Source organism: Sphaerodactylus townsendi, linkage group LG01 (genome assembly GCF_021028975.2).
Source record: "Sphaerodactylus townsendi isolate TG3544 linkage group LG01, MPM_Stown_v2.3, whole genome shotgun sequence".
Classification (NCBI taxonomy): domain Eukaryota; kingdom Metazoa; phylum Chordata; class Lepidosauria; order Squamata; family Sphaerodactylidae; genus Sphaerodactylus; species Sphaerodactylus townsendi.
This window is the reverse complement of record NC_059425.1, coordinates 108,019,751-108,163,929: the sequence shown is the minus strand read 5'-3', so window position 1 is coordinate 108,163,929 and position 144,179 is coordinate 108,019,751. Positions and strand designations below refer to the sequence as shown.

Sequence of the window (144,179 nt, the reverse complement as noted above, 5' to 3'; positions counted from 1 at the left end):
TAGCTGGCTGTGAAATGAAATAAATATGGTGGGGATTTCTTTTACAATATTACTATTAGAATTTCCTTGTTCTCAGAAAACAACACTGAGCCAAAAGAAAAAAATGAGAGTCTTTTGTATTTTTGCTCATATACCAGATATATACAGATATCTCAGAAATCTGAGTGTTCAGGGAGATATTAAAATTGCAACAGTACTTCTTTTACAGATAGAAAGCTGAAAGTTTGTCAGCAGTTTAAACAATCCTGGTTCTATAAAATTGAAAAGAAAGACATCTGTCTATCTAATAATCAGAATTCTGGACACAAAGTGTTCCTCAAAATAAGCCAAACCAAATGCAAGTGGTGTGCACATACAGGGAAGTTTAAGTGATAGACAAAAGTGCTGTTCAGCAGCACTCAGCAAGTACTCACATGTAGTCAACTACATACTGTTGTCTACCAGGGAGGATGTTGTTCAGAGAGAAAAAAATACCTTGAGGGCTCTTTAACCTCTGTGTGCAGATAAGTGCCTTCAATGTCCTCAGTTGTTTTTCTCAGAGTTGTAATCTATAAAAGGCATCAGCAAACCCATAAAAAACTTCAGTGTAACAAGTATAACATTGTACTTCAAAATAGAAATACTCAAAACGTCAGAAAATGCATGGTACCTGCAGCTCACAAATATCAGTCTCATTTGCACATATATAAATCAAATTAATTCCCACAGAGATATGAAATTGATAATGCTGTCTCTAGAATTTTTGTACCTGGATACAAATCTTTCATTACTGCCAAGCAGGTTTTCCAATAAAATCAACAGTTCACAGCCCACTGTCCTTATGCATGTGTGAGTGATGTTTAACAGAGGGGTCCCTAGTCATTCACTAATATGTACCACTCAGAGCTTTGTTGCATAAGATAAACTACTGGGAATGATAAAACGCCATAAGTCAAAGATCTCATATCTGTTTACTTATTTTAGCCTGGATATTTTCATAGCTCTGCATATAGAAAATGAGGGGAAAGCCTTTTTCTGGGTGCAGCTCAGATTTTCAAAAAATTAAAATCTCAAAGTTATGCAAAGCTATCATTCACCATTACAGTTACAACTTCTCACATTCATCATTCAGTTTTACAGTATATTCCAATAGTCCCTATTTACCAAGGACACTTTCAATGTATGCTATCTGTCCATGTTCCTCATTTATACCAATGATGTTTGGACGGGGGAGGTGTGTGAGTGTGTACACATACTTGCACTGGAGGTCTTTAGTTTTCTAGCCCCTCCCACAGGTCTGAACATCTCTGGTTGGAAATAAAATCTCTGGTTGGAAATAAAAACTGATTTGGCAAACCCATGTTCCCAGATCTGTGATTGCTGTGGTTACAAAAATGTATGATGGGAAACATTTGTAAGGCAGAATTAGTGAGTAAAATTGTAATGGACAGCTGTGATGGACAGTTGGAGGTTCTGAGGGGGAGGGGCTTCTTGCTGTTCCTCAGGCCTATAGATTCTCCACTTTAAAGCCCCTGCTTCACTTCAAAGGCCCCATTCTCACAACGTTTGGGATTATTTCCAACATCAGAGCCTGGCTTTGGTGGAACACAGTTTAAGATTGGTTCAGGGGGAAAATGTCCAGAGGAGAATCACTGGGTTGGAGTCATGAGTAGTCACAGCATGGCAACCTCAGGAAACAGCACAACTGCCTCTTCCCCCTGGTCCTTTTGCAAGCACAGCTCCTCTGATGGAAAAGGAGGAGGGTGGTTTTATTCCCTTCTCTCTGTTCACTGCAGGGTCCTGGACCAACACAGTTCTGATTCCACTTATGTCCTGTGACTCTGGGGATCAACTTTCCTGTGATCAGTGGTAACTGCTTGGTGTGGGGAAATGGGAGACAATTGCATCTGCCAGCACCTTCTACTGAGTGATAGATCACTGGTTCTGACCCACTGGATCTATTGGAAAAAGTGAAACACCCCATTCTACCTAACCAGTCTCCCCTCAAATCTCTGCCATATCACTAAAAATGGATTCACCTTCTGTTGTAGAGAATCAGTTATTAATGCTGCATAATGCATCTCCCCCAGTTGTGCCCTGCTTGTGAACACATCCTTTCAAGGACAATGAATATATAATCCTTAGCCTGGTGGTTTTCAGACTGTGGGTCCTGAGGAAGAGAGACTGAAGTTCAAGGGAGGGAGATGATCCTGCAGCAAACAGCCATCATTGTGACATCACAAGAGTCTCTGTAATTAAGCAGAGGCACAAATGCAGCTTATTGCAGGTGGTTACTTTCTTCCATCACATCTTCCACCTCACCCCTGCCTTTGAGTACAGAGGTACATTCAAAACATCCTGATTCAATTAAGCCCCAATTTGTCAAGATGTCTAAATGCAGGTGCCTCAACAACATGGAATTTATTTGCCCATCACAAGCAGTGGATTGCACTTATGCAGCTGCATGCAAAGATTTCATGAAATCCCCTACTGAAGAGAATACTTCCAAAGTGTTGGAGGTTCTGAGCAAACAGAACACATTTAGAAGGGGGCCTAAACTGAAAAAGCTTAAGCAACATAAGAGATTTCTATTTAACCAGGAAAGGTCACAGTAAGGGGATGTAGAATTACTGTCAAGGGACATGTCTGATATAAATAGGATTGTCATAGTCCAAATCCCTAAATGTGAGCAGAGTAACGTTGATTTATGAACGTAGCCACCTCAGAAAACATATAGTTAGCTATCCAAGGTCATTTCCAATGTGTTTTGTTTTGTTCTTGCATCTCTGCTGTATTCGTTTTATGAGCCACATGACAACTAGACATAGATTGCCCTGATTTTCCTTCCTGTCTACACAAGGAAGAGTCTGGCTGTGTGTTTAAGTGCTTAAGTCCACATATATTCAGGACATTGTGGAACTTGAGTGGGACAAACCCTCAGTAAATCATTCCTCCTTTTTCATTCAATGTACCTTCCTGAACTTGTAATTGTTGTGATGGACAGCAAGTACATGAAACACCTGTGCAAACATCCAGTAACTACAGATTCATACCTGCCGCCTTGAAAGTTTTCAATATGAAGGCCATTCCCCAACTTCTCTATGGGATCCCCTTGTGGATTAATGCCTGGAACTACAAAGTGGAAAAGATACAGTCATCCTTTTTATATAATATATTCGGAGTTCCACACTGTGTACCTATGCTGTACTTTGCCTGGAGACGGGACAACATCTATTAGTTACTAAAGCATGGCTAGCTATTCTTAAATTTTGGGTTTGTCTGTGTTTTAATTCTGACACTAATAGTCATACCTATTGTACTCACTCCCAGCTTCAGGACTCTAAGTGGTGGTTTTCAGTTGAAACCAAAATACTCTCCGTGGGATTTTCCTGGGATGCCCTTCAAATGCTACCTGCTTCCGAAATTTATTCCTAATTAAAAGGGCGGCTTCTAGATCATGAAATCCAAGTTTTGTGGGACAAAGCTTGAAGCAACTGTTGCCCCCTCTATTATAACATCAAATTTAAAATTAATCAGTTGGCAGATTACCTGACCCAACTTTTAGAGCCCAACCAAAGGTGGGTATTTACCAGGGCACGTTGTAACTCCTTTCCCTCGTCTATATTACAAGGGGGGGTTACTAAGATTTCCCCACAAGATCGAAAATGTCCTCATTGCATTTCTGAGACCCAATCTGTGGAACATATATTGCTCTACTGCTCTAAATAGGAAGGGTTCGGGAGCAGGCTCTTTGCTTTGTTCCCTGTAAAGTTTAATGAATATACAGCAGTTGGGAAAGTCATATTCTTATTAAACAACTCTCCTTCTTTGATTGTTACCTCTGTAGCCAAGTTTCTATCAGATATTTTGGAATAATTTACTCTGTACTGGTTCTCCATGCATAGAATAATCTGACTTGCCAATGCTTGTTTTCTTCCTTTTATACTTTTAATGCCTAATAAAGGTTATTATTATGAAAGGGACAAAGGAATTTCATAATGGGTAATTTATTGTTTAGGTTTTAGATGAAGCTCCTTTATATGTTCTTAAGATCAATGGAACCTGCATACATATTGTATTACTAGAACTGTGCTCAAAATAGCATGCAAGAAAGTTATATTCTGTGTTGTTTTAGTCACTGTTTTGTTTCAACTGGTTTCAAACAAGGCTAATAGACTTGACCAAACCCACATCAGTAGGTAACCCAAGGTTAACCTCTTTGAGGAACAATGTTCAATTCCAGTAACTATAGCTATGTAGCTTTAGGTATGGCCAAATCCTTTTCTTTTAGCTGCTTCATGTGTTACAACAGAAGATGGATGTCTGTCTTCCAACTACTAGGTATTCTCTGTAACAATGTAAACATGGATTAGTTTAATCAGTAAATTATTTATCTACAACTTGCAGAGCAAACAGTGTGCTTGACAAAGAACTTTCCTCATTCTTAGGCAATAACTTGAGCTGTTACCCTGCAGTACTCTAGATCCATTTTCTAAAAAAGAAGAAGAGAGATTTGATTTGTTCCTGGCCTTTTTCTGGCAAAGCCATGCTCAGGGAGGCGAACAACATATAAAATACAGACATGTATAAAATTCAATATACAATTAAAACCATAATAACCTAATGTGAGTTAATTTATCCTATCTTGTATGGCAATGGTGCCCTAAAATATTCTCTATTAGCCTACCACCTAAAGAGAAAAAGTTATGGGGACCTGTATATGCAAATTCTGGGATCTATCACTTAAGTACAACCTTATCTTTATTCAGTACTTAACAAAAGTTTGCATCACTGGGTAGTCTCATGATGAGCAATCTTTGGTCATATCAGCAATGAAAGGCTACCATCACAAGTTGTTTCTTGCGAATTAAAGACTAATGGGGAGCATTACTGTAATATACAAAGCTCAAGGCAGGTCTTAAATCCCATGGTGGAAGTCAGCATAGTGTAGTATTTATAATAGCATCTGCAGAGCAAGATATACTCTGGGTTGCTCCTCTGCAAAATGTTAAGTCTTACATCATAAGCACCTCCAGCATATTCAGTAAACTGCAAAAAATCAAAGCTTAATTAAAAAGTGGCTGGAATTGTTTTGAACCCTAAGTGAGAGGCACAAATTAGCATGCCCGGCCACGAACTGCAAAAAGCTCTTTAGATGTTGATCCTTTCCAGAGGACCATTTACACAGTGATTATGCAGAGTTATGTTTTCAATGAGGTTAGTGAAAACTTTTGAAATTGGATTTGTGCTGATGTAAATGCTAGTTACAGAAAGCTCATCATCGCTCATTTTGTCCCACCGAGTCCCAGCTGTGGTCAGTAAGAGCTGGAGCCAACAAATGTACTCAGAACAGCCTGTTGTGCGGAGATCATAAGAAGGTCAGGGGATTGCCGCAGCAGGAGGAACTCAAATTGAACGAGGCGGGGGTGGGGGGGAGGTTTTCAGTAAACAGAGTTATGTAAGAATTATGTAAGTCTCACATTCCAAGCTTTAATTGCGCAGGTTAACAGTAAGCACATTTGAAGCTGCCTTATACTGAATCAGACACCGATCCATCTAGCCAGCCACTGACTACACTTGCGTAGCATTCACCAGTCCTTACAAGGTCTTGGGCAGATGCTGGTCGCAGATATACTACTACCGTGCAGCATATTTCACAAAAGGCAACATACGACAGTTTTACTTACAATTGTTTGAAAATCTGAAAGATCAATGTCAGCTTGTTCTAGTTTCTTTGGAACTGGATCCTTGTTTTTATTGAGATAATCAATTTGTCCCAAATGTGAAGACAATTCAAAGTACCTTGTTCCAGTGCTTCCTAGTGCGAACTCCCATTCACTTCAGTGGAGTAGGCACCTTTGTACGAATATGAAAGAGAAAACATGTGGTCTCAGAAATTACTTCTAGGAAACCAGAATGGTATCCATGAACAGTCCATATCATACTGACGCTGAAGGGCTGGAATGCAAAACACAGAGAAAATTCTAACTACTTTGATCATTTATTTACTTCTATTTATTTCTATGTAGTCAATCTTTCTCACTGATTAATGCTAAAAGCAATGTATGCATACATATAACCTACAATTAGTCCATATTAATTATACACAATTCTATTAATAGGAGCATAAATCTTGGACAATTATTCTCAGCATGAATATGCAATGCTAATTTAGACGGTTGGGTTAAGATGCTGTTATAGTCCCACTAAACAGGGGTAGGTCCCGAACATCTTGAGAGCCAAGAGGTTCCCATCAGCCTCTGTCACTACACAAGCATGTACTCTGTGGTGACTTCTCACACTTTCTTGGCAGTACAGAAGTTCTCTGTGATGGGAAGCGTCTGGAACCATGTGGAACAGACTTACATTGCTTGATTTTAAATCCCTTGGGTGGCTATCAGGTGTGAAAGACATGTATGACAAGGATCTGTGATTGAGCTGTAGTAACAGAATTGTCATTGGCTCCTTTTAATCAGTGTCTATGACATCACTGGAGACTATAGTACAATATCCTCTCCCCCCTCCCCCCTCCCCCCTCCCCTGCAACTGCAATTGGATGTAACTACTGTAAGTAAAATGTGCGGGGGGGGGGGTTGTTCTTTAAAACCATCAGAAAGACACTGAAATGCTGCATGAATGCTGTTCAAACAGGCAATCCAGATTTCTAAATATGGAGATTCAAGGCTAATTACTTTTATCATTATTCTTGCATGTAAGTAGTACTCAGACAGCGGGAATCTTGGCTGCTTAGCAACTGTGAACACTTGGATGCAGATTACATCAGTTCCAGAGGTCCGGTGAACATTCTGTCCAGTCTGAATAAACAGTTTCAACTAATCCTACTAATCATGACAAAACTAACTCGCTCTGATAAACTCCTTATGTTTGGCATTAAAGGTATTTGAATATGGGTTGTAGAAGCTATGCTCTCCTGCTGAAGATTTGTCTGCCAGCAACTTCCCTGTTTCTTCACTTTAAGTGCTGTTGATAAAGCTAAATTCTTTGAAATGACTGCAGGGCTGCAGCTGCAATCCAGGTGTTTGTGTAGACTTTACTTATTCAGTAAAGGAGATAAGAAAGCTTGGCAGCTCTGAGGGGATCTAGAAGGAACCAGAACCAACCAAACCAAGTCTTACATGATACTGGACGTTCCACTGTAGTTTCTTATTAATCTGAGATAGTGTTCCCATGAAGTTTATGATCCTCCCTTTTAGATCCAAGGGACAGCCCATATACAATATGTAAACACTGCCACTTTCTACTGTCTGGATATGCTCCTGGTCTCACCTATAAACCTGGAATGATATTTTCATTAAAAAGCAGTTTCATTTCCTGCAGCTGTCACTTTCTCTTAAAAGTTTGATCAGCACTAGCTCATCTGCAGTATTTAATATCACTATAATCTTGTACCATCAAGTCACAAACAAAACCCAGGACTATGGAGTTTTCAAGGTAACAGCAAAGCTGGTTTGTCATCATCTTCTTCTGCATAGTAACTGCAGTCATCCCATCCAAAGACTAAGCATGCCTAACCCTGCTTAGCTCCTGAACTCTGGAGAAATCAGACTAGTAAGGGCAATTCAAGCTACAGTGTTTACACCACCATAATAATGTCTTATGAGTGAGAGGAAACCATGCTGGATGCTTCTGTTGATTTTGTCAGAGTTGCAAAACACAAGCGAAAAGGGGTGTGACTTCAACCCAGAAACAACAGATAACTTAAAAGGTTGACCAAAGAACCAATAATAGACAGCATAACAATTGATTACATTCAAAAAAATAGACAAAACTTTTTAAATTATAGAAAATAGCCCTAAAACCAATATAAAAGCCCCTTGCTGGTTGCAACCTGACAGTGCCTATGCACATACATAGGATGGCTACCTCTTATGGAGCGTCTGTTAGAAGGTAATACTGTGTGGACTGGTGTGTGGAATGAATAGTGCAACACAAATTGCTGGGGGAAATTTATACTCTTACATGGACACTACAAAGCCAAACAAATCTTTTCCTTTCAGTGTATGATTAGGGGGAAAGTGACTATTCTGAACTGTAGTGATTGTGATGACAAAACTGAGCATCTGTTCATAAATTCTAAATTTAATTAATGTACATTATGATAGGTGATCTTGTGGCAGGTGATATAAAAAGACCTCGGCCTAATTCCTGCTATGTCATCTCAAGTGAAGGAACACTTCAGACCTCTAAAAATTAAAAGCAGTCAACCAATCTGATTTAATGATACTAGAGTTTATTAATGGGACACAGAGTCCATGGTGTTTGCTTACAGTTATGTGCCAAAGCACACCTACACATCTTTTCTATGCCCAAAATACATATGCATACATCTTCCCAGTACTCTTCTTTTCATAGTTAAGTAAAGTATTAAAATATCCATAAAAGCACTTTCAGGGAAGCTGGACTTATTTTTGTCAAGAAATTGGTAAAGTCTATAAGAAGAAAATCTACAAATTGCTCCTTCAACTCCCTTAACTGTGTGGAAATATTTTACCTTTATGGGATAGATAGAAAATGTCATACAAAAGTACTTCATAGGCCCCTTCCACACATGTAGAATAATCCACTTTCAATCCATTTTCAATGCACTTTGAAGCTGTGTGGTATAGCCAAAATCCACTTGCAAACAATTGTGAAAGTGGATTGAAAGTGCATTATTCTGCATGTACGGAAGGGGCCATAGAGAAGATGGGAAATTTAGTTTGTTCACAGCATTTTTCCCATTCCCCCTTACCCTTACATGCTCAAAAGCTAAGGTAGTAGTGATCCAAAAAAGGTATGTGTATGGTGCATATTGGTTGCATCTTTTTGCCATCAATTTACATCTGCCTTATGGCAACCCTGGTAGGGTATTAGTTCATTTCATAACATTTATTGGCATAAAAAGTCATAAATACACATTTTTAAAAAACATAGCTAAGAACGTAGAGAAATAATTCCACATAAAAATTTGGCCACAGCCTCCAGGGCCCCATTATTCTCACTATTTAAAAGAAATATAATTTTTTGTGAATCAGTTGCCTCAACTTGATCTATTAGCAAAGGAACTAAAAGACAGGCTTTTGCAGACGCATGCAAGGGGCAGTATAATAAAACATGCCAGACAAACTCTTCTAAGCCAACCTCACAAATTCATTTTCTCTCATGGTGTGGGAGCCCAAGTCTTCTCCCTTGTCTGAGAGCTGAAGGTAGGACATTGCACTTAGCCAATGATACAGCCTGTCACCACTTAGCCTCAGTTAACAAATATAGAAATTTGATCACAGTTACGTTGTTAAATGGGATGCCCAAATAAAGGGGAGAACAAAATGTACTAGCCTCATTCATAAGTCTCATATATTCTGATTCAATAAGTCTTTTTTGATCGTACCAAGTGCCTCCTGTTCAGTAAGCATAGCTAATTCCTCAGTTGTTATCCCCAGATCGCTCAGCTTATTTTCAACACTGGGCCACCATTTGGTGGAGTGTATTGCCAATAGTACCTAATAGGAAAGACTGTTTACATCCTGGCAATAGCTATGGCACTTAATTTGCCCGCTGCAATAGCCCATGCTCTATGAGTGGGCCAAGGGGCCTGATGGTGAAAGGTAAGGCCAAGGTATTTAAAACTTTTAACTTGTTCAACATAGTTACCATTCAGTTCCCATCTACACGGCCTCCACCTATATGTAAAGTCAAGGATCTTGGTCTTCTCATAGTTAAAGTGAAGACTGTTGAGGGTAATACTCAGAACAACCTTTAGTCGTCTTTTTAGTCTGGTGGGGTATTCAAGGCAAGAGACATTCAGAGGTGGTTTGCCATTGCCTGCCTCCATGTCACAACCCTGGTATCCTCCACGTATCCTAGCTCACAACTAGCTTTGCAAGATGGGCTTGTCCCTACCAAGGCAGTCAAGTTCTTCTTTTTTTCTGAGCCCAAACTAATCTTCCTATCAGTCTTTGGATATCAAGGATGGCTTACCTTCTTCTGCTTTGTTTCCTAAAGTCAGACTAATTCAGATTTTAGTTAATTTTGTCCCAATCTTTCCTTAAAAATAGCACTATATAATAACTTTTTCTCTGTTTTTGGAAGTGAAAAACAAATGCTCTATAGCTAATCACATCTCCCTTTGATTAGGTTAAATGGATGCCTGTGAACTCATCTTCTACTAATTAAACTAGAAAGTGACATCTTGAGGCTGATTTATTTAGTTTCTGATCCTCTAACCCTCTATCAAAGCAAAAAGTTTTATCCATTGTCCCCACCACTTCCATTTATTCAATAGAAGGGAAACTCAGGCAGATTTTCAAGAAGAGGAATAGAATAAGGCGAGATGCCAAGCCTGAAATACATTTCTTTTGTATTTTTAATACTGTTTTTTACCTTCTAGCTACATTCTGATATATTTTTTTTGATCACAGAGAATATGCAGAGCTACAATGGAAACACTGAAGTATTAATGTATCCCTCAGAGTGATCTACCCATGAAAATAAAAGCAGTGCAGATTTGCTAGCAGAGGGATTTGTACTGGATAAGTGCAGCAGCTTGAGGGCACTGGCATTCATACATCTGCAATGCTTTCTGAATATTTTACATGGATCTCTACTTTGCTAGCTAGTAAAAAATGGTGAAGCTGTCTTAGCAGTTACCACCCCCAAACCATGTACATATGAAGAATGGAATCTGGAACATCCAAAGTATATAACTACCACCTTCCAGGTCCTTGTCTCTTTGGCTGCAGACCTAAGAAAACACTGTGGGAGTAAGCTCCAATGAATAAAATGGCTCTACGTCTGAGTAGGCCTGCTTAGGATTGCTCTTGCTCTGTGCCTAGACGATAGATAACTTTATTCCAATAGAATGACAGAGACTATCTTTGACAGAAGAACGCTCTCAAATGTTTCTTAAGTTCCAAGCTAGACATATGTATTTTGCTTGGGTATCTTCAATTATATATGGAACAATGAATATTTTCTAAATATTTCCCCTTAAATTCAGTCCTCCTCTCTGACCCTTATAGAACTGTTTCAAAATGTCCTTGGTTTTTTTTACAAATTATTAGACTGTGCAACAGCCACATATGTCTTGCAGATTCTTCACAATTATCATGTGTGCAGTGATTGATTTGGATCATGAAGAAGGGTCTTCAGCCCGCTCTACACACACACATGCATAATTTCCTGACCTAAAATAATCCTGGGGGTGCTACTTCCAAGAACTGAAGGCTTAGTTGAAAAATGCCATTTTAATGTGCTCTCAAAATCAGATCATGAGCACAAGAGTCATCCATTCTATGTACAATTATATCACCATTTCAAACCTGTTTGACTGAATGTTTGAACCTGTACTAACCGCCTGCTACTTTTATCAAATCTCAGAATACTGGTCTATTTGGCTTTCAGTAGTTTCTGTTGTCTGTGAGAAAGTAGAGTTTACATCTTTAGAATATTAAGTAGATAGAGTGGTAGAAAACTAATGTGCAATCAACTTTCATGGCTATTGTTAGGCCTAATGATAACTGTAGGCAATTTCATGCAAATTCTAGAATTTGCTTGGGAATTGCTCCTCATAATAATTTGCAGCAACCTTCTTTTGAAGCACAGATGGGAGAATATCAACAGCAGCAATTTCTAGCGACCTCTTCCTTTGCAGCTGTGTTATCTCCTTCAATGGCCATCAAAAAACCCGTAGGAATAAATAAATGTACAAACCATCAGATGAGAAGAAAAAGAAGGTTCTTGATGCATAGGAGTAATACACAGAAAATAAACATATGCTCTCTTAACTTAAAGCCATGGTAGATATAATGACAGGGCCACCAAGAGAGATAGCTAGAGGTATAACATTCCAGAGGGGTAGATGGATCACCGTTGGTGTCCAGGGCAAGGGGCCACTGGGTGAATATCAGCAGCATACCTGCTCAGATCAAGCATTCTGTTTGTCTTCTTGTAAATCTGAGAAGGGGCCCAAAGGAAATATTTGTGTTGGAACTGCAACTTTTAGCAACCTTGTTTATGGGGCCATTTTTATTTGCTCTTGTGTCTCAGCCTCATTTACATATAAAACAGGAAAAGAAAATGTTTGGGTAGCAGATTCCAGAGGTAATGTAAAAAGAGTCCTGCATTCTTCACCTCAACTGTGCATATATATGAGAATAGACGAGATCGGGTGCATTCAGGGTGGTATGGCCTTGTGCCTGGAAACTGGACAACATCTTCTGGAGACCAGGGTTTGGTGTATAATGTTCAAGAACTGGATTCAGCCTTGCTTCAGGCATGAGGAGATGAGCCTCACTGCCCAGGCTTTAATTTTTTGTGCATGCAACTGAATGGCGGGCCCACACAGAAGCAAAGCTTCATGCCTTGGGCCTGCCTCCCGATGTTATAGCCATGCTCCCTCCCAGTGAGATGGCATAGGAGGTTAAGAGCTCGTGTATCTAATCTGGAGGAACCGGATTTGATTCCCAGCTCTGCCGCCTGAGCTGCGGAGGCTTATCTGGGGAATTCAGATTAGCCTGTGCACTCCCCCACACACCAGCTGGGTGACCTTGGGCTAGCCACAGCTTCTCGGAGCTCTCTCAGCCCCACCTACCTCACAGGGTGTTTGTTGTGAGGGGGGAAGGGCAAGGAGATTGTAAGCCCCTTTGAGTCTCCTGCAGGAGAGAAAGGGCGGATATAAATCCAAACTCTTCTTCTTCTTCTCCTGGCATCCCTTACGGCCACCTAGGCATGGCCAGATAGTTGTTCACTCTTTCCAATCCGGAGCACCAACATGCCATCACTTTGCCCAGATGCAATGTGCTTCCTTCCGCCTTGAGGGATGGAAGTGGCTCCAAAACACCTCATAGTTTTTGCATCTGCACTTTGAAAACTGCAGAAACTGTACATCATGTTCTGTATTATTGCCCCCTTCATAAGGGGCCAGAACAAAGTTTCTCTCAGCCTAATTGATAGGCTTAGAGTGCTGGACAGACTAGCAGAACACTGTTTATTTGTTAAACAATGAATCCAGGGATGGTCTAGAGCAAAAAGCCAGGTTTTAATGCATGGTCATAAACAAATGATCTTAATGGGGTTTCTGGGCCTTATGGCCATGTTTTAGTAGCATTTTCTCCTGACGTTTTGTCTGTATCTATGACTGGCATCTTCAGAGGATTTGATGGTAGTAAAGCAAGTGAAGTGTATACCTGTGGAATGTCCAGGGTGGGAGAAAGAACCAGTTGCCTGTTAACAAATGTAAAGGATGCAATTAGCATCCTTTATTAACTTCTGCAGGAGTCTACCGCGTACCATGTAGCTGTGGACAAGTCTACATAGGGATCTCCAAATGCAGTGCTCAGACAAGAATCAAAGAACATGAAAGGCACTGCAGACTATTCCACCCTATCTTCTTTACTTCTTTGCCAAGACCTGGCCATTTCCTTCAGTATGTCTCATGGACCTGTTTGGCCAGGAAAGAAATAAGAAGAGCATCTTTCCTCATTCTTTACTTCTTTTTTGAGACAACTAGAGAGGAGCTATACTGGCCAAATAGCTTCAGAGGAATTGCTAGACATTGGGTGATTCCACACAGGCAAAATATACTAGGTTAAGGAGTGTAAAAAAGCATTATGAGGGGAAAGTTCATACAACCCATTTTATTTTGCTGAACCCAGGTTAAATGAATGTTGCTAAATTTGCGACTTTCCCCCTTTAACCCGGGTAGCATACACTTCCTGCTTACCTGTGCAATCTACAGCAAGCAGGAAGCATTTTGTTCCCCTCCCCGCCCCTTCTATCCAACATTATGGTGAATTCTGTAGGCAACTGCCAGTGGATCCTCTAGGTGGCTTTCATTTTGTGCCAGTATGTTTGTCTGAAGGGGAAATTTCGGGTGGGGGGATTCTTGAGTGGGGGGAATCCTCATGCATATTTCGCAGGGAAACAAAGCTTTTCCTGTGCAAAACATCCCACATCCTGTTGCCAGACTGCCAGCAATCCCAAATGGCCCCTGCACCCGTAATGTGAACTGCAAGACAGGCAACACGGGTTCATGTAACCCATTTGTGTTCCCTGTGCAGAAGGGACCATTGAAGATTTTCTAAAATAATTCATCTCCAAGTTTAAGAGTGATCCTGTGTTAAATCACTGCAAAGTCTCCTGGTTTGGGACTTTATATCTTCCTGAGGTATGTAAGTCTCTGGAGCCCAGTTTGAATGAGAGCAACCTCTATCATTTTAGGAGGGAGCGGGTTTGATGCTCTGTACTGGTTCTTCCTTTCCTCTAGTATCAGCCCCATTCTCACTTCTTTACAATTATTCATGGAGTTTACTGCTACTACCTCTACTGCCTTTCTCTCATTTTTACTGTTTTGCCACACTGAGGTAAAGCTGTTGAAGCTTCCTAAACTTTAGCCAAGATGTTGTTTTCAGTGGCTTTGTAAATAGTTGTTAAATACAGCTTTCTTGATCTTGAATATGTGAGCTGTACAGAAATTTCTTGACCCTGGATTAATTCACAGACTCTCTAACTTTATTTCTAAGAAGGTAGAATATCCTGCATCTGGTGAGTGCTAGGATATTACCCCTGAAGAAGGATTGATTTTCATCTCTAATAATATGAGGGGTAGTTTTGATCAATGCTTTTTGTTTCCATTTTAGACAATACATTTTCATGATGTAATCAATTTTCACTTCTACAGCTTTAACTATCCTGCTTATGGCCAGTGGGGTGGTTAAGATAGTACTGGTGGTGAAGGAAGAGGTCTTGAAAGATGCTTCCCATTTAAAACACTTGGTTAGGAGCCATGGGTTATATTAAATGCAGCATTATTCCTGAAAAAGCAAATTCATGCAGCTGCAAAAAAAAAGCATTCTTGTGTCCTGATTTAGCGTGGAAGATGGCCTCCTACCTCACTTGGCTTATTGGGCCAAGTGAATCCATGCTATGATTACCTTGAGGTTAATTACTGTAATGTACTTTGTATAGGTCTGTCCTCTCAGCTATTCAGCAGAAGGCCTTTGCTTTCACATCCTGCATGTGAGCTCCCAAAGGCACCTGGTGGGCCACTGCGAGTAGCAGAATGCTGGACTAGATGGACTCTGGTCTGATCCAGCAGGCTAGTTCTTATGTTCTTATGTTCTTATGATACACTCATTAATTGTCAATAAGCATATAACCAGTACAGTTGGAAAAAGGCATGTTTTTCAAGGGCTATTCACATAAAGTGCAGATGATTGTGTTGTGTTGTGTGCTGTTTCTGAAGTGATTTTCTGCATATTTGACAACTCAAGATTTTTTTGCAGATTCACCCCTAAGTACCATTCTGCCATTGGGGAGGCTGCTGTCTTAGAACCTGCATGATGGTGGCAATTCCACGTGTTCAAACACAGAACCACGCCAGTTTTGTCTAAGGAAGTGCCCAAACTTTCCCCTGACCAGTGTTTTCCTCACCCTAGCCATTCTCTCTGGGAATGATTTCTTCCAGGCTGAGTTTGTGACTTTCCATCAGAACAGACTCTGGCTAAGAAGACAGAAGCAGGATTTCAAAATGGAAAGCCACAGGAAGAGTGAAGGATCTTCTCGCAACTTGTTTAGAGCATTTCCAGATTAGATTACAACTGTCATATCTAGTTTTAGCCCTCATCAGGTAGCAAATCCTTCTCAACCTTTTTACCTGTACCAAGGGACACAATAACAATTGGCAGGGATAATTAAAACAAGGCTTACAGAAGACTGTGCCCACTAAAATGCTGAATAATTGGTCATACTATATACCAAGGTATAACAGACAATGCAATAGTTCTTTCAGAAATAAAGATTAACCATGGGCCTTTCCCCACTTACCTTCAGCCCCGCGCTACTTGAGGAGGGTAGCGCAGGGTCCCCCGGCACTCCCCATGAGAGGGGCGGCGACAGCGCAGCCACCCCGAACCTGCCGCTGTCGCGGCCCCTCAGCTCGCGGCATCCCTGGCGCTCTTGCAAAGGGCGCCTTTTGATGACCCCGCGCAGAGCATGGGGTCGTGGGGACGCCCGGGCACATGCCAGGGATGCCGCGCGCTGAGAGCAGCGCGCGGCATAGGGGGGATCCGGTGAGTGGGGAAACGCTCCATATTGTCCAGTTTTACTCTGAATGACATCTACTCTGAATACCAAATGAAATAAATAAAGCTACTGTGAGATTAGTTTTAAGTAAGCTTGTGCACTGAAAATGTAGCTAATTAGAAAAACCACCCTGTTCGCCCCAGTTCAGTTTCCTGTGTCTCTGTTCCTCTCTCTTCTGAGCAGCTTGCAAAAGCTGACATGTTGGCAGATCATGTCAAGAACAGCAGCTGCTGCACTTGTCACACATGGATCAGCCACACAGAGATGCTCTGCCCGAAGCTCCGAAGCTCCTTCTCCTTGGATGATGTTTTCCCATTGACCCATTTCTTTCAATTCAGAAAATCTGCTTACTCTTTAGTTATCTAAGTGAGAGGGCTCAGCTTATGTAAATCCATTGACAGGCTCAGGCTCTCTTGCTTACAGTGCATTTGTAGTCCTTGCTGCTGCACAGAAAGAAGGTGACACACGGGCCTGACCTTGACAGCTCCTGGTACCAAGGAGTTGCACTTCAGATCCACAGAGCAAACCAACAGCATGGTTGAGCTCTCTTCTGATATTTAGCCTCGTGTTCAATCATATTGCAGCTGCCAACAATTACCGGTACAAAGAAAGTGTATGCAGTACACCACATCCAGAGGGAAGGCACATGTCTCATTCCACATCTCAGGTCCTTCCTTTTACTAATACTGCACTTCATCTTTCCAGTTCACTCAGGAATCAGACCTCACACCAACAGGATGGATTATTCTGATGTTTCTTGAGATTTGCTAAATGGAAACTTGAATTTGTGGGGAAGGAAAATGAATCATTCACGATCCCAAACATCTGAAGTGTAGTGAAAGATATAGAGCCTACCAGCAGAGTAATTTAACACAGCAAAGATGCACAGCCTGATTAAAGTGTAGACACATTGCTGGCCAGGAAGGACACAGAAGAGAAGCCCCATTGCACCTGCCCTTGAAAGGGTGAAAGGCTGATGGCTGCCATGTTTGAGAAGGGTGGGGATGTCAAATGCTGGCACAACATCATTATGTCATCAGGGAGGGGGAGCTGGGGGGCCTATATATCTGCCATCTTTTGGTAATACCTGTAGAACCCGTCCCGCCGGAGTTAAGGCGCTGGATTTGGAGCCTGAATCTCTGGGCTCGGCAAAACAAACAGCCCCATCTCTCTGATTCACTCAGGGATCCCTGGTTTCTGAGAGTCAGATGGTTCCAATCTCAGCCTGCCTACCTCCCCCCTACCTCCCCGCCCCCATCCCAGGCACCCGAAAGTGTCCGCAGAGCCTGCATGAATCACAGGTGATGACAAGGCCATCCCCAGCTACTTCCTAGTTCCTTTGGGTTTTCTTCTGTTTACAAACATTTTGGAAGAGCTCCACCCTCCAGCTTGGGAAAGGCAAAAGCAAAGCTCGGGCGAGGCTCTGCACAAGAAAAGTGGAGATTTTCACTGCCCATTAAAGGTGTCCCACCCTGCACCAGGACCTTGCAAGAGAAGGGGAGAGAGGGGAGGGAGTGAGGGATGGCATGCAAGGGAAGGGGGTAGGGAGTAAGGGGTGGCATGCAAGGGAGGGAGGGGCCCAGCATCTGGACATGGCCCACCCACCCTAGTGGAGGGAGAGGGAGGAGAGGGAGGTGGAGGGGTGGCATGCAAGGGAAGGGGAGTGAGGGGAGGGAGTGAGGAGTGGCATGCAAGGGAAGGGGGAGGGAGTAAGGGGTGGCATGCAAGGGAGGGAGGGGCCTGGCATCTGGACATGGCCCACCCACCCTAGTGGAGGGAGAGGGAGGAGAGGGAGATGGAGGGGTGGCATGCAAGGGAAGGGGAGGGAGGGGAGGGAGTGAGGGGTGGCAGGCAAGGGAAGGGGGAGGGAGTAAGGGGTGGCATGCAAGGGAGGGAGGGGCCTGGACATGGCCCACCCACCCTAGTGGAGGGAGAGGAAGGAGAGGGAGGTGGAGGGGTCAATGAGGGAGGGAGTGAGGGAGGAGGTGAGGGTGGCATGCAAAGGAAGGGGAGGAAGTAAGGGTGTGCAAGAGGGAGGGCCAGCATCTGGACATGGCCCCACCCACCTAGTGGAGAAGGGAGGAGGAGATTATAGAGGGTGTACTGAGAGGTGAGGGGAGGGAGTGAGGGGTGGCATGCAAGGGAAGGGGGAGGGAGTAAGGGGTGGCATGCAAGGGAGGGCCCTCCTCTTTGTGGCATGGGCCCTCCTCTTTGTGGCATGGGGCCTGACGAGCTTCCCACCCTCCTCTCCCCCATTTGTTGCTGCGGTTACTGCATGTGTTCTCTGTCATAGCCAGAGCCAGAGCTTCCACAGGGTAGCCTGGGGACAAACATCCCAGGCGGCCACCGTTCAGTCATATTGGGGATGGAATATCACCCCCCACATAGCCGCACAACCACCCTGGGGCAGCAATGCCTTGCCGCCACTGCTCCAGGGCTCTAAAAGCCCCATTGCCCCCTCCCCACCCCCAGCAAGCCCTCTCAGGCTCACCTCCCCCCTGCAAGGAAGCCTGGGCCTGTGGAGCAGCTCCATGGGCTCTCCCCTGCCTCCTCCCCCACCCCACAAAGAAGCCCAAGTCTTACCACCCTTCCCTACACCTTCCCACCCTCCCCAATCCAAGCCTCATTTTCTTACCTTCCCCTACCCTCACTTTGCCTCACTCCCCCACCCCAATACTAACTCCCCACCCTCCCCACCCTCATACTCACCTACCAACCACTTTCCACCCTCACCTACCCCAATCCTAATCTTCTTCCCTCCCTCACCCTAGTCACACCTTCCAATCCTCCCATCCCCAGCCCTTACCTTGCCAGTCTCCCCGACCCCAATACTAACCTGCCAACCCTCCCCATCTTCATACTCACCTACCAACCCTCCCCTCCCCTAGCCACACCTTCCCTCCCACACCCTAACCCTTACCTTGCCACCCTGCTTCACCCAAACAGTAACCTGGTAACCCTACCCATCCTCATACTCTCCTACAACCATCCCCCACCCCTAGCCACCCCTAGCCACACCTTCTATCCCCTCATCACTCTAAGTTTTACCTTTCAACCCTCCCCCATGCCTCACCTTGCCACCCTGCCACACCCTCACCTTTTTTACCTACCTACCACCTGAAACCTCCCATTCCACCCTCTCCCAATCTGCCACCACAAGGCTGCCTTCCCACCACCCCAAGCCACTCTGTTCCATCCTCCTCCACTCCAGCCCTCACTTTGCTATCCTCCCCCACCCCACCCCACTCCTCTCCACTCTCCACCTATCCTCATCTTCCTTCCTACCTCAAGCCACACTCTTCAACCTGTCCCACTCCTGAGCCTCAGATACACACCCAGGTAAGGGTGGGGTGGGGGCTGCTACCACTAAACCCACTAAAATCCATTGCTGGGGAGATCCTTCCTCTTCCACCCTTTTCTAGGGCCCATTACATCTCCCCAGCAATGGGTTTTGCTGCTAGTAGATTGTTTGGTCATGGTGAGAGAGGGCAGCCACTCATGAGGGGTGGGGGGGTGTGTGTGTGGAAAACTCTGGTTTTGCCCTGGGCTCCATTTTTCCTAGCTATGCCTCTGGTCATAGCCAACCTGGTGGGTTGTGCATTGGAACTGATCTGATGGTGGGGAGCTAGGGAGCTACCCCTATTTGGCAGAATCTCTTTATGAGGTTTGGGGTGGAGAAAACCACGAATCAGGGTGCCCAGGCAGGGGCTTGCGCCCCTTGGCTAGAAAATGGTTCTTCAGCAGAAGACCTTCTGCCCAGCTGATTTCCATGACTGCTACAGTACACAAAGTGGATCTCTGGCGAGAGGCCTTCCACCCAACGGAGGTCCACTATGGCTGAGCAAGGTTATCGGTTTCCTCCAACAGGTGGGTTAGAGGAAAGGTTTCATTGTGGGACAGCACTGAGGCTGCCCAGTGTTCAGATCAGGTCCAATGCTGCACCTCACACTTTTTTCATCGCGGTCAATACCCACAGATAAGAGTGTTGTATGGATATTGGGATATGGGAGGGTTCTGGGCAACACTGTTCGTGCCCTCAGGTGGCAAAGCTTTATTCAGGAACCAACATACTTGATAGTAAAGAGCAGAGGCAGAGATAGTGTCCTAATAACATCATGAGCTGAGAGAGAGAGAGAGAGAGAGAGAGAGAGAGAGAGAGAGAGAGAGGAATTTTTGAGAAGAAGCAGGATATTGCCCTAAGAGTAGCAATCTGGAGAAAAGACAAGGAATGACACTTAACAAGATACAATGTGCTGACCTCCCTATCCTATCTTATTGTTTTCTTGCTGCAACTTGTAGGACCGTCTTCTCTTCTGCCTATTGCAACACCACCCACCCAAATGAAGGAAGGAAAACCCCTTTAGACCAAATACCCACTGAACATTTAATCTACATACAACCAAGTTTCAAAAGAATCGGCACGTTTTCATCCAGGTTCCAACATCCTCACTGCAGCATGTTTCTAGTGAAGACATCTAGGCCTGCCCCTTGGGGGGCGGGGGTGTGTGCCTGTTGTCAGGGGTGCAATTGTTAAGCTAGCAGCACCAAAATTTAAGAGTATCTTTAGGAGACCCTCCTGATGATACCACCCAGGTTTGGTGGAGTTTGGTTCATGGGGGCCAAAGTTATGGACCCTCAAATGTGTAGCCCCCATCTCCTATTAGCTCCCATTGGAAATAATGGGGGATGGGGCACCCCTTTGGGGAGTCCGTAGCTTTAGGCCCCCTGGACCAAACTTCACTAAACCTGGGTGGTATCAGTAGGAGACTCTCCTGATGATACCACCCAGGTTTGGTGAAGTTTGGTTCATGGGGGCCAAAGTTACGGACCCTCAAATGTGTAGCCTGCATCTCCTATTAGCTCCCATTGGAGTGTTTTTTCAAAAAGGTGCACATACAAGCAGGTCCAGGAAAACCCCGTCATAAGGGTGGGGGGAGCGCCAGAAACGGGACTGATCTGTGTTCCGCAGTTCGGCTCTGAGGATATCTCAAGGGAACCTGGATATTTTGGGTGACTATCCCAGGATTAATCACCGGTGAGGATATCACCTTAGTCCCCTTCCACACATGCAGAATAATGCACTTTCAATCCACTTTGCAGCTGTGCAGAATAGGAAAATCCACTTGCAAACCATTGTGAATGTGGACTGAAAGTACATCATTCTGCATGTGTGAAAGGGGCCTTATTTAGTTAACAAAGGCAGTTTGATGGGATCAGGGAGAGAATGAGTAGCTTCATTTCCACTTCCACAGCTCCTAAAAGAATGCTGACCAAGGAACTGTTTATGGTGGTTTAGGATGAGCACTGCCTGTCTGTGTGTTTGTTTCTGTGCCTCTGTAACACCTGCTGCACTGAAGTGATATATTTATTGTTGGAATAAGCGACTCCTGCATGCCTGGACACTGCGGGGTGCTGTATATCATTCTAACTGTGATGTTGCCTCTCTTGTTTGCCCTCCTTGTCTGGGCCAGGAGACCGCCCACTAACTTCCTTTCTTCCCCATGCTAGCTTCACTTCTGCTCTAGCCTTTGACCCGAGCGCATGGTCAATGGCAGCCTGCTCAGTGGGGCCTTTGCCACTGCAGCATCCTCTCACTTCCACACACGTGATGGCGCGTTAGTTGTGCCCACTTGTCATAGGGAAAGTAATCTCTTTAGACTAGGGTTCTTTCTATTTACCTTTTCTTGGAACAAAGTTGTGAACTGAAGATGATTGAATAAATGTAAGTTTTACCTTTTACATTTATGTCTCTGGAGAACTTTCTATAAACTGCAGTCACACACACTACTGGGCATATCCATGACTCTAAACGAAATCTAACATTTATAAATTAAAAAATAATATGACCCCACAAGTTTCCAGTTCTCTGCTTGCCAAAGAAAACTGGCCCCTGAAAGAGCAGTCCTGGATTTTTCCGAAATTATGGAAGGGGCAGTGTGAAACAGTGTAATAAAATGATAAGAATTGGCTAATCATACAGCGTTGAAAGAGATGACAAGAAGTTTAAAAAATCAACATGTGTTTGTTCTTTAAACTTGCAGCAGAATCATCATTACAGCTATGTTTCAGCTATGTTTAAATGTGAAAAAGCAAGTCACTTTAAATCCTGCTGAGTAATACTGATGCTTTTTTTAAAAAAATCTGCGTCCAGATGCTGCTATGCTGCTGCCCTGTACTTGGCTTCTGTGACATTCACCATATGGTGTTCTCTTTTCATCCGGCTTCAGCCTTGTCTGTGGCCCTAATATTTAATAATAGCTGCCCAAAGCATCTTTGCAAATAACTAGCTTTTAAAACTGCAGAATGATGATTCTGAACCAGTCACTCTCATCAAATAAAATGGAAACTATTAACTCGTTAAATCCGGAACATTCATCTGGGTAAGGAAATTGTAGGAGGAAAAGTTTGTTATATATTCCAGTGTATTGCACTTCCACTGTAGCAATAATGGTGGTGAGCTCAAGCCAAGCTTTAGAAGGACAGTGGTTAACTAACAGGGAAGAACCAAACCACCCATGTTTCCCTACCTACACCCTCTAAAAGCGTGGGGATGATGCATGCTGGGAGAGAAACAGAAAAGGGCAAGCAGAGGTAAAATAAATCATTTACACAGCTTGTAGTCAATCTTCAGGGGCAAATGAAAGCAATCAATAACCATATGGCACGCCCAGGTGGCCAGGATATTTGGAGGCAAATTACTTGGAGTGTAATGCTACATGCTAGCAGGTTTGCATGTGTAGTCAGCAGTTTCTTCCCCAGGACTCAGTGCACATTCAGTGTGTGTCCTTTGTCAGCTCTTTTGCTTTTCAGCATGACAGCAGTCTGTTTTACAAAGCCATCTTGTTACACTAGGTGTTATTTTAGCAAGAAATAAAGGTGTAAATGTAGTTCCAAATTTTTGTATTAAACAGAAAATGATGTAGTAGGACTTGAGTTATGGGTTATTTCTGCACAACACAAATAAAACATCTTGAAACATTAATAAAAGTCTTTTGGAGAGGAGTTCTGCACAGCTTTTTCCCCAAAATGCTTTGAAAACATTTTATTTCACCCCAAAACTAGCAATATTTTTCCTGAAATGTTTTGAAAACATTTCCTGCTTGCTGTGCGGAGATCAGGAAACATTTTTTTTCTCCCATGAGATTTCAAGTCTCTATAGCTTCAGAAATATGATGGTGTCTTTTTTTAAAAAAAGAAGTGAAAACAGGATATTTTTAGAACACTGAGGATGTTTGAGAAAACCTGTACTGCACTCAGTCTAAATGTGTCTATTCTTCTCCGCAAAAAGGAAAAAAATGTGATTGATCTCACCAAGAACTCTTCCCCATGCCCAGAGCAATAATGGGGGGAAACAGACACTTGGAGACAGTAGATCTGTCAGAGACCTTCCATGGGATAAAGTCTCCCCATTCAGCCCAACATTACAGAAGAAGGAATGGGGTCAGAAAAAATTGCCTACCATTGCTGACAGTGGGTGGTCCAGCCTCTACCCACAGAGACTTTATGGGGGGATTTGATGTGTCTCTGTGCACAGAGCACAGAGACCTTTTCAAACCCATGCAAAACCACTCATTGCAATGGAGAAACCCTCTGTCCATGCACACCAAGAATATCATAGTTATGGGCATTTTGCCAGTTTTCAATCATTTGTACTTCCAACCCTCTAGTGTATATTAATATGAGAAGCATTTGCACCCAGATGTGTACAGATTCCACCTGGTGAATAACCACAGGACACGTCTTGGAATTAAATTGGGCTGCAGCCCTTTTTATTGAGCCAGCAGCTGGGCAAGCAAGAGGGACACATCCATTAGCAGCCGCTCAGCACCCCAGCTGACCCCGGCAACATCCCCAATCCATATTGGGAAACAAATAAGGTACTGAGCCACCTGGGCACCCACCCGCTGTGGCCTCCTTTCTGCTGGGGTGCCGGGCTCTATTGCAGAGGCCTCCACGGCATGTGCCATGAGCCTGCCCCACCCCAAGCCTCTTATGCAGGCTCCCAACCACAGGGAGGTCCAGCGTGCAAGGTTGTCTTCCCCATAAAGATGCACTCCTCTGCCCAAACCACCACCGAGCTGACCCTTCAGCTCCCGCCACAGCTTCGCAAGCCTCCCAGCCATTCCAAGAAGCCCTGCCATATGGCACCCAGCCAAATGTCTGTACCACATTCAGATAGGTGAACACCGTCCGAATGAAAGAGCGCATGCTCCTGGGTGGTTATATCAGAATGCGGTATAACGCTACCACCGAGCTCCCAGATCACCCTTGCTGCCACCTTGCATACCTTACGGCGTGCCAAGTCCACTTTCCTGGGCTCCCTGACATCCTTCCACAGGATACGCGGAAGGAGGCGGGACCAAAACAGTTTAACATCCAGTATCAGTTCCATGATCTCACGGAGGCCAGCTGCTATCCGTAAGGACAGTTCCAGGTCCGTCAAAACAGGGAGATCATTCTCACCCAAATGGAGAACAATTCCTTGAGGTGCACCAAGCTTCCAGAGTGCCTCCCGAACAGCAGGCAATAAGGACTCCCAGCACATACCCCGCCGGCTGAGCCAAACGATGTCCACGCCCTTTCCAAGGTCCAGGTCCGCGCTCCACTTGGTTGAGGATGCGTGAGCACCACCCTAGCAGACGATGCTATGCCCAATGATCCATATCCGGGTCCGACTGCTGTGTTGTTCTGTGTAAAACATTAAACCAACAAGTGAGGTCTCTCATACGTCCTGTAGGCTAAGGAGTGCCAATGACCCACCGCTCGGATTTGCTCAGGAGAACCCCCTTCACAGGCTGCCGAGGTGGCAGCACCAATCCTGAATGAATGCAGGCCAAACTCCCCTGAAGGAAGACCACGCCCGCTGATACCTATTCATAGCACAGAAGCTATTTGAAAGCAGGTCAAGGGGCTGCCATCCTGGTGCACCAGGAATAGACCCAAAACAGGTGGGCATACGGCCATCTAGGCCAAAATTACGGCCACCGGGCAGAACCCCCCAGAGGCCCGGGAGGGATAAAAACCCTGGTGCCCCGACAAAGCTGATCAAGAAGATACTAAAGGTATATGAGACCAGTTTTCAAAATTCATTTCACATCACAGCCTTCTTCCAGGATACGGATGTGATATATAAAATGGATACTTGTGTATTCAAAATGACTATACCATCACAGTGGAGTCCCACTGTTCTTGAACTCTCATAGTAGACTTTTTTGGGTTGGGACTTTTTTGTTTTTACATTTTGAAAATGAAATTCAGATAATTCAATTATCTTAAAATGACAAAATATAGGGCCGGAGGTCAATCTTTGTACATAGAAACCCAATAGTATTACCCATGTACCATGAACAGAAGCTTTCCATTCCAGTTGCCATCATTAAGGTATACTGAAGTGGAAAACAAGGACTTGCAAAACTGGCAACTTTTGCTAAGATGGTAAGAAATGCAGGACAATCCATTTGTTGCAAGTCAGGAGCCACTACAGCTTGAAGAGGAAAAACCACCACCAAAGCATTTATGCTGATGAGAATTTCATCTGTGTTGCTGAATTGTCTCAGAATTCCTAATCTGATGAAACAAGCTGTTGCTTGCAAAGTACATTTTGTTCTAAATCAGTTAAATCCCTAAGGTGCCATAATACCTTCTGATCCCCTGCTGCTACCCATTATCAGGGCTACTTGCCTTGCATTGGTTATTGTTGTGGTTCTAATTCATTCTCTCAAGTCTGCACAGGTAACAAGGATACAGCTGTGACCTTCTATATGAAAGCATACACTATCATTCTACTTTTGAATTGTTTTTCACCACAACTCTGAACTAAAGAGAATGCAACAGAGACCTTTCATCCTTATGTGGATATAGAACAGGTGTGCTAAATAAGGCTTTATGTTCTTGAAATAGTGGCATGGGTGAAATGAGTCAGTTTCCACTTCTTGAAGTAAATGGAAAGTTCCAGAAACCTACTGAAGAAACAACTCATCAGCTTCTCTACAGATTTTTAAATGTATAACAAAATCACAGTATGTAACAACTTCTCTCTGTGATACACCTCTGAAGATACCAGCCATAGATGCAGGCGAAACGTTAGGAACAAGATCTACCAGACCATGGCCACACAGCCCGGAAAACCCACAACAAGTTGAATCTGGCCATGAAAGCCTTCGACAATACATTGCTATTTTATTTTTTTCAGTGTTATATATGCATAAGTTGTAACTGGTAGTTCCTATTGAGCATGAAAACATCAGTGCTAATGGAAGCAGGTATTCCTCCCCTCTCAGGTATTCCTCCTATAGAAATTTCATCACTAAATTAATTTGTTCATCTGAGAAAATATTATAGTTCAAGGATGGATGAGGACATCCTCCTTGGATGCCCATAAAATTGGACCCTTTCACCCAACCTTCACCAAACTTTGGGATTCTTGCAACTACACTGCAAATTTGGTGGCTCAACCTCATAAGCCCCCACCCCCACAACAGCCCCTCAAATATAATGGACCTGAAAAAGCCAAAATATCAGGGGGGAAACAGCTTTGGGGGGCTTTGTTTTTTCAGCTCCATTAAAATGGTATCTCTTTTTTCAGCCAAAAAAAACCCTTAAAATTTTTGTTGGGATTTTTATTCCAGTTTATCATATCCAAATGCACTCCCCTAATTAGGGGCATCCTTACAATTCAGAAAGGGGTATCCTTACAATTAGGGGTATCCTTACAATTCACAAACTGCAGGGCCTAACTTTGTATACCCCATGCTGTTTCTCTAGACTTCGTCCCAAGTATTTGAGTAATCATTTTGCCCTATTAGTTAAGATTGTGGTTTTATTAGATCATAGGGAAACAACAGGAATCTGTACTATAGAAGACAAGGAATTACAGATAGAGGCAGTGGAGTCAAAGGTAAGTAACAATGACATCCATACTGGGGCTTTGAGTTTGATGAATTAATCTAATCCAGTCTTCAGTGATTTATGATCTTTTTCATACAAGCTACCACTGCCACCTCTCAACAGCCTCCTCCCACCTGCTTCAAAAGCTCTCCAAGGTGTGCACTCAAATATCTAAACAAGACATGGACGTACAAACCATTAGGAAAAAGAATTTGAGATGTTCAGGACTGTATCCACACTGTTGGATAAAGCTACATTGTTAAAGATCATTCCTCATCCTTTTTAATCTCTCTGTGGGCCCAGAAATATTACACTGGCCATGGCTAAAAGTCTTTAATATTTTGCATATAGTGTATACACTCCTGAGTTTGAGGTTCAAGAACATCATGAAGACCTGAGACACAGTATGGTCTCAGGAACATCCTTTAGAACCACCAGGTTTCCCTACCCTGCATGGATATAAACAACTGCAGAGCTACTCTTTTTGACCAATATCTATTCCTGCTACAAATAAGAAAGACTCTGCTGATTTGGACAGTACAGAGGAAGAAAAAACAAATTTTAAAAGAAAAAAACATGATTTATATTATCTGGCAACTACTTCAAGATAGGTAAATATAATTGTGTTGGAGTGTGTCTATAATTACAACACACAACCTACTTCATGTCATCCTTCATACTCTTTCATACTTCTCTTCCAACTTTTGTTCCTTTGTCATGGTTTTGTTCCTGGAAATTGTAGCACAAATTCCATTTGATGATGAAACATCTTGTAATACACTGTTAGGTACGTTTGTGCTCATCCTTTAAATATAACCTCTCCAGACTCTAACTAGAACAGAAAAGTCACATAAAGACTGAACTTCAAATTTATACTTCTGAATTGCAAGAAAAGCCATTCCACATGTGTTTTAATTTTGGTAAATCAGAGTTGGTGAATGATGGGTCTAAGTGGGAGACATGAATTTATCTCTAATAGATGGCTTTGACCCTGGATGTACAAGGTCTCCATCAATTCAACACTGGCTGCCCAACACACTCTAAAGCCCTTTCCGCACAGATCAATAAACATGAGGTGCAGCCAGGGTACATGAGCTCAATGCAACTCTGGGTCCTTTGTATGAATCCAGGCATGCGTCCCCAGAGCCAATACGGCTGAGTAATGTGTCTGAGCATGGAAGCGCATCTGTTGTGGCTGTCCTTGGGCCTCTCCGCTGCATTGCAATGCAGCTGGCAACGAACGACCTCTGCAGCCATGCTGATGTCTCTGGACGTCCGTGCTCACACAGGAGAGAAGCAGGGAGGAGGAAAACAAGGTGTGGCCACATAACTCACCTTGTAGTCATGGCCGTTCGCTTGGCTGGGGCTGCGAGGCATGTTAAAACAAAAGAATCACACAAAATGTGATTCTTTAATAACCCAGGTTGGGGGAGGATATGTGGAGCAAATCCACATTAGGATCAGGATCCGTGAGAAGTTCCCCCCAACCCAGGTTATTTACTTGTGTTATCCAGGCTTACTTGGCCCATGCGGAAAGGGCCTGAGCAAGCCTTTCCTCCTTTGTGTAATAGGTGCATCAGAGAAGCTGTGGTGTCTGTTTCAGAATATTTTTTGGAATCTCTCAGAGTAACCTCTTTTAAGATGTCCCACGGATGTGTTTTTTTGTGTTGTGTGGAATGGACCAAACATAATTGGGAGGGGGAGATGATTTATTTCCTTTTATAATACCCATTGTCAAACTGTTAAACTTTTAGCAAGGTATATGAACTAAATAGTAATATAAACATTCCACAGCTCATGAATATGGGACTATAGCTTCTGGATATAGCTTCTGAGTGCCTCCTCATTCGTGGCCCACTGGTTAGATAACCCAGCCAAATATGTTTTCCTGTTGCCATGATAAGTTTATAATTATAGTTGATGAACCTACTCAATCAACTTTCCTAATCAGTCTGTGATAGCCCTATCTTTCCGACTTTCTAAATATATTGAATTAACTAAGGAAATGTCTGAACAAATATTAATTATAAAGTACAAACTTCCAGAGAAGAAACTGAAATTAGCAACAGGCATCAAAATATTCAATAAGTCATGGATGTGTAAGTGGTTTTGTGTGTGAGAGTGTGTGAATGTGTGCCATCAAGTCACAGCTAACCTATGGTGACCCCATAGGATTTTCAATGGAAGAGACATTTGGAGGTAGTTTGCAATTGCCTGTCTTGTGCTTCTTGGAGATTGCTAACCAAATACTAAACAGGGCTGACCCTGCTTAGCTTCTAGAAACTGGCAAGGCCAGATCTTTGTTTATGAAAGATGCAATAGTAGGCTAAGGATCATGGATACAATCACTTTAATCCCATAAATTAACTGGTTCAAAATATATACAGTGACCGGTTCCTAGTGTCATTATAATGGTATCTTGAAAACACACTGTATGTGTACATTCACCACAGCTGAGGATATTTGGTTGTTCTTAATGTTCAGGCCTGGAATGTATGGCCATTTACACATGTGTTGCCTCCTTCACTATGAGTGAACATAGGTTTGATTTTTGTTTGTGCACACATTTTCCTCTCTTCAGCACTCACTCTGCTCTCAGATATGAGAATCCCTTCATTTTAAAATAGATGCTTTTTGGTATACATGTATTTTTGACATTTTGTGAGACAGTTGCAAAATCCTGCTTGAAATTACAAAGGCTTAATTTTGCTTTGTTCATCTGTTCATATGCTGTTTGTACTGTCATTGTACTGTAGTATTGTTGTAATTTATGCCAATAAAGGCTTATTAAAGTAAAAGTATACACGCATTTCCTCAAGTACTCACAGTAATATATCTTTACCTGCAACCTTTTTTTCCTGTGTCAGCAAAGAAGTTCAAGAGGATATAGCAGATATGCAGAAATACAGATATATTAACATGAAATCATGTACCAGAGAAATAAATTTATCACTTTGTTTTAAATCAAAGTGTTGAGAAAGTAAAGGATAGACAGAGAACTTACACAGATACTTGATCAAAGCCAGCTGACCACTCCAGGGTGACTCTCATAAAAATATTGATTTTATGAATTATTGATTTTCTTTTTGGGTGGCTCAGATGTCAGCTGTAAGCCAAGATGCGATTTTTTCTGTATACACTGGGTGGTAAAAATCAATGGAATCTGGTTAAATATTAGCTAAGAAAGGACAAAGGCTATAATGTAAATACTCTACAAGAATGTTCTTATTCCATCAACTGTTAAAATTCCTTTTTTAAAACATCGTGTACTTTGGGGATCTTACATTTGCTTTATATTTACCGTTCACACTTTTCTATCATAGACTGCTTAACCATTAACTTAATGAAAATAAAAATGCTAGTCTTTTCATATTTTTCAAACAATCCATTTTTATTAAAGTAAGTGTGGTTATAGCGAGCAACTTAGTATAATTTAGATTCCATACAAGGTTTATTGTAATATTTAAACAGACATAGCAACTACTGCATCATTCAGTAAGGCCTAGGCCAAAACTTCATGCTTCTACATACTTCCTGTTCCTTGGGTTGTCAACTCTGTAGGGAAATTCCTGGGGATTTGGTGGTAGAGCCTGGGGAGGGCAGGGTTTGGGGAAGGAAGGAACCTCAGCAAGGCATAATGCCATACAGTCTACTCTCCAATGTAGCCATTTTCTTCAGGGAATATGAGCTCAGTCATCTGGAAATCAGCTGTAATTCCAGGAGATTTCCAGCCTCTGTATTCTGTCCTACACTACTACATCTCCCAGCAAGCTCTGTTGTTTACACCCGCAGCTGCATCTAATATCATCACATCCCCCTCCTGCCCATCACTTAAGAAACTCTCATTTTCATTCATTCATTCATTATACCTTTATTGGCATATTAGAAGATTATCACAAGAGCATAAACGTATGAAGGTCATTTAAAAGAAAGGTTTTTTAAAAAGTCCAAATATTCAACTAGTGAGAGTCCAGCTTCGAAGCACAATGTTGGATAAGTAGCGCTGTTTGGGGTTCCCAGTATCCTTCTCAGGAAGTGTGATTGAATTTGCTCAACATCTGAGTGGAAATCTCCAATCCGTATTGGAACCCCACGAAGAATTTTAGGCAATAATTTTGCCTCAAAGATTTTTAGAGCAACTGTTACAGACTGGTTTCCTTTTCCATAGTAAAATTTAATTATACTGGACATTGTGCTTTTGGCTGATGAGATCAGACAGGATCTATGTAGTGACCATTTGAGGTTGTATTGTAAGTTTGACCCCTAGATATTTAAAGGATTTGTCCTGATCAGTCACAGTGTTATTAATTTTCCAGGTAAATTGACGTCAATGTTTTGAAAAGATGATTACTTCTGATTTTCCATTATTAAGTTTTAGTTTGTTTAATTCAGAGGATGCTTGTGAATATGAGGACGCAGCTGCCGCATAGAGAGGGATCAGTAGAGAGTGGGGAAAGGCCCTGTGATTTAGTGAGGTGTGTTTCCAATCCTTTTTGTTCATTTGTAATAGGGTAGATTTTGATATTCGCTGTAGTTTGCAGAGCACAGGATGCTCCAGTTGAAATGTTCCTTGGTCTGAAGAATGAAAAGCTGGAAATTCTTTGCTGACTTAAGAAGAGGGAAGATCTATTTGCAGATTCGTGTTCCCTTCAATCATTACACCAAGCAATTCTTCAGATAGAATGAGATAGTTAGAACTTATGCTCTCAGTTCCTTTTGTCTCAACGTTGAATTAAATTAAACTAGTTTGAGCTTGAGAACCTTCTGATGATGATTTTGTATTCAGGTTTGGAGTTGTGTGCATTTGCAAAGGGACTTTCTGTCGTTTTAAAAGGAGTGGTCTGATTATCAGATCTTGAAAGAGGCGAGCAGGATATATGCCATAAGTTTGGAGAAGCCTTTTCTTTTGCATAAGCAGATTGACCTTATATGCACTCAAAAATTTTAAAAGTACTCTGTTATGATAGGCAGTAAATGTAAGTGCCCTTACTGAGGTTGCCTTTATATGCCTTTATGTAGAATCTGCTATAGATAGTGATTTGTTTCCTGAAGAGAGTTCCAGCATGGTAGTTGTCCTTTATAAGGAATTATATCCAGGAGAGTCTGGGATGGCAATAAGAGCAATTTTGACTGAGAATATTTATTAAGAGTGTGAGGTCTCTCATAATGACAAAAGTCTTGGATTGTTGGAATTTTCTCTGGCATTATTGTTTATTTGGACCAGTTGCTTTGAAAGAGTATTTATTTCATTTTGTAACTCTTTTGTTTGGTTTCTAGAAGACTGAAAAGAATGTAAGAGTTTGATATTGTTAGAAATATCACTTAATTGCCCAAATGTTTACTTCAGACTTCTGTCTAAATATTGCATTGTAAACCATTACTGTTTCTCATTTGCCTTGGATGCTCCTTGCTGTGGTCATAAGTTAGCTGCAACTTGATGGCACTTTATACACACATAGCAATTATACGTGCAGCAAATTCAAGATCTTGCAAAAATATGTTTTTTATTGTGACTCTAATTGACATCTTGCAAAAACAGCCCATTGCAGTTATTGTTAGGGGAAAAAACTGGACACATTGCACTGGTATGTCATTGTCTACTCTCTTGCCATGGCCACAGGCCTGCATTGAGAGTAGCTGTGGAGACCCTACACTTTGTACTGTGTTCAGGCTCATTATTTAGGCTTTTTTAAGTTGTGCGTTTTTTTCCAGTGAAAGGTCTCATTCCAGAAGCAGCTGTTTTCTTCTGCGAGACATATTTGTTTCCTCAATAAGTATCTAATCATCTCATCTGTCATATTACCAAAGTCACAGGATACAATCAGGTCTATGAGGGGTGGAATATACTGTAATGTTGTTTCCCGGGATTTCTGTTCACCCTGGTGGAATTTGTAGCATCAGTTTCCACATCCACTTTGGACACACACAAAAAATGGTTTAATTCAGGGAGTGAAGTCTCATATTTATCAGCTACAAGGTGAAAGGTGTGGGAAAAATGCTACTCTTCTGTTCCAAGGGAGTGACACAGCATACTGTTTTATTTTAGAGACTTATATATCACAAATTTTTAGCAAGTAATTATTAAATATTGAAGACAATTGCAGACTCACCTGGGTTTTGAAGGCAGAGTATAGTTGGTTTCAGTGGCAAAAGAGGCATATTCATCCCCACAATGTTGTATCAAGCAACTGTACACAATTTAGATTTCAAACGAGGTTTATTGTAAATCTCAAACAGGCACATTAGCTGCTGCATCATTCAATAAGGCAGCTCAGGCTCCGGCCAAAACGGCACCTTTCTATTTCAGGTTTCCTGGCCTATACTGTATCTCCCAGCAGGCTCCACTGTTCATAGCCACTGCTATTTCTAAGACTATCGGGGGGTCTTTGAATCTACATATACAATGTAATCCATGGCCTTTGCTATTCATACGGGCATAATTCAGTCCAAATTAGACATATTTAAGAAGCTTAGATTTCAAAGGGGTACTAAAAAGTACTCTCACTCACCAGAATCCATGGAAATTTAACAAATATTAGAAAGTAATAGTTTTTCACCATTGCAAACAAGATGGGAATGTAGTCCTCCTTCCTTGCCATTCGTAGAATTGTCAACCTCCAGGTGGGGACTGGAGATCAAGAGTCAGAACTGATTTCAAAATAGACAAGATCAGTTCTCCTGGAGAAAATGACTGGGAGAGCCAGTGTAATGTAGTGGTTAAGAGCAGATGGACTCTAGTCTGGAGAACCGGGTTTGCTTGCCCATTCCTCTTCATGAGTTGCCAAGTCTTATCTGATGAATCAGATTTGTTCCCCCACTTGTAAATTCCTGCTGGGTGACCTTGGGCTAGTCACAGTTTTTTGGAACTCTCTCGGTCCCACCTGCCTCACAAGGTGTCTGTTGTGTGGAGAGGAAAGGAAATGAGTTTGTAAGCCACTTTGATTCTCCTTACAGGAGAGAAAAGGGGAAGAGGATAAATCCAAAACTTTTTTTGTTCTTCATTCCCCAAACCCAGCCTTCAACAGACTTCAGCCCCAAGCCTCCCAAGCAGGAGTTGGCAACCCTAGCCTTTTGGGTCTGCTTTGGAGTTAGCAGTTTAAGAAGATGAGGACACACTCTTATTTCATTTTAAAACCCTTTTAAACTAAAATCAGTTTTGCTTTTTAACAAACCTCAGGATAACAGTGTGTCCTGATGAATTAATCATTTAGTGAAGGGGGAGAATCATACGTCATAACTAGCATTACCAGTAAAGGTGCAAGAACATATTCCAGGATTACTCACTAAAAGAGGACATTCATCCTTTGATTGATGTAGTATGACTGTTATTTGTATAATGCATTCCATGCAGTCATAAATTAGGTAACAGCTGTTCTTTTTAGAACATTTATTGAGCTGTTTCTTTTTTATTGCCAAATCATTACTTTCTTAGATAGAAATCATCATTTATTGTGCCATGTTCAAATGCAAAACAGGACAAGAAATGGAAAGGAAAGGGTGATAGAACAAAGGTAGAACAAAATGTCTGGCAGCAACTTTGAGACAGCCAAACTATTGTGACATACATTTTCAACAGCTAGACTTTGGGTGCTATGATTGCTGAATGTTCCCAATTTTTTACTAGACATAATTTTAATTTAATGGCTTAATGTTTTAACTGCTATTTATTGTATGTCCAAATAGATTTTAATTTAACTTAATCTCTATTGTATATTTGATATGCCATTAAAGGTTTCATTCATTCATTCGTTCGTTCGTTCATTTTCATGTGCCAGTAGGGTTTCCAGGCATGGCATGGCATAGCAACTGACCAAAGTTCTGAAGGGGCAGGGTCACAGGGGGTTCCATTAGTGACAGTGTGATGTCACTTCCAAGAAAAATCTGGAAGTGACATCAGTTCTTTGTAGAAATTGCCTAGAGTGGGCAGATGTTGCGTCAGGGTTTCCCCACGAAGTGATGTCACACTACCAGCCTGGTAGAGATTTGTTGTTTGCTGGTTCTAATTTTAACAGCAAAAATTGTTGAGTGGTAGTTTTTAAGCCATCCCTTATGATTTACTTCTTTACCATCTGTCCTCACAAGAGCTTTTCTCCTACTCATGCCCCAATACAATTCAGTTAGATCTGCTTGGGGGAAAAAAATGAGGGGAAGAAGGGAGCTGCAGGTTGGGGGAAGGATTTGTGCTGCTTACCTGAAAGCTATTTTTGCAGTTAAAATCAGCTTTCCATCACCACCCCTTAAGTACATGAATTTGAAGCAAACATATTCTTTGGTCTTGAGGCATATATAATGGAGGCTCAATAGTGCAGACCTATATCAAAAAGGAAATGCAGATTTTGCTATCTAAAGTAAATGGTTTCCAGTTTTGTATTATATCAGAGGAACCTAACTAAAATGGTTTGTGCTATTATTTATTGTGTTATTTTAGCCACATTCCACTAGAAGTAGTAAGTAATATGGACTCTGAACTAGTGACAAGAAATGATTTGCATGTGAATCACGGTCCTAAGTTTAGTGTACAGTTTTACAAATGGTTGTATCAGATGAGATGTCACTGAAAATTCTAGGGTTAATTTATATTTCTAAGGAATTCAGAGTCTGCAAAAGTAATACAGCTATTGACAGCTGCTTTCAAACTGACAGACACACAACTGTACTACTGCTTCCTAACACCACTTTCTGGTAATTATTTTATTTATTTGATTCTCGTCTTTTTCCTCACTCTCCTCTCCTCCATTTTATACAATCCTAAAAGGCAGGTTAGGCTGAAAGCAGGTTAGGCTGACCAGCCTAAAGTCACCCAGAAAGCTTCCATGGCAGACTGGGGAGTCAAACTTGGGTCTCCCCAGGGGTGGTTTTAGTGATTATGGGGTATAAGACAAAACTTGAGGATGGGGCCCCAGAATCATTCGGGAGGGAAACAGTGATTATCTGGTGGGAAGGGGGGGGGGGGTAACTGACCTAAAGTTGATCACCCTACCCCTTGCTTCCTGAGACTTAGGCAGCAAGGTGGATTAGTTGTAGCCCAGAGACTGCGGCAGCAGGTTACAGTGAGGAACTCCTAGCGGGACCCCCCCCCTCATCATGGGTCCCTGGGGCTAAGACTACTCCTGGGTCTCCCAGATCTTAATCTGACTCTCAACCTACTGTATCACATTGGTTTCCATATAGTTTCCATATATGATTGGATTTAAGCAGTATGTGAAGAGCAAAAAACACAATCAAGCAACATTTTGTTGCAGGTTTTTGCTTGTTCTCAACAGCTCGGCAGAAGTAGCACATCAGCTGTGTCATAAAACTATCAAGAGTAGCATCAAACCATATAATAGTAGCATCTCCCCACTGGGGAACTCCTGTTTCTTGGGTATCTCTCCTTCCTCAGCATACTACCATTTAAAAGAGTGGTGCCAACAGCTTGTCTGTGTAAATGTAGTGTTGCTGACAAGCAATTTTTTTATTTTCTTTAGGTGATCCAAGATGAAAGCATTGATCCTCTTGACAGGTAAACTGCCTCTCCTGGCAGCTGACAAAAAATGGTGCAAACTTGTCCTGCTTCCAGCTAGTTTTTAAAAATCCACTAAATTGTTTGGCTTGTCAGGGTGTTTTTTTTAAAAATTAAGTGTTAATGCAAACTATTTTATCTTTGTAGTATCTTTTATTTCAGTAGTGCCAGTACATGGATTGGCCTTAATAGCAAGCAGCACACAGGCTTATGGCACCCCAATAGCTAAAGTGCCATCTAGTCTAGTGCCTGTCAACAGGTGAACTTCTTTGACCCAAGTTAAGCAACCTTCTCCTTTCATAGAATTATATACCATGTAAAAATAATAGATATTAGGGCTACTAGGTTAAAAAAAGAGAAACAATGAAAACATTCAGAGCAATCTGTAGGATTTTACATATTGCCTTTTTTTGCCACAAAAAAACGAAACACCACCGTACTTGAGCTGCCCTCTTCCAACACACCACAAAACTTAAGTTCAAATTTTAATAAAGTGCAAGCATGCAGCGGTACAAAGAGTGCAATAAAAACCCAAACCTAGAACAGAATATATACAGCCAGAAGCTAATACAAAGTGCTCCTATGACATGTAATAAATACTATACACCAATATCAGGAGAATCATAAACAGTAATACATAAAGTAGCCTGCATCTACACCCCTGAATAACAGGGGGGGGGGGGGAGTCTCTAATGAGCACTTGTGTTTAAAAACAGTCCATACAGCTCCGTGTATCATTTGCATGCTCTAAAGGTCCCTTGAGCAAGGCCCCTGAATCAGTTTTCCTGATCACAGGTCTCTCGATATGTTAGAGCCCGTAATATGCTCCAAGTGAAACTGCCACAAATATGCTTAAAGTTGCAACAAATATGCTTGAAACTGCAAAACGCAACCCATGGTAAACAGTGTTATTGAAGAAACCCTTCCTCGGGGTTCTCAATCATTCTGCCAAATATGTTTCAGGGCTCCATTGGTAAGTGGAAAAATAATTACTCACACATTTGAGTTACTATTCATAAATATAAAACATTGTTAAACCCCACAATATATATATAAATAAATCAGTTAATACATATCATAATGGATATCATAATAACTAATTCATAGTAAAATCTCTTAAAACCATCAGTCAGTGTGTCACTTATATCATGTAGTATAGAGCTCTCATCTCCCTGACATGACTAGTACACAACCAATCTGTGCTTGGAAAGGCACATATTCACTAAAGACCTTAATTGGAAGCAGCTGTGACTTGCTGACTATTGTATTCTAATAAAGGTTTATGCCTAATAAAGGTTTTGGATTTGGTATCTTAAAGGTAAGTATGTTTGGACTGAATTTGCACTCTATCAATCATCTTTTCATTACATTACAGGTTGACAGAAGACCATCTTAACTACTTGGAAATGAAACTAAATATATATAGTGAATTTCATTAAAAAAAACCTGGACAAATCATGTTCCATATTTAACCCCCACGCTGAACAAGAATTTAATTTGTAGGTCCATTGTGCTTCCTGCTTCAATAAATGTTTCTTGGTGTCTACTCTTGATAGTGGTTTTGGTTGGTATTTATACAATATGCAGAATTTAAAATCTCCCTGGCCATGTTTCTGTTCTATAAAATGTTGCACCATAGGGGTTTCTGTACACATGTTCAAAATCTTAGATGCATGTTGCAACAATTTGTGCATATCACTCTGCTCATCATTCCCACATATATTCTCTTGCATGTGCATTTGCTGCTTGAGGGAAGTAACTAAAAGCCCTCCTAGCTATTCCAGGAATAAATGTGAGTACAACATGCTTCTGCGTGGAGAAAAGTTGGCCATAGCCATTTTATTAACAAAAATTGGTTCAAGGTAAACAAAGCGTAAGGCGCAGCATGGGGGTCTGATCAGTGTACTGGGCAGCCCGAGTGCTGTACCCCAGACACCTAAATTTTTCTACAGTACACCTGCTGATGAAAAATTATCACACGCTGGAGCAGCTGTGAGATTCCAGGTGGGCGGTTGCCTCTTCCTGAAGACTCTTTGCTGCCAGGGGTGCAAGCCATAGAAGCCCACGTCTGGGCAGCTTACCCCTTGGCTTGCTCCACCCCAAACCTCATAAGTAGGTTCCAATAAAGCGGGTATTTCACCCGCTGACCCCAAGCTAAAGATCAGTCCCCCATGCGCAATCCGCCAACCCTCTAACAAAACATGCATGCATTAACATAAGGTCAAAACAGGGAGAGGTGGGTGGGAAACAAGTGTGCTCCAGCAAAATGGGGGAGGTTGCAGGTCAGACCCAGCCTTATGTAGGCTGCCTAGGCCCACCTCCCCACTGACATCAGGGTGCCCAGCGTCACTGCTCGGCACCCTTGAACCTCACAACTCACGAGCACTTGGGAGCGGGGGAAGGCAGCAGCCACCAAGGAGGCTGTCCCCTCCCCAACAGCAATGGTGGCCTCGGTAAGTTGCAGCCGCTCTTATAAGAACATACACACATTGGTTTGTAGTGCATGTAGAAGAATGTGGCAACCACCATCTCTCATGATCCTGAGACCTTTAGAGCAAGCGATACATGGAACTTTATGGACTGTTTTAATCACAAGTGTTCATCAGAGATCCCCCCCCCCCCCGTTATTTAGGGGTGTAGATGCAGGCTACCTTATGTATTAAGGTATATGATTCTCCTGGTGTATATTATTACATGTCATAGGAGCATTTTGTATTAGCTTCTGACTGTATATATTATGTTATAGGTTTGGGTTTTTATTGCACACTTTGCACTACTGCATTTTTGCGCTTTATTAAAATTTGAACTTAAGCTTTGTGCTGTGTAAGAAGTGAAAAGCTTGGGTAAAGTGGTTTTTTTCCTTTTTTGTGGCATGTCTTCCATACTGTCCCCAATTCTTTCATTTTGTAGATACCACAATGCATGCATGCCTTTAAAAAAATCTTACACACCTCAGGATGCTGGTTACCGAGCTGGAGATCATTGCTACCTTCTTTGAAGCATCAAAACAGCAGGAGATGATGCCACACCAGCCAACACTGCTCTTCTCCCTACCCCTTCACCCTGGCTTACCCTTTGTACAGTACAATTTGTCCTGCTTCCTGCAGCAGGAGAGTTTGTGTGAGGAACCAACAACAGCACCCCTTAAAATCCTTTCTTGCTACTTCTAGGTACTTAGAGGGGCAGGTGTGATCTGCAGCTTATCACTTGGCAACTTGTAGAATGTTAATACACTGCAGTGATTACAGGTTGCAGGCCATGTCTCTAACCTATTAGTAGGTTATTTTTGTGCCCCTGCCCTGAAAAACAGCTCCTCTAACTCCAAAAATTCCCCAGAGACTTTAATGGGTCAATGACACACCTGAGAATCTTGTGGGAAAAGTTCTCACCATTGTCTTCAATTGTAGGGGGAGTAACTGTTTTGCCAAAATAGTAAAGGCACCAAATTTGCATCACAGATGCTAGTGTCTCTCTTCAGAAGAACCCCGAAAAGTATGAGTCCAGGGGTCCAATTCTATGAGCACCCAAAGGGAAGAAAACTGGGTGCCCATAGAATTGGATCTCCTGATCCAAACATCAAGGTTCTTAGGAGGAGAATCAGTAGCATTGCTGTACAATGAGGACATCACATTGTAGTGCACAAAAGATGTGTGTACCAGGGACAGGCATTTTGAGCAGCCTGTGGAAACTGATGTCATCTATAGCTCTGAAGGGCCACCCATCAATAGCAATCATCTCACTGATGAGTGACTTTTCTCCCTGCCACCTGCTTCCCACCCCTTGGCAACCTAGTGCCACTCTCAAGCATCTTCATCAGAGATGCTTGCCATCCCTTGCCTACCTGAGACCATGCATTGCAGGAAGAGCATAAAGTGATGTCATTGACTGACTCACCCTTTGGCTGGCTAGTGACCACTGGCCACCTCACCAGCCTTTCTCTCCCCTGAAGAGACTTTCCCTGATGGTGTTTTTCAGATGGTTCTAAAATCTGGAAATCAAGAAATGGCGGATATCTTTCTCTTGACTGATCTGGGCCCTACACAGTAGGCACTATGCAAACCATCTCAACCCCTTCTCTTTCAGTCATTGATTCCTATGTCCCCCCAGATACAGTGTGTCTGACCTAAGCTCCTCACAGGAGGCTGCTCTGGGGGTGCCTCCAGCTGCTGGTCAGAGTGGGTGCCCCCAATATTCTCCATCTGGAAGCACTTATTTTGGCTACCTACACAATAGAACTTTTCTAAAAGACTGTAGCCCATTTGAACTAAAAACCAGGTTCCATAGCTAAAAAAGACTGGCAGGGCCTTGTTATTCCTGTTACTCTATTATCTGATCAAAGAAACAAGCTGTAGGGAATGCGCTTTTTGGTCTTGAGCCATTGAAATTACTGCTGTTTGAAATTAGCTGATGCAATTTTTCAAAAAGTCATTTTCAAAGTGGTCTGTTTGCTTTACAAGAGTTCAACAGTACGATGACATGAGGGGTTAGAAACTTCGGAAGGTCAGCCTATGTAGAGATTACTGGCAGTTGAACACCAAATAGGTCCCTCTGCTTGTAATTGTTTCAGAACATTACATTGTACATCAGGGCATGGCAATCTGTTACTGATAGACAACTGCCTGATTGACCGCAAATAGAAGTTAGCTCTTTGATCAGACTATTCAACACCCACTTTGCTTATCTTTTAGACCTCCGTTACAGCCAGAGCTGACAAAGGCTAGAGCCTTTTTTCAATGACAAGATTATGAGGTAATAATATAGAATCTCCAAATAATATATAGTCTCCAAATTTGCAATACGATAAAGAATCCAGAAAGAACTTTCCTGTTTATTCTTAAAAAGCTAACAGACCAGACTCCACACTCAGGCTAGCCTGATCTCATCAGATCTCAGAAGCTAAGCAGGGTTGACCCAAGTATTTGCATGGGATATTCCAGGGTCATGAAATGGAGGAAGGCAATGGCAAACCACCTCTGGATGTCCTTTGTCTTGAAATCTCCACCCAAAAATGTCATAAGTCAGATGTGACTTGATGCCCTCCCCCCAAAAAACAGACACCACAATATTATACCATCAAGGAGACTGTATGCCCCTCTGAGTCTCCTGCAGGAGAGAAAGGGGGGATATAAATCCAAACTCTTCTTCTTCTTCATATTTGAGCTACATTATAAGCAAATTTGGGTAATTAAAATATATAAGTCACTTACTTGCTATAGTATTCTGGAGTTGTACATTTTTGCCAACATGGGTTCACACTGAGGTAATCATTTTATGGGGCTTTGGGGCAGGCCTCCCACTTATAAGAAGACAAGAGGTGCCCTGCTGGATGAAACTAGCTGTCCATGTAGTCCTACAATCCTGTTTCACACACAGTAGGCAACCAGTTTTACTTGAGAGCCAACAAACAGTGCATGGAGGCTACAGCTTTCACCTGATGATTGCCCACTGATATTCAAAGATATGGTGGCTCAGAAATATACTGAAACACACCCTACACTACTTCAGACTCTCTGTAGTTCTACACAATTCTATAAAGAAATCAGTTGGCCTACCTACTACTTCAGAGCAAATCACTGAATATCAGCACAAGGAAGCAACATGAAGATAATTCCTTGGCTCCATGCTCCCTGTTTATTGGCCTTCCAGGGCAAGTGGTTGTCCACTGTGTGATACAGATGCCTGGTTTTGGCAGATGCCTGATCTGATCTAGCAGGGTTGGATGTCACTTCATGTTACTGTATATGAAGTTCATTTAGTTATTAAAACATTTCTACCCTATCTTTCTCCAGGGATTCAGTACATTTTACTGACCATTAAAGAGAACAAGAGACAACCAACAATCAGCTAGAAATCAATTACTTCAGTGGAGCCAAACAACTTTTCTGCTGGGGGAAAAAAGATTGAGCAGGTTCTCTTTGACCATCAAAAAGACTGTGTGGGGATCATGGGACCTGCATGGAAGAAAGGCATTTGTGACAGGCTGGAGTACAGAGAGGTGAGACTGAGGGGAAAAGCTATCTGGACTCAATCAATAATGTCATCAGAGCAACACTCAGCTAATTTAACGAAACCCCCTTCACAATAGAACTGATTTATGGGCTTTTTCTAAAGGTCATCAAGAATGGTGTCCTTTTCAATACCTTCCATAATTTTGGCCCAACAGACAAAAAGTCCATACAGAGCAAATGTAGCTGTGGGAAGCTGGATTGTCACCTCTGCCCTGTCCACCTGTGGAGGATGGGGAAGTTGAGCTGGCAAATCCAGGTCAGAAAACTCCCATATATTTGGGGATGGAATTTGGGGAGGACAGGGATCTCAGTGGGGTATGAAGTCACGTAGTCTCCTCTCCAAAACATCCATTTTTTTCCAGGGGAATTAATCTCTGTTGTTTGGAGATGAGATGTAATTCCAGGGGATCCCCAGGTTCCATGTGGAGACTGGTATCCCTGTGGGAGAGCACCAAGGGAGAAAGAGCATAACTGGTTCACAAGTACTAAAGGCTGATGCATTTCCTTATGTTGGTCCCAGGTTGTGAGGAATTTTATAACTAAGCAGCTGCACTTTAAAATGAGTCTGGAAGTAAACAGGCAGTCAATGGAGATCTAGCCGAGGTATGCTGAAACTGATGAGCTCCAAATAGCCACTAATTCCACCATCCAAGTTGTCTTTCAAGGAAGGCCCATATTGTACATTATCTGCAACAAATACTCTACTTGCGGTTTGGGCTGATTAAGCATTTTTTGTGTTCTGCAGTTTAATCATATTTAAGATGCTGCCTTGTCTAAGATGCTAGATATTAATTCCTGTTTCCTCATTTATTAAATCTGAAATGGAGGATCTATTTATGTTATGGATTCCATGAGAGTCCAGTCTAGTAGTCATGATCTTGCATTGTACAGGGGGTTTGACTGGATGACTTGTATGACCCCTTCTAATTTTATCGTATGTATGATGAGAAAAAGCAAAAATATTGTTGAACAAGCCATGTCACATGAAGAAGGAATATTTCTGAAGCTGGAAACCAAGAGGTCGGAATCAGCAAGTGGTGCATCGCCTGGTTTTGCTTTGGGAAGACAATTGGTCCTTTGCCCTGATAGGCAGAATGGAAAAAGGTGCATGGAAAATGAGTAACTATCGGTCATGGGCACAAGCTCGCTCAGATCCCTGTGCTCAGCTGCTGCTGCTAGGAGCTGTTCTGAACATTTTCCAACTCATTTTCATCATGCAGTTTGTGGGAGTAACAAGAGGTGTGTTGGGCACAAGCCAGTCTGAGCCAGATGATAAAACTGAAGGCCGTGACCAAGCTAACATTGGGGCCAAGGTTCCATTATGATAATCAGCAGTAATGATAGTTCAGTAATTCAGGTCAATGCACTTTAAGGCAGTGATATACTCCACAGGAGCCAAAGTGGATCACATCACACATGGTTCAAATCCAAACTTTTTTGAATGCTTATTTCTGGTTTAATTCAGATTAGATTAAAATTGTGTAGTATAGATTTAGAAGTGTGACCTGATTTTCACTATAGATCTTAGGGTTGCTAGGCTACAGCCCTGAGACTTACCCTCAGACTCATTTCAGAGCCTCAAAAGCCCAGGTTGTAGGTTGAAATCTAAGAACCATTAGCTATGCCACACATATTCCATCCACAGAGCATAGCTTACTCATCTCACCCTCCTTCTTCAGCCCCAGATGGTGTTCCTGCGGATTTCAGGGAGCATTTTGGTTTGCTGTGGGAGGGGGAGGCAGGAAAGGCATACTCTACAGACAGAAGGACATTTTCTAGTAGATCCAAGCTTTTTAGTGCTGTTTTTTATGCTCAGCTACTGTGTATATTTGTGAGAAACTCTGGATCAGAGCCAGCATGTTGATGGAGAAAAGTGGTGACATTGTTATCCATCATTAATTTTTCTAGTTCGTTTACCATTGAGCCTTAATGTCACTCACAGGGCTATATGAAAAGAACAAGCAGAAAGAAAAGGAGGAATAAACCAGGCAGTATGGAATAGGTAACAAGACTGCTGGAGAAATCGTAATTGCCCTGCTCTGGTTTGTTCAACTTGCTTCTTTAAAGAAAGGATACCAAGATCAGCAAAAGAGAGATGCCCTTAGGATTTTCTACTGCTCTTTGCTGCCAAGAAATAGTAAGAAAAATTGAGTTACATAACATTTATAAGCTGCTTGCTTACACAGGAAATGTAATCTGTGAAGACAAAATGTGCCTTGGGACTTCCTAAATAGCAGTGTTATCTCTGAAATGAATAAGCACTATTAAGTTCACATCTGAGGAGTTCATAAATTTTCCCATTACATTCCTTTTGAATTTCCTGTAACTGCTGCATAGATTAATGGACAGTAAGATCAAGGTCCACAAAGGAGAATTAATTTACATCTCAAACTGTCTATTCAACTTTATTAACTGTTAAGAAGTACCAAGATCAGGTTGGAGTACAGTATGGGGAGAGGGAATGACCTACAAACGTAGTTAAAATGACATCAACATCAAATAATGACATGTGTGAGTGAAAATAGCAGATTAGACCATTTCTATGCCTATCTTCCTCTTGGGAATCTTTGTTGGTTCTTCACTTGTCCAACATCCTTCTTTATAATGGTTCCAGCCAAGCATTCTGGCTCACTCAGTATTTAGAGTGGCTTTGTCACTACAGAAAGTAGCTTTTCCACTTTAGATGTTGCTACCACCTATGACAGAAGGCAGCCACGGCCTTAAAAGAGGGCCCATGGAATGTTCTTCCTCTAGTTATTTGTAATCTCACTGTGGAATTGACAGAGAAGCCAATCAAACATTTATTCCTTCTGGTTAACCACCCACCACTGCTGTCACCAACTGAGTCTCACCACCACCACCACCATTAAAGTTAAGGGGGTAGCTCACATGTAGGTGCCTGAAACTGGTGAACCTCCCCACCCCCCACTCCTGCCACCATGTCAGCACCTAATTGTGGGGTCCTGGGAAAACTTTCTTCAGCCAGTGGAGAGGAATGAAAAGTCAGAACCAATTGAAGAGCAAGCAAAGAGGGGAAGGTCTAATGGCTTGAACTAACATGAGGCTTCCTGGTAGGTCTGTCTGTCAGCTCCCTGGTAAAAGCGAGAAGTGCTCTACCACACAATTGAATTCTGCACAGGCCAAAAGAGATGGGTGTAGGGCAGCATACAATCTGTTTGAGGGGGGACTTCACACAGATCCCTCCCCCAAAATGAGCCTGCCCCGTTTTATTTCCCCCAACAGTTTTTTTGAAAATCACAAAACTAGTGATTCTTTTGAAAAATCCCGGGTTGGAGCCACTCCTGCATGAACAATCAGGCAGGAGGGCCTTTGTTTCCCTTCCTTTTACTGTGCCACCTACCATCAGGGAGAGTTGGCCTGCCATTTCCCAGCTGCCATTTCCCAGCTGTTCCTTTTTTTTTGTAGTTTGCTCCTGAGTAGCTATGTAGGTGCAGCCTGTCATATCATGGGATGGTCGGCATGGGGGGGGGGGCGGGGGTTCCAGTGCTAGGTGCCTGCAAAGCTATACATGTTTTGCCAGAATTTTTTTAAAAAAGAGAAGTCTCTCCATGTGAAGGCTCAAAAGCAATCTGGATTGTTTCTGTGACCTCCAATCGCTGCCTGCATGGAATGCATGTGAACTGGAAAACAGGGAAACGGGATCATGACTGCAACCTATTATACATTTGCTGTGTGTAATCAACCACTGTTTAGTTTGATGCCACCCTCTCTTTCATGTTGTTTTATCAATTGTGGTGTTTAGTTGAGAGCTTGTATCAGGCTTGTATCAGGCCTAGTTGTGTACTGACCCTTAATTGCACCTAGGGTCATGACTGGCTCCCCATGCCCCGCCCCCGTGCCCCACTTATGGGAGCCAGCAGAAAGGCTGGGGGAGACCAGGACTTGGGCCGCAGCTGCAGCAGGCTGGCACTTGGGCCAACCTGCTGCCGTGGCACCTGCCTAGACTGCCCACTGCCGAGCCCCGCCTCCAGCCTTTCTGCAGGCTTGGTGGCAGGCACCGTGGCGGTAGGCCATCTCCTGCCCTTTACAGCCTCCCTGGAAGGTCGGGAGCCAACCTGAGGCCGCAGCAAACAACTCAGTTCTCAGCGGGCCTCTCACATGGTGAAACGGCATGCACCTGGGGACATGGGATATCCCATGTCCCCATTAGCGGTACGCTACTGATCAGACCAGATGATGTTTAGGCCCTGGACTGAAGAGCTGTCAGCATTCTGGTTTTTCATCTCATCTGCTGATTGTGATGAGTAGACCTTAGTCAGCAATCCTAAGAACACATTCATGGGAGTAAGCCTCAGATAATAAAATTGGACTTACCTCTGAGTAAATCTGTTAAGAACTGCTCTCTTACTTCTTATAGCATAACCAGCAGGTGATTGTTCCAGTTAGTCAACACCAGCCAGTTCAAGGTATATTGAAATCTTGCTGTGGAGAAGACATTGCAGCCTGAATCAAGAAGATCAGATGTTCTTATCTTCATCTCTAGCTGGACAGAAACTTTGTTAGGTGAAATAAAGCCATCCTTTGTGAAGAGAAAGAAGTCAATTTTGTCTGCTTCCTTGGAGCTACAACCCCCATGATAGCAATGGGCTAGGAAAGTAATCATATACCCTGGTAAAGTAGAGCCATCTAGTGACTCCATTCAGCAGCTGGACAATGCAACTCAGCAGCAGCCCTTGAGGGGTTTTGGACATTATTAGGTATGAGCAGGTAGAAAAGGATCAATGTTCTGTCCTCTTAAGAATACATAAAATTAATAAAATATTTGCTTTCCGAGACTTAAAAGTGAGAAATATCTCACATTTCAAATTGGAATTTATCAGTCTAATTTGGTTCTGGACATCCAAGGGACATCTGCAAAAAGTTCCACCAATGAATGGAGGAGGAAACTGCACAGTTACTTATATTTTCCTAAGGGGGTTTAAATAATTTTCCACATCTATAAACTGCCCAAAGAGTCCTCTACCACCATTACATTCAGTAGGAACTTCAGGTAGTATAATCATATTTGTATAAATATTTTAAGAATAATGTTTGTTTTTCCTGGTGTTGAGAATATAGATTTCCACTTAATGCAAAATTGCAATTTTTGGAGGCAATAGTATGAATATTCCTAAATATAAATATAGTTTAAAATAGGCTTTACTATTTATTGCGGGCAGTGACTCATCTTTCTTTTATGTGTATGCCCATGTGGATGCAATGTGATAGACGTTCATATAGATGCTCTAGTTGTGTCTTTGGATAACAGATTTAATCCTACAGACATTTTGCAAATGGAAGAAGGAGGAGAGGATAGTTCTCAGGCTCACTGCTTTCCCCTGCCCTGTGTGGCTTTTGTCTGCAAGGATTCTGACTCCTCTAGAATGCCTAGGTCTGGGGGAGAAATGGGGGGGAAATGGTGCCCAGAGAAAAGCCTTCTCTGGGTGCCCCCCTGCATCTGGAGTGGGGCTTGGGGGTGGGACCCCCCCGAACCCCCCCTGCTCCACACACCCCGGACACCACAGCCCAGCTTCTGCCCTCCCCAGAGCCTGGGGAGAGCAGAAGCGACTGCCAACCTCTGGAGACGTGCTTTTAAAGGCATAGAGGATGGGGGCTTGGGGGCAGGCCCAACTAAAGAAGCATCACATGCAAAGTGGATATAAAACTAACAGTCTACTCTGATCTTTTTACAGGAAATGACCAACATTAAGAACCCAAAATGAACTTCTAGTATAAATAAAATAAAATTATATTTTTAAAAAACCTAGTGAAATAGATCTCATTATTTAACCCAAGGAGGTAGAAGGATATAAATGTGTAAATTAACTTGGTCTCCATTCTACGTGTTTTCTGATATCAATCTGTCTATATGTCCCCAAGCTATATTAACAACACAACACTCATGTCTGTGGAATTAAAATTTTGGCCATAGCCAAACCATTTTTTGACACAGGATGAAAAGATGTGAGAGATGCAGCATGAGATCTGATCTGTACACTAGGTAGCCTGAATGCTGTCCCCCAGTGAAACCGTTAACCTTGTACTGCAATCGTGGAAATCAGCCGGGCGGAGGGCCCTGTGCTGGAGATCTGTTTTGCACTTCCAGTTGGCCCTTTTTGATGGCATCAGTGTCATGACTTTCTTTTGCCCATAATAGGCATGGCCATTGCCTGCCTTCCGCTTTTCAAAGGGCAAGCGCAGTGGGGCCTCTTCGCCATGTCCCTACCTGGCCGGCAATGGCAGCTGTGCTGATTTGTGGCTGATCTTTATACAAAACTCAAAAGGTAAAATCAGTCTCCACATTTCTTTTATCTACAAAATTCTATACAAGAGGTGCATCAAAATGCCTATTCCAAATCTTTGATTTATGCTCTATTAGTCTTAATTTTACTGATCTACAAGACATTCCAATATCAATTAAAGAGCAAGGACATTCAATTAAATAAATACATTGCTTGGTGCTGCAAGCAGTCAAGGTTCTTGCATATCATGTATATTCCATGATATCCATGGATTGTAAGCATAAGCATAAGCATTTTATTGTCATTGTGCACACACAACGAAATTTACAGCAGCATTCCTCCATGCACACAATTTCACTCATACCCTATCCTCACTTTCCCCTTCCTCCACCCATCCCTACACAGCCCCAAATACATCAACACGAAGCCACGGAGCAATGACCACATTTTCTAAGTCCAGAAACAGGAGTAATTATCAGTTCCATGAATAAGAAGTGGAATCTCACTAAGAAAACCCTCTGAGACTTTACCCCGATATTCAATCCTGGGGTATGTCCTGCAGCCAGGAATGTCAAAAATCATGTGCCAGTGGTTAATGAATGTACTGCTGAAAGTTGTTAAGTCCACTTATAGGGAAGCTGTGGTGCATTCTCTAGTGTTCAAGGTTTATTGATTGCTTTCTCACGTAGTTCAGTCTGCATCTCGTTTTTTCTCTTAACTATGTGTTAGAGTATTAGTGCTTGCACTCTGAAGGCCTCTCTGTTGTATTAATAGGTTGCAGTTATTGCCTTTTCCAAATCTTGTTGCACTAAAAATCATACAAAACAAATTCCAAAGCTTTGGGATTGAATAGATTTCTCAGACTCTGAACAGCATCAACTGCACTGAATATGAGTGTTTCCCACCCTGCAATAACATCAAGTAAAAGTTTGTTTTATTCTACATCATTGCATGCCATGTGAGACTACTTACATTATGAAGTATCTTAGATGAAGGACGTTATTAAACTGATGATGCATTTTTCCCTTTAATATGTATTTTTAACTTAAATCTCATGTCAACAGCAATGGTTTACTTCAGGAGAGCCTCCTACAAAAGGCACATACCTCTCAGTATTTGGGCCCAACTATATCTCAGATCAAGACGTGCTCTCCACATCTTAGAAGCACATCAAGAGGACCTTTTCCATGCATCAAGAAGAGTGTCAGCCTCTGTTGAGCAGTTCTACTGCATTCATGATTAAGATCAATGTGGACTTGTAAGTAGGTTCATCAGTCAACTGTATTGTTCCTGTTCTTCCTAACCCGGCTGTCTCTATCACAGCTTGTCTAATGGCTATATAAAAGTAGAACATGAAAGCAGAAATCTCCAAACAGCATTATGGCTCAAAAGTAATGGCTGCTTGGAAAGCAAACATATTTATGGCAACAATTTTGCGAGTCTACAATGTACAGATTCATTTTGTTCACAGAAATAAAAGATTTAAGGCATCCAACTCAAATGTTGCATGTTAAATTGTATATTGCCTTCTGGGAAAGATAAAAGAAAGCTGACGTTATGATGTTAATATCCATTTTGCATGGAGGATATTTTCTTGCTGAAGAACATATGGCAAGAACTTTACTTACTGTGCCACAGGGGTACCACAAATTGCAGACCCCATGCACTCATCTCCTGCAAAAATGACTTGCATGTGATGGGGGGCTATAGTCAGTGAAAGCTGATGCCACAATAAATTAATTTTTAAGGTTTTACAAAACTCCATTTTGCTTTTTTGCTCTAAACAACACAACTATTTCCCTACTGAGAGGGCAGTATATTTTAAGATACAAGAATTCTGCTTGCCGTACAATATGAGAGTGTCCCATCCCTTTTTGGTTTGGTACAGAACTCAAAATAGCAGACGTATAGGAAAAACTGGTAACAGTACTATGCACTATTCTGGATTTTCTGGTCTCCTATAGAAAGATTCGCTCAATGTGTTGGAGCCATAGTATGGTCCCTGCCTTTATTCTATAAATTTCTTGCACTGCTCTTATGTAACAAAGTAAAAAAAACTTGAGAGTGCAACTTTAAAATATGGGGTAAATTCAGCATGCAGAAAAGGCCTTGGATTTGACAATCTGACAATCTAGGTTTAAATCCTTCTTGGTCACAAGGCCCTCAGTATCTCTCTTTCAGCCTCATGTCTTCAACTGTAAGAAACACATCCCAGTTATTCATTTACAGCCCTGTTGTGCTGATGGTTTAACTTTTTGGAATGGAAATGCTCTATGCATTCATCTTTAGAGGACAGCAAAATGTGGTCAAAGGATCCCACAGCCTCTTCGTGTTCTATTAGTCAATCAGCGCTGCTATGTGAACCTCCCTTCCTAACTGTTATATTTAGAGCTTCATAAAGAAATTTTGAAAAATGGCCTGTTCCACACCCATTCAGTTCCAAGGAAGTGAATGTGCTAGTCAGAGGAAGATATAAATAATCCCCGTGCTACATAATGCAGTTCCACATCCAGTGGCTAAAGTTTGTAAAATGCCCACAACAATTCAAGTGTCGTTTGTTAATCTCTTCATTTGAAGACTGTATTTAAGAAAAATCACTGCTCTCATCCTTCTCCTGCAGTTCAGATTCCCTGCCTGGAGTCCTACCCAGTCTGAACATAACAAGTAGGAAATAGCTCATGACATGTTATTCCTAGAATAGGTAGGGCAAGAGTGGGCGGAAAGGAGAATCAGATACCTAAAGGAAGAGCAAACCTTTCTGATGACTGATATACTTTCTATTCAGGATTTATGACCTGTACAGTTTTACTTTATACCTAGTGTTTGTTTCTGTCATATCTAGCATGAAGCTACTGTTCATATGGTCACGGCATGGATAGTTCCACAATGAGGCGAGGCAGATGCCATAGAGAAGCAGATTTGGCACAAACTCCAGCCAGCGTGTTGTAATGGTTAAGAGCAGGTGCATTTTAATCTGGAGAACGGGGTTTGTTTTCCCGCTCTGCCGCTTGAACTGTGGAGGCTTATCTGGGCACCAATACATCTTCACAGTCACCACTCCACGGCGGATTCCGCATGGGCCAAAAACAGCAGCGTGAAAATGATGTGAAAACGGTGTAAACCCTTTTACACCTTTTTAAACCATTTAACACCATTTTCACACAGCTGTTTTTGGCCCATGCAGAATCCACCCACCTCTGACCAAGGAGAGGCATGAGTTTGGGAAACCCTTATGTGTTACCCTAGGTAGGCACTCTCCTTTTAATTGGGAGGAATTAGCTGAGGAGACAAAGCATGAGGGGGCAACTGGGATCAATCACCTGTGTATAATAGGATAAGGATCTGAAGGCGAAGTTTACCGTTCCCACAGGAGTCATTCCTGTTATGCTCTGCACAGTCACAGTATGCCTTGCAGGGAGGGGAGAGTTGCGTCACTCATCATTAGAGATATCCCACGGGCATTACTTAACAGGTGCCTATGATATTCTCACAAACATTTTCCAGATAACAGTTCCAAATTACAGTGGACATGTAACTGGAAATTTCTCCAGCTCTTGAGAGCTAGAGAATGTCATATTCCTGTTAGAGAGAAATATTTAGAAAATATATCTGCATACCAGTAAGAAATTAGCAACAAATACATATTTGTTCCATTTCAAACTGATTATCTGGAGAACCCATTACGTACCTTATGAAGATGCAGCAAGCATATAATGGGGTAATGTGCCCACAAAACTCCCCAGTTGCAACCTAGATACCAGTATTCTTAGCTACAACTACAATTACTACAAAAAAGGGAAACGCTTAGGCAAACAAACACTACTCCAGTTAAAGAGATGAGGAAACAAAGGGGGGAACAGTTCACTTCAAATTTTATATGGGAAAAACTTCTCTCTTTATGTAAACATCTGCCTCTGATTCATAGCCCCACTCCTTTTTGCTTGAACTACTGTTATAAAATGGTCACATTAAACATCATACGAGTATGTAACTTGAAGTCAGGTAGTGCTCGCGGACTTCATATTTGCATAGTTACGCAATTTAATTATAATGATGTTTCATTTTTTGGAGAAAACCAGTGAATAAGCACACTAAGTAAATTTACGTACAAGAAAGAATTTGTGTTTCAATCATTATACATTGGATTATATCAGAAATGAGTATGACTAGTAAGAAATGCTCTTCACTGCAAGACAGTCATTACTGCTGAGATCAAGTTAACCATTATGGAGGTCAGAGGTGGAGCTACCAGGAGGCAGGGAGGGGCACTGCACTGGGCACACACCTGTGGGGGAGGATGGAAAATTCCTCCCACCACCACTACAGGCAGCAGCAGGCCGTGGCAACAATCAGCAGGAGGTCTCCTGCTATGGGGGGAGAACTGCCAACCCCACCATTGGGATATCTCTGTGTAAGAGTTATTTAGATGTGTGATGGACATAATCTTCCACAGCACATCCTAACCCCGTGGTGGCGAACCTTTGGCACTCCAGATGTTATGGACTACAATTCCCATCAGCCCCTGCCAATTGGCCATGCTGGCAGGGGCTGATGGAAATTGTAGTCCATAACATCTGGAGTGCCAAAGGTTCACCACCACTGTCCTAACCCCATAGTTGGGTTTGTAGCTGGATAGATTCCTAGCTGACAACACAGCTAGAGCAGTCAATGTCATGAGGGCTGAATCTTGAAATGTATAGTTGGGGGTCTGTGAATTAAGGAGTAGAGTCTTACTGTATCGAATGTTTGTGCAGTCTGATCAACACTATGGGACAGGATTATAGAGCCTTCTAACCTGCCCCTCATTCTAATTTTATCCTTTTCTGCAGATACCGAGAAAGGGGCTAAAATCCTGACATTCAGGGCAAGCCTGCAAACCCTATGCCAACCTCATAATATTATCACTATAGGTTCAAAGCATCTGGGAATTATCAGGTGAGCAAAGAAAATGTTCACTGTACTTTAGCTACAAGACAGTAGTAGGAGCCTTATCCCATGCAATAGCATGTCTAGCAAACCTTCTCTAAAATAGCACCTCATGGCACAAAAGAAGTGAGAAGGGATTTAGATGATCTGTTGTGATAGAATAATCAGTGTGCTCTTCCATCTGTGAAGGGCAGAAGTAGGGATTGGCGTTTATTTGTCAAATCCCATTGTCTCCTCAGCTGAGCTGAACAGCGAAGCTTTCTTGCTAGGGCACCACAATGTATTCTAATGCACTAAGAAGCGATGAAGAAAAATAGGTCACTTTCTGCATATGATTTTGTTTATAAGGTAGAGGAAGAAAAGGCCTTGTCTAAAGAATATCACAGCAGCATTTTCCTTATTCAGAGTTTTAAAATGATTGATATGATTATTGGAGGCCCACATAGATGATCTATGAGGAAAACATTCCCACCGAAGAACAAATTTCACAGTTCCTCCTGTTCTGAGAAAACATTCCATACAAATATTAGAGTATACTCTGTCACTATGAAACCTCCTTTGAGCTTTCACTAAGCAAGAGGTGTCATAGGCCTCCAGGGCAACAGTACTGGTTTTGTCTTTCCAAATTATGCATTGAGAATTCACATCAACCTATCATATTTCACATAGAGATCACAATACACTTGGAAGCAAAAGCAGAAATGACAGGTTTAAAGTGTTCCATATTAAAATGATGATTATTTAAAATAGATAAGTCATGCAAAGACAAGTGAAGCAGGATGCATTTACAGGAGCTCAGCAGTTTTGTAATCCTTTTTTATTTACAGTCTAGAAAATAGACCTGTGTCCTCAATAGAATATTTAATTTTTCCCATGTTAATTGGGGAGGGGAGGGAGATGGTAAGGGGGGGGGCAGAAATTTTAATTGGTTGGTTAGTGAAAGCTTATTGTTATCATCTGCAAAAGTCATAAATAAGTAAGGGTTCTATTGTTGTTGTTGAAGACTTTCACTTACTGGTTGTTGTGGGTTTTCTGGGCTGTGTGGCCATGGTCTGGTAGAACTTGTTCCTAATGTTTTGTCTGCATCTGTGGCTGGCATCTTCAGAGGTGTATCACAGAGGGAAGTCTGTTACACACTGTGTCCAGTGAGAAGGGAAGTGTGTAACGACTTCCCTCTGTGATACACCTCTGAAGATGCCAGCCACAGATGCAGGTGAAACGTTAGCAACAAGATCTTCCAGACCACGGCCACACAGCCCAGAAAACCCACAACAACAAGCAAAGTTACCTTTCTAAACTGAGCACAAATTACAAAATGAAAGCTTTCTCCTTTACTGATTGCATTTAAAATCTAAATCCCAACACAGTCCTAGATGAAAATGATTAAGGGAGTGAAATGTAAGCAAATGGTTGTTTTTAACAATTGTAGAAGTATCCATTTTATTTGTTTGTTTGTTTATTAGATGTAATATACCGCCCACTCCCAAAGGGCTCTGGGAGGTGTACAGTACACATTTTAAAACATTACCAGCTAAAACCAATTAGAATTTACATAAAGCATAAATAATAAATTAAAATACATAAATAATAAATTAAAATGTTGGTCTTATAGCAAATCTGACATACCTAAGCACCAGATGGAAGGAAAGGAGAGTTTTGTATTGTTGTTTCTATTGTTCAGTTCAGGGAAACAGTCCAGTGACAGGGAGGATCAGCCCTCTCTCCCCAAGCACCAAACTTCTCATCCAAAATGGGTAGCCATGTGCCTGAGAATTCAGCGCTACTAAATTATGTAACATGAGTCCTGAGTTCACCAAACCTAGTGGGTTGCTTAACTTGCTTAACTTAGTTGCTTAACTTTCAGTAGATACAGATAATAGGTATGACCACTCAGTCAGGAGCTCCCCAAAAGAGCAGAAAATTGGTCACTGTTATGCACTGTAATTAAATCTTGCCATACCCCTTGTTTTAAGCCAAACACCAGTAAAACCACAATCTACCACTACCAGCAAAGAAAACATGACAAAGAATGGGCATCTTTTTAGAGTTTATGGTTTTTGAAAGGGAAAAATATGGCACTGCATATAATGGAATATCAGAGATGCCAAGAAGAATTCATACATACTGTATTTACTAACACGTTCAGCACTAAATGTCAGTTTAGATTACCCCCTCCCCTTTCTTCAAAGTAGTAGCCAAATTGAATGTGGAAGCAAGCCATCAGCCACATCCCAAGCTGTTAAGTTTTCACTGATAGATATATTAGCATCTCCGTTTAGCTCAGCAAACATACCACCCAAGTGACTATAATAATCACTGGAAAAGTCCTTTTTGCAGCTTGTATGAAAAAAATAATACATGTGCTTAGCAATTCGCACCTCTAGAAAAGTGTTTAATTATTAGTTATTTGGTATTTTTGCAGCTGCTCCTCAATTCTGCATTGAACAATGAGACCAAAGATGTTCACAGTAGAGACATCAAAGTTGTTTCACGTAAATGTGGATTCACAGCAAAATTACATGTGTTATGCTAAGTTTTGCAGCTAGCATTCTTAGTTGTATTATGTGTCCACACAAAGCTGCTGGTGGGTGGGAGGAGAAAGCTTGGGTCCATGGGCAATGGCTTAGGAAACAGGAACTTAACTCTTCCTCCTGAAATTGTTTTACCAGTTTTAGACCAGTAGGGGGAAAACTTAATCACAGTATGAGCACCTGTTGATCTTCCTTAGCCAATACCACAGTCCCGATTCATATAATCCTTTTCCCCAACAGTATTTTAATGGGCAAATATGCCTGGAGTTTTAAACAGGAACTTCAGCATCAAGCAACTTGTCTCTTATTCTGCAGTTTTAAAAATCAGGCACACATGGTTTTAGAACCAAAAGGTACATTTCTATACACTGAAGGAGTTGTCAGGTCATGGAACAGCCATTTTACAGGTCATTTTGTAAAGGGGTAGAACTAAATCCAAAGATGGTGTTCTGGTTTCTAAGGAGGATGGGTGCAGAGAAATCTCACTGTCAAAGAAATCTCACCAGCATCATTTTTCTAAAAAAAAAAGTGCCATTCCCAGTTGATAGCAAGTGTATATTTGATAATTCATACATGTGTTTTCTCATTTATAAGCAGCCAATTTGATAGGACCTTATGTGGTCAGTGGTAATTTATTATGCTTGAGAATTCCCGGGATTCACTTTAGCTACACAGACGCTTCCCACGCTATGCAGGGAGACAAAGCAAAGGGGAAAATTATTAGCTGGAGAAATTTAATTGCAGATTGCAAAATTGTTCTCTTTGCTCTTAAGCACCCTAATTTTATTCATGAGACCCATGAGAAAAGCAGCATAGGGGAAGAGCTATTGTAATCCACTTTTCTCTCATTCAGTGAAAATCTGACATCCTCCACCACCCCCCCCAACCCACCCTGAATTGGCCCAATATGAAAACTGATGCAAATATGTTCCATTAGTAGTTACTTAATATGTACTCCTAAATTTAGCTTACATTTGCACTTTACCCAGACTTGTAATGACACGAGTCTTCTCTTCGCTTCATGCAAAATGACTCCCTTTCGTACACTTTAAAATACAATGAAGCTTAGTGGCTTTCTTTTAAACATAATGAGTTTTTCACAGTATGGTTGATAGTAGTTTTGCTTTGCATCATTTGTAAGACCCAATTAAAAACAATAGTTGAGAAAAGGACACTCTCATCCCCGCTTTCATGACATCATCACAGGAAGGAGATGTTTGGCAAGGTTTCTTCAGTACCCCAAAATAACTGCTTATTCTGGAATTATCTATTGCTATTTTTTCTGTCCATTTTGTAGTAAGTTTTTTTAAAAAAAAATTGTTGTAATATGAGGCTTCCAGCATGGATAGTCAAAGAACTATTGAGGTTTCTTGAGGCTACTCCCTTCCTCCTTTTATTCTGTTCCAAACTTATTTTCTTTTTCTTCTTGGTGAACCACTTTTTTTAAACATTCATTAAAATTATAAATGATCATTTCTTGTTCCTTTGAGATCAGTTATAGTACTGCTTGCCATGCACACAGACAGAGGCCAATTATGCACAACATGTTTGCTGTGTGTCACTCAATCTAGGTAGGAGGGGGAGCTGGATGGAACAAGGAGGGTGTTACCATTCTCAACAATGTACCCTGTGCTGTTCCTTCTGAGTAATAGAATCTCCGGTGGAATTTCATAGTGGGTTTTTTCCTAGAATTTTCAAATTAAAAAACTACCAATTTATGAAAAGTTGAAAAGTAAAGTTAGGAAAAGTAGGCAGCTTTGCAAGCAAATTAGATCTAGAAGAATCTGCTTGATTTTTTTTCTCCCAAGGCTGGGCTGAAAATCATTTCTAAGAACTCTGCTTAGCAAAGGGAAGTGTTATTAGAAATGGAGGCTGTGTGTTATTGAATCACTGTGAGCTAGTTGACCAAAGTCCTTTCTTTGTTTCAGGGAACGAATTTTGCTGTGAGAATAAGAATGTTCCAGCATGAACAAGAGGAGATGACCAAAGCCAGATACAATGAGTGCCACCTATTCTGTGTATGGGCTTGGAATTTGGCCAGCAATTCAGCTCAGCTCTGGACTTGTTACATAATGTCTAATTACAATTGTCACTCTATGTTCAGTCTTCATTTCATACCTACATGGTATGCTTTCTAAACAGTTTGCTAATCTGCACATCATCCATTCAGTCTGCTTAGCAAATCATAGATGTATGACTCTCCCCCTTTTTATTCTTGCAACCATCTCATGTCATTCATGTGAAGCCTATAGGGCATGTGAAGCCTATAGGGCAAAATAGCTTGTGAAGAGGTGATCTCAGCCAATTTTCTGTAGCTCCTGCACAAACGTCAAATCATGATGGAAAGTTCCCTGACTATCAGTGGAGGTATTAAAGTTTCTGTGGGAAGAGGAATGCAAGAAAGCTACTAGTTTGCAAACGCCATCTCAGTAGGGGCAACTTGGATCCAGCCTAAGCAGCTGTTACCTCAATGCCAAGAAAAGGCACACATGAAAAGGAGCTGTAAATGCACTTCCTGTTTCAGCAGCTAGAGGGCGACTCAGGAGCATCCAGTTTGCTTTCATTCAGTTGGACTTAACAGTAGTATAGCGAGGCTAGAGGGGCAGTTGCCCTGGCCATTAAATTCTTAGGGGTGCACCATAAATGAATTACTGAATGAATTACTCTTCAGTAACTGGTAACCTGTCAGTAGCTAGTGATTCACCTACTGGAGACCAGTAGAACAGCTGGTTTGTTTACTCCCACTTTTCTCTACCTTTAAGGTCCCATTATGAAAGTATGTTTTTCATCTTTCTACAAAATATCTATCTGTTTCTAACAAGCCTCTAATGTTTATAATGTCCTCTAGAGAATTAAATAATTTTCAGGTTGGTGACTGGTATGAGGATTTTTGTCTCATTCAAACTTAGTAGCAGCATTTTCAGAAAATATAACAAGATTCCAGCCATGCATGAGGTGGGAGTCTGCTACTACTAGTGAGATAATCAGACGTTGCTGATTTCATCTGGCAGAATTAACAGATGGACAGACTCTTCAGTCTTACATAAAAGTGATTAAACAAAATCCTTGTGACGGCTACATGATTTCTTTCTCCAGATGGAACAGTTGGCAGCAGCAAAGGTAAAAAATAAATAGCCCCTGGAATGGAAAACTACAAAATGTTGGCAGCTATAAAAATGCCAGTGCAACCTTAAACCTTTCTGTGGCCATTGCAGGTAGTGTGAAAGGCCTCAACTTGAGGCCCTGGAGAACCCCTGTCAGTCTGTATACACAATAACAATCTTGATGAACCTACTGTCTGCTTTACTATAAGGCAGATCCATGTGACACTGACGGGCTTAGGAGAGTGTAGTTCTGCTTCGAATTACACTGTAGAGCTCGTCAATGAAAGTTATTGTGCTTTCCAATTTTGAAAGAATCATCATTTTCTTGCCTTTTGACACTAAGCTTAGAAGAAACTTGCTCTAATTCACCCAAATCCATACGTTTTTCCCTTGCTTTAAAGATTTCCCAGTAAAATTTTAATGAAGGAAACTAAAATCGGAGAGAGAGAGAGAGAGAGAGAGAGAGAGAGAGAGAGAGAGAGAGCGCTCTATTCTAAACACAGCAGGAGAGCAGGGCCTCTTAAAGACTTACAAAAATGAAGGTGCTCTAGTGCCCTCTTATGCCCATTATTCACAAATACATCTGAAGTAGAAAAATTGCTATTCAACCAAGTGTTTTTCCACTCAGTTTAGAATAGAATCATAGAGTTGGAAGAGACCCCAAGGGCCATCAAGTCCAACCCTCTGCAAGGCAGGAACACATAATCAAAGAACTCCTGACAGATGGCCATCTCATTAAAAACCTCCAAAGAAGGAGACTCCACCACACTACGACAGCCCTTACTGTCAGGAAGTTTTTCTGGAATTTCTTTTCCTTCACCTTGAACTCCTGGTCCTAGTCTCTGAAGCAGCAGAAAACAAGCTTGCTCCCTCACCAACATGACATCCCTTCAAATATCTACACATGGCTATCATGGCACTTCTTAACCTTCTCTTCACCAAACTAAACACACCCAGCTCCCTAAATCTCTCCTCATAAGGCATAGATGAGAGACTTAGGGAATATGGATCTATTTCCAGTTTGTTGTTCATTCTCGTTTCAGTTTTGTCAGGCAAGTATCGCTACATTCTATTTCACAGAACCATTCCTTCTGAAAATGGACATATTAAAATAAAAGTTGTGGAGGTAAGATGCCTTTAATTCTTTTTGTGCCTGGAAGCCATTGTGAAACTATTGTTTGAATGCTGGGTTTGGATTCAGGAATCTCAAGGAAACCAAAGAGCACATAGGAAATCCATAGTTCCACCAGAACTTGAACTCAGATCTCAGCATGCTCTTGATCAGTCTGGTTAAAAAGTTATTCATACAGCCTGTAGTCAGAATTGAAACTAGGGGCTTTTCTGCATGTTCAACTTACTCTGGATTTTCTTGGCAGTTGAGCCATAAGCAGTCTTCCACACATCTGCAATCCCTCTGCATTTTCATAGTTGTGGAGTCAGTTTATTTTCTTCTACACATGCCTTCAACAATCAGGATTTTCAGTGTTGTCATCAGTGGCATCAATGGTGTCATAACACCTGTACTTTTATTTTTTGTACAAGCTCACATTGACATACTGTTGTAATGATACGTCAAGCAGGTTCACTGAATTCTCAGCTTTAATTTTTTTTAAGTAAGTCTCTGTTCTTTTCCCTCATGTAGATACTCCTTTTTTCCTTACATCTCTGTTGGGGAAAAGGATAGAGACTTGCTTTTTAAAAATAATTAAAATCTGGAAATTCATGTAACCTGGCTGATTTATCATTACAGAAGTATATTGATATATTAATATTGTAGTGCTGTTTTAAAATTTAAAAAAATGAAACCACTTGACTTTGGTGGGGATGCAAGAAAGTGGTTTGAAAATGACAACACCCCAATCAGCAAAAAGTGGGCTGGATGCGCATGGTGGGATAAAGAAAATGGACAGGAACATTATACATGTTGATTCAAATCAGCTTCCAGAAAAGGATCAGGGTAAAAGTTGTCTCAAAAGAAACAAAGTAAAAAGGCACAAAAATGCTTATGGAAATCAAGGGATCAATCCAAGCATATGGGGAGAGAACTGAACCCTCTCCCCCACCAAAAAACATGCAGAAAGGCTCTAAGTTGAGATGCTTTCATTCTGATTTGCACCTCAAATGAACCTGGACACTACTTTCTTTTGTACTGTGATTCTCATCCTCGTAATTTTCAAACTTGTTTCAGGGAGCAGACCAGCTTTATGTACAATTCCAAGGGGTAGAAGCTGAATGGGCAGCATGGTGGAATGGGGGAAGGAATTGAAATAGTCACTCACACATCTGAGCACCAATCTGTTTGTTTGTTTGTTCCTACTGCAGGGTCTGTGTGTTCCTACTGCGTTGGGATCCACAGTTACTATTCAAGTTTCTTTTACACAGGAAGGAAGATAGGCAGCCAATTGACCAAGACTCAGCAGTGAAAGACCAGCTGTCATAAAGACCTGTACAGTATCCTTTTCCTCAGTCTAACTCCCTTGCCAACCCACCTCTCCTGTGTGAGTCATTGTGTGCTATCTGCTTGATTTCCAATTTAACTGTCACTATGAAATGACTTTTGTTAGCCTCACTGAAAAGGACTTTGACCATGAAAAGCAGAAATATCTCCAAATAAATAAATAATAAAGTGTTTCAAGAAACCAGGGCATTTAATAGTGTCATATCTACAGAGATGCAGCTCCACACCGAAATGCTCATTTATGATGATATGGCATCTTTCCACTGGTATATTTCAGTGTTTTATAGTCACAGTTTTAGATTCTGTGAAAAATTCGTAGGAGTCTTTTGCCCCCTCTCTGCCTATACCTGAAGCTTTTGTGCCACCAAAGGGCAAATTTAAATCCCTGATAAGCCAACAGTTGGTCCACACCAATCCACACTGGAGTCTCTTAGCAATACGATGAACCTTTCCCACATTACTTGACCAGACAGTGGCTGCCAGGCCATATTTGACCGCATTTGCTCTCCTAATCACTTCCTCTTCTGTATCAAATACCGTGATACAAGTCACAGGACCAAAGATCTCATCCTGCATGCAACATGAGTTATCTTCCATTTCAGCAATGACAGTTGGCAGCATGAAGTAGCCATTTTGGTTTCTTGGGTGAAGAAACAGCAAGTCCTTTCCCTCACCACACAAGATCTTAGCTCCTTCCTCCTGAGCTTTGCGGATATAATTTTTTACCTAAAGGGAACAAAAATGTATTTTTAGAAAGGCCTATAATTTTTGAGTGCCTTACCAGATATATAGACAAACATGGGACTATAGTGGCCTTAGGGCCTTCAGATGCTCAGGGAACTACACCTTATCAGTTTCCCGTCAGCATGACCAATTGGCTATGCTGGTAGGGGCTGATGGGGAATCTGTAGTTCCTGAACATCTGAGAGCTTCTATGTTCCTACCCCTGTTCTAGGGCAGGGGTAGGGAACCTGCGGCTCTCCAGATGTTCAGGAACTACAATTCCCATCAGCCTCTGTCAGCATGACCAATTGGCCATGCTGGTAGAATGATAGAATATATTCCTGGTATCTAGGCGCGTTGTTCTAGGGATTGCATATATTTAATAAATCTTGAGAATGAATATTAATCATTGCAGGAAAAAATCTTAGGCATCTAAAATGTGATGCTAGAATTTCCTATCCCACTAACAATGCATTTGAAAGATGAGAAAAAATAGCATTTCTAATTTAAGCCTCTTGTCATGTGTGGTGAATTTACATGCCTGTTGTGTCCAGTTTTAACAGGTACACCAGGGTTCAAAATTGTTGAAGAATATCAGTTGTCTGGGGCCAACCCTAACAGGGGCAATTGAGCAAAGCCAGCCCCAGAATATTTCCTTGAGGGCCTATAAGGTCATGGATGGGCAGAGGATGTATCAAACTGCCAGCCTGGCCTCACTGACCTGGGACCTGGCTCCCCATCTCAGCTGCCAGGCTGCCAAAAAACTGAGGGACGGAAGGGCTCGGGAGCTGGTGAAGAGGGCCAACAGCCAGCATGATGTAGAGACCACCAGTTGTAGAGATCCCTACCAGAGCTGTTTCTTCCCTCCCAGACCCACAACTTACTGGGGATGTGATTTCCACCAAGCAGAGGGTCAGCAAGAGACAGACAGGAAGATTGCCCCAGTGCTTCTTGCAGTTCAGGACATCAATCAGCCCCAACTCCAGCCAGCCCACAGCTTCCAAAGCACACAGGTTGCCCGGTGGAGAGTCAAACTGGCATTGGAATGCCCACCCAGACACAAGAGTGGTACAGAAGGAGTTCATAAGGAAAGAAACCTGCAGCTCTACTGAAAATTTGGTTCCCCTATCTTGAAAAATACTCCCCACAGAACCACAGAGAGGTTTGCCTCTCTCATGACATGGAGTCGTTCCCTTAAAAGTTAAAGGGAGCAGATCCCTTGAAATGAATGGGAAAACTTTGGGGGGATATTCTTAAAGTAGAGGCACCAAATTTGTAATGCAGCTGCTGGTGCCTCTCATTACAAGAACTGATGAGTGTGATGATGCTTGAGTCTAATTTTATGGGCCCCCAGATTGTCCTTCATTGTTTCCAGTGGAGGACAGATGGGGACATCTTCTTTGGGGATCCATAAAATTTGATTCCCTAGCCCAATATTCACCAAACTTGGAGGTTCTTGTAAGGAGAGTCACCTGCATCTAATTTCAAGCTTAATGTTTCTACCTCAAAGAAACCACCCCCTGCCAGAGCCCCACAAAGATGATGGCCCTGAAAAAGTTATTAAAAGCTGATTTGTTTGTATTTGCCTTACTGGGTCCATTAAAGACCAGGATGGGAAAGAGTCCCCATTCTCAACATAGGAGGCAGAGGGTGAGCCCAAGCCTGTCCTCGGGAAGGGTGGGACCCAGTAAAAGAGGAGACCAAATTAAAGCACTAAAGGTAGAGGAGCAGGACTTGGGAGGAAAAGAGGAGGTGGAGTCACAGTAAGGAATAAAAGGGGGAGGAAAGGTCAGCCAAGGAGAAGGGTGGTTGGAAAGCCTACACCAGGGAGAAAAAGGTAGACAGATGCTTGTTGAGCACTAAAGAAACACCTCCCGGGGGCCTATCCATTCCAAGGCTTGCTCAGGCAAGGAAGAGGAGCCCTGATGGGATGCAGGCAGTAAGCAAGGACCCAGAGGGTGGGACCCAGGCCAACATCAGTGAAGGATGCAACATAATTATTAATAGATTTATTTTGGCATAAATTATGGCATAGAGGAGCAGCAGTGGTGTAGGAGGTTAAGAGCTCATGTATCTAATCTGGAAGAACCGGGTGTGATTCCCAGCTCTGCTGCCTGAGCTGTGGAGGCTTATCTGTGGAAATCAGATTAGCCTGTACACTCCCACACACGCCAGCTGGGTGACCTTGGGCTAGTCACAGCTTCTCGGAGCTCTCTCAGCCCCACCTACCTCACAGGGTGTTTGTTGTGAGGGGGGAAGGGAAAGGAGATTGTAATCCCCTTTGAGTCTCCTGCAGGAGAGAAAGGGGGGATATAAATCCAAACTCCTCCTCTTCTTCTTCTTCATAAGCTTTCAAGGAATTATTATGGTGCAACATTTATTGTGGCATTGGCCAACTTCAGCACACTGCCCCTATTTAAATTTGTTTAATTTTCTTGATCCCATGTATATATGTCCATAAACTGAGGGCGCATTTCACGTACCAGATGAAGTGAGTTTTCTAAGACACAAAAATGTAAAAGACAACAAATCTGCTAGTCTTTAAGAAGTCAAAGGGCTCTTTTTGTAAATTTCAGTGGTGGCAGGCTAACAGGGATGTCCCTCAGTGTTTATGTCATTTGGGCACAAGTGTTACCTTTGCTAAATGTTCTTTACTTATTAGTGCTCCCATGTCAGCTGTAGGATCTGAAGGACTTCCAACCTTCCATTTTTTGACAGCCTCCACAAACCTTTTCAAAAACTGTGAGTAAACAGTCCGCTGAACAAATATTCTGCTTGTGCACAAACATATTTCACCCTGAAAGAATGAGAAAAGAGATAACTCGGACAGGGACAATTATTTTTGAAAATTGCCAAAATTATTCCTTCTAACACATGGAACACAGTAGTGTGAAAGAATAACTTAACTGAAAGTTTGATAATCTCACAGAAAGAAGAATTTCTCTCAAACCTCATAAACAGAAAAAATGCACAGGCAAGAATGGAGAGATGAGAAAAGTAAATAAGTAACAGAGTTGGGATAAGGTAAGGTATAAAATTGCTCCATCAGAGTCACATCTCAAATGTGTTAATGCTTGGTGCCAGCAGCCAGACCCCCTTCCTGCAAAGGGATGCTAAGAAGGCACTCCTCACAAAAATGGATGCTTCTCAGAGAGTTCTGGGTACCATCTTGTGTGGCAATCCTGGGCAGGAAGTTGGTTCATCACTGAACTTTCCTCCTGGCCCAACAACGGGGCCAGCTAATCCCCATTGTGTCACCCTCAGGTGACTTAATCAGTGTTCTGGGCAGACCATTACTTACCCTATCTGCAACCATCCCACCAATCAACCATCCCACCAATCAAAAGAATAGCCCAGGCATTCTCTTGATGAATCAATTGGTATTAAAGAGAATAGCCCAGGTTTTGACAGTTCATCAAGCCTGTCCTATCTTTTTGTTGGAAATCCAAAAATGTAAACAATTCTTTGTTTCTGGCTTTCCAGCTAGCTTACCTCATACTGCCTCAGGATCTAGTTTGGGATACAAATATTGATTCCTTGGCTGTTCATTATTTGTGTGTGTGTGTCTTGTGCTGCCAAGAATATGCGGTGTCATAAAAGGCGGGGGTCTCTTCAGCTTTGGTGCTTCTGGAAACACTGTTCATTTTCCTCTTTAGCACTGCTTTCCCAGGACATCCCTGCAAGACAGGTAACCATCACCCATCCCTGAAACCCTCCCTTATCTCTTAGGCTGTTTCTGCATGGGCCAAAAAACCCAGTAAAAGGATGGTAAAAGCAGCATAGGCAGAGAGTTTGCACGGGTGTCGCCACGGCACCAATGCTGCGGTGACGCAGCAACGCTCAAGTATCGTCCAAAACGATGTAATCGAAAGTCGCCAAGCATTAAACTGAGAGTTGTCCATTGTCACATACCTGATTAGCAAAGCTGGATCTTACAGTGGCAGGAATGCATTCATCCAAATTGGCATCCTCAAAGATAATGGCTGGATTCTTGCCTCCAAGCTCCAATGAGAGCTTCTTACAAAACGGAGCACTCCTTTCAATGACGCGCTGACCAGTAAGGGTGCTTCCAGTGAAGGAAATAAGTGCCACTTCAGGATGGGAGACTAAAGCATCCCCAGCTTTGGAGCCATGCCCAAATATGATGTTCACAACACCTGGGGGAAAACCTTATATCCACAAATATACAGAATATTAAGGAAGAAAGAGGGAGCAATTTGATTCCATCACAGAGTGAGAGCAACATAAATGAAGAAAGCCTGCTTCCTTAGAGACTGACACCAACCCACTGTTGAGTGTAAGTTTTATCCCATGATGGCCTAGATTTATCCCATGACAGTCTTGAAGTGATAAGGCAAATGGGACAATCACATTTGAGACTGGCCAATTATGAGAGAAGTCGGCTTATTTTAAACTAAAAATCTGTTGTACTGTTTCTTTAGTTTTGTGGGAAAGCATGGTATAAAATCTTTTAAGCAGATAGACACAAGCAAACTTAAAGTACTTGCTGCAGTCTCTAAATGAGGCAATGTCTTTCCTTAAAGTAATTAATATCAAAGATCAACTAACTACAATGGCTGCTGATTGCATATGACACTATTTCCCCTGCCTTATATATGACCATTTCCCAAACAAGTAGTAATGATTTCTGTCAATACCTGCCAGAGGCGTAGCTACTAGGGAGACGGGAAGGGGGGTGCAAAAATTCAGATTTGTTTGTGGGTTTTTTGTATTTTTAGTGTTTTTTCAGTTTTTGGCCTGCAGGGGGCGCAGCAGCACAAAAATTTTAGGGATTTTTTGAGAGACTCTCCTGATGTTACCACCCAAGTTACGTGAGGTTTGGTTCAGGGGGTCCAAAGTTATGGACTCCCAAAGGAGGTGCCCCATTCCACATTGTTTCCAATGGGAGCTAATAGGAGATGGGGGCTACTTTGGACCCCCTGAACCAAACTTCACCATAACTGGGTGGTATCATCAGGAGAGTCTCTTAAAATACCCTGAAATTTTGGTGCTACTAGCTTAACAATTGCACCCCCTCCCCAAATTTTCCCAGATTCTCCTTTTAAATCCACTCCCTTCAGCATGGATTTAAAGGGAGAATCTGTGGTCCCCAGTTTAAACATTGAAAGTGATGCTGTTTCAGGTGGGGGATAATCCACCCCAAAACAGCATCACTTTCAATGTTGTTTAAACTGGGGACCCCAGCTTCTCCCTTTAAGGTGGATTTAAAAGGAGAATCTAGGCTCCCTAGTTTAAACACCATTGAAAGTGATGCTGTTTGGGGGTGGATTCCAGCATCCCTTTCAATGTTATTTAAACTAGGGACCCCAGATTCTTCTTTTAAATCCTCCTTAAAGGGAGAATCTGGGGTCCCCAGTTTAAACAACATTGAAAGTGATCCTGTTTTATTTTGAGAGGGGGGAATCCACCCCCAAAGAGCATCACTTTCAATGGTGTTTAAACTAGGAAGCCTAGATTCTCCCTTTAAGATGGGTGCCCCAGGTTGAGTGAGGACGCTGACCCTCCGGAGCCAGAGCCCGTGCCAGCATGCCAACTCAACCCCTTCCAGCCTGCCCAGCAGTAGCCCTGGGCCCCTTCCAGCCTTCCCAAGCAGTAGCCCTGGGCCCCTTCCTGTCTGCTCAGCAGTAGACCTGGGCGCTCCTCCGTGAGATCAGCAGATAGCTTGATTTCTATCCCCCCTCCACTGTATCTAGGGAAAATGGAGCGGGGAGGAGCATAAAACTTAGATTATGCCCTGGACTCCATTTTCCCTAGATATGCCTCTGTTCCATCCTTCCGGGGTCTGTGCAGGCAGGCTTCTACCCTCTCCAGAGGCAAATCTAGGCAGCAGGGATGCGCAGGGGGCGGGGTTACGCAATGTGTGGGGGCAGGGCTACGTGATCCCACTGGGGGGAGCAGGGCACTGGGGGGAGCAGGGCACTACAAAGGGTTGGGGTAGAAAACAAAGAGTGCGTACTGGGCCATACTGGGTGCAGTATGGCCCAGCTATGCCTCTGATATCTACTGAAGTCCCGTAAGTACCATAAAAAATGGTCATGTTATCTAAGGCCTTAGAGAAGACATATGCTGGCAGTACCGTTATTGTTCCATTGCTGCCTCTTCACAGATCACAGATCACTTTGTATTATACAACAACCCCATATTAAGACTTGGCAGATATCAGGATTACCTGCTTTGTCTAGAAGCTTGCACATCATCCAAGCTGTGACTGATGTCATTTCACTGGGTTTGGCGATGACAGTGTTTCCACACATGACAGCTGGGGCAATTTTCCAAGTCAGCAAATAAAGCGGCAAATTCCAAGGGCTAATTAAGCCAGCTGAAGAAGGAAGGAAATGAAGCAGGCCAAAAAAAGTTCAAGTTTGTTCAGACAAGGAGTCTTGGCACTTAGCAAAAAGCTCCGATTCCCTTGACATCGTCCAAGAGATGTCAAGCCCTGTGGAAGAAGCACTTCACTTGTTTTCTTTTACTGTGTGCCTCAGTGATAACTACATACAAGGTCCCACACCAAACTGCTACCCTACCTAGGAAATATTCATTTATAAGGACTTCCCATGGAAATTATGCTTTTGTATAATGGGTACAATTATTTTCCTTAATTGCTTGCAGCTTGGTCTATTATTAAAGATTTTTATGTGGAAAAAAAATCACTCAGATATCAAATAAGGAAGGAATTCTCCCTCTGGAGGGCTGCAACTTAGATCAGAGAAACAGTTTGAGTGGAGAATTAAACATACTCCCCAAGACTCTGTTCTGACCAAAATTGGAGCCACCAGAGCATCTAATTTTTAAAAGGAGAACAAAATAATCACAGATCTGCCTTGTCACATGAGCCTTGATCCTAACTGGGAGATGTGAACCCAGTTCCATGCCCACCAGTGGAGCATCTTCAACAACCCACTAACCTTCTCTGCATATACCAAATGATTTTTGTTTAACAGTTTCGGTTCAGACCTTTATTAGTTTTTTGTCTGTCTAGAACAGGGGTAGGGAACCTGCGGCTCTCCAGATGTTCAGGAACTACAATTCCCATCAGCCCCTACCAGCATGGCCAATTGGCCATGCTGACAGAGGCTGATGGGAATTGTAGTTCCTGAACATCTGGAGAGCCGCAGGTTCCCTACCCCTGGTCTAGAAGTAAAGAAGACACAATGAAACAGCACTAAATATTCTGATCATAATTACCAAACACAATCTGAGAGACAGTTATTCTTTCAGAACTATCATTTTCAAACTCCTGCATCAGTGTCCCTCAAGTGAGCTCAGATATAAAAGGGACATGTACAAAAAATGGAAAAGGGGGGAAATTACTAAAGAGGAATTCAAACAAATAGTCAAGACATCTAGGGACAAAGTCAGAAAAGCTAAAGCCCACAATGAGCTCAGACTTGCAAGAGATGTTAAAAACAATAAAAAGGGCTTTTTTGGTTATGTCCAAAGCAAAAGGAAGAAAAGGATATTATAGGGTCACTGCATGGAGAAGATATACTGATATTTTGTGAGTTAACCAGCTATGGATTGAAACATTGTTTGCTTGTTATTTTGTGAAGTTATCAGAAATATTTAGTAAAAACTGGATTGATCCTTAGACCAAGAGCGTCTACTACTCCATTCTGCAGCAATGGCAGAATTAACAAACATTTTCAATATCAATGAAAATTTGAGACAAGTTTTTAGTATCTTGCAGCCATCACTGTAGAGTTACTGCTATGGTGTCCAGAGATGTAGCAAGGGGGGAAAGTACCCAGTGCACTGGTGCGTCCTCCACCCCGTCCCGCCCCATCTCGCCCCCACCATACCCCCAGAACACCCTTGCCACGCACCTCACAGGGGAGGACCCCCCTTGGAGCTACGCCTCTGATGGTGTCTTTTAATTTTTTTTAACTGCCCTGACCTGAATAGCCCAGTCTGATCAAATCTCAGAAGCTAAGCAGGGTTGGCCCCCTGGTCAATATTTTGGTGTGAGACCACCAAGGAAGTCTAGGTACGTTATGCAGAAGCAGGTAACAGCAAACCACTTCTGAACATCTTTTTCCTGGAAAATCCTATGTGGTCACCATAAGCCACCTGTGCCTTGATTCCCCGCCCCCCAAATTAATGAGCACTGGGGGGATTTAAAGTCATAAACTGAAATTCAGCTAAAAAGAGATTAAAAAGAAACCTTCAGTGTATTTAGATAAGATATCTTCCAAAACAGATATTCATTCTGTCAACAAAAAATGTAACTTCAGTTTTTTGGAAGACCTTACCAACTCCCACTGGGGTTCTCACAGTATAATGCATACACTCCATATGGTCCATCTGTGTACTCTCAGTTGTTTGGTGAAGAATGGAAGATGAAAAAAATCGGAAGTTGTATATTGCTCGGGGGATGTCCACCATTCTAGCAAATGTAATTGTTTTCCCTGAAACAAAGAGAGGTTTGGCTAGCGTCACTGAACTCTGACATGGTTCGTTGCAATACTTTGGATAGGTACACATTTTCAAAACCTGAAACCTGAACTAAATTTTAAACAGTGCAATCCACTGAGGAAGGGGGGGGGGGCAAAGGGGCTGTGCAGCCAGTGTGACCCTCACCACTGGCATCAACGCCAGTCCACATGGCATCCCAGGAGACAAGACCTATTTTGATGAGCCAAAGTGCTGTGGCAGGCTAAGGAGCTACATCAAGCCAAAGAGCCCCAGCAAGGAGTGTGGCACCAAGAAAGAGGCAGCTGTGGTGAGATCGGTCAGACTGTGGCATGGGGGGGGGGAATCCCCACTGCAGGAAGGGCGTGATAACTGAGCAGAAACAGCCTGCAACAGCCGGGGTCCATGGTGACGTGGGGTCACCCAAGGCAGTGGCAACGGGAGAGGCAGCACATTGCCCATCGGTCGCTGAGCAGGCCTGTGGGGCAGGGACAACTAGGGGTGGTTGGGAAGATAGGGTTGGGAGGGAAGGGGAAGCCCAGGGGACCTGGGTGGCTGGGGGGAAGCAAATGGGGGGATAGTTAGGGAATAGGAAGGGCCTGGCCAGAGAAGAGAGAGGCAAGGGAGGATCCTGTGCACACTGGGAAATCTCCCTGCCAGGGAAGAAGAGAGCCAGGCGTTAGCCATTTCTCTGGCCCTATCTGAGGCCAGCCCCTCCCAACTTGAACTGGAACATTGCAAGTGCAGGGTTGACAGCAAGGAGCTGCTCACAGGGAGCGCCTCACACAGTCTGAGAAATCAAGATGAGAGGAACAAAAGTTTGTATTTATAGCCTGCTTTTTTCAACCATAAGGAGTTTCAAAGCAGCTTACAAACTCTGTCCTTTCCTTTCCTCACAACAGGCATTTTGTGAAGTAGGTGGGACTGAAAGAGTTCTGAGAGAACTGTGGTTAGCCCAGGGTCACCCAGCAAGTTCACCAGCTTAGAATCCACTGTTCATGTGGAGGAGAGGGGAATCAAACTCGGTTCTCCAGATTAGAATCCTCCTGCCCTTAACCACTACACAATGCTGAGCAATTGTTGTGCTAAGCTTAAGTACTTCAACAATTTATTACATGTTCTGGGCCACCTCATCTCAGTCAATCTATTCATATTGCACGTCACCACTTGAAAACAGTGCTCAAGGCAGCCTTTTGCATTTACCTTGATCTTTGGATTCTGCTTCTGCAAAGGACTCCAGATCTTCCTCGATGAGGTCTGCCAGTTTGCTCATTATTTTTGACCTGTCTTGAGGACTTTTGGCAGACCATCCTGGGAAGGCATTTTGGGCAGCTTTGACTGCAGCCTCGACCTTGAAAAGACAACAAACTGATACAGCTCATGTGATGAAAAAGCAGAATAGGAAAATATGCTAATGAAAAGAATGAGAACAAAATGATCTTAGAACATAGTTTTCAGCACAGATTTCAGCCCCTTATTTTGAAAACCTCAATGACTCCCTAAAATATGAGCTTTGGATCATATATAGATATATAATGCATGCATTTCCCTCACCAAACAGAGCTGACTTGCAGTATCTACCACCCACTTGTATTGGGAAGTTCATGGATACTGCATGAGGATGCAAAGTTGTAGTGCCAAAATTGTAGTGACTGAACGGGGATCTTGCCTTCTATCCCTCCTTCAAATGTATTGTGCATCATTCTAACACTAGGTGGCAGTGTTGAGCTGCTCTCCCTCCTCTCCACACAGGATTGCCCAATCTCTTATTCTAAAAAGTATTTATTTCAGAATGTTAGGGTAAATACAAAGAAATAAGTGTGCAATAAGGCAACCAAAATATCATGCAACATCTTAAAAGTTGTTCTATTGTTTTGTTTTGGTTTTTTTGCTTTCTGCTCAGGACAACTTGAATTATTTTACCACAGCTTTTATAATTCAGAAGCAACCATGAATGGAAAATGCGGGCCCCCTCAGAGGAGACGTTTGTGCACCATGACCAGCATGCAGCTAGCATTGCCTAACACTTTTATGGAGGTAATTACTCTAGTACCGGAGAAAGTTAGTAAATAGAAAGGACTGCATTTCCCTGAGGCAGCTGCTTTTCTTGTTAGCACTCAAGACAAAAGAACTGCTTGCTAGAAGGAAGGAAGCAATGGGCAAGAGGAGGGAAACAAACCTGATGTCCAGTAGCCTCAGGTATAAGACATAGAGGAACAGGGTCTTTCAGAATGGAGAGCAAGAAACATTGGGAGGCTTATGAGAGGATAGAGCGACCCTCAAGACAGTATATGCACATGGGAGGCCAACCCATTTACAGTCCAAAGAGCAATGTGGGGTGCGTGTATTTGTGCACTGTCACTAGGTTCTTAACAACATGGTAGCAGACATGAAAATAAAGGAAAAAAGATCTAACAGGCCTATTTATGTTACCGCCAGGAAAATGAACAAAATATTTTCCTGAAGTCAGGTTGCCTGACTACACTGACTCCATGCCCAGACACGGAGACTTGTGTGGTTCAGAAGCCTCCATAAGGTTCAAGAGAACGCATATGTGTGTTTGTGCGAATGGTATGTGGTTTCCCTCTTGTTTATGCCTTTCTAGGATGTAATAAAAGCCCCTCTTTAGTTGAATGTATGGTGTGCCTGCAGTTTAGGATTTTAGTTTAATAAGGTTCTTCAGTTAGTTTAAGGTTTTGTTATTGTTAACTTAGGAAAGTCTTGCCTATAAGTGTACTCCCAAGCGCCAAAACGTTAAAAAGAAGTAGGCATACCTTACCAATTGCCTATAAAGCCTTTAATTAGAGCCAAAAATGGTATTCTCCTGAGGAATTCCTCCCTCAACCTTCTCTGAAAGGCTCACCATCATGGATCCAGGGGTTTCCCTGAGCTTGGTTATTTGTTGCTATAGCCAAGGGCTTTTAACGGCTTGCAACCCAGGTCTAGAGTGCTTCAGTGTTTCAACTGAAGGGGGAGGCTCTGCACATCACTGTCCCTTCTTTTTCTAGAAGAGCTGTCCTGCATGTTTGTGAAAGGAAGTTTGAAGCAAATGACACAGAACACAGCTTCAAAAATCAGGAAGCACCCGCCCCTTTACACCTTTAGTGGGAAGCTGCCTCATACTGTGCATCATTGAAAACTGGACAGATTCCAGTTATCATTATAGATGTTGTGATGTTGTGATATTTTTGCCCTGTGACATTTCTCTCTTTGATATTGTTATTATGTAACTGTTATCGTGTTTTCCTATGCAAATGTTTATTTATTATTTATTCAAGTTAATAAACCGCTCTCCACCAAAGGGTTCCTATGGTGTTATGTTGGATTAACTTGATGGGAATGTTATGTACTGTTAATTTGATTTTGTTAATTTTATTGATACTGCTAATGGGTCTACTGAAATTGTTTACTGTTGTTGGGATAATTAGCTTTGTTATTGCATCATAGTGTTCTGTACTGTATTATGTTATGACGTATTATATGTTGATGCTGTTCACCGCCCTGAGTCCTTCGGGGGAGGGCAGTATACAAATTCAAATTCAAATCAAATTCTCAACAGTTGATTTTTAAGGCTACCAGAATGGGCTGGATGAGTGTTGTTAATTTTAAGGATCCATCAAATTTTCACTAAAGGAAGGGGTGTATGATTTTAGCTAACTCTCCCCTACACTGCAGATTTCCAGTCAATCTTCATGCTTTCCTGAGGGTCTCCTGGAGCCCAGGAGCAGCATTTCTGGGACGCTTTCAAGCTGCTGTTGGGCAGGGAAGGGGAGAAAATCTTATTTTGCTGTTATAATCCTTTCAGTCAGTGGAAATTACCACTGGCCCCAACACATGGTTATACTGGCAAAAATCTTCCCAATTGCACTTTTACAGAGGCGTAGCAAGGGGGAAAAGCACCCAGTGCACTGGTGCGTCCTCTGCCCCACCCCAGAACGCCCCTGCCCCGCCCTCGCCACACCGCCACAGGGACGCGCGACCAGTGTATTGCCCCTCCTCTCCCTTGGAGCTACGCCTCTGCACTTTTAGGAGTGTTCTTAGGTACCCCTGGAAAAGACCCAACACAGTTAGTGTTAACAACATGCCCTTCATGTTATATTTGAAAAATAGTGGGTGGGGTAAAGGAAATTGCTATGCAGTCTTCATGGCTGGCTTTTGTCTGTGTGTTAGTGCTGTATAGTTATACACAATATCTGTTGGCATTCATGTCTGAGGAGCAGGACTCTTTCCCTACAAATGCTTGCTATGATTAGACTAATAATCTGGCTCAACTGGATTAAAAAGAGCCATCGTTCCTTTTAAATATTTATAAAATGGAGGCGGTTGCTATTTATCTAGACTGGACCTCTCAGTCTTCTTCATCAGGTACCTCAAAGATTACCTTTACATCTGTTCCTTTGAAATGCACATTCCCCTAAAGATGTATTTATGTAGCTGCTAACCTTCAGGTAACAAGTAAAACTTTAGTAGTAGAACTAGTTATACTTCAACTATAAATTATCTATGCTTAGTAAATATTTGATCAACTCATGCTAAAGGTTACTGACGAGTCTGCCAAAAAGTGGCTAGCTGTTGAAATATCCCCACTGACCTATATAAGTCAATTTTATTTAAATCTTTTAAAGGTGTCTTAAAAAAAGAAAAAAGAAATTAGGCACAAAATTGCATCTAGTCTATTTGGCAATATAGATTCCAGCATAGCAATAATTCATTGCCTTTTCACCTTGCTTTGACATGCTCTGTACTAGAGACATAAGGTTGCAGCTGGGATATTCCTACTGGGAATACACAACTTTCACCACCAGTTCAGCTGGATGTTTCTAAATATAATAAATACCTTGTATATCAAGAGCATGTCTGCCCAGGTGCCGGAGATACCAGGACATTAATGCTGATCTAGGGCTTCCCTTTACAAAGTTGCAGGTTTCAGTGTGTTAAGACTTCAAATCAGGAGCCTCAACATTTCCTTCTATTTAACATGATATGAGAATTTTACCAAACAAATCCAAAAACATAAAACCATTCAAATATTTAGTTTGGTAAATTGCTAAAACATTTTAAAAGGAAACGGATGAAAAGCTTGGATCTTCAAACAATTAATTACATGCTTTTACATTAATTTCTACATCATTGCCTTAGTATCATTTAACAGGCAGTAGAATTTAATTAATGCAGCAACTCACCTCTTCTCTGCCACTGTCTGGTACTTTACAATATACTTCTCCTGTGGAGGGGTCGTAGGAATCTAAGTAAAAAGCACAAGGAACAAACTGGCCACCTATATAGTTCTCCAAAACCAGATCAGCTATTGAGCTGGCCATGTTAAGCAGTTAGTGTTATCCAACCACTTTTGTTGAACCTTAGTACTGCAGGCCTGTCTTATTTACCAGGGGAAGTTCAAACTCCTCCCTCCCTGTGAAGTTTTTTTAACTAGATCCAAGAACAGGAAGTTTTCCAGTACCTGCTGCAACAAGCTGTGTAAAGGGCCTTCGGTGAAGCTGATCATACTAATTTTTATGTGCCATAAAGGTGACAACAAGGATTGGATTTAACTGACTTCTTTATTGAAAGATACGTTAGCACTGACTTCAGCACTCCCTGCCCCCCAATTTCATCATTGTGAAGGGTTCATTTCCGTAAGTCTGTTTCTGTAAGTCTGTTCTGCAAACCCTCTCTTCTATGGCTTGTGTACAAAGTGCTCTTGATTACACAGGAGGGTAAGTAGGTAGCCATCTTTGGTTGCGGTTGGATTAGATACGAGTTGGAAGCAGTTTAAAGACAATCAAAGAAATGGGCAGGGGGAGGATCCTCAATGAGTGGAATAAAGGAAGGAGGAAAAAAAGAACACATGTACGTTGTCTATAGCAGTCGGAAAACAATGTTCTTCTGCTCCATAGTTATTTCACTGCCTCATAAATCAGTGTCAGGATTCATTTTGCCAGCTAATTCATAAAGTGAACCTTATCATTCCTAGACAGGTAAACTAGTTGGAATATATTGTTCATATACATTTCTAACAGATCATTTCTTGCACTCAAAATCAATACCCATTAACAGAAGAGAATACATTAATAGGTCCATGTAATTTTAATGTAAAATGTTGAGTGTGTTTCTTTAAAATGAGAGGTAAGATGTAGAAGGAAGGGGGTGAAAGTTGGATGAGAGAGTGAGGTGACTGGTTGTCACTGGAAAGTGACTGTGTAGAGTCTGTGCCAAGACTAAAGGAGAATCAGTCTGTGCTAACCTGATAGTGTTATATCAAGTGTAGAATTGCTAAAGAAATAGGTAGAAATTTATAAGAATAAATAAACCTTGTGAGATAAGAAATGAAGTCAAATCCTAATATGGTGTCAGAGAGATGTAAAGGAGTGGACTGATGTGAAGGGAAAGTCACCTCAGCAAAAGATTGTTGCCTCAGATCATTTTAGTCCAATACAATCTAATTGATGCAGAATCCCTGCACATTTTTGTCATTTGAACTCTCACAGCTATATGTCCCACTCCAACAAGCTATATAGGAATATTGTATTCACAGTTTGTAAGAGCTGAGCAAGGCTCTTAATGATCAGACGTTTTGAAGGACATTGATTCATATGGCTGCCATGAGCCAGAAGTGACTTTACAGCACTTAACATACACAGGCCATTAGTGAAGAGTCTCCAAAATTTGTCTGAAAGGGGAAAATGCTCTGCTTCAGCTTGCATTGCAAATTACCATCAAATAACTTGATCGGGCTACTTTCCTCAATCCAAAGGAAAAAAACCTTTTAGCTCACAGCACAAAACAGAACAGAGCCAGCATGGTAGTTATAACAGCAGAGTAGGATCTGGGTAACCCAGGTTCAAATCCCCACTTTGTCATGGGTGACTTTGGATCAGTTACTCACACTTAGCCTTATCCTACCCCACAGAGTTGCTGTAAGGATAAAATAGAAGGGGAGGGGAGAGTGTTGTAAACTATTTTGATTCCCTATTGGGAGCAAAAGAGACAGGTAAATAAAATAGATGAAGACTGTTCCAGGCAAGTGGAATCTAGCGATAGTTGTATGTTTATACTTATTCTGCACATACAATTTCTTGGTCATTTTAAAAATAAAGATTTGGGTGCTCCATATATTGGATCATTAAATCTTGCAAATTCTTGTACTTTTTGTTATTTCCTCTACAGATATTCTACTGTGTGCATAATTGGCTGTCTTAATCTAGCTATCCTAATCTAATTAGCCACCCTAATCTAATACTCCAAGTACTAAAAATGCTATCTGCAGAGAGACTGTTGTTGGCTGAAATACACTTGGGATGTTTTATGGCCCAGTTCTCGTGATATTTATTGCTGAACTGGTAGGAATGATGCTTGCATGTCTTGTCTGTACATTTCCCTATACTGCAATTCTGAATAGCCATGCTTCTGCAGATTTTGTGATGGTCTTGCAGGATTTCCAAGTGTGCATGTTGTCTTGTTATACAAATACATAAATATTTGTGCTGAGGCTCCTAAGTGTCATTTCACCATTTCTTTGGTTTCCTACCACTGTTAGCAATTACTTGCAGTGTTCCCAATGCTGCTGTGTGATTTGGATGATGGAATATACTGCTCCAAGCCAATCACATATTCCACAAATACTGCATAAAAACAAGGGAGAAAACTCAAATCTACACCAAAGAAACAGAATGAATGTCAATTCAAAAACGATCCATAATGGTGACAGGGTATGAAATGTTGTTGCATGGGATTCACAGTGGGATTACCAAATGTAGATAACAGGCTTGAATTTCATCTTTTTGGAACACAGCCCCAAAACATAAATGAAGATGAATTAATCAACTAGAAAAGAAGATGGCTATACAAAACTGTCTCACATAATTCCTTGAAAAATACAACGTCTGTTATTCTGTAGCTCCTCTCATTCTTTAATACAAGGCAATAATGCCCATTGTTTTTGGGCAGAGGAGCAAAATACAGGAAAGATGGTGTATCTCACTTTATTGCAACAAGAATGGGCATGTTTCACAGGAAAAGTGATGTTAAACAATTTTTGGAATGATATAATCCTGTCCCCAGTTACAGATTTTTTTTTAATTTAAGAGAAAAGGTCATCTTAACTCATGAGAGTTCGAAATTTCAGTAACATCCATGAAGAGCAACCATTTGTTGACCAAATTGTTTGCAAATTCGACCTGAGCGTGCATGAGTTTCTCTGGATAATGACTATCGTTTCTACTGACAGAACAATACTGACTATGTTTTAAAAGGCTGGGAACTTTCTAAAAATATCTGTATCTGAAGAACAACATGTACATAAAGAAAGATACATCCTTGCCTGTCTTTCAAAAAAAGATACATGTGTAGCAAGTGTTTATGAGTAGCTCTAAAGTTCACTAAACTTCCAAAACATGAGAAGTACAACAAATGCTTACAAATCTCCAGACATCAATTGTATATGCTGGTATGAACCTGTGAATTTAAAGTATGAAAAATATCCTGCGGTACACTTCTGGAGAGGCATGTTTGACTATTCTGGTCATGGCTTTTAGGCATAAAATATTCAAACGGAAACCAGTATTATGCTCAGACCAAGTAGTTTATTATACTTCTACAATTTAAAAAATAAGATCAGCCATTATTGAACAAACTACATCTACACAAATAAGTTTTTTTTTAAATAAGATTAGGATAGGACAGGAATAAATTTATATCTGGCTGCAACGTTATGTTTTTCTCTGAAACAGAAGAAAACAAGAGTCTTGGAAAGTGTGTTTGTATAAAACCCAAATTGTTTCAGCCCAATTGAAGTAATTTATGAAAATGTGTGCATCAAATAAGCAGCTCAAAAAATTGTAAACAAAGTTTAAGGCTGGAAGTAACAAGCTTTTTTCATGATGAGTCACCATCCTTTAAAACATCATTCTGATCAACTTTTCATAAAAGGTCCACCTGATGAGGTGAGGTTTCAGATCGGGAATATGCAGAAACTTGTGCAATGAAGAAGCGCAACTTGCATATTTCCTGTGTTGGCATATTGTTTGACAGCAATCATAGCCCCCAAATGCTTACAACTCTCCATATGATCTTCCATCTCAAATAACGTAATTGCCTTTGTTCCTTCAACAGATACAAGATTCTTCAGACAAGGGTATTCAGCCAGATGCTTTCATTTGGTGGGATTGTAGAAGTCCTGGTACCAATATCATTCTTTAATCTAAACAGACCCAAAAACATTACCTGAAAACTTCTGAGAAAATATTTCAAATAATTAAGAGTATAAATTTGTGCGTCGAAGTTTCAAATTAAAATTTGCCATCCGAATACAAAACCTCTGGAAAGTGATGTATCTCACATTTAAAAATTTAGGTATCCAGCCTGAAACCCTGAAGAGTGGCTACGAAGCTACAAAAATGGCCAAATCATGGCCTATTGGGGCATATTCTGGCCACATTCAGCTCAAATACAATATGCCCGAATACGAGCCGATCCAAATACAAAGTATTCAAATTGACTTGTATATATTTGACAGCATTTGAGGATCGTTTAAATGATTCCCACATGCAGTTGCTTCTCTCCTTCCCAGGGCAAGTGCCTACAAACAGGAGTCCCTTAAAAAGATCTCTGCTCGGGTTTTTGCTGGGGGAAGGGGGTGTGGAATCTTTAGTTTGCCGTTTTCTGTCTTCAAGCATTCTTTCAGGGGAGTGAAAAATCCCTTGAAAGAATGCTTAAAGAGTTAGAAAACGGCAAACTAAAGATTCCACACACCCTTCCCCCAGCAAACACTTGCAAACAGGAGTCCCTCTCCGATACAGTCGTTTGCTGGGGGAAGGTGGGGTGGAATTTTTAGTTTGCTGTTTTCTGACTCTTTAAGCATTCTTTCAAGGGATTTTTCACTCCCTTGAAAGATAACCTGAAACCGGAGGATACCCAGAATTTTTTGGCACCGCTAGCTTTAAAAATGCGCCCCCGCAGGCCAAAAACCAAAAAACCCAAAAAAAAATTACAAAAAAAATCACACGGACCTGAATTATTCAGGATACACAAATATATTCGGGTATTCCGAATATGATATTTGTCTTACTTGGGCAAACAGATAAGCCCGAATCAGAATTTTACCAAACATTTTCAGTATTGTTCAACCGTAGTGGTTATCCACCAAAGAAGACTATATTGAACCTACATGGATCAATGGTCTGACTCGGTCCAGCACCTGGACTCCCATGCTCAGTTTCTCACGTTAATTATGTACCTAATCACATCAGTGAGCCTGAACACAGAACTGCAAAGCGCTTTAGAAATGACCTAGCCAATTCCTCCACTAGCTGGGATGAAAGTACTAAGTGGCAAAAATAAGATCTTAAGATACAGAAACCAACTCTTTTTTATTTTCACCAAGACTACTGTAATGCAGTTCCATCAGGGGAAGAACTGTACTGCAAAAGAGCTACATAAATCTGATTACCTATCATGTATCCCCAAGTAATTAAAAATACCCTTTATGTACAGTGTGAAGATAAGGATACTGGAAAAATACGTGATTCTACTCAGCAGTCTATGATACAACTTTAGATTTAAGGAGTTTGAATGGGTTTCTAACATGTATACACAGTCACATATGGCACCATGGTGTAAGGAACTGACACAGTACCATTTGCTGCAAGAAGCTGACAGTCTTGACTGAAATTAGTGCACAATTAATTGAAGGTAAGGCCAATCAGGCCTCTTTTATACATTCAAGCCACTATCAAAGCATGAGCAATGCTAGCCAAGGGGTCTTTGTCAAAGTGACTAGTGAATCACAGATTGCCATAGGAAAATTCAAACCCTTGCAAGTCAGGAGGTATGAATCACGGTTTGCAGGACAGGCTCAAACCACAGTTTAATGAGTCTGAGGCAGGAGCAAAACAGGAACTAATTAAGCATATGGTATCAGAAGGGAATGGCAGTGCATTAGCCATAACACCCTCAAGTTCATTCTACACACCTCAATGTGACTTGACTTCTGCACAAAGTCTATATGACCAATTTATAGAATAGTTTACTAGAGAGATCTTGGCTAAAGACAAAAAAAAACCCCAACAGTGCAATCCTACAGGGGGTGGGTAGTTGCACCACAGACAGGGATGGCGCAGCCACACCACCTCCAAAGAGGCTCGCTGAGCCGCACCCAGTAAGCCAACAGGGGTACTCCCTCAAGCCCCTGTGGAACCACTCTATGCAACTCCGTGGGTTGCCAGTGTAAGTCTGTGCCAGCAAATGGCCAAAGGGGCTCATGAAGCCATCTAAAGCCAGCCTCATCCCCGGGAATGCACCTTTGGCACCAGAGTGGGCTCTGAGCCAGAGTAGTGCTGGTGCGCAGGCATCATGCAGCCACACAGCTCCCCACTATCAGTGCCTCTGCACTGGTGTTTTTGCAAGCACAAATGGCATTTACAACCGCACGAGGGCCATGCCAACTCCTGAGGGGTTTTGCCCCACCCCCAGGATTGTACTGTACACTTCCTAAGATTATGATTAAAATGTTTTTAACAAATTTCTTTGGATTTAATAATTTCCATTTATAAAATAATGTATACATTGTACTTTACCTCTGAGACAACTCCTGCTGCTATGGTAGATCCACTATAGCGCAACATAAATCTTCCAAGTTCTTTAAAGTCTTTATAAAGTTCTAAAGCTATAGGTCTTTGTGTCTGTAGTTCTAATAGAGCATTCTGTCCTTTAACCAGACACCTGAAAAGAAAAATATAACTTTACTTTCAACTATAATACTGTGAAAAAATGCGTTGCCAACATTTAGGCTAAAGCTAAGCCTGAAGATAATTCTATTTCCAGTTAACATGCAGAGAAATTGTAGCCTTTTCTTTTCTAAAACAATGTAAAGTCACAGAAACTGCTCTCTTAACAGTCATGCATTTTGTATAAACGCAATAAAATTTAGTTTTGGGTGTTTCTTTCTACGTTTCACTTTTCATGTTCTTCTGCCAGGAATAGAAATCCATTAAAGCAGTGTTGGCAACTTATTTTTGCATGCCATAAAATAATCTGGTACGTAAAGGAACGGGAAGAAGCAAAAGAGAACTACAAACCAACTGCTTCAAATACTATTAGGATGTTTATGCCACAAGCAAACATCACACACAGCCCAGCAAGGAACTTATATAGCAAATATTATCCAACTCTGCTTGAACAATATCTAAGTGGTATGCTGAAGGGGAGGAAAACACATTCTTCCTCCTAAACGTTGTGCCAGGAGAGCCTTTCCAGCTTCCACTACAGCAGCCAGTCAGTATCTGATTATGAACAAAAGTCATTTCCTAAGTCTTCCCAAAGAGAATTATATTGAGGTACAGCTAAAGCTGCTCAAAATCTCAGCCCTAACTGAAGCGCTCCCTGATTCCTGCAAGATGAGAGGAGCTTGTGATCTTCAGGAAGTGTACACTGTACTCCACTTCTGGGGCAGAGATATTTTTCTTTTTAAATTAATGTCATCATTACTCTCAATTTCTTCAGATAAACTATTCCAAAATTCTACTCACATAATAATCAAAGGTTTTCCATTATTCATCAACATTACCCATTGTTGCAAAAAGCAAAACAAAACAGGAATTGATTCCTGGAGGTAAAGATGGAAATGCACCAGATTTCCTTCTCATTAGGAGACATGCTGTCCTGACCAATTTTGTGCTTCTTTAGTTCCAGATCACTCCAAAGGAAGGGAGGAGATCCTTGGTAAACTATTGACTGGTCACTCCTGCCTCTCCCAAAATACCTTTAATTTCTTCACTGCAAACATACACTTTGGCTACTGCTACTCTAAACAGAATAAGAGCAGAGGCATGTCCTTAGAACTGGAAAAAAAATAATGGTTCAATCGTATGCATGTTTTCTCAGAAGTGCCCGTGATGCCTGTTGTCAAGCAAGTGGCGACAGGACTGCAGCCATAAAGCATCAAATTATATGACAGTAGTCATGCTGCTAAAACTCATTATATCTCAACAGGATAAAAAATGTCTGTATCAGAATACTTTGAGACCTACAGAATACTTTGAGACTTTGAGAAGATCACTTGCATTACATTATACTCATTATTATGTGAGGGGCAGCCCATTCCAAAGTGGAAGGCTGAAAGGGCATGTGGAAACAACGCGCTGGTGTATTCATCATACTGGTGCATTCACCTTTCCCCGGGCACTTGCCCTGGCAGAAGCAGCAGACTCGCCAGCAGGTGCACATCTGCAGCCCCACTGCAAAACTCGAAATCCTGGGCCACTCAGACACCAGCGTGGGGGGAGGGTTGGCTAGGGCATTCCCGGGGTGGAGTCAACATTACTCGGCTCCCTCCTGGTTGAGGGCTGGTTGCATGGCACACCAACCCTCGGGCATACACCGCCCTTTTGGCAGCATGTGTTCTTTCTACCCTATGGGTCTTTCCGGTAGCCACAGGTTTCAGAGCTTTTCTCTTTTCCCCGTGCTGCTGGAAAGCCCTTTTGGAGGCGGCAGAGCAGCATTGCACTGGTGCCACAGCATAGTTTTGGGGCGTTTGGACAGGGCCGTCAGTCTCTAAAACACATTCAACCAGGATTTATTTATAAGATATTAATTCAGACTTAATTTTTCAGAACAAGTTTATTTCATAACATACTTACTTAGGTTTTTTCTTTGTCACTTCACCTGTACTCTTGTGAAGCACACTCAATAACCTTGTAATAGTGGCAGGCTCACTTACAGTTTGATAATGTAAAAGCACCTAAAACAACAGTTTCATTTTAATAGATAATACTTCAAAATCTTATTCAGGAGCTAAAACACAATTCTATAAAAACCACCTCTGTTGATGCATTTCCCCAAATACAAGATGAGAGTTTACATGAAAACCACCCACTATTACATGGGCCAATGCTCTTGTTAAATGATGCAACCCTTCTGACAGGATATCAGCAGCCGCTCTGGTCTACAGATTTTGCCTGTGCGCTCTTGTCGGATACCTTGATCTATGACTTTAAGTCTTCCAAGGTATCACTGAATAAAGTCATCTTGCACAGTTTCAAGATGCAGACTGTACCTTATACTCAGGATGACAAGGAAGCATCAGTATGCAATTCTGCTCTCATACGATGAGTATGATTTTTTTTAGTGCCTTAAACACTTTCTGAAATGTAGACCCTCTGAAAACACTCAGTGCCCAAACTCACAGGGAATCCTTTAGTGATGGGGATCTCAATATTGAAGATGAGGACTCGTGCTCTGAAGCGTGTACAAACTTTAACAGATTCCTTGGGACAACAAAATACATAGCCAACACTGCAAGAGAGATAATGTGGAAACCAATCAGACTGTATACAGACAACAGTTTTTTACATTTTTAATGTTATCACACACAAACTTCAGGTAGATGTAACAAGAAACTGTAGCTTATTTAAATCACCACTGATTTAACTCTATTAACTAATATTAACTCATCATTGATTTAAATCGCCCTTGATTTAACTCTAGTCTACCAGGTATACATAACAAGGTTAAGTTAGTCTGTCAATTGCTTCCTTTCCTTCTTCCAAGCAGAATCTGCAGGCAATGCCCTGTGTCGGCTGCTGGCAAATCCTCCAGGTAGTTAAAATGGAAGGGGAAAGCCTACACCTTACTCTTGGCAAAGGACTACTAGTTTCCTGCCTCATTTTAATCCAGCAGGTATTACTGTTGATTCTTCCAGCCTCAAGAACACTGCATTGGACATAGTTCTATTATATATCTTGGAACACCCCTTGTAGTATCTACTGTATCAAACCAGTGCTAAAATATGCACCTTTTTCTGGTCAGTTTGATTTATTATTCCCCAAGTAACTTTTGGTGTGAAAAATGAGGCAGTTCACAAAACTGTCATAAAAATCTGGCAGGAGAATTTCATCACCCTTCTCAAGCTCTAAATAATTAAACCAGTGATTTAATGGGGGGTTAATCTTTTGCCACTCCCTTCCCTTTTCTCTGGCTCTAATGCAGTCATAGCTAATATGCACAAAGTTCACCAATATCAAAAGAAACTTATCTTGTTCTCCCATTAGTAACTTCTACCTTACAGATAAGGTAGTATTCAGTAATTCATCTTACGGAATGGCAATAAAGAGGAATGGTTAGAGTGTCTGATTAGGAACTGGGAGGCTGTGGCTTGAATATCAACTCTGCCTTGGAAGTTTGCTGAGCGACTTGGAGCTTTCACTCTCAGCCTAACCTACCTCACAGGACTGCTGACTGGACAAAATGGAGGAAAGGAGAACTATGCATGTTTCTCTGGGTCCCAACCAGGGAGAGCAGTAGGGTGTAAATAAAGTAAATAAAACATTGTTACAAGAATGTAAGACCACATTTTCTAGTAAAAAATAAATAAATCACACTGCAGATACACCAAGCAAAACTCAAATGAAGGCAAGAAGATTCTCTGCGCAATGTCTGGCATCCAGTCCCGTGTTTCATGGGCTCCTCCCAAATCACATCACCACTTTTCCATTACAAGAATATACTTACTTTATGACTATGTTCAGACATAAAGCAAACACATGATTTATTTTAATTATTTGTGAATTTGTGAAACCAAGATTCAGCTCTCTGGCAAGCACTCAAACCAGGGTCTGCCTAGACAAAAATGGTTCCCTTTCTTCCCTCAGCTGCTTGGGAGGGCACTTCTAGAAAACAAGCCAGATTTTAACCATGATATCTGCATCCAAACACCACACAAAACCATTGCTCAGACTACCTATGCTTCATAAACGAACTTCAGATCCTAGCCTGACTGACTCTACTTAGCCACAGTTATGGCCTCCACTCAGACCACCTGGCTAAACATGGTTTAATTAAGGTATGGCTTTTGTATGATGCCCAAACTGAGTCAGTGACTGATTTTACCATCAGTACATGGTTTTTCATGCAGCTCAGTTAACCAAAGACAGATTATATATGCATGCCCAATCCTCGCACCATGTCACCTCTCCCTTAATTAACATATCTCCTACAATATTCTTAATCTCATTTTTATATTTTGTAAAATTCCAATAAATAAGAATCTTCAAAGGCTATTCCACATGTGAAGCTCAAACACTTTGCCCACACACAACAGACACACACAATTCAGGCAGGATAGAATTCCAGTGCTATGACATGATCCTAGGAAGCCAAAAGGAGAAGCAGCCAAAACAGCTGCCTCCACTTGTTACATTTTATATACAGATAATGTGCAGGGAAACTAAGCATACTAGTAAGGGGTGGGGGGAATAATGGGGAGGAAACTCTTCACGTATCTAAAGCTGGAATGGAAAACAGGGCAGGAACTTGATACTGGGGATAACAGAAACGACACATAGAATGAACAAAATGACCCCCCCCGCCCCCCCGCACTCCATGCACAGAGCCCAAGTCAAGGAGAGGATATGTTCTGCTCTCATTCTGTTATGCCCATTTTAGTTTAACATGTACAACCAATAACAGTTCTCTGAAGCCATGTTTTGCAAGATGCAAAACAGTCTCATAAGCAAGTGCTCATTTCCTGCCCTCTTAACAGTCGTTTTCCCACTTCAGAAGTGAAAGTGGAGGAAGACCAGGCTCGTAAGAACCGGGCGTTGTTGAGTGCGGGTTAATGCCCCCCACTGCAGTTTGTCCATTAAAGGGACTCACCTTTCTGCTGCAGTTTTTTAGACGCAGCACTCCCCATGGCCCCGCTTTCTGCAGCGATCAGCAGGGCGAGTCTCTGTTACGATTGGTTAGAGTCCCGTTTTGGAGGCTGAACCTTTTACATTTTTTAAATTTTTCCTTCCTGGGATCAACGGTGAAACGTCCCCACATGCACACATCATCACAAAGCTGCCCAATACGATTTCCCTACTATTGGTGCAGGCTTTTGATTGGCCAGAACGTTGCGGTGCAAAAATTTGCTGGACTTCCTGCTGTTCGCTTGTGGCTTCATGATCACGCTGGGGACAGAAACTGTGGGGATTCATTGTGGTGTGCTTTGAGTACACCTAAATAACAGTGGGACCTGTGTATCAGAATCACGCTGCTTTCAGCCCAAACAGAAAAAACTTGTCCGGTCAAAAATCAGCCCCAATTCCTTCATAGACAATTTTTTTCTTAAAAAAAAATATTTAGTCGTCCCTAGCAGGACTAGAACTGACAAGCTTTCACATTGCAGCACAAGCAGACAGAAGGCTGCATTACCTAGTTAAGCCACAGAAACTCTAATAGCAGACAGGGATAAATACTAGGCTTTCAGTGAGTGCTCCCTTGCATTGCTATATAAATGACCCTACGTTGCAACATAGGGTCAAATACATGTCGATCTCTCGTTCCCCGAAATAAAAAAAAAGGCTGTGTGCTTGCGCACAGTCCACTGCTTTCCCGTCACTACGAGGGGCAGGAAACTCAAACCTAGAGCCCCCCCCCCGCCCCCCGTGCGGGGTTTTGCAAAAGGTGCTGTTCCGAACAGGAACAGAAATGACGCGCACTGAGGGGTCGCGAGAGAGGTGGAATCGGGGTGGTTGCGTTGTCGCCGCTCCTTTTGTGGGGAGTGCCAGTGGACCCCGCGTTACTTGGAGCCAGTAGCATGCAACAAAAGGTGAGTGGGGAAACAGCCAACAATAACCAAAAGAAAAAGTACAGATCAGTGACATGTGCATGGACAAAATATGAGGAGTGGAAATGTGTTTTGAAGTGGGTTTGAAAGCCCAAGATACATGGGAACTTGGTCTCCATCAGTAACACAATTAACTTGGGACAAATCAATTTCAGCACAGAGAGGACACATGTACATATTCATGAGGCTCTGAACTGTTCCTCTGGGTCTTTGTGAAACAATCTTCAGTGGGCAAATCTAGAAATTTACCAAGTTAGTGCTCATTTGGGCTTCAGTGGAACTTACAGAAAGCAAAATGATGTGTGTCAGAGACTACACCTTGTAATCAATTCAGTGTAGCATTTATCCTTGCAAAAGTGTTTTTTTTCCAGAGAAAAGCAGCATAATCCTTTTTAGACCATTATAATCTGACACTATCTGTGAAACCTAACCTTTCTTTTTTGAGCCTCCTCCTCTCAGAAAGCAATGGAATGTTTGCGTTCTGTCCCGTACTAAAATGTCTACTCATATCAAAATAACTGCTGTACAACAGTACAGTAGCAACTCATTAAGTATTTTCCTTAATTTTTTTTTATCAAACTGTCAACATATCAACAGTTTTTCATTGCCTATAACCAGTCTCGCTCTTGCTTGGAAGTATCTAGTCAAGTCCCCCTCCCCCAAAAAACTGGTAAACCACCAGTTATCCAGTACAACGGTTAGAAAGTGTCTTGGTAAATAAACAGCTGCTTAGAATACAGTGCTTTTTCACTCACTTGATTTTGATGATATCCATGCCAGTCAAAGTGAGACTAACGTGATCTCCTGCTGCAGCCCAATCCACTGGTTCATCATGCAGGGCAATTCCTAGAAATGAGTAAGACCAGAACTGAACAGTAAACTGCCTTGGTTTAACAGCTACAAGCATTTCTGTTTGTGCTAATTCTGCTGCACAAACCATTGCTCATCAGTTTTCAGTATGAATGAGGTGATAGTAAAAGCTGTTCACAAAAACCTCAGAGAAACGACGTTTTTTGTTTTTTTGGAACCTATATTATCTTTGGATATTCAGAAAGTTCTCAACAAGTCACAACTTCGGGCTCTAAGCATGTCAGCCTATACAGATATCACAATTTTGAAAGTATGACTGCACAAGAATTCAACAAGCCTCCTGTCTTCTGCTCTTTATGTAGAGGAGCACTGCCCACAACATTTTAGCTATTTTAAATATTTGGTGGTACCTGCTTTCGTTTTTCAACAAATGAGTTTATACTTGCTTTCTACGTAATGGTGAAACAAGTGTAGCAGACTAAAATCTGTACTAGAAATAATCAAAACTTTAAACAAGGGATACTGAAGAAATCTTGTGATATGTAAATAACTGTATGCATACACAAAGTCTCTGAAACATTTATGTTTGTTGGAATAAATAGAAAGATGATATACAGAAGACGTATTTGACAAGTATTAAAAATAAAAAGTACTAATAATGTTTGATTGTAGAATAAAATAACACTGTCAAGTTAATACAGTGTTTAATGTTTGAAGTCATATATATATAAAAAGAGAGAGAGAGATTATTTCAAAATCAAGTATGTCATGTATTATGACAATAAAGTTTCATCTGTTAAAACAGTACTGCCATTAGTCATGTATATATACTAATCACAAAGTCAGCCAAATCTGAGGATACTTAAATTCTGTAACTGGAGCTGTAAATAGGCAGGACAGACCTTTCAGCAAACCTAAAAAGGGCCCTAGATTTGCAGAAAAATGTAAAATTAAAAAAATGGCTTAACCCCCCCCCCCCCCCCCATGCACACACACAAATGATAAAAGGCATGCCATTTCCTCCAGGGGAACTTGAGTTGCTAACCTCTGGAGGAAAGGGGTCAGGAAATCACCTGGAATTACAACAGTGGTCCAGATGAAAGAGCTCAAGTTGAGAAGGAGAGCAGGAAGCATAAAACAGGGAGAGGCTATGGGAGCTTTAAGGAAAGGGAAAGAAAAAACAGTATGGGGGGGAAGTGACATGCCTTATGGGTTCCCACTTATGTAAACTATTCAGTTATTAATTAGAATTAATGAAGTAGAAGCAGTGCAGCAGCAGTGGCATAGTGGTTAAGAGAAGGTGCGTTCTAATCTGGAGGAACCGGGTTCGATTCCCCGCTGTGTTGCTTGAGCTGTGGAGGCTTATCTGGAGAATTCAGATTAGCCTGTGCACTCCCATACACGCCAGCTGGGTGACCTTGGGCTAGTCACAGCTTTTCGGAGCTCTCTCAGCCCCACCCACCTCACAGGGTGTTTGTTGGGGGGAAGGGAAAGGAGACTGTAAGCCCCTTTGAGACTCCTTACAGGAGAGAAAGGGGGGATATAAATCCAAACTCTTCTTCTTCTAGAAGCACGTACTGTTCAGAAAGGCATTCAGTTGATTTTAATGGGAATTAAACATTTTTGGCTTGCTATCTCAAGGAGACCAGCTTTCTTGTAAAAAAAAATTTTAAATGCACAATTTGGGATCCTTGAATCCAAACACCCCCTCTTCTAATATGCACTTTTAAAAACTTCTGACACCTTTTTCCTTCAGTTCAGCCTGAAAGCTGAATGGGGCAGTTTGATTTACATAAGTACATGTAAACAATTGGGTTTGTAACTAATCAGTCATGACCCTCTGTCAAGTGTGTCTATTTTAATTTCTACATCTTTGGCTTTTTTGTTACACTAATTATTAGTGGATATTAAACACCATAACTGTTCCTATTTCATAATTATTCTAATACAGGATATATCAGAAGCAAAAGTCAGTTCAATGACAGAGGCCAGGGAAGTTAATTTTACTTCACATACCATTAGATCAAAACACTTTCCAATATATCCCCAAAACTAGAGAACACACAGTACACTATCTGTACCTTTCACAGTACACGTTTCATTAGGAGGCATTGCTAGCAGTCGATCTCCAACCTGGACATAGCCTGCTTCTATTTTGCCAGTGACACAAAATCCTGATCCTTGATCTAGAACAAACATGATGAGTGAGAGAGTGCTACAATTTATGAATATATTCAATAAGATAAAGATCAACAACATCATAATGAAAAGTGAATACTGGTAGAAGGAAGATCAACACATTGGGAACAATATCAGCACACAGAGAGGTGTCCAGAGATATTGAACACTGGCTACTAGGAGAGGGGGCTTCTTAAAGGGAAAAGGGGACCCTCAGGATTATGCAGAGTGGTCCTTAACCTGATGGGCTAAGCTGGGAGTGCCCGGAGGTGGGCAGAGTGCTGAGTCAATCATAGCCATAAAACAATGGCAATGTAAATAAGGTGGTCATTAGATAGAGACTAGTCAAAGGAATGAATTTTGGTTTAATTCAATACTGGCAGAAACACATTAACAAGTCCTTTGTCTTCCCAGGACAAACAGTGCAAGGCTGGAGCAGGGAACTCTCAATCCTTTTAGGAAGGGTGTGTGAGGAAGGTATTTACAAGGCAGATATTGGGTGAAGGCAACTTCAGATAAGTTTTTACTGTGCCCCTGTGGGTACACTAGCCCATGCAGAGAACGGGCTCCGCATGGCACTGCTAGGCACCCCAAGAGTTGGCAGGATAAATGGAGACTTTGCTGTCTTAAAAACAGAGTTCTCTCAACCCACCATGGTTCGGTCTGATAACAACACCAAGGCAACATCACAAACTACTAAATGACACTAATCATATCATTTATATCAGCACACTCAGTGCTAGGAAACAGGCTATTGTAATGGCTTCCATCCACCCAACTGCTAGTAGATGGCACTAGCAGATGTGGATTGGCCCTATGCAGCGGGTACACAGCAATATGATTTGCAGGGAAGGAAAGGGACTTTGACCCCTTCTCCTCACAACTATTTATCCATGCAGGTCTTGCCACTCCAGGTACAGTCTTCTTGATGGTTGAAAAGAACTTGAGAACAAAATGTATTTCTGAACTGCGAGTTGACTGAAACTCAGCCATTATCATCCAACTTCAAGGATTTTTAAAATAATATGACACATTAAGAATCTTTACACAATCCTCAGTGATAACAGTTTGGACCCAACCATTAATATTTTAATTTTAAAAATTCATGAATATGAAGACATATGAAGACTCAACATTTCATTTTAAGTTATTTAACAGATTTTACTACAAACCTTTAAAAACATCTGATACACATAATCTGAATGGTTTATCCACTGATCTTTGGGGTGGCTTGAAAGAATCTGCAAATAAACCAGCACAGCTTATTAACAGTCTATTCTTTTATATAGAGCAATTATAAGATTTCACTTATGTTGTGATCCCCTCTGCTATAATCTGACATGACCAATGAATCTTAGTAGTGTGATACTCACCAATCTGTTCTAGCAGGCATTTTCCTTCATACCATTTGGTCAGCTCACTTGACTGACTTCTTGTGACAAGATTTTCACCACCAAGGCCACTGGTAGGGATATAAGCTACATCTGACTCCTATTTGAGAGGAGGGGAAATGGACTTACGACAAGCAAATTTTAAATAGCATAATACATTTCTAAGGGTTTTGAAAATTAGTATTTGCAACTTTCCTATTATTTCCCCTCATCATTGCACAGAGCATTTTCCATATATTTTTTAAAAAGGCAAAGCTGTCTATCATCATCCCCCTTAAGAATCCATAAAATTTCTAAGTATATTCAGAATACACTCACAGATAATGGATGGTAAGATAAATGCTCTTCAAAGGAGCAAGGATGTGTATATGCTGAAAAGCACGCTAATACCACTGTATGAATGTCAGCAGAAAATATTTCAGGTTCTTGGTTGTCAGCAAGCCCTCAATGCTACACAGATCAGAAAACAATTTTCACAATTGCGAGATGCCAGCATGTTTTTTAGAGTCACCAAACTTCTAAATGTTTACCGCAGTTCTGCTGCAGAGGGCTGGGGGAGGGATGGACAGGGCGACAACCATTGCTGATTCAAACCACAATTAAAATGGAGTACATGCAAAAACACCTGGACTTTAGGCAGAGGACACAGCCATGGAACACACAGTTAAATTATCTGAATTTAAAATTATATATACCTTAAAGCCAGCTTGCTTAAGGAACTGCCCAAGTTTACTAACAATTTCCAAAAATCTCTCCTGTTTCCAGTTCACCTGTGATAAACATATATAACATATTTCAGTGTGTAGTTCTGACATTATTCTCAATTCAAACTTAATTAACACAAAATAGGTACTGACATCAACATTACATTCTATTGTTATGAAAGTTAGACATAGAGGTCATTACATGTTTTGCTGAATTTCCTAGGCTCTCATGTCCTGTGCTTGAAGAGGTGACCTTCCTATACAACCAAAACATCCTCTCTGGTGTTCTGAATCCCAGCCAAAAGGCCATGTGATCAACAGACATTTTCTCTGAAAACAGCAATCCTTCTCTTCTTAACTTATATCCCAGATAAAATTTAGGCCTCAATACTGGCTCTTTGTATCAGGGGTACCCCCAGTTCCATGTAAGGAATCTGTTAAATATGTAAATATCCCTTACCAAGGGACAGTAATAGATGATATACATTTTCCAAGATAGTTCAGTATCAGTGGGCTGCTGACCATGAAAGTCATGCCCTCACATGGAAAATAGGAATCAAGTTGGCTGAATCCAACAGACGGATCAGGAAACCAACACTTGACTTAGACCCTTCCTAGTTAAAGATGAACCCCAAGAAAAAGGTTGATGTTAGTTGTTTACTACACCACACTCTTCCAGGGGTTAATCAGGACCAATGGGAAGCAGGAAAGGCTCAAAAACAGACTGAACATTAATAAAAACACTCCTGTGTTTATCAGGAAAGAGAAGCTTTAAAGAAGTTCCAGTGAAAGGTGGATAAGTACAGTAGGGTGATGAATTCACAAAATAAATAAGCTGAATAAGAACATCTGAAGGAAGATTTAGAACTCATTTCCAGAAGGAATGAACTTTGTTGAGTTTTAAAGCATCCATTCAGATCAAGACACCAAACCTAAACATTTGCTTTCAAGTTGATCATGTCCATGAACTCTGTCATGTTCTCTATAAGAAAGAGTACTTAACAAAAGAAATATATACCTGGTCCATTTTATTGACCGCAACTGCCAGCTGTGTTACCCCGAGGGATCGCACCAATATTCCGTGTTCTCGTGTTTGTCCACCAGTTTCAAACCCTGCTTCGAACTCTCCTCTGCTGGCATCCACAACTAATACAGCTACATCAGCCTAAGAAAAGAATCAGAAAGTCAGTGTGCTTTGTGTGTTGGATGGGGGCCGGGGAGAAGGGGGGGATTACATTTCTCTCAGAGTTGTTAGGACGATAAGACTAAGAGCACAAAACCATGGATGCTCAATGGAACAAGGGTGGAATTTTGTTAAAAGATATTGTAGTTAACCTCAGGGGTAGTTTGATGCTGCTTATCAATCTTAAAATGTTTTTATTTTGTGCAATTCCAAATAAACATTTTATGCTAAAAAATTCTATGCCACCTGTCAAGTGAAGGTGTTTAAAATGACTCCATTCCTCTACTCAGTGGAAGAAGGTTTCAGAACAAAAGGCTCAGCTGCACCCAAAAACAAAGGTGTCAAAGCAACGTCTTCATTATAACAAAAAATTATACCTGACAGCAGAAAAAAAACTATTTTGAAACTCAGTTTTTAATATCTCAATTTATCTTTGTACCACGTATTCAAAAGGTGCCAGGAAAGGAGTCTATTTACCTGTGCAGCTCCTGTGATCATATTTGGAATGAAGTCTTTATGGCCAGGAGCATCCATCAATGTAATTACTTTTGTTTGTGTCTCAAATTTGGTCATACCAACGTCCATTGTCACCCCCCTTGAAATACAATAAAATGCATAATTTGCAATGTTTTCCAAAATTTACCATGATCACATGCACTCACTGGTGATCCTATTGTACCAGTGCTAACAAGCATCAACAAATTATTCTATGTCTCTCATAGATTTTTATTTGTTGAGAGTTATGGGAATTAAAATAACAAATGGGTTTCTTTCAAGTGTAAAGTGATTGTATATTGGGGCAAAAATCCCAGTTTCACATATACCCTGATGGGATCTCTGCTGGCAGCAACAGACCAAGAAAGGGATTTGGGGGTGATAGTGGATAGTTCAATGAAAATGTCAACCCAGCGTGCAGCTGCTGCAAAAAAGACAAATGCCCTGCTGGCCATAATTAAACCAGGAATACAGAAGAAAAAGGCTTCTATAATACTGCCGTGCAGCAGTGGCGTAGGAGGTTAAGAGCTCGTGTATCTAATCTGGAGGAACCGGGTTTGATTCCCAGCTCTGCCGCCTGAGCTGTGGAGGCTTATCTGGGGAATTCAGAGTAGCCTGTGCACTCCCACACACGCCAGCTGGGTGACCTTGGGCTAGTCACAGCTTCTCGGAGCTCTCTCAGCCCCGCCCACCTCACAGGGTGTTTGTTGTGAGGGGGGAAGGGCAAGGAGATTGTAAGCCCCTTTGAGTCTCCTGCAGGAGAGAAAGGGGGGATATAAATCCAAACTCTTCTTCTTCTTCTTCTTCTTCTGCCCTTGTACAAATCTATGGTGAGACCATCATACCTAAAGAGGATATTGCAGAGCCTGAGAAGGTGCAGAAAAGAACAGCCAAAATTGACAGGAGGCTAGAGCAACTTGCCCTATGAGGAGTGGTTAAAACACTCAGGGCTGTTTAGTTTAGAATGAAGGTGGGTAAGGAGAGGTATGATAGAGGTCTATAAAATTATGCATGGTCTGGAGAGAGGGGACAGGGGAAGCTTTCCTTCTTCCCCCATAATACTAGAACACAGAGACATCTGCTGAAGCTGAAGGGTGAGCTTCCCCACTCCAGTCCTGCACTGCACTACAGGAGAATACTGCCCATATTCTTATACTCCACAAATCACTCTGTCAAAGAACCTGGGACCACTATGACAGAAATAAAGAGTTCACCTTTTCCAAGGAGGATGTGTAGAAGTTTATGCCCCACTTAGACTATTTCTGTATTCCACCACTGTTACAAACCACTCTTAATTCATAATGAGCAGTGGAGAGGTCCAACAAGTTATCAGTTCACATGAGGCAACAGTGGGAATCAATAGGACTCTCCTACACAAACAAAATGAAACTGCCTGGATTGTCCTGTAAAATTTCTTAGTCTGCCATCTTATATATCAAGCTCTATAGAAAAGACAGAGGAAAGAGGCTGTGGTTTCACAACTAAGGATAGAAATCCTGAGAAATTGTTGCATTCTTTACCACAAACAGTGAGGAAATAAGTCACTTTTAGCCATGCCAGCTTTATATTACAAAACCCCCTCAAAAATGAGAATATTGCTCACCTCTCTCTCTCTTCCCCTGTCTCATCTAAAACCCAAGCATATGCAAATGATGCCTTTCCAGCTTTCTTGGATTCCTGCTCGTATTTGTGCATAGTTCGTTTGTTGACATTACCCAGAAGATAGAGTAAGTGACCCATCAGAGTACTTTTTCCTGCATCAACATGTCCTAAGATAAGGAAAACTGTGAATTACCACTGATGGATGCATGTTAGAAGCCATGTTATATTTAAGCATACAAGTATTTGAAAGAAAGAAAGAAAGAAAGAAAGAAAGAAAGAAAGAAAGAAAGAAAGAAAGAAAGAAAGAAAGAAAGAAAGAAAGAAAGAAAGAAAGAAAGAAAGAAAGAAAGAAAGAAATTCATTTCTCTTCGGCTCATAAAAACAGTACCTATTACCACCAGGTTAAGCAAGTGTTTTCCTCCTTGTCTCTTTTCTAGCTCAGCCTTCACGTCTATTTGCTGCTTTGCTTTTCCAGACTTCTTCATTGGAGTAGGAGCTGTAGTCTGTTCTTCTAATGACTGAACAGTCTGAGATGAAAGTGCTGGTTTGGACAATACCTCAGTTATCTCCAAACTGACATTGGCATCTCCAGCTGAGAGTCCTTTCTGTGGCATAAGAGCATTATGCCCATTTTCCTCAGCATCCACACTACAGAAGGCAGAAAGAGGATTCAACAGAACATAGTTTATAGAACAAATGAAATTCCTCCTGACACATTCCTTGTACTTTTCCTTCATGTTGAAGTTCTAAGGTAATGGATAGCCAAAGAATTCAGAATATGTTATAAGAACTACATTGGTCAGTAGGAGAATGTGGATTTGATTGTAGAGTTGCTCTTACAGAGGTTGTGTTGGTGTCCAAAATGCCATTGATGCCATATGACTGGGTGTGGGAAAACCCTCACTCACTAGGGTGGCCAAGCCGTGTCTAGAAACTGATGGGAGGTTCAATGGTGGTGACAGGGCTGTGATGTTATGCGCACGACAACATCACTTCTTGGGGAAATCAAGGTTAACTTGGTTAACTCTAGGAATTGCCAGAAGTTTTTGATGATTTCTAAAACTATTCTCTGGCTAGTTACATACAAGGAATTCAATCTTTATTCTGTGGTCTGTCTTTATGCTGCAATTTTTCCAGGGAGCTCAGGGAAGAATGCACAGTTTTTCCATCTTGTCCTTATAACAACATTATGTTATTTATTAACACATTTGTATCTCTCCTTTCCTCATGGTTCAAGGAAGTTTACAATAATAGTAGAAAACATTTTCAGTTAAAGCAAAAATAAAATAGGAAGCCTTTGAATCTCTCCCCTCTTAAATGACGCCTTCTGGTAAACAAGCAGGCCTTGAAGTGTCTCCTGAAGACCTACATGGAGGGGAGCCCACCTGACCTCTTCAGGGAGCCCATTTCTCAAGAGCCTCAATGGAAAAGGCCTGGATTGTAGTCAATGCTAGTCACACTAAGTGGTAGGATAGCCAACAAATGGCTGTCTGATTACCACTGCGGGTGCGGTGACATTCGGAAGTTTTGTAATAAGATACAACACGGAGAGAAATAAACCAACTAATTAATTATTTTTATTTCTCTCTGGTAATTACTTTTTAATGATTTCTTGAGACAGTTTGCAACCTTTTGCATATACTTGACTGACCCAGTGAGCTTTCATGGCTGAACAGCTGCCATTTTAATCCAGGGTCTCCACAATCCATAACCACAACATCATGCCAATGACCAACAGTTGACAGTGTAGCATTCCCAAACCTATGGATTAATGCCAAAGACATTTTTCCTTTAAATAATGATGTTTCAAACAATTTATCTTGCTGTATTTTAAACAGACATCCAAAAAGTGTAGGATTCTGAAGCAGAGTTTTTAAGCAAGCCTTGTCGTTGTTCCTTCCCTGTGCTACTCAGAGTGAAAGGATTTTTAAAACCTGTAATGCAAAAATGGCTTCTTCTGAAAGTAGTTATGAGTCAAACAAGAAGAGGCTTAGTTCTGTAGAATGTAATATTAACTTTCTGTAAAAACAGAAAAAAGAAATCTTGCTACAGGTGCATCATAGTGAAGGAAGGTCTAGATGTGAACTAGGGAGACGAATCAAGCCTTACCCTGGAACTTCAAAGCCAGTAGATTGTTTCTTGCCAGACACAGTCATTTTGGTAACTTTTGGCACGACGTCAGACTCCGTTCTGGTTGTCTGGGAATCTCTGGTTTTTCCTGGTGGAGGGAGGGAAGCACATGAACATATTGTTGAAGAAGAATGGACTAATCAGGATGCATTTCCAGTGTAGTCTTCCATGTTACACAAACAAAAATTTAAAGTCTGGTCACATAAATCACATTACTCACACACCTAATTGTGCAAAGTTCAATGTCTGCTATGTAGGCTGTACCTTTGAAAACCAATTTCCAAATCCCTTGGTGCAGATGAAAATCTTGAAACTATTTTTTTTATTTAAAAAGTATCCTTATTGAATGTCAAAAACTGGCAGAATCCAATACCCAATATGAAATTTCTGATGTGGTACCTGGCTTCTTGCATCTATTCTGATAGCGCTTGGACACGCACATTTCCACAATACTAGTCAATATTTTAAAGTGCAAATTGCTATTTAAGGCTATCCAGAGAACCCTGGAAATTTACTAACATCTGGTCAGTTCCTTGTGCCTAACTCATATTTCCTGAATTCTACCCTACAGTCAACACATGTCAAGAATTCATGCTCTTTTGGGTTCCAGTTTGTCCAGGATTTGAAAATACAGGCAGCTGTTTAAAATACTACCTTGTAAAAGTCATACAAAAAATGAGCTATATTTGTCTATTTGCATAGTTTATTCCAATTGCAGATTTTCAGATTCCTTAGATCAAATTTTACTCTGCATGGGGCAGCACAGTCTTGACAATATCTTCTCTTTTCCCAACACACACACACCCACACACACACACAGTTGAATTTGGTCCCCCTACTTAAAATATATTATACAAGTGGTATACTAGTGACTATACAAGTGTTCAATGAATGAGAGATAATCACTCCTGATTTTGACTAGAGGAGGACTTGCTCAAGGTTACATTAATCATGCAACACATTATTTGCCCATGTAAATAAGTAACCCAAATAAGAATGATATTTTGAAAAAGGTTATTTCCTAAACAGAAATTACCCAAGGGATTTTCCAAGTGAAATCCCTGTCGCTTTCAACAACTATTTCTTCATAAACCTTAATTGTCACTTCCCACGCTATACTTTTTTGCCAACATGAGTTGCATACTGTAAGAACTAAGCATTAAAGTAATAGATTGTAGTTATTTTGATGTTCACTGAATACATAATAATCATACCCACATGGGTCATATTCATTTGTCATGCAATGGTCCACTCTAGTACTGCTTGTGTAGTTAAAAAAATTGCTGTGTATGGATTTAAGATTGCTTTGTTGAGTAAGGAAGTGGGTTGGCTTTAAAAAGTTTCAAAGTAGAACATTGCCCAGCTTAAAAAACCAATAATGTGACAGATACACCAAGAAAACTGTCGTAGCTTTTCTTGAGATACACTGAGAAGCATCAAGCTAGATCAGTTTCTGTGGACAGTCTAGGTAAGTCACATCAAATAAAAACTCAGATGTACTCCAGTGTTCTCTGAGAATGAGTATTTTGTTACTACAATTCTTACTAGCAATAGAAGGCAGCTACTTAGCAGTATGGATGCTCAAATACCTGCCACTTCAGCTAATGTTTGCAAGCTGCAGACACCTGATTTTTTTACACTCAGTTTGATGGATCAATCTGTTCATGCATGTTCAACAGGTTATTTTACTGTACTCCTTCCTAACCATGCAGTTCAATGCAATTGGCTTTTCTTACATGCAGGTTCTCAGTCCAACTGAGATCAACTAACTCTTTGTCCTTAACTGCTCTTCTCAGCAGGCAACTGTTTAAATAGACAATTAGATCACTAACAGATCACATAAATCACCATTAAATGCGAACTGTCAATAAACTCCTACCATACAGTGTTTGGCTAAGGTCTAAATTCACAGCATCCCTAACAGTCGGCAAACAATCTGCATACAGATCAAAATAGAGCCAGTGTGGTATAGTAGCTAAGAGCAACAGACTTAATCTGAAGAACCAGGTACAATTCTCTACTCCTCCACATAAAATCTGCTGAGTGATCTTAGGGCAGTAGCAGTTCTCTCAGACATCTCTCAGCTCACACAAAGGCAGACAATGGCAAACCATCTCTGAATTTTTCTTACCTTAAAAACCCTCTGGGGTCACTACAGGTCAGCAATGTATGTGTACATGCATACACAGATTAATAAATAATCAAACATGACAATGCCATGCTTAACTATACCAGGGCTACACGAGGACTATACTTGTCCTTGTTTTAAATCACACAAAACCGGATATGATGCTTTATTAGTGTGTTTGCCTTGTTTATTTTTGCTTTCCTTTGCCAGGATCACAGAATTTTTCTCCTGCTTTACTGTATTAATATATTATTATAATTACCTTATACACACATTTTCCAGAAAATGTAAAACACATGAGAAGCAACCTCTTCACAAACTACCCATCATTAGGGAATCAGGGAAAAGGCAGGAGGAGCAATGGGAGAAGCATAGGAAGGAATAGATGATACAAGACAAAATACAAATCAAGGAATGGGAATCAAAGCTGTATAGAAATACAACCGGAATATGCTACAGTGTGCACATATAATCTATGTTCAATCCAATTTAATTCACTTTAAAGCTAACTGTTGACTTTAAATTCATTAAAGCAACTATTTTTAAGGAACCATTTGTTCAAACATTTTTGTGTTTGATACGGTTCTGCAGAAGGTTTCTTCTCATTTGATTCTCACCTTCTGCAATAACCACCAACTGTGTTTGTGGTATTCTCTTATTCAACGTATTTTGCTAAATGACTCCAAAGTGTGTTTCATTGACAATAAGGGAAAATGTTCTGTGATATGGTAACTTTTTTTTACCACAAATAGGCATGCAAAAAGCACAGTCAGCACTAAATGTGGGATAGCCCTTACAACATTTCTCTCTTAACCAGTTAGCCTAAACTGAAAGTTTATGAAGTCTGAGGTAACGTTCAAAACAATTAATAGAATTTCTGTTGAGAACATGGTTCATTATGAGTATGTAAAACTGAAAGTACAACATGTAACAAGTAGGTACTTTTATAACAATTCAGCCTTTTTTCCAGAAATGAAATAGTAATGTTAGATTTTCTGCCTGACGGAATGTCAGAGGATGTTGCTATTAACTGGCCATTCACTGACACCGTGTTTTAAAACTCAACAGTATATACTGCATACATACTGAACTAAATTGTACAGTTTAGGCAATAGAATGCCAATCTTGAATTAATATGAGAACCACTGTGGTATAGTGGTTAAGAATGTCAGACTGGTACCCAGAAGACACACATTGAAATTCCCACTCAAACTTCCATGAAGTTCACTGAGTAACTTTAGGCCTGTCACTCCATCGTGAGATTGTTGAACTATTGGGAGGACAGGATATAATTTTTAATAAACACAGAATAAAATGTGAGGGGGAATATAGGCTGCACAAACCTCCTCGGAAGAAATATTAGATAAATATCTAATAATAGTCATCTGCAACTACTTTTCAGACAGACACATATAAAGAGAATAAAATTATATCAAAAGGATTTACTACAGTTATTATTTTTAGTTCACTTTCCTTTATTCTTTAAAACAAACTGTTAATGATAATTTTGTTTTTAATGGTGATGGTATTAAGTATTAAAAATATATGAAATGCTGTTCTTGGTGCTAGATAGGTGAAGGTCAGTCATGGCACAGCAACGAACTATATAGGAAACATGAGACAGTCACCAAAAATGGCAGTACATTCAGAGTTCCCATTTATAACATATCAATCCAATTTATCATGTTTTGACACTATTATGATGAATAATAATTTTTATGCACCACATAATTTGCTATGTTCATGGAAATGTGAAGGTAAGTTGTGTCACATATTACAAAGAAGCTATGGTAGATACTACTACGGAACTTATCTGGTCTGCCATACATAAAAGCAGCCCATTTGTCTCTTAGGCCGCTTCCGCACGGCCAAGCTGGGGGTCGGATCGGCGTACATGACGCCGACCCAACCCCCCCGGGACCGTTCGCACAAACGGTCCCAGTAACGACTGGGAAGACGGTGCCATGCTGCGCCGTCGCCCAATCGACTTACCATCCCTGCAACCATCCGGCGCGTCGCCAAGGCCAGGGGACATGGCCCCCTGCCCTGCATGACCGCTCCGAAGTACTTGAGGCGGTGGGGCTAATCCCCAGGCCTCGACAGCAGCGCTTGAGACTGATTTGTTTAGGGGCCGATGAAGTCGAGGGGGGGAGGGATGGCGCCTTTGAGCCGCTATCATGCTGGAAGCTGCCGTTTCCCAAAAACCTCGTTCGGGGAGCGAGGTAGGAAAATGGCGGCTTCGCGCCGCTGGGGAAGAGTGAGGGCGGCGCAGCTGCGAAGCATGAGAACAGCTCCCTCAGGACAGCGTTTTTGCCGTCCCCAGGGCGCTGCAAAAGGCCCGTCTGGAAGGGCCTTAATGTGTATTTCTGTCTTCAGGCTCTTTCCAATACACACAGAGCATGCACCTGTGAAATACAGTTCACCTTTCCCTCTTTGGCTAGTTACAAGTATTCTGTAAAAACTCTATCATGAATATGTCACATGGAAGCCGTATGTATGAAAGCCAATGAAAAGAGATCTGTGCTTGGAAAGAGCCCAAAGAAGGAAATACACATTAAGAGACAAATGGGCTGCTGCTAGGTGTGGCAGTTCAAAGTAACCAGCTCTAAATCTTAGGAGCATCATCTTGGACTCTTCATATTCATATTAAGGCTTGACTTGACCAGAAATTTCTCTGGACAGAAGGGACTGCCACCTGAAGAGCACAACTTCTTCATCTGCCCATTCCTGCTGCAACCCAAATGTTCCCTGAAATGCTGCTTATGGGAGAGCCCAGAAGAACAGCCTCGGGGAGGAGTCAGAGGTTTGCTATAGGGGAGGATAACTGGCAAAAATTGTTCCCCCTTGCATTTAGGGAAATCCTCAGAGAGTTCTAAGCAGCTACTTTTCACAATTGAACTGTGTAAGTTAAATGCAGTTTTCCATCTCTTAAATAAGATACACATCCTTGGGTAAAACATTCACTTCAAATTCTCAAGTTTATTTACCTTGTGGAAAGATTCATTTAAGTTTAATTGGCAAACACAACACCATTTTGTACAATACTATTACACTAGATGCTGATTTAAAAAACACTCAAAGCTCCTGGGAAATTAAAGGAAATTAAGAACACATTGCTCTCCTTTGCACATGTAAATTAGGTAAAGTTAAAGATTTCACACAAATCTGCTCAAAATTAAATTTGCTGAGAATACACACACCTTTTAAATGTACAAAAAAGACACCAGTAGATGTGCAGCTAACCAACTTAAAATAGTGAACTAATTATTTTACAAAATCACTTTAACCCTATGCTCGCATTGGTTTAAGGAGGCACACCAGAAAGTGAGTCAGCATTTTAAACATTTTAACTTATTTAGAAGCCTTGCAAATATCTGAAGTCATTCTTTCAGCAGACCCTGTTGATACTTCTCACTAAAGTAACATTTGGCATCAAATATGAAGAACCAGTGCTACCCTCTCTTTGGTAATGTTCCCTTCCATGAATTCAAATACACTAACTACCTTCATTAATCATTGACAGTACTGGAATTTACACCCCAATCCGGGGGATGGGGGGGACGATTGGGCTGTGGGACCAGCAGAGGGCCTCACTAACATGTTCACCCTCCTGCATTGGCACAAGGGGCACCCCTGCCAACAGAGGGGACAGGGGCGCCAGCAGCCCCTCAACCTCATGGCAACAAAACCCAGAAGTCATGATCAGATGCTGGAATGGGGTTGGGGTGGGCGGGGAGTTCCTACCGGTAGGATGGAGCCGACTAACATCAGCTTCCACCCAAGGTTTGCAGCTAATTGCACCGTGGCCTGGGTCTGGGATTCTATGAAGGGCTTTCTGGTGGTGGGGGTAGATTTTGGTGCTTTCTTTCTCTCCATGCTGCTAGAAAGCCCTCATGAGGTTTACAAGGCAGCACCATCCCAAGCCACTAGAGGTTCTGGATTGGGCTGTTAGTAAGGCATCATTATTGTACAGGGAATTTAAAAATATTCCTCCAGTGATGGTTAAAGGATACACACAAATCTCCCAAGTTTTGCCACAAAAATTACAGTAATCAAATTCGGTTTCCTAATAATCGTTATACTAAACCACACCAAATAATTTTCATTATATACTGTGTTTTGGATACAATCAATCTGATTGGAATTCCTGGGTGATACCAGTAAGATTTCAGTCAACCCATAGATTCTTTCCTCTGTTTCCAACAGTATGAATCCAAACTGTTGAAAATAACTCCAACAAGTTGGCAATTATTTCTTTCAGCATACAATAAAAATGCTTGGAGCAGAAGGAGTACAGTAGTGTGAAACTCCTGTATTGCACATTATTCAAATTCTTGATTTATGCAATTATTCACACACATCTGACAGCAAAAGATATGCAGTCTAGCATCATCTACTTATCTACTCATATGTCCAGAACCTTCAATCTGTGAGAGCGATATTGAGCTCGTAGAGGGTCTGCGGAGGATCTCTTCTTAGAATAATAGCATACATATTATTATACATAATATTATACATAATTTCCAAGCAGTCCTGAGAGTGGTCTTACATCCCCACTACAGACACACTATGTGACTCAACAGTAGACTTCCAGTCTAAATATGCTCAGGCCTTGATCCTCAGAAACAAGACAGCTCAAGGTACGGCCAATCATTTAAGTGTATTCTCTGACAAGTTAGATACCTATTACAGAGTTTTAGTCATTAGCAAGATTACAAGTTCCATAAGTGTCCCAAAACATGTTTCAGCTTGTGATGATTCAGTGAGTTCTCCCTGCAACAAGGCTCTTACTTTGTTTGAGCATGACTCAGAGACCTGACTCAGGGGCTGTCATGTCAGAGAATTATTTTAAAGTCACCTCTGCAGACTTGTTTACCTTGTCTTCCTTCATCTTGACAGGATTATATCATACTAGATATACGCTAAAAACACATCTTGGCCGATGTTACCAAATCCCATAAGGGTTACCATGCTCTTACACAAAGTGTATTTACTTACAAAATAGCCTTTTCTGAAACCTTATTTGGGTGACCTCAGATATCTAAAGCACTTCCCTGTTGGTTAGGGGTGGTGCAGAACATTCGTAAGAGGGATTCAAGACCACCATAGGCCAATCCCAGAAATTATCGCCATCTTTCTTTCTGGGAAAGGTCCCCATGAACTATCCCTTGACTTTGTACAGCTCTCACAGACAGAAAGACTTTGTATAGCTCTCACAGACATGGGGACAGTAGAAATATGGTGGTATAGCAGAGAGTGGGTAACAAGATATTTGGAAAGGCTGAGAGCGGGTAATTAAGAGATGTAAGGTACTATTCACATGGAAAATGTAGGGGAAATTTGCTCAGCTCTGACATATCTGCTGTTGCAACACATCTAACCTCAACCTGTTCAGTAATATTTTGTTGTAGCTATTGCTCTACCCTGTCAAGTTGCTATGGAATGAAGTTATTCATTCTAGCTATCCCCTCATGCACTTTTGCGGGTTTTTTACACAAACTGTTTCTACGTTTGAAAATATGGGTGGATGGAAGGTTAATTGTCATTTGATGTACTTTTAATCCATACTTTCAATAGATCTGAAGCGATGAATAAATATCCCAGAATAGAATGGCTTTAAAATATCCAAGCATTAAGATGTTCATGATAAAAATGAACAGCAGTAAACTAAAAAACAAAACTCACTCGAGAAAAGGCCCTATGTTCAAGGTACTTATAAAAAGGGGGACTTGGAAATACTAGAAGTATTTGAAGCTCAGGTGTCATTTGCAGGTATTTCACATAAAGGCATCATCGATAAATGCCACTCTCCTCTTCCATTAAAATGCCAAAGATTTGGCAAACAGAATTTGTCTAGTTAAAACTACAAGTCATATGTTAGAGTATAAGAACAGCCTGCTAGATTAGACCAGTGATCGATCTAGTGATGGATTCACACAATGGCCAACCAGTTGCTTGGGCGGGGGGGGGGGGGGGACAAACAGGCATAAAGGTCAAGGCTGTCTCCTACTGCCACCTCCCGGAACTCATAGTTCAGGGGTTTGCTGCCTCTATATGTTGGAGGCTCCCTTCAGTCCCCGTGTCTAGTAGTTACTGATGGACCTCAACTCCAAAATCTGTCTTTTAAAGTTACCTATGCTTATAGCCCAAGCAAGCCTGGTCTTGTCAGATTTCAGCAGGTTTGACCCTGGCAATGAGTCAGGACAGGGAGGCAGGCAATGGCAAACCACCTCTGAACATCTCTTCCCTTGAAAACGTAAACCAACTCAGGGCCATCACTATATCTACAAGCAGTGAATTCCATAGCTTAATTGATCAGTGAATAAAAAGGATATCCTTTTCTCTTTTTACAGTAGAAAAAAACACGTAAACTACAAAATTACATGAATAGTATTATATTTAACCGAAAACAAGTATGATGTGCAATAGTCTGTTTGGAACTAATTGTCTTGCAGTGTTTTAATTCAAGTGTGAAGTTTAAAGTTCAGCTGCAAAAACACAAAGTTGATTTTTCTAGATGGCCAAAGAGACATGCAAAATACTACAGAACCTCAGATAAACTGAAGCACAAGATCAAAAGTTGGATTCAATGGTCATTTTTTATTTTTCCTAATTCTCCTCTCCCACTATACATCTCCACATCATGGCCAGAATTGTCTGTTGTCCCCTGAATCAAAGGAAAACAGTTTGGGGGCTGTTGTGGACTGAAGAAGGTGGAAATGTTCCCTCCCACAAGGAGATGAATCTCAAGGTTACTGGGGCATAGGAAGAATAAAATATTATTATTCAAGTAGATTGTTAAATCTAGTAGACTTAAAACCCGGCTAACCCTTTTTCTAGTTAAAATTTTCAGAGCTGCCTTACACAGAGAAATTTTATTTTCTTACTGTATTCCAGAGGTAGATTGCTTGCTACATACTTTGCAATTCCTATTGTGTGCCTAAATTTATATGCAAAAATTTCATTAACAGCAGTGCCGAGTTAGAGGACATTAAAAATACTGAATAGATGCTTTTGCATGCTTTGCTATCTAAATGTGTTAGTACGAACATTTATAGAAAAGAACCCTTGAAATCAGAGTGTGAAACTGCTAAAGCTGCTTTGAATCTAATTTGCAAAACATACTACTAAGCTGTATAAATGCAGTAGGGTGATTAAGCTGAGCTTATCAGCACTCAACAACATCTGTACTTCTTTTCTTTTTGTTATTGGGCTATATTCCCCTTGAGGAGGTTAGCACTGATTTTGGGTATTTTCAGGGGTAAGGTTGACAGTACGCATGTCTTCAACAATGCTGTCCATCCACCGTTTCTTTGGTCTTCCACGTGGGCGGTGGCCTCCAGCGTCAAAGTTTAGGGCTGTTTTTGCAATAGAAGAATTCTCCTGCCGCATTATGTGCCTGTACCACCGGAGCCATGCTTCTTTCATTTTCTTTGTTATTTGTGTAATTCCTAGTCTTTGTCATATGTCTCCATTTGTAACACAATCGAAAAGAGTCAGGCCAAGCATCCACCAGAGCATCTTCATTTCCATCACATGGAGCGTTTGTTCATGTTTCCGAGTTGTTGGCCAACATTCTGTTCCATTTCGGGCCACAGGGCAGATTAACTGTGGTGTACACTTTTGTCCTCAGATGTTCTGGTATTCTTTTGTCACCACTTCATCCATGCTGTATTAACTCTAGATTGAGCATCTAGTAGGATATCCCCATCTGCTGTGACCAGGAATCCGAGATATTTAAATTGAGTGGTCTTCTTAAGTCCTGGCCATTAATTTGGATTGTTCCATCTGTTTGAGGGCCACATTCGAAGAATTGTCTTTTGTAAATTTAGCTGTAATCCATAATCAGCAAATCTATTTGTTCATTGTTCATTGTTGAAGGGCCACACGTGATTGATTAGCAAGAGCCACATCATCTGCATAAAATAGTGTCCAAGGATGTAGCATTTGTAAATCAGCTGTTACTCTATCCATGCAGAGAGTAAATAGCAGAGGTGAAATTGCTGAGCCCTGGTGAACACCAACAGTTATAGTGAATGGTGGTGAAATTCCTGCTGGACACTGAACTTGATTGGTGGCTTTACAGTAATTGTACCGATCGAACATAATCAATCAATCAATCATTTATTTACAGTGAGCGACCAGTACAAAACAAATATACATCAATTCCACAGTTACCATTAGCATAAATTATATGTGTACGAAAAATACACTAAAAACACAGATCAAAGATGAACATAATCTGTAATACAAGGGGAGTATTCTCGTGTAAATGAATATTATTATTATTGTTGTTGTTGTTATTATTATTATTATTATTATTTGCCGTGAATGATCAGTACTTAAAATCCCATCTCACCATAATAGCAACAACGATAGATAAAATACATTGATTGGAACATAAATTGGAGATTTAAAATGTACAGGCTTTTAAAAGTACCTAAGAAGTCTTACTAAAATGTACCTATGGAGACTTACTAAAAACTTTGACTTCCAGCAAGATAATCAAGAGATTGAAACTACATCAAACATCCCATCCCTTACCATTTGGCCACCAGATATCTATTTTTGTGTTTACAGATTAATAAGTAAAAGCAAGCCATTTCCCCTGTAATTTTCTGATCCCTGCCCATTATTAGTCCAGTGTATCTTTGTCATTTAAACCAGTTAGGCCTGTCAGGACTGGACTGAAGATTTCCTTACGGAATTTTTCATAAGTGGGACATCTAAAGAACATATGTCTATGGTGTATATTCCACCTACTCTTTAGGAATACCATGTGACTGAAGTGCTTGCCATATAAGTGTATGTGGCACTCGATCAAATGCTTTTTCGAGGTCCGAAAATGTCATGTGCAATGATTTATTTTTCTCCCTGTTTTTCCATTAACAGTCATGTGGCGCGTATGGCATCGGTGGTTCTGCTCCCTTTAACAAAACCGCATTGGTTGGATGTGATTGTTACATGGTTTCTGAGCCTCTGATCCAGTACCCTTTCAAAGATTTTTATGGTATGGCAAAGTAGACTGATTGGTCAATAGTTGGAGCATTTGCAGACGTCTCCTTTCTTTTTCCAAATGGGTACAGTTGTGCTCATGGTCCAAGCTTCTGGAAGTTTGTTCGCTGCAATAATGCGGTTGAAAAGTGATGCTAGAAATGTGACACCATTTTTCTCTAAGTATCTTCCAGATCTCGACTAGGATGTCATCAGGGTCAGTTGCCTTTCCGATCTTCGTTTTCTTGATGGATTCCTTCACTTCCATGGCTGGTATTTGTGGAACTGGGCTGAAGATAGGAGGATAGCTCATTATGGGTGGATGTGGGAATTCATCATTGCTGATATTAGAGAAATAGTCACATCAGCACTGCAGGATGTTTACAGATTTGCTCAGTATCTTGCCATCAGCATGCCTGACTTGGAAGACATTGCCAATATCTTGTGTCAATTGTTGGCGTGATTTGGCAAGTCGATATACCATGTTCACTCAACAATGTCCGTACGATTAAACAATATTAGCAATTTAATGAACAATAAGAAAACTTTGCATAACTCATTACTATGATTAACAGGGAATGTTTTTGTACATTTTTGAAACGCTACTTAGATACTTGACTAAGTGCAACAATACAAATATAACCAGGTATTATATCACAAAATTTACTCAGGACTATGGATAGTACTGACCAATATTTACTGGCTAACAGAAGATGTCTGCAATGAACACTGTTAAATGTTGTGTTAAAAAAATACAGCCAAAAGATTGTTTAATTCTTCTCTTTCTGTTAGCGCACAGGAGAAAAATTAAAAGGAAGTTTTAAGTCCACTGGTACAAAGTTCCTGATGGACATACTAGAATGACTCTCTTACAAACTCATTTCAGCCCTACTACAGGGTACATGGAATTTTAGCAATAGTGGCTAATTAAAAAAATACAACAAAGCATGCTTATCATTAAATCCCACCAAAGGCAGGGGATTTATCACTGAGTAAACATGCATAAAATTGGACAGTATTAACATCCTGGAAACATAAATAATGTCATGCACCCCTATAGCCAACTGTAGTCAGTTATTCAGATGCAGAGACCATGCTCCAGTCATAATCATGGCCCGGAACCTCAGAATATGCAAGATCACCTTATGCTAAGTGGAAGCAGTGCCACTTTGAAGTCTGAATTAAATTAATTGAATTAAAATGTGTGATTCATAGCTGTCATTTACATATGCTCTAGTTTTACTAGGCAAAGTTCTTATTTTGCAAAAATTAATCTAGTATAGCTAGCTATTTTTGGCCTTGGGAGGCTTAAACTATATTAATGGAAGTTATCAGCCTTTAGATATTTCTTCCCCAGTGTCCAAAACAGTGATTTCCCAACACAACACCTGCTAATGACTTTCCTGGTATCCACTTGCCCTCTCATTCCCTTTCCCCAAACTGATACCTTATCCCCTTTCAAGTCCCTTTCTTGTTTTCCTTCTCCCCATTCACACATCCTCCTTTCCCGCTGCTTCCTGTGACACTTTGCACATTTCTTTGCCACCTTTATATATCTTTCCTTCTCCCATGAATCTATCTTTCATCAGTTCCCCACATGGCTTCAACAACTTGTTTTTACAATGGGCTACAAGCAATGGGAGGATGGAGATATTTCAGTGGTGGTAATGGAATTGGTGGGTGGAAAATATACCAGACTCAAGCAGGCTCATATCAAGGTCTCAGGTCTTTTAACTCCAGTCTGGCTCCTGCATTCTTGAAAGGTAAAAGGAATCTATGCACACAGATTGGCACCATTTGTCTTTATTAGGGGCTTGCGTTAGCTAGTTTACCACAGCAGTTCTACCATCAGCTGAAAGAAGGGAAGAGAGAGAGACCCTTACTACAGTAAGTGAATTTACTTACAAGAAGAGTAGGAAGAAATGAGTGGAAAGGGGAGCTGATGCTCCCATAGCTTTTACCAGAGAAAATCACTAGCACCTGTGCATCAAGAATGCATTCTCTCTCTCTCTCTCTCACACACACACACTCCACCGTACACAGGTCTATGAACTCCTTTAAGTACATACCGTGTATTATACAGCCTGACATTTCACATGCTGGTGAGGCTGCTTTTAAACTTTTGGGAATATTTTTAATTTAAAGAACCATCTAGTTATAAAAAAAAGTGCATTGCCATTTTTGTTTGCTTGTTTTGCTATCCCAATTATGTAGACTGGCGGAGTTTTCAAGGCAAGAGACGTTCAGAGGTGGTTTGTCATTGTCCACCTCCGTGTCACAACCCTGGCTATCGCCGGAGATCTCCCATACAAATGCTAGCCTGGGCTGACCCTGTTTAGCTTCTGAGATGTGATGAGATCAGGCTAGTCTGGAGCTCTCCAAGTCAGGGCATAAACAGCTATTATCTAGTAAACAAATACAATGCTGACAGTGTTTCTCCTTTTGCTAAGCAATGTTTAAGGGCTGGGGGGGGGGGGTTGGCAGAGGCAGTAACTCACACTAATTCTGACATTTTCTTATCTGAGAAATGTTGAAGGGTTTGCATTCAGTGTGGTAAAGGAGACATAAAATAATCCCACAGTATTTGAATCTGTAAGTCAATCCTTCCTTTCACCTACATTTCCATGGACCATCAAAAGTCAGCTCTGAATCTATTTTCACATTACAAAATGAAAAAACCTGGACCTCTAGATCATAAATAAAAAGCTACTTGTACTGAGTCAAACCACTGGCCTCCTGACTGGCAGCAATTCCCTAAATGACTCAGGCAGGTGCTTCTTCTTGTCTTGTCCTTGGTGACCCTGTACACAGACAAAAACACTTAAGGGTTAACAATGGCCTGCTCCAGTTTTTAAAACTGTGAGACCAACAGGATGTAGTGGTTAGTGTCAGACTTGGATCCAGAAGACTCAGGCTCAAATTCCCCATGACAGCTTACTGGATGAGCTTAGGGCAATCACACTTGCTCAGCCTTTAAACTGGGCAGTGCAGTCCTAAAGGGGATGGGTGGGGGATGGGGTTAGTTGCATCATAGCCAGGGATGGCACAGCCATGCTGCCTCCTAAGAGGCTTGCTGTGCTATGACCAGCAAGCAAAAAACAACCCTGTGATGTTCCCTGGGCACGTGGCATATGCAGCTCAATTGGTTGCTATGAGAATAAATACAAGATATTCACGTGCAAGCTACTAGATGTGAGAAATAAAACTGAGGTCTAGTGACATCTCAGACAAATCAAATTTATTCCAAAATAAGCTTCTGCGACTCAGCCCTCTTAAGCGGATGCACATGGAGGGCACAATCATTTCAGGCACATTTTAAAGGGAAGTGTGGAGAACAGGTGAAACTGTGGCAGAGGGAGACATATAAATTGTTCTGGTGAGAGTCTCTAAGAAAGAAACTGGAACACATGTAGCTCATAATTAATGATAAGACAGGATAGAAATGATAAGTACAGAAAGAGGGTGGGGGAGAAGGGGAATTTGTTCCCAGTTTAAAAAATAGAAGATTGCGGAAATGGAACACTAAGAAAAGCTTCCAGAAGTATTTTCTCTTTTGGAATGAGTGAAATGCCTTTAGCAGAGATGCTTACATAATATCAATTCCTATGTATACTGTAGCCCAGGGATCCCCAACTTTTTTGAGCCTGTGGACACCTTTGGAATTCTGGCACAGTATGGTGGGCACAGCCACTAATCAGCTATTGCAGGAGGCCCAGTCTGCCATAAAGTGGCTGTCGCAGCTTACTTTCAGTCACATAGTGGAGATCTTTCTGCTGTGGTGGCAGCTACAGCTAAAGTGATGTTTTTAAAAATCTGCACACGCAATCAAATCTCCAGTGGCCAAATAGAAGCCTTGGAGACACCCATTTTCTAAACACATTTTGCAGGGCACCACGTTGTAGACATAGAAATGTACTTCCAAGCATATATATATTGGCTTAAATGGTATGTTGTTTACAATATGCTGCAATTGGTATTTTATATTCTTATAGTCAATCTAGGCCAGGAATACCAGGACAGCTCAGAACCATAATTTCATCAGCCTCTACCAGCATGGCCAATTGGCCATGCTGGTAGGGGCTGATGGGAATTGTAGTTCCTGAACATCTGGAGAGCCGCAGGTTCCCTACCCCTGATCTAGGCCAAAACATGGATTGGGACCTGGTAGAAAGTAGATTCTTTTAACTTGGGGACCCCCCCTCCTGCAGAAAAATCTGAAACCTAAACAGAGCAGTTGCTGTCTGAGACTGAGCACAGAACACAACCTCCAGTGCCAGAATCCACCTCCTCCCCACGAGTCTTCTCCCACTGCTGGTTCACAGTTTCCTCAACAGCCGGCGTGGCCTCCCTCATAGTCAGTTGGGGAACACCTGGACCAGACACAGTTCAACCTACTGCAGCTTCGATCATTAGCCTCTTCAGTCAGCCAGGTGGGAAGGTGGGGGAAGGCAGAAGGAACACTCCCACCACCATCACTACTAAACAGCAGAAAGTACAGAGAGAGAAGGTTGAACAGGGAAGGGAGCAGGAGTCACCACTGCTCCCCCTCTCCAAAGCAGCTGCTGGAACCCCTTCTCACCCATCTGTTCTGCCATTGCCTCAACCACACTCCCAAAATTTTTACACCTGATCACCAATAATGAGATGGTATCACTGAGTGACACACTCACTTGTCTCCAGCACCACCACCTCAGCTGGGTGAAAATTTGGGAAGGGCAGCACAATCCACACATTTGTTGCGGGTTCTCACTTGTAATATACTATTAAAAACACAGAACTGTTCAATGTTATACAGTTTAACGCGGTATGACTGACTGATTCTTTGTTCCAAATAATACAATTTATAGTGAAGAAGAGAGTGTATTTTAAATTTTATTTCTTCATGGCTCTCAGATGGAAAAAAACTAAGTTGCATATTGTAAAGTAGTATTGTTTGTGCAAATTCCCCCTCTTTTTAGTATACAACGTACTTGCAATTTTACCTGTAGAAAATTATAGAAAACGTATTCTGAGTGTCATAAATATTATTAAATCCCATATTTGTTTTAAAAATACAACCACTTTATATCTTGTTTGGGCACTGCAGATCAAAGTCCTGATAATAAAATGGATTTCATTACTGCATTTGAAGCTTTAATAACGTATTAGTAACCTATTTGGTAAACTATTCAAAAATGCTGAAAACATACAACATTGTACTACTTACTATGGCAAAATTATTCAATTATCCTTATCTTCACATAAAGGGGATTTCCTGATCACTTCAATTACTACTAACTCATTTAAATTCATTTTTCAACGTAACATTTTGTTCAAATTAACAAAATCCTGCACACAAACAATGTTTTTTAAAAATCAAATGAACCAGATGCCAGAACAACAAAATAGAGGCACAAACCAGAGTAAAACAATTCCAACCAACCAAATACATAACAAAACAGAAACACAAGTGGTCCAAACTCTAATAGTGAAGGTGCCAGGTGACCTCAATGGAAAGAACAATCTAAAAGGTGTCACAACTGAAAAGGCTCTATCCCTGATTATTCCATTTCTCTTCAGAATGCAGAAAAACCTGAAGAGCAGCTTCTGAAACCAATCTTAACAGGCAGGTCCCCAGGTATTTCCTCAGATTTCCAGGCCCCAGATCTTTCAGGGCTTTATACAAAGTCAGCACTTTAAATTGCTGACAAGCAACATTTGGCATGGCCAGCTCTACATATTTTGCCACCAAAGTGACCAATTCTTCCTCAGATTTGGAGGCCAGCAAGAGTGGGCGCATCTCCTCCCATGCCACCCTTGCTAGCTTCAAGGCAAGACCCAGGTGGCAGAAATGTACTTTGTGTTTTTCTCTACTACTGTGATTAGAAGTTACCATCTCCAACACTTTCACCCAAAGTCATCGAAGTACAAAAAGATCCAAACAGACCCTATGAACATGGAAGAACATGGGAGTGATGGTTAAAAGCCTTCATTTTAAACAAGTATCCAGCTTGGGTCATTCCCATCCACTCTTACCTCCAACCATAACTGGGAAGACTTAAATCTCTTTAGCAAATGTTGCATTATGCTCCTAACTGTTTGCAAAGAAACCAGAGACAATCTGTTACAATTATAGAGAAAGACAGACAGGGAGGAATGAGAATGGCCAGCCAATGAAGCCACAGGCCAAGCAAGTCAGGGACCAGAAGACAAAATGCCACTCCTGTCATCATGGGTCTCCAAGCAGCCACTTGTGCTATGAACCAGTCCTGGCACTAGGAAGTCAATATACAACACAGGACAATGTTGTGTGTCCCTGTCAACAACCTTGCAACAGATTTCTGGATCAACGGAACTTTCAGAGGTCTTCAAAGGCAGCTTCATATACAATACAGCATGGTAATCCAAAAATGATTGCAGAAAGAATAGCTGTAGCAAAGTCATTCCTATCCAAGGTGACGCGTGACTGGTATACTGCCTGAAGATGGTAAGAAGTACTTTGAGCAGATAAACCACTGGAGTATCCAAATGTAAGGCCAGATCAAAGACAGAGAGTGTGTCTGTGTGTGCTGTCAAGTCACAGCTGATTTATCAAGACCCCTTCTGGTTTTCAAGACAACAGACATTCAGAGATGGCTTGCCATGGCCTGCCTGTTTGTAGGCTGACAGAGTTCAGAGAGAACCGTGACTGCCCTAAAGGCACACAGCAGGCTTCAGTAGAGTAGGGAAAACAAATGCAGTTCACCAGATTAGAGTCTGCTGCTCTTAATCCATTACATCACTCTTTCTCTTAATCAAAAAGTATCTGATCTTTAAGGGGACTGCCACTCTTTGTAGAACAGACCACAACCCACCATGTTGGCACTCTGGTCTAAACAACTCTTATTCCTCTTGAATGGACTGAGCTCCTATTTATTAAAGGACGTGACCAGCAGGCTTAAATAAACTCTCATACGACGAAAAAATAAATGGCATAGTATAGACCCAAAGGACCGGGGGGAAGGATGTAGTATCCAGTCAGTTATGTCCTACAACTTCTCAATACAGGGGGAAAAACCCAATGTATCACCCTAAACATATTAAGATGCATGCCAAGAACATTACAAAGACCATCATAATACATTCAAACAGCCATAGCTTAACAAGGCAGGCTATCGCAATATCTAGCGCTCTTAATGCCAAAAGATCAGCGCACAGAAAATTTAACGAATCCTATTTGGGACTCAGCCAACAAAACTTCACTGAAACAGAACTGCTTTACAAGTTTACCGTATTTTTAATATCTGCATGAAACACTAACTGAAATGGTCAATTAATGCTACATTGAACAGAAACAACCATAGTACTTTGAATGGAATGTCCCAGTTATCACCTGTCACTTAAACTCCAATTTGTTGCAGATACATAGATACATTAAGCATGTAAAGAGGTTTGAGTGTACCTTTAGTCTCATTTGAGACATAATTTCTGATAATAGTTCTGATCCAAATCCAGACCACAGAGAGAGGTTTCATTCAGATGTTACAACTAAACCCCATTAGTGGAGAGTTTAACAACAAAGACACATTTGTAAAAAAAACCTTTTACATATTTTACGTATTTCACAGGAATAATACAATCATATGTACTTCACTGGTTTACTCCCCTCTCCCTTCTACTTTTAAAACGTCACTACTACAAGACCCCCATTGGAATGGCTGGGAAAAGCAAGTTCTATATGTACAATGATTCCACAGCAAAACAGGCTATTCACATACAAAACATTCATTAGAAGTACAGTACGGGTCAGTTATATCCTGAGTGAAAGGCTGATTCCGCATGGGCCAAAAACAGTGCTGTGAAAATGGTGTGAAAACCCTTTAACACCATTTTAAACCCTTTTACACCATTTTCACACTGCTGTTTTTGGCCATGCGGAATCAGCCAAAAACTTTGTTTGCCAACTTCAGTCTGATTTAGTTCTAAATTCTTCATGCAGCAGTTAACACTCTTATAGTGTGAAACTTTAGTTGAAAGGCTGTGATGAAAAAAAGATAACCCCTTTAGTTGAAGGAATCCTTTCAGTCCCTCCTGTTAGATACTATGACAGCTTAAACTACTAAATGTGTGAAACAATACACACACAGAATTAGTTTCAAATTGCTCTTGGAAGGTGTTCATTGAACCCTCAAATGTTCTCAATTAAACATACCAAAAGACATTCCATATCAGGGACACATATTTCACAACTGTAACAACCAATGTATAGCTAAATGGCAGCTTCCTAGGTTCTCTTCTGTTTGCAAATGTCTTGGAAACTGAACAGGAGTTACCTTGAAAGATCTGAACTGTGTGGTAATATTTATGCTAAGATGACTTTTATGCTATACCTGATTCATGCTTTTGTATAATAAAATATTATTTATGTTAATCTGAAGTTATTTCCAAAAATCATACAGGTTGCAAAATCACACAAAATCACAATCAGTAGGTTGCAAAATCACAAACATTAAAAATGCTTGCACACCCATGAGAGGCCTGAAGAGCACCATGTCACATTACCAAAGGCTGAGATGTCCCCAGAATTACCTTCAAAAATCTACCCTAAAATAAACAAATGAAACCAGATCATATAGATGGGTATTTCAGCAAGATACAGTAGTCAGTAGCATCACTGCCACTAAAAGATACAGGCGAATTAACATGGTATGATTCTACCCATCTCTTCCTCATATAACTGCCCACCACAGCTGCTTTAGTGCCAACCCCAGGTCTGAACCCAGAGAGAAATGGATCCAGCCTCCTCCTACTTCAGAGTACCACCACCACCACCTGCCCAAAATAGGGAGACTTGTGAATTGCTGACAGATAAAACCATTCCTTTATCCTGTTCTCTTCAGAAGCAGTCTAATGACTCTTTCTTTTAAGACAACCAGGACCCTCTGTCTTGCAAGATGACATTCATAATCACCTGACCCAGCTCATCATTCTTTTCCAGCCAGATACAGTCAGTTAAGAAAGGCCAACACGAAGAAGCCAAATGGTAGGCCAGGCTTCTTCAAACAATCTCTCTTCACTTGTGTTCCATAAGTGAAATGTATCCAAGCAAAAAGTGACAGCTAGAAGCCCTTGTAATAAATGTGTTTACATTCAACACTGGTGCCAAGGCTAGAGAAGAGACAAATAATTTAAATCTGCAAAATGCTATGGAAATGTGCCACAACTGTTGAGGGTTCCAAAAATGGTTAAGCAAATCTGCATCCAGCAGACCCACTCTTCAAAGTATTTCCACCAGACAGCTACAAGCAGATGCAATGACATCAGAAAAGTCCCTTTTCCTGTGCTGCCACCTGAGCTGCAGAGTATTAGTTTATATTCAGTTACATTTGGCTTTTGTCTCCTCCACTGGTGCTCTGCCATCCCTTGTTGTTTTACCACCCCAAGCTTCTCTGTATATCGGGGAGCTAAATGAGCTCTAGTCCCAGATAAGAGTAAGTGCTTAAGTCATTTTCCTATTCGACAGGACACGCACGACTGACAGGGCTGCCAATCATGTCATATAGTTTCCATCATTAAAAAAAGGTTAGTACACGACGTTTCGCTAGGAAGAAATTTGTCCATGACAGAAGGATAGACACATTCCCCCACCCACAGACCATCATTGCCCAGCAGAGGACCTGAGATTAATTGTATTACCTTTTTTTAATTTGGTCATATGGTTTCTATTCTACAAAAGGTTAGTAAGCTATGTTTTACTAGGATGTAATTTGTCCATGACAAAGGAATAATAGACACATTCCCCCCATCCACAGATCATCACTGTCCAGCAGAGGGCAGGAGATCAAGTGTAAAGTCTACTGTATCTGTGTGTGTATAACCTGAACTAGTACATAAACATCTTTTCCTTATGCAGACACATACAGCAGCACATTGTTCTTGATACACATAAAGGAAGTCCGTTCTACCTTTTTTCAAAGCACTGTTTGAAAATACCCTATTCTATCTTAAAGAAAACATTACAGGGAAAAAGTATCAGGAGTGTCATTTTTTCCAGTGTAGGTGTATACAGAGAATCTCAAAAACTAATGTTTCTCACTGTTTTTCACATGAGCCACTTCCTTTCTAAAGCCCACACATAGTTGCATCATACAGAATCTGTGAATCTTGCCAAATGTTCCCCAAGATAGATTCTTATACAGAATACTCATAAATTGTAAATTTCGTTGTGCGTGCACAATGACAATAAAATGCTTATGCTTACTCCACATTATTACTGACCTAAGACATTTACAAACAGTACCAGTGTTTGGTTCCATTTTGATTTCAAAGTTCCATTTTATGAGTATTCCAAATAAAAATGATTATTCATCTGTAGGACAACCATCAGTAGATAAGTAGATATATGGGACATACGTACACTCTCCTCTGGACATTATAATCAAACCTCTCTCTCTCTCTCTCTCTCTCACACACACACACACACACACACACACACACACACTTCTCGCCCCTTCCCCCAAAAAAATTTTACATCAGGAAAGCTAGATTTGATCAGTTAATCTCTTATTTTGCATAATTTGTTCTGCAGTGTTTGACATTTGCATAATTTATTTTGGCTTTATGGGCCACAGAAAAGGGGAAGATAAAAGATATACCATATGAAAGATATACCAAGTAACAGAAATCTGTACTGGTTTTTGACAATTCTGCAAGTATCATCTTCCCTCTTCCGATCTTATATTTGCAGCTATAAAGGGTTTCTCTGCTGTTGCTGAAACAAATATATACTGATATGTAAAGTGCCATGATATTCTGATACACAATATTTGAACCAGATGTTTAGAAGGGAGAGGGAAGTCTTGGGAAGATCTCTGCCACTTAACAAGAGCTGGCCTTTGTTTCTGTTCCTTCTTCTTACAGGTAAATTCAAATCTTTATTAATACAGTGACATACCAGAGTAGTTCTTCACAAATTCGTTACAGATATTTAAACTCAGAAGCAGCCAGAGGCACAACTTACAAGCAGGAGCCAAGAGACCACTATTCACAGTCTATGGTCTTGAGTGAGTTGGATCAACAGAGCCAAGACCAGCTCATGATGTTAGAGCTTTATTGTTTGTTTGTTTGCTTTGTGTTTTTATAAGCCACTCTTGAGTCCTCGTGATAAGAAAAGCAGAGTAGACATGCCTAAATTAAGTCAGGGCCTGTAAGAGCTGCAGTGAACATTTTGATTGCAATATTTTAAAAAACAAACAAATCTTCCCAATGGCAAATACTCCAACATACTGATGTAACAGTTGCAGCTCAATCCAGATTGGGGGGGGGGGGGGGGCGGAAAGGGCTGTGGCAGTGGTGCAAAGAGGGACTGTGGGCAGGCAAGAGGCATTTCCACAGGTAGAGTCAACAGTAGTCAGCTTCCACTGGGATTTCAGCATGGGAACACCTCTAGCACAATTATCTAACTTACATCATGAAAACACATGGCATATGTAATTTTTTTCAATAGTTTTTTTTTCAGGCAGTAACGGGGGGAGCTTTCCCCCACTGCTTGCTGCGCCACCTGGAGCCCCATGTGAGGGGGCGCTGTTCCCAACTACTACAGAGCTCTACCCCCCACACACACTGGGACTGAGCTGTAACAATAGCCACCATCACACAATGAACCCCAATTTACACTTCTGATACTGTAGGTAAGTTGAATATATTCTCTATATTATGGCAGCTATTCACCCAGCCATGTTAGACACCACAGCAAAGACGTTGAGAACTCATCACAGATACGCCATTTCCCATGACCATTATAGTGTATTTTAACTCAAAGACCAAACACTTAAACATCCCATCAAACAAGCCCTTATGGTGAGGACATATCAGTTGACATGCAGATGATGAAAGAGGGCAGGACGCGATGAGTCATTCCTCAGCTCTCATGGCCATGGATAAATCACGGCCTTCAACCTGGACACAGAAGAACTTTGCCTAAAGATATGATTACTGACAAGTCATGGCTAGGGCTGAAATTTGAAAACTAAACTGTCACACCAAATGTGAGAGGAAATTAGAATTATTTTAGAACTTTTACCACTGCAGGCACACAATTCTATTTTGCAAATCTGTTATATCCAAACGCTTGCTGTCAATGGAGTGTCTTATCAGAACAAGGCAACTGTATGAGTCTCAGAGTAAGATGTGTAACACAAGGACATGCAACAATTAATCCTAAATTTTATTAAGGACATATTTCACGCACACAAAAAATTAAAATGAGTTTTATTTTTTAAGACTTAATTATAGATGCAAACAAGATGAATTCAGGGTACCAGAGGTGCTGACTACATCACAATAATCTGTATTTTAAGAACACAGTATTTTGATTAATGCTTTTTACTACTTAAAACAAGACAATAAAAAATACTTGAGACTAAAAAAAACTAAAAACACTATTACATGCAAAATACAGTTTGGCTTTAATGATGTAAGGTAAGTATTAATGAACTATGAAAGTATAATCCACTTCTGATCTTCAAAGGGAAAATTTCCTCTCTTTCTGGGCAGCCTTTAGAATCCACATTCAGTGCAGTTTGCTGGTCATTATTTATAATGCAATTCATCTGTCCTGCTCTTCCACAGAATTTTGCTTTATGCGTTTTTACTATTCAAAGCAGGAATTATTTAGCAGACAGATGTTCTGGAGAAGAGCAGGACACAATCACTAGCCAACAAGTCATAAGTTGAAATCTGTGGGTACGCAAATCCAAGGGCTGGCCAGGGAAAAGACAGATCCTGGAAGCCCATGTCATTTTCCCTATCTTAAGCACAACAGTACCTGCAGCAGCATGGATCATGCCCCAAATATTTAAAGAATATTTATTACCAAGCAGTAACATTTTCTACCCTGAACAGCTCAAACAATTCCAGCAATCAAAAATACAACAACAAATGTAAGAAAATGAAATTTTATCTTTGGTCAAACATCATTTTTATGGTAAATATGTACACCTGAATTAAGAATTATAATATGACACCAGTATTTAAATCTACAGCATATTAATATGTACTCAATGGCCTTTTCAGGATCATATTAAATACTCCATATATTAAAACAGTGATCAAATGGGTAACTAATGAAACCCCCATAACCTCAAATGTTCTTAAACCATGCCTACCATAGAGCATTAAGCTCTACTTCCCATTTGTGTCCAAACAGAATCTTCCCTTCATTTTGTCCATTATCCACAGTCACAGCCAACTCAAGCTGCAGCGGATTTGAGATCTATGCCAGCAAAGAAAATGGGGGACTGGAATGTCATACAATTACATGTGATGACCGTAAGAAAATATAAAAATTGTGACAGGAAAACTGTAGTAAACATTTAGAAACAGAAGTATTGAATGAATCCCCTAAACATTTACAGTGTCAAACTTGCAAACAGGACAAAATAAAATACGGCTCCAAATATAATGAAGCCTCATAGTTTATATGCCAAAATGACCACATTTTGACATGGCTTTAAAGTGCATCAAGACCATTCATTCTCAGAGGCATAAAGTTAAATTAGGATTTGTCTGAAGATACAGCAATACTTATTATTTGTTCAGAATACTGAAACCAACAAACACAGTGAGTCTTAACAGTGCTTTATAAAAATAAAAGTAGTATGAACAGAACCAGAAAGTTACAAGTCAAAAAATAAAAATGTGTCACCTAAATTTAATCTAAGGACTTGTGCTCATCATAATAATAGCCTACAACATACAGCAAACAATACAGAATAAGGTGGTTTTGTTACCAATCTAATGTTTCCACATCTCGACAAAGATTCTCTTCAGAAATAGTGTTTAATTGGAGTAATTTTAAGGTATGTGTGAAAAATGAATGTGCCTATATAATAAACTGTGAACATTCAGCAAACATGCTTCTCATATGACTACTACGTATATTTACTAGTGCGTCAAACTGACATGTGACAAACACATTAACTGTTACTTAACAGATGCAGTGACTATGAGAGAGCGGGATATCCTAAATAAAGGGAGCAAATCATTCACAATATGTTTTTCGACAAGTAATACTGGTTTCCCCAAGTGTACAGATGGCTTACCACTGTGCTCAGCATGCAATTGCTTGCGTCACAGCTTTAATTTGTGAAGAAAAATATGTCTTTACAAGTTATCAATGTTTACAAGTTATCTATGAAATAACTTTACAAGTTATCCATGAAATGATCAACCAAAATAAAGCTGTACGATGCAATAGCACAGCTATATAAAAACATTCATAATTAAAAATTAACTATTAATTAATTCACAGCAATATAAAGATTTGTTCCCATATAGCTCTAAAATGTTAGCCTGTAGTCATAATTTTTTTATTATTATAATAGCTAGCCCATTCTTTCCTGAAAATACATTTCAATTGTTTAATAAAGATTTGACACCCTTACATCTTACTCCAATACAGACATTAAAAGACTAATATTTACTTCTACTAAACAAAGAGTAAAAAAAAATAAAACTTGGAATCCAGTGTATTGGTTTAAAATTGTACTACAAAAGTTTTTAAACCAAATATAAAGACTCAACTTTGTATTTCACAAACCTATTTTCTAATTTACAGTTCAAATACATAAAGTATAAAAATATTTTTCAAATGTAAAAAAAGGCCAGGTTCCTTATCATCATCATCACCATCATCTGGTGAAGGCTCTTTTTTGGCCTGCTTTTACAATGTCATCAGGAGATGGTGATTTGAAATCAAATGGAGTGATTTCTGATAAGGGGCCAATTTCATTGATTTTTACTTCCTGGATCTGCCTGCTGTATAAGAAAGCCTTATGAAGATTAACAATCTGATGCTTGTTTCTCCTCTTTGGAGGGTAATGGAGACATAAAGTCACTGCAAAGGCTGATGGTCTTGCAGAGAGCATCTTTGTCCATCTTTGTCCACTTCCTAAGAAGAATGATCTGAATTTCACTTTCCTTTTCTTGCTTCCTTTAGCTACAATCAGTTGCTGCCCTTCCTTCGAAAACAAAACTTCAGGTTTGGGAAACAGGTTATCCGATTGTACTTTTACATTTTCTGGAGATAATGTAGATTTTCTAATAAGAACACTTAGATCAATATCTGAATTTACAACTGCAGGTGGCATTGTTTTAGCCACATGAAATTTAAAAGGATTGATTGATGAATGGTGGCTATCAAATTCAGTAGATTTTGCAATTAAATCTGAAAGTGATACACTCTCAAGCTCTTGTTTTGGAGAAGCCCTGGAGAAAGTCAGAGAAGATAAAGATCCTGACAATTCTGTCATCCCAGATGAAATGTGAGGTTGGTTGGTTAGCTGTAGCGAAGGTTGTACATCTGTAGTAGTCAAGCAACCTAATGACTCGCTACAAAGATCAGATAAGGAGTAAGTTTTATCTGAGTTACTCTCTTGGTGTTCGCGCAGGAGATCAGCAAGCGATGAACTTTCAGAAACTGAAAAAGTTGAGCCACCAACCCTTGAAGGAGAACTATTGTACTCTTGAATATCCCCTTTTCTCCCCAAAAAAGATGGAATATTTTCAAAACTGTCAGTTTTCTTGCTGAACTGATGACTTATCTTATTGTCTAACATCAAATTCCCCAAATCACTTATTAAACCAGAAGGACTAACAAATCTGTCTTTACTATCAAGTTCTGAATTTTTCTGGAGTACAACAAGTACATTACTTTGGTCATCTGATGCGTCAACTGCTTCTTTACTTCTTAACAAGGCTTTCAAGTCCTTAACGCCTTTCAATTCTGTCTGATCCCAAGAAGACTTTCCTGATGGATTCTTTTCCATGAACTTAACTCCAGAACTAAAGCATGCATCAAATGTATGACAAAATCTCTCACTTGTACTAATTCTGTCAACTAGTGGGAGTGTGGCCTGCTTGCTAACTGATTCAGAAAGTGAGCTGTCATTAAGAATGTCACTAACTCGAACAGGAAGAGCTCCCAAAGACTTACAAGAACATTTTAAGTTTTCCTTTCTGACAGAAGGTATATGGACTTTTTTAGGTCCAAGGAAAGTTTTGTCACTTGAAGAATTAGAAGGATTTTCCAATCTGCCTACAGGATCACTAAGATCAAAACAATAACTGGCAGAGTCTGAGGTTTCCTGCAGCAAGTTAGTCAAGTTAGCTTCAGAAAACAGTTCTGAGCAGAATAAGTCTTACCTTACATGAGCCAACAATTCCAAGACAGAGGCAGAGTCACAGTAAACATAGTTCAATTTGGGACAAGGCAGGAAGGGCAACAGCAAAATCAAGAAAAAGAAACATGAAAAGGCATTTAATTAACAAACATTATTAACGCTATTTTTAGTTGTATACAAGCCTTGGATGTCTAAAATCATCAGCCCACAAATTAAATTAAATTTTTACATTACATTTAACACTGTTTTTCTGAAGAAGCTTAGAACTACTAAGCTGAAAATTATACAATTTCATAGAAATGATTAGTATTCCTACAACAGAAGTAACTAACTTAAAACTTCACCATTACCTAAGATTTTACTGAAATCATTTTAAAATTGCTAATCACATTTAAAGAAATATCCCTTCAAGACGAAGGCTTATCTGTATGGTACCTGCCCAAAGCTTTCTATTCAAGGTGAAGGCATAGCTAAATGTTAATCATGCCTTGCAGGTCTTTTTCCATTTAGCCTTTCAATTTAGTTACAACGAAAGGAAAATGCTTAAACTGCTTTAAGTCATTAATTTTAATTATTCACATATTACTCATACACAGCCTGCCTTCTACTGAGAAGAGCCACACACTAATTCCCACAAAATGTAAATGCAAACGTACCTTTTGTTGCCTTCCCTTGAATGACCGACTCTTCACTCTTGATCTTCATACCTTGCTTGTTAATTTGTGCTAGCACAGAATCCAAAGCTTGCTGCACATCAAATCTGCTACTCAATACAGCTTCCACCATCTCCTTCTCTGGCACAGACTCGCCCAGAACTTCCCTCATGTGGTCAAGGCACGAATCAAGCTGAGCTAAAACAAAATGATTACAAATTATTTAGGACAAGAATTTTCACACAATGGATGTGAAATAAATATTCAGCATTTAAAACTGAAGAGAGCTAGTGTAGTTTCTCTTAACCAACCCACGGCCATATTATTCTAGGAACAAGGCTTATTACCCCTTCCCTAGCTATCTAGAATGCTTTTTATTCCACCGGGCAATTTTATCACCATTTAGGAATTCGTAAAAGGCTGAATATTTACCAATGAAGATATTGTATTGTCAAAGGTTTTCACGGCCGGAATCACTGGAGTGCTGTGGGGTTTCCGGGCTGTATGGCCGAGCATTTTCTCCTGATGTTTCGCCTGCATCTGTGGGTGGTATCTTCTGAGGATGCCAGCCATAGTTGCAGGTGAAAAGTCAGGAGAAAATGCTACTGGAACATAGCCATACAGCCCGGAAACCCACAATACTCCAATGTAGATATTATCAACAAAAACAAAATCAACAATCAACAAAAACAAAAAAATGGATAAATCAATATGGCATCATTTAACAGTCCATTTTAAGCATTTACAGAAACTGTAATTAACTTTTAAGATAAACAATGCCTTTTCAAGCTTCAGGACTAAGCAAATGGGTATTCTAACTGCAAGAACTGAAAGTAAAGTGTTAATAAAAATCTGTTAACTACAAGCCTTTAATATTCTCTAAACCATGAATGGCTTACTGAATCTTAAACCTACACCCTTTTAGAAGGAATTCCAATTACTATATTAAAAATATAGGGAAACCTGAACAACTATTCCAAGTGGAAAGAGTAAGTGAACATTAGCCTTAAAGAAACAAATAAGGGAGAGATTCCTTTAAACAATTATGTTGAATACCATATTGCGACTGATGTCCTTGTCAGTGATAAATCTACCAGATTTCCTAAAAATATAATCCACATAGAGAATTGGGGGGGTGGGGGCAATATGGCGCCTTGGGTTGGCGCAGCAGGAGCACAGCTAAGCCACCTACTAAGCAGTTAACTGTGCCACAACCAGCCCAGGAACAGCACAAAATAAAAAGGCAGCGCGGTGGGGGAAAGGGGCTACGGCACAGGAGTGTGTGGAAGGGACAGGATTGGGAGCCCAACTGAGCCTGCAGTTAGCAGAGGGTGGAGGAGCAGGAGGGAGAGAGATGCAGAAACCAGCCAAGGGGAGGGGAAGGGGCAGGCAAAGCAGAGAGAGGGGGAGAAGGAATGGCACTGAAAGACTCTGAAGGGCGCTACCAGAGGATGGAGTGGGAGAAAAAAACCCAGGCAGGGTTAAGCCCCAAAATTTTAGCTTAAAGGGGGCGTGTGGAGAAACTGGTCATATCACTTTAATTTCTCCAATCTGTAGCTGTGTCAGCTAAAAGTCATGCCCAGTTGAAAACTATGTTCTTTCTGAAAAGGACCCTAATCATCTTAGTAAGTAATTACATCTGTTAGCAATTATGACTGTTGGCCAAGCTGACTCAGCAAATTACCTTGAGAATGTTATTGGTCTGTTCATACCACCTGACAGGTAGTTTGTGTATAACTACCTTTCAATGCTCTCATTAGAATCTATCTACCGTATATACTCGTGTATAAGTCGACCCGCATATAAGTCGAGGCACCTAATTTTACCACAAAAAACTGGGAAAACTTATTGACTCGCGTATAAGTCGAGGGTGGGAAATGCAGCATCAATTGAGGCATCAGTAGGTTAAATGTTTTTGAATATTTATTTCAAAGAAAAACAGTAAACTGGCTCTGTAAGTGGAAAAGAGGGTCAACAAGAACAATATGGTATCAACAATAACTTTAAAAGTACAAAAACCTTAGCTCAATCAGCAACCAAGCTAAAACACAAAAGTTAAAATCCTTCAAAACTGGATTCCTCATCATCTGTATGTCCAAATGCAACCCAACTTAGATTTTAAGAGGGATATTATCAGAAATGAAAAATCTAATATTAGCTTCCATTTTAAACAATGGGGGATGGGGCATCCCCTTTGGGGGTAAGTAACTTTGGATCCCCTGACCCAAACTTCACCAAACCTGGCTGGTATCATAAAGAGACTCTCCTGATGAGATCAGCCAGGTTTGGTGAAGTTTGGTTCAGAGGGTCCAAAGTTATGGACCCTCAAAAGGGTAGCCCCATCTACTAATAGCTCCCATTGAAAACAATGGGGAATGGGGGCATCTCCTTTGGGGGTCCATAACTTGGGACCCCCTGAACCAAACTTTACCAAACTTGGCTGTATCATAAGGAGAGTTTTCTGAAGGTACCCTGAAATTTTGGTGCCTCTAGCATAAAAACTGCGCCCCCTGCTGGCCGGCAAAGTAAAAACACACACAAAAATTTAATGACCCGCGTATAAGTCGAGGGGAGCTTTTTCAGCATTAAAAATGTGCTGAAAAATTCGACTTATACATGAGTATATACGGTATCTTTTTCTCTTCCTTTGTTTTCACTGCTGTTACTCCATTTTAATATACTGTCTGTTATCTGAAGTATTTTCAACTTGTTAATTGTTACCAGTTAGTCTTATCTGTAATATTTATTGTTATTCTCTGCTTGAATTAGCTGTAAGGAAAGCTACGCTACCGAATGTTTTAAACTGTTATAATTATATCTTGCATATGCAGTTATATCTGAGTTGTTTATTGAGCAGGAGCAGCTCTCAATAAACTTTAAAAATATATTTTTCTAAAAAGTTTTTGTGTGTCTGCATTTATGCGTGCATTTTTACAAAATCCTAACCCACGTTTCCTTGTTAAGAGTAGGCAGTAAGCTTACCTCTTTCTTTACAGTCGAGGCACCTAATTTTACCACAAACAACTGGGAAAACGTATTGACTTGTGTATAAGTCAAGGGTGGGAAATGCAGCAACTACTGTTATTGTTGAGACCCTCCTGATGATACCACCCAGGTTTGGTGAAGTTTGGCTCAGGGGGTCCAAAGTTATGGACCCTCAAAGGGTAGCCCCATCTACTATTAGCTTCCACTGGAAACAATAGGGGATAGGAGCACCCATTTTGGGGGTCCAAACCTGGCTGGCATCAGTAAGAGATTATCCTGATGATACCACCCAGGTTTGGTGAAATTTGGTTCAAGGAGGCCAAAGTTATGGACCCTCAAAATGTAGCCCCATCTACTATAAGCTCCCATTGGAAACAATGCGGGATGCCCCCCCCCCCTTTGGGGGTCCATAACCTTGGACCCCCTGAACCAAACTTGGGTGGTATCATCAGGAGAGTCTCTTGAAAAATCCCTGAAATTTTGGTACCGCTAGCCTACAAACTGTGCCCCCTGGCGGCCGACAAAATAAAAACCCTAAAATATTTTTTAAAATACACCTTGTTTGCGTATAAGTCGAGGAGGGCTTTTTCAGCACAAAAAATGTGCTGAAAAATTCAACTTATATGCGGTATATACGGTAAATTAAAACATAAGATTCAGTTGCACAGTCACTGGTGTTACCTTGGCTTTCCTATCCTGAGAATGGCACAAGCCTACTGGAACTTTGACAATAGAGGGTGGTCAAGACAGCATCAAAACTTTTACTTCTTCCTGTCCAAGGTGGGAGAGTTCCACCTTGTGCAATTCCCAAAATAGGGTTTAAGTCCCTATGTGCGCTGCCTTGCATCTTTTCTCCAATAATATTCTGGGACACATCCCTCAGACTTCAATGGCCCAATTTAGGATATCCAAATAACCAAACAGGCATCTTTTTCATTGGCAAGTGAGCACGTGGTCATCTCCATCTTGCCTATTTGTTTCCACAAAGGAAAACTCTTATTTTCTGTAATTTGAGGTGCTTATTGCTCAGGAAAGAATATCTTCTGTGAGACAAGGATCCTTTGAGAGTTAATGAATGTAATCAAACTTGTGGGGGGGGGGGGGAGAGAGATTTAATGATGCACTCTCAAGAACTTTGTTAAACTAAACAGAACACCTAAAAGCTTATACCATCCTGGATTGGGAAAGAAGAATTAGAGCTGTAGCACATTCACAATTCACCTTTCCCCAAATTATCATACAGCATAAAATAGAGGAAAAAATACCACCTCCAACACCACCTTTCAGATTCAGAATTAAGATGAATAGCTTCTTGTTTGACAGACTGCACTTACAGGGAAACAGCAATTCATTTCATTAATCAAAATTACACTGTTTGGATACACAACTTAAAAGATACAGTGATCACAAATGGAACTAAAATGAAAGAACTGATCTTAAGTATTTGTATATAATTACCTTTTTGAACTCCTGTTAGGCGATGACTAGAGATGCTGTAATTGCTACATTCGGTATCTTTATAGCCATATTCTTCTGTTTCAGCAAATGGCGCAGTATTATCTCTTCTTGAATAGATAAACTGAGCAGCTATGACATAAAACAACAATTTTGTTCAGTAGTGGTCCTATTGACCACTAGATCAACTGAATACTTTGTATTTTCGAACCTGATGCCATTTAGAAGAAAAAATTCAAATGCTTGAACTGCTGAAAACTTTATCAACCTAACAATTCAAAACAGTTTTTTTCTGCAAATTCAGTTCATCTTTCTACAGTGTCTGATTACTGAACATTTACATTTCAGATACAAACAACCACAAGGTATGTTTAAGGACTTGACTTAACTATAATGAAGATAGTTTGTTTTTAGTATAGTCTATGAAGCATCAGAAGATTAGTACTAAGAATAGGGATCAACACAACATTTTTTATAAATAAAGAATATGATTGAAATATAATTTATCCATGATTCAATCTCTGAAAATGAGATTGGGTAACATTTCAATTATTTGCGCCTATTCCCCTCCTACTGGTTTTACATTGCAGTATTTGTATGATACATCATTTATTTGTAGCATCTAAGTGAAGGGCCTTTTCACAGCTGGAGCTACACAACTACAGCCAAGAGGACTTCATTCATCTCTAATATGTGGGATATTGGTTGGACTAGTAATGGGGGAACTGTGTAAAAAAACCCACTCTTCCAAAAAGCATATAGGATGGCCTTAGACCAGCCACTTTCACTCAACGTAACCTACCTTTCAAGTTAGTTTTTAGGATAAAATGGAGGATAGGAGAGCCATGTATGTTGCCTTGAGCTTTTCAGGAGAACAGGATAAAATACAGTAAACAATGATAGAGTATTAAAACTAACCTGTTGAAGGTGAAATACAATAATCATCCTCTACAGACTGTCCATATAGATCATCTTCTTCAAAGTCTAAGGAGGAAGCACAAAATTAACTTTCTTTTAACTGGCTACATAATATTCTCTCTATATTATGTATCACAAAGCAAGCCGACCTAAATTAAAAAGAACTTCTATTTAGTAAATCCAGCAAAGATGGAGGTGCTGTGGTTGGGCCAGGGAGACTTAAGGGGAACTGACCACCTTCCAGCTCTTGATGCAGTACAATTAACAAAACATCAAAATATCATGACCACTCAAAAAGGGGTACAGTGTAAAAGGAGAAACTCAGAGAAACACCATCATACCTATGGCTGTCAAATATAACTTGGAACAAAGCTCCTGTGCATTCACTTACTAATAAAAGTGAAGGTGCAAAAAGAGTAAGGAAGTGCTAAATGCACAGAACTTATAATACATATATACACAACCATCATATCTGAGGGATACATCTCTAGGGATAACAACTTGTTGGTGATCCCTGGCCCAGAAGATATCTATGTCCTCAACAAGGACCAGAGTATTCTTGGTTCTGGCCTCAGCCTGGTAAAGTATTGCATTGAATAGGACCCTTGAGAACTTATCTCAGTTCCACAGGCCTGTAAGATGGTGCTATTCCACTCTGGGATATGGTTGAGGCCAGCAACGGCAATTTTCCAACACAACTGGCCTCCCTGCCCCTGATCCTTTCCCTTCTTTTTTCCCTTCCCTTCCTATTATCCGTCATTTCCCTCCAGTTTTTAGGCACTATTGAGAAACAAATAAACTATATTGGGATGTTTAATTGGATTTTGCCACCTTATGCCTGCAATGGGGATGTGTGGCATATGAATCAAATAAATAAATAGCTCTTGCCACAAACGTAAGTTTAAGAGAACATAAAATTTCTGAATAGTATTTCTCTCCTTTAAAACTTTCCTGTATCTTCCTAATTTGTTTTCTTGGATTCATCCTTGATGAACTAAGCTATCTGGTACCTTCAGATCAAATAAATTTGACTACCGGTTTCTATGTAAAACTAAAATGCAATTCCAAATTTTTCAACTTTTATATAAGCAGTTCAGACATGCAAATTAGGTATATTAACAGAAAACAAGAATGCTTAAACATTTTGAGTGTAGAACTTAGCTCAGTGAAGATTATTTTCTAATTTGCTACAGAGTATTTAATTACTTGAGGAGATTGGTTAATTTGCAATGAAGAATAAATCTACCAGCAGGTGAAGATGTTTTTGTTTCTTTTGGGATTCCCTCAATGATCCCTCCTTCCTAACTAGTTTTTATGTTTTGTATGTATTTTAACTCTTTTTTTAAACTTAAAAATTGTTTTAATTATATATGTTGTCGGGGTTGTTGGGGGGGTGATTTTAATTAATTTTATCTTGAATGTTTTAAATTGTTAGACATCTTTGCAGCCCTTGTAAAGGCAGAAAGGTAGGATACAGGTTTTGTAAATAAATAAACCACGCCATTTATATTTATGGTAGTATTTTTGTATTGTATTTATGAGATTTAGCTTTTACTATCACTGCTTTTAAAGATTTAGCCATTTTATGTTATATTATGTTTATTGTTGTACACCACCCAGAGGCCCCTTGGGGATAGGGAGGTATAAAAATCTAATTAATAAATAAAAAAAAATAAAGCAAATTTTGATATATACTGGCACTACAATACAGCTTACTTAATATTCTCACTCTACAGCAGTTCTACTGAAATACCATTTTGGCCAGATGAGCTTTGTGCGTGCACCATCCAGCACTGAACTAAGCAGTTTATTACAAGACCAGTAGTTATTGCTCAGACAAGGTCTTGAATACACCTGGAACATTTTAAGAAGGTGGTAAGTGTTACCCAGTTTAACAGTAGAAGAACGTATTTTTAAGAGAATCTCCACCAACTGCTAAGAGCGTAACAGCACAAAAATTTCTTTAAAATGGCGATGGGGAAAATAACTTGGCTTGGCAATTCTTTGGGGAAATGGCTCACTTAGCAATGCGAGAGGTAGACTGGGAGGAGATGTTTTAGACTATGTATACGGGGAAATATAGCATGAAGCGTTCCGCAGAGTAACACAAGGAGTCCAAATTGAGTTTAAAATGTTCATATAAATTTGGTTTCAAACACACATACAGGAAGATATGGAGGCACATACACACAAATTCCTAGAGATATAAAAAGGCGAGAAAAATAGGTTTGGAGGATAGAGAGGGAATTGGGAAGCAGCAGGGTGATACGTTACCTAATGGTTCCAATGCAGCAGATGAAATAGAAGACAGGGACTCTGTGCCAGCACAGAGATCCTGGAGAAGGACGATATCGTGTCTCATACCAACTTGACCAAGGAGGTTCAAGTTAGAAATGAGCCATGAGCTTAAGGTGAGCAGGGCTTTTATAGGGTGGACTGCTAGTTTGGCGGGAAAAGAGACCCTTTGCATTAGGTTTCGTTTCCTACAGCTGTGCTGGCTTGCAGGGGCTGAGCTAATCAATAGCTCTATCTATTGTCCTAAACCCAGGAGTCGGTAGCCAATTGTTTCCTTGATTACATTAGCAACACCTTGAATAGGTGGTCGGAAGAGCGAGTCTCTGGCTATTGTAATTTAGCTGAGGCAGCAAGATTAAATCAGGGATGGGAGCACTTAGGAGCTTTTAGGAACAGCTGAAGGGAAGGAAGGTTGCAACATCTCAATTCAAGGGATAGTTCACATTTACAATTCTATTGATTGTAGCTCTGGCTTGGGTGTGAACATCAAGGAGCAAATGAGTAGTTTTACTTCCTACTGGCTGTTTGCTATTCTTTGGGCTTGCTGTTAGCCCATTTTATCCTGCGCCACACCATATATATTTGTTAGCCTTAATATCACTCAGTAATATATATCTCACATACACTTTGTATTTATAAATATCTCGGCTTGGATGTGTGATTTAGGATGTGGGGTGGAAGGGGTACATAACAAAAGCAAGCCATCCTCCAGCTACTGGATTCCTGAGTATGGTTTTGACAAAATGTTATTTTATAGAACTGATGTTATGTGGGAAACCTTTATTTTTTTAATATAACTTTCCATTCTTTACAGCATGTTTTAGGTTCCTTCTCTGAGCATAGCACTCTTAACTATTAGATGGTACTGTCACACACTCAGCAGTATGTTAAATGTTATAGCACTTTGTTAAATCATGTATCTTCCACTCATTAAATACAGAGCTCAGAAACTAAACAGAAATGTATATACATTGCATTATATAGGATTACAAGGAATTACTAAAAACTGAGGAGAAATAATCCAACCACAACAGCTGTCTTAAAACTTATCAAACTTCAGCTGGCTGAACTTCAACCACCATCTTTAAATCCCTTCTTCATATGCAATATTTAACAAAGCAGAGAGTCCAAGATACTTTAAACACTCCAGAAAAGATTTCGCTGTAAAACAAGCAGGAATACAACCCTTTCCTTTCACCACAGGCCATTGGAAAGCATACAGGAAATTGGACATGAACGAATAGCCACACCCCGTTTGTTTTGAACCTCTACTAGTCAGAGTCATACTGGCTGTAATGGCAGCTTGTTGTGGTTATTTGACAGGTCTATCTAGCTTGGGTTCTTTGTTTTAATCCATCTGTCCTTAGCAGGCTGATCAACACACACCACAGTAATGAACTTCACCAATTTAAACGAGGCAAAAATATATCACATTCAAAATGGATGCACTCCTGTCAAGCCCAGCGGGACTGCAAATGACTTTCCTGGGGAGCCACTTAACAGAACAAGAGAAACGCACCAATTGACCGAAGTCGGAGATATCGGGGCAAGGAAAAAAAGGTCTGAGACATCAGGAGGCTCCACCTTCACATAACTCATCTTCCCTCGTCCCCAAAAGCCACCACGCGCGAGACTCGTCTCCCTCCACTCCTCCTCTTGCAAGCGCCCCCCCCCCCCGACCGCCTTGCAACACCCAGGCGTGGCGGTGACGTCATTAACATCCTGCTCTCCTTTCCTCCCCGCACGGCCAGATTATCGAACGGTCCCGGGGCACAGGTTCGCCCGGGTTAAATCTCAGCAACTCTCTACCTTCGTCATAGTTATAGCCACGCACGTTCCTGTGCCGGGCCATGGTGAACGCTGCTGTAGAGACCCGGAGAGCCTGGGCCTCTTACAGACTTCGTAGTAGGCACCTACGGTACGCCCCGCGTCGCCATGTTGTCGGTCAGAGCTACACGCTACCCGCCTTTCACACCGACTTCCTGCGCATGCCCCACTTCGCTCGCCTCTCATTTCTCGCAAGTGCGCATGCGCCTCTCCCTCTCCCCTGCGCGTCCGAACGGCAAACGGTGCGTACGTCAGCTCGCCATAAGAAGGAACTAGTAGTGCGTAGGGCCTGCGCGCGCTTGTTTGTCGGAGGTTACCTGAGCTACGTCAGATTGTGCCCGGTTGGCTGGCATCAAGTGACCAATCAGACTCCGATTCTCACTCGAAGAACGTCTCCCACACTGGCCTTGAAATAGTCAATTTGTCATTTGGATGCTGTGAAAGCCCTAATGAAAGTATGTTTTGCTCAGAAATAAGTGACTCAGTAGGATTCGGCACAGAAGACTTTAGAGCTTTAAAGCATATGTTTGTTTTAAATTTATTTAAGAAAAAAGCCCAGCTTCTGAGTTAAAAGTTATCATTGTACTTGAAGCAGTCAGCTATCAAAATACATTTTAAAACAGTACTTAAAACACTTTACAAATTACAGAAACTACCACTTCACAGGCCATAAAAATGTAGCAGCAATTTCAGCAAAATTCCTGCAAGAATCCAATACTGATCCGATCAATTGGCAAATGCTCACAAAAACATAAGTGCTTTGTGCATTCTGTGAAATCTAATCAGATAAGATGTCTTACGCGCCATTTCCTTAATTTTGGGTTGTGAAATTCCTGGTGATTTTTGAAGTGGATCCTGGGAGGGGGACCTTCAGTGGAGTATAATGCCATGGAATTCATCTTACAAAGAGTAATTTTCTCCAGCAGAATTGATCTTTCACTTACTGAATCCAAACACATCCCAAAAGGAGGGACATTATTACAGCGGTGAGCGGGTCCATGACTTAAGTCAGGTTGAGAGCATTTGGGTAAAAATTATGGGGGAGAGAAACAACACTGATCTCATTGTGGGGGGTCTATTACAGACCCCCATGCCGGTCTGAAAAGATGGATGATGCATTCTTGGAACAGATGACCAAACTTTCAGTGGACAATGGACAGGGAAGTGGATAGGCTGTTTTGTGAAGTATAAAATTAGATACGCAGGTATCTGAGTCTTTGAACCTCCTCCTTGCCTGCTTGCGGAGAGAGAGAGTTCCCAAAACTGCAGTTTTGAAAGAACAATAAATCATTTGAACACTGTATAAATCTTATGGAACTGGTTTATTTAATCTGGCAGGCAGAGTCTTGCTAAGTGTAGTCATACACGCATTCTAGATTTAAGGAAGCAGATTTCAGTAAGCTTAGAATCTACTGGGTGTGATTCTGTGGCCAAAAATACTAAAAGGGAAGGGGGTGCATGATGGCTGTGAGTTTCTTAAAAGTAAGATCTTGAGGGCACAATTTCAAACAGTTCCAATGAGGAGAAAAAATGGGAGGTGTCTAAGGAAACCAGGATGGTTCTAAAGAACTTTCAACTGAGCTAAGATTTAAAAAGGACATGTACAAGAAATGGAAACTAATCTTATACAAGAAATAGAACACTAATCTTATATCTTTTTTTGATAGAGTGACAAGCAAGAAGAAGAAGAAGAAGAAGAAGAAGAAGAGTTGGATTTATATCCCCCCTTTCTCTCCTTTAGGAGACTCAAAGGGCTTACAATCTCCTTTCCCTTCCCTCCCTCACAACAAACACCCTGTGAGGTAGGTGGGGCTGAGAGAGCTCAGAAGAACTGTGACTAGCCCAAAGTCACCCAGCTGGCATGTGTTGGAGTGCACAGGCTAATCTGAATTCCTCAGATAAACCTCCACAGCTCAAACTGCAGAGTGGGGAATCAAACCCGGTTCCTCCAGATTAGAATACACCTGCTCTTAACCATTACACCACTGCTGCTCTTGGTAGATGAAGAAGAAGAGGAAGAAGAGTTTGGATTTATAGCCCCCTAATCATCAATTTGTTAGCATATTTACTTTTTTCACAAATTCAAATACAGTTCAGTTTCCTATTACTGGAGCAAATATGCTATCTTTTAAGCACTAATCTGCTATGACAGATGCATTCTCCAATGTATAAATCTACTTAAAAACCTATCTGATAAAAGTTTATGCCTGCACTATGATGATTCTTTTATATCATTGTGTTTGTCACTCAACCCTTTGAATATCATTGTACTTGTCACTTAACTCTTTGAAAAAATAATAGTAATACCACAAAGTGGGTGGATATTGAAAATATGTAAGGTCTTGATAATGAGACATATTACCCACAAATGTTATGAGAAACATGTTGGAGGTAGTAATAAAGCAATGGTCTTCTGATGTGTTTTGTAGTAATGTATACACATTTGCAGATGCACAGTGCTTCAAGATTTCAGTCTTTGTAATAGTTGCAAATTATATTACAAACAATGATGTACACAATTTTTCCTCTACAAAGAAGTTGCTCCCACAGAGAAAAATAATTATGTGTGAAGTGAACCTTTTTCAGTAGCCTAGTACAAGTTGCTACATCTCTACTTTTTCTTTGTAGAGAAGCAATAACTGTCTCATATAGTGACTGTGATGAAAATAAACCGCATGATGACCGCATGGTGACTTGCCTGCCTGGTGCGAGGGTTGCGGATGTCACGCTACGTCTAGATAGGCTGTTAGACAGTGCTGGGGTGGAGTCAGCAGTTGTGGTCCACATTGGTACCAATGACATTGGGAAATGTAGCCGGGAGGTTCTGGAAGCTAAATTTAGGCTGCTAGGAAAAAGGTTAAAATCCAGGACCCCCAAGGTGGCATTCTCTGAAATGCTACCTGTTCCACGCGCAGGGCGAGCTAGGCAAGCGGAGATACAGGGTCTCAATGCGTGGATGAGAAGGTGGTGCAAGGCAGAGGGTTTCAGATTTGTCAGGAACTGGGGAACCTTTTGGGATAAGGCAGGCCTGTACAAAAGGGACGGGCTTCATCTTAACCAAAGAGGAACCAGGCTGCTGGCACTCAACATTAAAAAGGTGGCAGAACAGCTTTTAAACTGATTCCTGGGGGAAAGCCGACAGGAGCTGAGGTGACTTCGGTTCGGAATACAGAGTCCATGGGGATGCAGACAGAGAAGGAGGTTTTTTTAAATCAACCACATACAAGTGAGGAACATAGCAATGTGATAGAAGTGATAGTGATGTCTCTACAAAAGGCTAGAGGGCAAAACACATAAATCCCAGGTTAGGGACAGAGACAGAGTATACAAGTGTCTCTATGCTAATAGTAGAAGCATTCGACCTAAAATGGGGGGGGCTGGAGTACAGAGTTTTGAAGGAGGACATTGATATAGTGGGCATCACAGAGACATGGTGGAATGAGGAGAACCAGTGGGATGCTGTTATCCCAGGTTACAGGCTCTACAGGAAGGATAGGACAGGGAGCATTGGGGGTGGGGTGGCCCTCTACATCAAAGAGAGCATAGTGTCACATAAAATAGACAATGCAGGGGGAGCTGATTCCTCTACAGAAGCACTGTGGATATCAATACCAGGGGTGAAGCATAGTTTAACATTAGGAATATATTATCGTCCCCCCTGACCAAAGCGCACAAGAGGATTCTGAGATGGAAAAAGAAATTAGAGAGGCCAACAAAAACAAAAATGTAGTGGTAATGGGCGATTTTAACTATCCCCATATAAACTGGAAAAATGCATGTTCAGGTCATAGTAAGGAGAGAACATTCCTGGATATGCTAAATGACTGTGGCTTAGAGCAGATGGTTGTAGAACCAACCAGGGGAGATGTGATCCTAGATCTAATTCTATGTGGGACCCAGGACCTGGTGCGGGAAGTCAGTGTTGTTGAGCCGATAGGGAACAGCGACCACAATGCTGTCAGATTCAGTATCTCTGCATGCGAACAAGTGACAAACTAATGTAGTTACATTAAAAGCCTTCAAGAAAGGGGAAATTTCTCCTAAAGACCTGAAGGGGATAGTCACTTAGAGGCGCCTTTTGGAAGCTGAAAAGGAAAAATCAAAGAGAGTCAAAAAATGTCCAAGATGCTTGGAGGAGTTCATTTAAAAACACAGTGATCTTAAAAGCTCAAACTAGAATGTGTGTTCCACAGGTTAGGAAAAGGCAGCTTGGCGCCCAGACCAAAAGAAAGCCACCCTGGTTACAACAGAGAGAGGTTGAGGGAAATTATTAGGGAAAAAAAAAGATGTCTTTTTTAGAAAATGGAAGTCCAAGCTTAACTGATAAAGAATATTCCAGAGAGAACACAAATGGTGGCAAAAGAAACAGCAAGTTAGAAACTGTAAGGGAGGCAAAAAAGGATTTCAATGAGGGAACGCATGGCTGTGAACATCAGAAACCGAGCAATGTAAACAGTTCTTCAAGTACATCCCAAAAGCAGGGAAGCCAGCTAGGGAAGCGGTGAGGCCCAAGTTAGATGACAAAGGGAACAAAGGGGTGTGTGCTAAAGACGATGACAGGAGATTGCAGAAAAGCTGAATGAATTTCTTTTGCATCTGTCTTCACCTTTAAGAGGTGAGGTGAGGAAAATTCCTGCACCTGAACCAAGAAGCACTTCTTTAGGAGGCGAGATCCGAGGAACTAACTTGAAGATAGTGGTAGACAAGGAAGAAGTTCTGGCAGCCATTGATAAACTAAATGCTACCAAACTCCCTGGCCCAGAATTTTGCATTCACCCAAGAGTTGCTTTAAAGAGCTCAAAGCATGAAATTGCTGATGTCTCTCACTTTAATGTGCAACTTAGTCCTTGAAATCAGGGCTCCATCCCTGAAGACTGGAAGATGGCCAATGTCACACCAATCTTTAAAAGAAAGGATCTGCAGGGGGGACTCACGAGGAAATTATTACAGGCCAGTCAAGTTTGACATCTTGGTTCCTGTGGTAAATTAGTAGAATCTGTCATTAAAAGAGAATAAGAATTATAAAAACATGTACAAAAGCAACCAACCTGCTGAGAAAAGAGTCAGCATGGTGGCTTTTGCAGAGGCAAATCCTGTCTTACAAACTTACTAGAGTTCTTTGTGTGAAGGGATGTAAAATAGGCATGTGGATCAAGAGGGAACCAGGTGGACATTGTCTCACTCTGGATTTCCAAAAGGCACAGTTTGACAAAGTTCCTCACCTCAGAGACTATTGAGAAAACTCAGCAAAATGAAGGGAATATAAGAGAGGGAGTGTAGTGATCGACCCGCCTTGGTCAGCTAAGAACGGTAGGCGATGCTGAGATGGCACATCTGCGTGGAGATAGCCAGCCTGGCGGGAGACAGGAGTCCCGTGTTGATCCCCAGCGAAGTCTCCGCACGTCTACTTTGGGATTCCTGGCACCTTTTATTGATATTCCCATCGGGGCATGTAGGAGGGGAGGACCGGGGAGTTCGAAGGAGAGGCCGAGAGTGAGGAGAGATCATCATGTGATGCATGATCTCATCTGGCAACTCGTCTTGAGGAGAAGGCTGTAAGCGTCTGGAGCCTAATCCTCACCTGGGGTAAGAGCCTGAACGTGTCCCCATGCTCGCGGTGATTAGGCCAAACAGTTCATGGCCCGTGACTCATGGGGATGAGGAGTGGGGAGTGCGGTCGCGACCAGCAAGGCCGTAAGAGTCGTTGGCGTCCCAACACGTTTCTACCACGGTGCTGCTGGGTCAGCCAGTGCGTACTACATCTCCTCCTTTATTTTAGAAAGGGGACGAGAAATGCTAAAGGCTGCATTTAAAGGGACGCTTTGTCTCCTATCCGCCGTCAGTCAAGCTAGCCAAGCTGCTTGTATGTAACAGTAGAACTTGGCAGCTCTTGGTAAGGGAGATTCGAGGGGCTTCTTACACGCGTCACAGGCACATGTGGAGCACACATTGAAGCGTAAACAAGATCCGGATAGCGAGGCACACAGTGCAGCCAATGCAAGAGCTGGCCACGTAGCACTCAACCATCCTCCGGCAGCCAGCTCCAGAGGGCTGACCACCAATAGAGGCAAAACATCATACTTCAGATTAGATACAGCTTCTTTGCAGCTCACGCGTGCTCTATGAATCAATTGGGAATTATCAAGAAGGAATTAAAACAAATTAACATATTAAGTATACATTTACTCACAACCTTGGTGGGATGTAATAACAATAAGTAATCAATAAGCTGACGATTAATGTAGAATTGTAGATCTGTTCCTGCTACTTTCGGAGAGCCAGAGCCGTCCAGAGCAAATGGAGAATTAGGAATTGATGGAGCTTCCGCCGAGAACACGACCAGCCGGCTGACAATCTTGGTGTTACAGGGAAACAAGTCGGGGGGGGCTCCCACAAGGGAGAAGTTGCGAGGGAGACAGGGTTCCTCCGCCTTGGAAACGGCTTTGCACTGGTCGTTTCGACAGGAGGGATCCGAAAGGCAGAAGCCCGGGCGGCCCGGCGGCGTCGAGCGTCCTGCCCCGGGTGGAGTACAGGTATGAGAGAGTCCTAAGTAAGCGAACCAGACAGGCCCGGAAATGCATAATAACAAATAACACCAGCACAAAATTTAGGGCATACAATAAATTTTAAACAATAAAACATGGCTATGCGCTTGATACACTGGCTGGATGATGCGCTGGAAGGAAGGTAACCTGTGGTTGCATAATTGTCCAATGTCATGGCTCTTGCTGTTTGACCTGCAAAAGCTACAGAGAGCGATGGCTGTTAGAGTCCATGGATTTCTTTCTCGTGGCAGAGAGCTAACAATTGATAGTCTTTAGCATTGCAGAGTTCAGTGATTCTCGAGAGCAAGGTTGAAGAAGAGAAGGCGTATTTCCAACAATATTCTAGCGGCTGAGAACAGCGGAGAGTTCCAAGGGTTAATCTATCAGGGAATGTCCCCAGTCATAACTCCAAGCACTAGCCAGGGGCTGCAGAAAGGGGAGAGAGAGAAATGGCTGCATTGTAAGATGAGGAGCAGCAACACGCTGCGTAAACCTCTGAGCCACAGCTGGCTCCGAAAGACTGCTTGCCGTTCCCAGGGGGGGGGGCCCCAGCGGGGGCTGTGATCCCTTGTGGAAGAATAGGTGCTACTGGCCAGAGAGATCCCCTCTCCCATGTCGGCCCAGGCTGGGGGGCAGCTCAGACCCACCTCGACAGAGGCCGGCGAGGGTCCGGATCCTCCAGGGAGGCCCCAGCTCCATCTCCTGAGATGGGGCTGAGGAGGGTCTGGCATGGCGAGCTGGACTCCCTGTATGGAGAAAAAAAAAGACAAATAACGGCTTACCTAGGGGTTTCTTGTGCTGGCTGAGTTGAATCCCATAGATGACAATGGAAGGCTCTGAGCCTAAAGGTGGGGGAGGCCCGGGCAATTTTGATAGAGAATAGAGAAAATTGCTTTGGACACTGGTCTGCTGGATGAAGGACCTTGATTGGAGTCAATAGGGGGGGGGGAACTTCTCCCCTTTCTTCGTTCATTTTGGCCAAGCTTTTCGTTAGAGCGCCAGTTGGCTCCATCCGACTAGCGATCACTTTAACATTCAAGGCGTTAAGAGATACAAAGGCAGGGAATTGCCGGAAGCTTAGAGAAGGGAGAGGTCATATCCAGGAGTGGGATGTTTGTTTAATAAAACAATCCCAATCACCGTCTAAGGTGTGGGTTTTTTGCAGCTTAACTTATGAACAATTCACAATTATAGTCATATCGTAATATATAGCATCTATAGGAAAGAAGATATAGAGAAGATACCATGAAAACGGTTCCTGGAGAAGCGAGGTTT

The 144,179-nt window shown here is 41.2% G+C and overlaps 2 protein-coding genes across 3 annotated transcripts; both read right to left on the bottom strand.

Moving 5' to 3' along the window:
- Window positions 1-61,888: 61,888 nt before the first annotated feature.
- ALDH8A1 (aldehyde dehydrogenase 8 family member A1) lies at window positions 61,889-79,281 on the bottom strand. The gene is made up of 7 exons (XM_048490226.1): window positions 76,054-79,281; window positions 72,074-72,221; window positions 70,711-70,866; window positions 68,631-68,780; window positions 66,353-66,609; window positions 65,076-65,237; window positions 61,889-62,443 (listed from the first exon to the last, which is right to left on the bottom strand). Exons 1-7 carry the CDS (start codon window positions 76,189-76,191, stop codon window positions 61,991-61,993), a joined length of 1,464 nt encoding a protein of 487 aa, XP_048346183.1. The 5' UTR covers window positions 76,192-79,281; the 3' UTR covers window positions 61,889-61,990.
- A 151-nt stretch (window positions 79,282-79,432) lies between these two features.
- HBS1L (HBS1 like translational GTPase) lies at window positions 79,433-136,533 on the bottom strand. Of its 2 annotated transcripts, none has more exons than XM_048490215.1 (18): window positions 136,342-136,533; window positions 132,238-132,303; window positions 131,323-131,451; window positions 126,883-127,077; window positions 98,945-99,053; window positions 97,224-97,483; window positions 96,837-97,002; window positions 95,216-95,333; window positions 94,574-94,720; window positions 93,547-93,621; window positions 92,834-92,951; window positions 92,633-92,701; window positions 91,364-91,468; window positions 89,228-89,318; window positions 85,051-85,159; window positions 84,505-84,605; window positions 82,444-82,588; window positions 79,433-80,069 (listed from the first exon to the last, which is right to left on the bottom strand). In XM_048490215.1, exons 1-18 carry the CDS (start codon window positions 136,382-136,384, stop codon window positions 80,058-80,060), a joined length of 2,058 nt encoding a protein of 685 aa, XP_048346172.1. In that variant the 5' UTR covers window positions 136,385-136,533; the 3' UTR covers window positions 79,433-80,057. The 2 variants fall into 2 exon arrangements, with proteins under 2 accessions (XP_048346172.1, XP_048346163.1); XM_048490206.1 differs by lacking the exon at window positions 136,342-136,533 and adding an exon at window positions 136,052-136,180.
- Window positions 136,534-144,179: the final 7,646 nt, after the last annotated feature.

Excerpts from the sequence above, each read along its gene's own strand:
- ALDH8A1 (XM_048490226.1), bottom strand. The coding sequence starts at position 76,191 with ATGGCCAGCTCAATAGCTGATCTGGTTTTGGAGAACTATATAGGTGGC. Across the intron at positions 72,222-76,053 it reads CAGACAGTGGCAGAGAAGAG|GTCGAGGCTGCAGTCAAAGC; the intron begins GTGAGTTGCTGC and ends TGTCTTTTCAAG. Across the intron at positions 68,781-70,710 it reads GAGAACCCCAGTGGGAGTTG|CTGGCTTAATTAGCCCTTGG; the intron begins GTAAGGTCTTCC and ends TTCCTTCTTCAG.
- HBS1L (XM_048490206.1), bottom strand. The coding sequence starts at position 136,103 with ATGTCTCAGACCTTTTTTTCCTTGCCCCGATATCTCCGACTTCGGTCA. Across the intron at positions 97,003-97,223 it reads GCTTAACCTGGTGGTAATAG|GACATGTTGATGCAGGAAAA; the intron begins GTACTGTTTTTA and ends TCCTTATCTTAG. Across the intron at positions 95,334-96,836 it reads ACAGGGGAAGAGAGAGAGAG|GGGGGTGACAATGGACGTTG; the intron begins GTGAGCAATATT and ends TTGTATTTCAAG.